The sequence below is a fragment of the Numenius arquata genome, chromosome 16, assembly GCF_964106895.1.
Source record: "Numenius arquata chromosome 16, bNumArq3.hap1.1, whole genome shotgun sequence".
NCBI lineage: Eukaryota > Metazoa > Chordata > Aves > Charadriiformes > Scolopacidae > Numenius > Numenius arquata.
The window spans coordinates 14,857,459-14,983,961 of NC_133591.1; the positions used below are offsets into that span (position 1 = coordinate 14,857,459).

Genomic DNA, 126,503 nt, shown 5'->3' on the forward strand with positions numbered 1-126,503 from the left:
TCCATATAATTTTTTTGACAAATGCATATTTGCGACACGATGCTTACAGTAATTTTTTAGGAAATAATTGTGCAACGCTTGGAAAGCCGGAAAGATGGTATTATGTGAGCATTGCTCTTCACCTTGGCTTTCTTGCAGCTTTGTCCAGAAGTACTTAGGCAAACCCCAGTATTTAGGGGTATTCATCTGCTTTCTTGGAGGATGAAAAAACTATTTTTAGCGTAAAATTAAGACACTTTAGAAGATCAGTACAAAAACAGTTGGATCTTCTATAGAAGAGCTTTCCTGTAGCTTGTAGCTACGTATTATGTTTTTCCCACTTCTGTGTGTCAAAGAAGTTTTAAAAAAAATGGGACTACTTTGTGGCCACAGTTTCTGAACTATTCCCTACCAGGAGACAGAGCTCAACCAGCACGTGTGTACCTGTCAGAACCCAGTCACTAAATTCCCTCTTTGACCATATTAAGATCTCAATAGTTAGGACTTGCATAGTGGTTAGTGCTTTTTCCTTTTCCTCTTTAATTAAGACAAAGTACCCTAAAGTTGAGTTTCTTCCATCAGTTGCTGGCTACATAATAAGTGTTTTTTTTTTTTTTTTTTCAATTGAAGGTTCATGTTTTAAAGTCCTGTCTTTTTTCTTTGCAGTTGCCGATGTGAAGTATCGGAAGAGTATCATCTGGAACTTTCTGGGACAAAGAGCACCGTTTTATTATCTCGTATTCTTTGGTAAGCGCATTATTTTGACAAGACGAGCTGCTTGGTGATGGTGGGTTCTACGGTTATCGTTGATTACTCTCTTAATTAAATAAAACATTTTCCAAGATGTTAGACAAAAATCTATATTCTACTTAATTGGAATTTGCAGCCTTTAGTTCTAAGAAAAAGATTACTTTCGACTCTTAGTTGTGCACAGAATCTTCAAAGTGATTCTTTGTCTGCCCTGTTCCGGAGTGATGTGTAAATGCCCGTTATTGTCAGCTGCTTCCCCCGTAAATCCTCAGCAAAGCTATCCGGTTACTTCCTCCTGTGGTGCCAGGAAGGAGGGGAAACCTGGCTGTCGGGGATCGAAAGGCGGGAAACTGAGTGTTTATCCTTATCTCAGAATGATTTCCTTCCACCTGTGAAAGGGGAAGAAGTGTTTTCACTTGTAACAGAAGCAGCTTTTGCTAAAGCCTGGTCGCATTCTTGAGTATTTCATGCTCAAACGTTCTAATGCTGCTTTGTCAGAACCTTCGCATTCCTATCTAAAACTTTTACAGGGCCACTGTAACACAGTATGTAAATTGCTATTTTTTGAGACTAAGGGTCAACACAATTTGATTTTGACACTAAAACAAAAGGAGTTCAGGATCCGGACAGGGGAGGCAGGGGAAGAAAGGGAAACACTGGGAAACTTCTTTTTTTACTCTCCAATTTTTCTTTTTCCTTACTATAAATCCAACTACATTTAGATATATGTGAATTTAAACGATCCTTTAGTTAGATAATCTTTTTTGTTTAGAATCACTGGCAAACAGATGGTTATTGCTAGTCTTAATTATGTACATAATTTAGACCAGAAGGCACATCTGAAACGAAAGGTAATTAAGATGTTCCCGTACTGGCTGAACAAGAGGCTGAGGTTACAACCTTTACTAATCATTGATCCTTTCAAGCGGAACATAAGATGGAGAATTAACAAGTCTAACCTCTTTTTTGGTGTAATTTAATATATGTGAAACTACAGTTGAAAGGGCAGCACAGTAAGTTGATAACGTAACCTTTTTTGGCCTCAGTCCTGAAAGAAATAACATTTATTTCGAACAATAAAACCAAGTTTCACTACACTATTTATAAGCCATCTCCTATTTTTACGGGATCCTATTTATAAGTGGGAGCCTGAATTTGAGGGTGCTTTCTTCTTGGGCATTTTTATCTGAGCTGCGTTTGAACATTTCCATTTCATTTCTGGGAAGGTGTTTTTGCTGTCATGGAAGATTTGATCGTTTTCCAGCTGTAGTTAAATAAAATGAGAATTCCCATTCCATTCTGCCACTAATCAGAAAAGCTGGAACGGGTGGCTTGAGAATGGATTTCTTCAGCCAGTTTGCGCTGAACCAGTCTCACTCACATCAAGCCGTGCTTTGAATTAGCATGGTGTGTTAATTAGCAGGTGAAATTAAACGGAGTGGCTCCTTGGGGTTCCCAGTATGAAGAATGTCCTCTTCCTCCTCACCGCTAAGTGATAACGCCATAAAGTGAGGGTCAGGAACCCCCTTCCGAGGGGTCACACAAGCCCGGGGTTCCTTTTGTCTCTTCACATGAGTACCCTTGGAGGAGTTTGCTAAATGTGTGGGTTGAAATGGATTAGAAAGTCTTGATATAGAAAGAAATTGAGGTTGTGAGTGTGGTTTGAGTTCATGCACACAACCTCAGTATGAGAAGAGTGTGCGGCCCCCTCCCTGCTCCCAGTACTCTGTTGCCTTCCCCTCGGGCTCAGTCCATGAAATCACGAAGGGAGCAGGATCAGCTTGTTGACGTGATGGGGAATTAATTCCTTCTTTCAATATATTCACTGTCCATCAGGTCAGTGAACTTCATTCGAACGATTCCATGTTTCTTGCTATTTTTGCCAGCAGTTTTTAAAAATACTTTGGTGTTGTGGCAGTTAAGTTGATGAAGCGTTTCACTGATACCTAAAAGCAGCGTGAGCGTGCAAACTATTTGCTTTAGAACCAGTCTTATAAGGACTTGTACCGTTTATCTTGGCAACATCACAGTTTCTATCTGATAATCCGGATTAAAACTGGATCCACCACACTTTTTTCATTCAGCTTTCCCAAAATTTACCTTAAAAAGAAAATTCTGACATCCGTGTAAAAAGCAGCAGTAGTGGGGTAGAAGCAGGTTTGCAGCTGAACTCGGCGATTAGGATAAGGAACTTGTTCTGCAGTAATTTGGAGAGTCTGCACTGATGGTTCCTGCTGGGTTTTAGGAGCACAACTGTCAGAAATTTTTAAAAGAGCTAATTCTCCAAGCAAATACTGCTTTTATTATCATAGGATCATAGAATGGTCTTGGCTGGAAGGGACCTTGCAGATCATCGAGTCCAACCATCAACCCAACGCTGACAAACCCACCGCTAACCCGTGTCCCTCAGCACCACATCTGCCCGGCTTTTAAATCCCTCCAGGGATGGTGACTCCACCGCTGCCCTGGGTGTGCCATCGTGTAGCCTAACCATCACGTAGATGGTTGTGTAGTAAACTTTAAAAATAAATAGATGTAGTCAATCTGAAGTATAAAAGAACAATTTTGTTATAGCAGAGTGCCCGATGTATTAAACCTTCTCCTCAGCAATACTAGGCGTGCTTTAGATTTGTAATAAAGCTCATCTTTTTAATTAGGTCTGTGTTTCTTTTGGTAATTGTGCTTGAAGTTGAAGGAATTTTCTGAACTAGCAAAGTATTTTTTTATATTTAGAAGACTTTACTATTAATGTTTAAAGCTTTGTTCAAGCGGTACATACATTTCCACATCAATCTAGACAATTTTTGGTCTTAATGACTTTAACAGTGGCTGCTGCTCTGGAAAAGCAGAGATGGTGCTGCTGAGGAGGCTGCAGAAGGCGGTGGTGCCACCAGCCCACCTCCAGCAACCCGCGGAGACGGTACCCCAGGCCGCCTCCTCAAAAACGGTCACTTCTACGAGCATAAATATGCTGTAACTCGCCATCGCTCTTCTGGCCGGCTGTAGACCTGACAGCCGAACGTGTGAGCTTATCGTTATTTTACGGGTGGAGAAGGTGATTTGTGTAAACCTCACAGTTTTGAAACCCATCTTCTCTTGGGTCATTAGTCTTCATTAGATGAGAATATACCGCAAAGTGAATCCTGTCTGCGCCTTTCTTGACGGATGAGCTGTAAGACAGAGGTTGACTGGACAAATAAGCCCCTGGCTTAGCCAGCCATCGTTTGAAATTTAATTGAGCAGGAGGCTCATTTTTTAAATCTCGTAGAGTCAAGGAGAACGGTGCATCACGTACTCTGAGAACCAGCGAGACCCAAAGGGCAGAGGCTGAAACCAGACGTGTTTGCGAGAACTGCTGAGCTCCTCCTTTCTTGGTATCTTCGAGTCAGGACTAGCCGTGTGCTTGGAAGATAAGTGTTCCCAAACCCAACCTACGGAAAACACCAAGTCACGCTGGAAGCCAGCACCAGCTCTTGTTTTGAATGCAAGGGCTGGAATTTTATGGCTTCTGATCTCTAATATAGGATCAAACCTGACAAATTTATGGCCTTTTTAGCTTCAATCATTGTGATTCTTTGAATACTCTCATCGGTTACAGCATGGGTTACGTATGAACCATCTTTCTTCTCCTGCTGCTTTTGAAACAAAAATGTTAAATAATCCTGCCTTTTTTTAACCAAAATTATCAATAATACTATCCTCATCTCGCTGCCGGTAGATAGCTTTTCTAGATTCCCTTTGTTTCTGAGAACTTAAAAGAGTGTTCCTGCTCTCCATTGTTCCTGCAGGCATGGAAATTTCTGTGCTGGCTTTTTATTTTTCCTTATCGGTTTCCGTAGTTGATGGATTCAGACTTCTGTCAAGTCTTCTAGCTTTTGTTTTTCTTGTTTGCTTAAAATGGGGATTTTTATATCTACTTTTTTGCATTAATTTTTAGTGAATTAGTGGCAGTTCCGGCTCGATTCTGCTCATAATTTCCTCCATATATATATATATATATATGTATATATATATACACATGTCCTTCTGCAAGCTTTTATAGGCTGTTTCTCCCCTACTCTGGGGACATGAAGGCATTTTGTTTATTGTGACGTTCCTGTTTCACAGAGGTTTTGGGGACAACGCAATGCTTTCTTCTCATTGATCGTTTTTTAGATGTGGGATATTTAGTGAGATGCTTTAGTTCCAGAATATGCTCATCTGCTGCTGCTTTTCCCCCTGTAAATATTCCCTAGAATATACAGGCTGGAGTTGGCGCTTCCCGCACTGCTGGGTGTCTGTGAGCTGATGGAATCAAGGTGGTTTTCTCTGTCAACCACAACACTGATAATTGGAAATATATTGATAAGTAAGGTGACACATGAACTGGGAACTTGACCGATATATTTTCATTTGTATCTTTTCTGTGCTGCAGACTGCAAAAGCCGTAAAACACCTCAATGAATCCTTTTTTTAAAAAAGGGAAGAACCTACCTGAATTTTAAAAATTGAACATAAGTTAAATCTCAAAATCAGATTGTGACTCCTGTATTCACTTCCGTCATTGATATCCTCACAGGGTCAATTGAATAACTTCAAGACTTTATGCTCTTTAATATTTGCAGAAAATTTGCAGGTGCTTAAAGACCGGGGGGTTGTTGGATAGTGGAGAGAGCAGCTCACTAGCGAGTAGTGATCCGGAGTTCTTGAGAAGGTCAGTGCAAGAAAATGGAAATTTTGATACGTCCATGGATGTAGAAAATGAGTCATAACTATAAAATGAGGAATTTTATCTTAATTCCTATGCCATAGTTGAAACAAGATATCTTCAGGTGGATCCCTCAACATGTGTTACCGAGCAGATCAGACTAAATGATCTCTCCGATCCCCTTGGTTTTATAACCTCTGTATTTGTGAATCACCATCTGGAAATGACTTGGGAGAAAATTCAGGGTGAGCTAGAAAAGAAAGATGAGCACGTTTTAATTTAAATTATATAAACAGCGGTCTAATTGCTGCATTCAGAGAGGCATTCTCCCAGCAGTACATTCAAAGACGATTTTTCAGAATGAACAGAAGGAGCCAGACACATTTTGAAACAATTTTGTCTCTCAGGAGAGTTAATTTAGATGGATTTCGTCTTTTCATAATTACTCTTTGCTTGCTGTTTTCTAACAGCTGAGTTCTCAGGCTTTAAAAGTTAGTTTGTATTTATTTGCCAAAAGAAAACAACTTTAACTTCGTTGCTATACCTTTCTGTTTTTTCTAGATTTTAATAGTAAGTGAAGCAGAGCCTCAAAGTGTTGTGAGGAAAGACGAGGAGTTCTCCTCCTATCCAGGGCCTGTCATGGTAAGCAAACGGGGGTTGTGGGGTCTGTTCCGGAGCAGAATAGGCTAAAAGCTGAAAAACATTATAGAATTCATGTTTACATGTGGGGTTGTTGAATTTTAAGCGTAGTGCTAGACTAGGCTAGGCTAATGCTTTTTTCCTAATACTGTCATAGAATCATAGAATTGCTGAGGTCAGAAGGGACCTTTCAGATCATCCAGTCCAACCATCAACTGAACTGATAAAGCCCATCACTAACCCACGTCTCTAAGCTCTATGTCAACCCGGCTTTTAAATCCCTCCAGGGATGGTGCCTCAACCCCTTCCCTGGGCAGCCCATTCCAAGGCTTAATAACACCTTCAGTGTAAAAATTGTTCCTAATCTCCAATCTGAACCTCCCCTGGCACAACTTGAGGCCGTTTCCTCTAGTCCTGTTGCCTGTTCCTTGGGAGAAGAGACCGACCCCCCTTGGCTACACCCTCCTTTCAGGGAGTTGGAGAGAGCAAGGTGGTCTCCCCTCAGCCTCCTTTTCTCCAGGCTGAACACCCCCAGCTCCCTCAGCCTCTCCTCACAAGACTTGTTCTCCAGACCCCTCACCAGCTCCGTTGCCCTTCTCTGGACCCGCTCCAGCACCTCAATGTCTTTTTTGTGGTGAGGGGTCCAAAACTGGACACAGCACTTGAGGTGGGGCCTCACCAGTGCCCAGTACAGGGGGACGATCACCTCCCGAGTCCTGCTGGCCACGCTGTTCCTGACACAGGCCAGGATGCCGTTGGCCTTCTTGGCCACCTGGGCACACTGCTGGCTCATGTTCAGCTGACAGTCGACCAACACCCCCAGATCCTTTTCTGCCAGGCAGCTCCAGCCACTCTGCCCCAAGCCTGGAGCGCTGCAGGGGGTTGGTGTGACCCAAGGGCAGGACCCGGCACTTGGCTTTGTTGAACCTCATCCCATTGACCCCATCCATCCAGCCTGTCCAGACCCCTCTGCAAAGCCTTTCTACCCTCAAGCAGGTCAACACTCCCACCTCACTTAGTGTTGTCTGCAATTATATGTCTTTTTTTTTCTTCTAATGACTATTAATCAGGCAGCAGGAAGGAAACCTGTTTCTAACATCATATTGAGTTGTTTGAGTGCTCGCCTTTGCACGTTTAGTAACTGGTAGGTTGCTGATGCTGAATTCTCTGAGCAGTCCCTCCTGTTGGAGGTTTTCATTGCTCACTTGCTGGGTGGTGAAGGTGACAGCAGCAACGGTGCCGAATTTAACTGTGCTGCTTTGTTTGATAGGATGAAGAGACTCAGCACAGCCTTGAATGCATCCAGGCTAATCAGATTTTTCCCAGGAAGCAGCTGATCCGGGAGGATGAGAACCTGCAGGTAATGACCACGCTGCCCCTTGCCAGTTAAATCACAATATCTCTGGGTGACCTTTGTATTCTCTGGCCTCTCCCGGAGAATTTTCATTCACAATTCAGCACAGTAATATGACAAACACATTTTCTGTTTAAATCCTCACGTACTGTTGACAGGACACAGAGCTTGTGCATTTTATTACGAGAGTTTCCGTAAAACGTCGGAAAAATACAGCCATTACTTGTGTAGTAACCTCAAGGGCTAGATTTTATTCCATAGTTTAGAACTCTTAGGGTTTTTTTAAAAAATAACACTAAGCTAATTAAATACTGTCATTACTTCTTGTTACTGAGAAGCCAAAAGTCTTATGTTGCACAAAACGGATATTGTTTGGTTTCTTAATTTTGAAATTAATTTAATTTAAATGATTTATCCATGTAGACACTCTTCTATCAACTGAAGAGGTAGTTTGTTTCACTTTCATAGAAAACGTTTTTAATTGATATAAGCTAAGATGGTATAAAACCAGATTATTTTCAAGTTGAGCCGTTACACTTTTCACCTCAGCTCACCAAAACTGGGCTTAAGTCACATTTTTAATTAAACAGTTTTAATTTATGTGCAATGTAAGATGAGTGCAGGTTTTCCAACTTCGTGAAGCAGCAGCATGTCGGGCATTTTCGCGTTTGCAGTCAGAAATGTGAAGCAAGAAGTATGATTTGTCCAACTGACTTTGGCTGTGTAGCATTTATCCAGCCTGAGCTGGTTGCCTGAGCCTGCTTAGTGAATATTGGGGACCAGGAGCATAAAAGGTTATTCATCTTAGATCTTTTGCCTACTTTAGGATGAATTTAATAACATTCTGGAAACGCCACTCCATTAAGTAAGGAGCGAGAGCACAAATCAAGGGGTTGGTCAGACCGCTTGCCAAAACGTGAGGATATTTTGCTCAGATTTTTCATAAAAATTCATCATTTTCCCTGACCAAGCACTTAGGGAAATTAAAAGAAAATGAGGAATCATTTTTAAAAAAGGCTACAATTAACCTCTGAACTAACCTTACCCAAGACTTTCCTTCTTAGCAGTAATAGCCAGGCTGAATCCTCAGCAATGTTTCACTGCGATTTTATGTGTTGTGTGCCTGAATGTGTGCTTACAGGAGGGACATAGTCTTGGTAAACGGTTTCTGAAGGATTTTTTTTTTTCCCTTTCTGAAGGTCCCGTTCATTGAACTTCACGGGGAGAGTACGGAGTATGTGGGACGAGCGGAGGATGCCATCATTGCACTTTCTAATTACAGGCTTCACATCAAATTCAAGGAGTCTGTTGTGAATGTAAGTGTTAGCGGTGCTGCGATGGTAATACAGGCGTTCTGAACTCAATCCACATGAGGGAATTTAGGATAAAAGTACGGTAATGCTGCCTTTTAAGGTTAGTGGTAATGAACAATCTCTTTATGGTGTTCAAATCACATTTTTCATGTTGTAATAGCATTTTAAAAAAATATTAATTATAACAATAGTTGTAATACCATTTGTGAACTATACAAAGAATTTGGTAGGATGTTATACGTGGCACAGGAGTATTTTTGTGGGTATTGTAATAAAACCAGTAAAATAAAATCCAAAGAATCAAAGCATTTTATTTTTTTTTCCTCCTGATGATAGGTTTTCTACCAACCAAAATCTTTTACCGATTTCCTTGTTTCAATTTTACCAATCTCCTTATTTCAACACAAGTCCTGACCCTGGCAAATTGTTCACAATTGCCACGTGTCGGTCACAAATCCTGAATTATGCAGTGGTGAATTGAGTGTAAAACACCAAAACTGCATGTTTTTCCAAAGCTGAGAAAGGCAAGGGAAACAAAATACAGGAATTGATGAGTGTCCAACAGGTAGATGACCGCGACGCACGTGAGTGGTCTGGGACGTCAGTGAGACGTCCTGTGCACTGAACAGATTGAATTTTTGATGCCGTTTTTGATGTCAGTTTTAAATTTGAATTGTTTTTTTAATTGTTTTGTGCCAGAACCGTATTGACAACTCTGTAAAAATGTTGTTCACTAACTGAAACTCAATCTTTACTGGTTTATGTTGTCTGTAGTCATCTAACTGTTATCTACAGCCTTGGAAATGTGCCTGTGTTCCAGTTATCATTAATCACTTAAAAGTGCTATTTCAGTTCATGACTTGTCAATGCAGCAGGCTGGGCTGGGGAACGTCCGTGTACAGCATTAGAGCGCTAAAATTCATGGCGATGTGGGGTTTTTCCAGCAAATAAAGGTATTATTTCTGAACGTGGCAATTACTCAAAATGCTGGCAAAAAAATGATGCTAAGAATTGAATTGGAAGTGTAAGGGCTGTTACCTGCCACTGCTGACCTCCCAAAGGGGATGGTACGAGTACGTGCGTATGCAGAGGTAGCGTAACTTCACTCTTTGATTCTGTAGTCAATCAGAAAATATAATTTGAGACTTAAAAATTTGAGACTTTAGGCACCAATACAGGTTAGGTGTGGACCTGCTGGAGTCAAGTTCTGAAGAGAAAGATCTGGGGGTCCTGGTAGACAGCAAAATGACAATGAGCAAGCAGTGTGCTCTTGTGGCCAGGAAGGCCAACGGAATCCTGGGCTGCATAGGGAAGAGTGTGGCCAGTAGGTCGAGGGAAGTCATTCTCCCCCTCTGCTCTGCACTGGTGAGGCCACAACTGGAATACTGCATCCAGTTCTGGGCTGCCCAATTCAAGAGGGATAGGGAACTACTGGAAAGAGTCCAGCGAAGGGCAAGGAGGATGATTCAAGGATTGGAGCATCTCCCTTATGAAGAAAGGCTGAGAGAGCTGGGACTCTTTAGCCTGGAGAAGAGAAGGCTGAGGGGAGACCTTATCAATGCTTATAAGTATCTAAAGGGTGGGCTGAAGGAGGAGGGAGCCAGACTCTTTTCAGTGGTTGCCAGTGAGAGGACGAGGGGCAACGGGCACAAGCTGGAACATGGGAGGTTCCACTCGAATATGAGGAGAAACTTCTTTCCGGTGAGGGTGCCAGAGCCCTGGAACAGGCTGCCCAGGGAGGGTGTGGAGTCCCCTTCTTTGGAGATTTTCAAGACCCGCCTGGATGCAGCCCTGAGTAACATGCTCTGACATGCTCTGGGCAATCCTGCTTCGGCAGGGGAGTGGGACTAGATGATCTTTATGGTCCCTTCCAACTCTAAAAATTCGGTGAAATTCAAAGGTGTAAATGCCCCCGTGCATGGGAATGGCAGCCCAGGGTCAGTAGGTGCTGGGATGCCCTGACTGCTGTCCCCAGCTACAGCTCCCCACACTGCTGGCAGTGAGGGAGTGAGTGGCCTTCCGAGGGGTGTATTTTATAGGGTTCCTTTGCTGCTTTGGAATAGGAACATGAATTCTAAGGCTGAATTCTGCCAAGGGGCCAGCTACAATAAATCTATATTGTATTACTTAACTGCTGGATTATGTTTTTTTGGGTTTTTTTTCAATTCAGAGTCTGGATGTTGTGTGAAATTGGCAGCTAGAAGTAACAGAGAAAGGACTGAATCTTTAAAAGCAAGGAGCTGAGATATGAGAAACAGGAGTAGCCCTAGAAATCAGGAGTTTGTGCTGAGGAATGCCAGGAACTGATTGAGTTACTTCATTAGAGAAGGCACTAATGCATGTGCTGCACTTAATGTCAGATCTGTCCTTAGGATAATTGAGAGTTTTCAAGAATTTTATATTTCATGGTTTTGAGCAATAACAAAAAAATATATTTTCTTAAATAATATCCTTTGTTTGTGTTCAGGAGAGAGTCCACAAAGGTTTGTCAATGTTACTGTAGTAATTTTGCTTCCCTGACTTTCCACTGTTCTGCCCTCTCACTCCATCTGATTTCTGCAGGGTCGTTACTCCTGCTTCGTGTGTCATCGTTAACCAGAAAGATTCTGTTAGTGTGTGAGGTAGAGCAGAATAGAGATAATGCTTCTGTAACCAGATATAATCATCACTAATAGCTTAGTATGAAATCGACTGGAATCCAAGGCAGACAGGATGTGGAATACCTGTAAGAGTAAAAGGTACTTGCAATAATTAGGAACCATATTTAAATTGTTAAATTTTGGAATAATACTCCCTTCGGTTATTGTTGATCAAAATTACTGATCAGATGGTCGTTTTCCGAGTTAAATCTTCACTGAGTACTTCTTGATCATGTTCATCTTGATTCTTTCCTACTGTTTTTATATTGCTGGAGCAGTTCAGAAAACACCTGTAAGAAGACTATTTAAAAGTGTGTAAATGGTTACTAATGTTAAGAGTTGGGGTTTTTTAATTTTTAGTCATTTTCCCAAGAATCACTATCCTGGTGAAGTCCAGCCACACTAATGACCTTGTCACCTCGGCGGGGAGAAGTACTTCTGTGTAAGAAAAAGGATTCTTAGCAAATATCTCTACGCTAGTACTTGTAAAACAAATTAATTGCCCGTGTCTGTGCAGCGTTCGATGCCGGCGTCTCCTCTTGGAGTAGGTGGGATATTCTCGTGGTAGAAATGCTCCTCTCGAGAAAGCACGTTCTGTTTTTATTTACAGCTCGATAGAGTGGCTGTCAAAGCGGTGCTTGTGAGACCTCAGTAAGTAGCAGAGTGCTGCTGGATCACTCGCTGCACCCCTGCTTGGAAATAAATACATTTAAAAATCGATAATGCTCCCACAGCCACGCTGCAGAAAACAGCTGTATGCAGAGAGCTTTTCCGTGGATAATTTCCTAGATCACAGTAGTAAAAGCAACGTGGTGTTTTAAATGCAAACCCAAAAGATCCAGTAGACCGTGTGTAAATTGGAGGGATTATGACATTGAAAAGTGTTGACTTACGTTTATCCATGGGATAAAAATGCAGACTCAACAGCCATCTCTCGGCACATGGGAAGTTTGGTTCCCAGGCTGAGCTCTATTGACTGCCTTTCCTTAAGAAAATTGTCAGCTTTGCAGCTGCTGAGTGTTTCTGTCTAACCATTTTTCTCCCTGTGAGCTGATTGCATTTAGGGGGGAATTAAAATTTTAGTGTAGCTTATGAAACCGTGGATTTGTATGTGGCCACTTTCAAACAGTAGATTTTGGACACAGATAAAAAAATAGAAGTCATACTGGCAAGATGAGGGAGATCATTACCCCCTGGACTGGGCACTGGGGAGGCCCCACCTCGAGTGCTGTGTCCAGTTTTGGGCCACTCATCACAAAAAAGACATTGAGGCGCTGGAGCGGGTCCAGAGAAGGGCAACAGAGCTGGTGAGGGGTCTGGAGCACAAGTCTTGTGAGGAGCGGCTGAGGGAGCTGGGGGTGTTCAGCCTGGAGAAAAGGAGGCTGAGGGGAGACCTTCTCGCTCTCTCCAACTCCCTGGAAGGAGGGTGCAGCCAGGGGGGGTCGGACTCTTCTCCCAAGGAACTGGGGATAGGACAAGAGGAAACGGCCTCAAGTTGTGCCAGGGGAGGTTCAGATTGGATATTAGGAACAATTTTCACACTGAAAGGGTTATTCAGCCTTGGAATGGGCTGCCCAGGGAAGTGGTTGAGGCACCATCCCTGGTGGTATTTAAAAAAGAAAGACAGGTTGACATAGTGCTTAGTGATGTGGGTTAGTGATGGGTTTTATCAGAGTTAGGTTGATGGTTGGACTGGATGATCTGAAGGGTCCTTTCCAACCCAGACAATTCTATGATTCAATTTTCAGTCTTGGTGAGTAAATGAGTTTTAGTATCAGCTTTTAATGGAGGAATGGTTGGGTTGGTATCTGCCTTATGTGTGCAGCGCAGTTGAGGTTCATCTGTGCTGAACAGTAGCTTAGTCCTTGTTTGTTTCTCGGGTGCTGGTGCTCAGATTGTTCCCATTGTGTGCAGGTTAATTGTGAAAGCAGAGGAGGGGATTAAATGATTGCCTTCAAGACAAAACCCAAGTGTACTTAGTTGTAATTAAAAGCAAAATTGGCTTCAGGTACTCCTGGTAGGTTATATGAACAAGATCACACCTGGAGATATTTGACTCACACCAGAAGGCTGTGCCTACCATACAGTGAGACCTGGACAGGCTGGAGAGTTGGGCAGAGAGGAACCTGATGAAATTCAACAAGGGCAAGTGTAGGGTGCTGCACCTGGGGAGGAATAACCCCCTGCACCAGTACAGGTTGGGGGTGACCTGCTGGAGAGCACTTCTGAGGAAAAAGACCTGGGAGTCCTGGTGGACACCAGGATGCCCATGAGCCAGCAACTGTGGCCAAGAAGGCCAATGGCATCCTGGGGTGCATCAAGAAGAGTGTGACCAGCAGGTGGAGGGAGGTCATCCTTCCCCTCTGCTCTGCCCTGGTGAGGCCCCATCTGGAGCACTGGGTCCAGTTCTGGCCTCCCCAGTTCAAGAAGGACAGGGAACTGCTGGAGAGGGTACAGCAGAGGGCTACAAAGATGATCAGGGCCTGGAGCATCTCTGATGAGGAAAGGCTGAGGGACTTGGGTCTTTTTAGTCTGGAGAAGAGAAGACTGAGGAAGGATCTGATCAACGCCTATAAATACTTAAAGGGTGGGTGTCAGGAGGATGGGTCCAGTCTTTTTTCAGTGGTGCCCAGGGACAGGACAAGAGGAAATGGGCACAAACTTAAGAAGTTCCATCTAAACATGAGGAGGAACTTCCTTACTGTGAGGGTGGTGGAGCCCTGGAAGAGGCTGCCCAGAGAGGTGGTGGAGTCTCCTTCTCTGGAGACCTTAAAACCCCACCTGGACATGTTCCTGTGCGAACTGCTCTGGCAGGGGGTTGGACTGGATGATCTCCAGAGGTCCCTTCCAGCCCCATATCATTCTGTGATTCTGTGACTCACTCCACCTTGGAGAGTCCTCGAAGACTTTCTGAGCTGACCTTGCGTCCCCAGTTCCTCCATATGTCATGTCCACGCTTCAGGACGTACAGGATGTAGCCGGGGCCTCGTGCTTTTTGAAGTAACCAGCCTGTAACGTAACCCCGACATTATTTCAGGCTCTGAGCTGGGGAAACAAGAAGAAAGTACTAATTACAGCTGGTGCCACACGGTGTCCTGCAGAGGCTGAGGCCAAGGGTAGAGTATACAGCAGAGTCGCTGGGGAAGGCGCTGGCTTATAGTAGCCTGGCCGTGACCACTGCGTGCCACTGGGCCTTGTGGTCAAGGACCCAGCCATGGGCCGGGTTGTTTCAGCGGGATAAACACAACTTGTGCTTTTTCTAACTACAGAGGTATTTTTCTTTAAATATATCTTGTCCTGCTGTAAGGTTCCAGTAATTAAAATTTTAAAAGTTTAAAAATTCTCAAAAAGAAAAAGTTTGAGTTGTGGAATGTTGCTATTATGTAAAATGAGATAATTTTAAAGCAGAGAACGAAGGGATGGACACTGCAAGAGCACCGTGCTCCAGTTCCCTCTGTAATGCCGTAGGGTTGGCCTCGGATGACAACGCGTGTTTATTCTGATGAAAGCAAAACTGATTGCTTCTCCCCTGCTTTATTCATAGCTGTTACTACACGGTGAAGTGCCTGCGAGTAGAATCGATGGCTCTTTCAGGAGCAAACGAACTGTCCTGGGAGTCCCATGTGCGGCACCCTGAACCACAGAATCACAGAATCTTCATGGTTGGAAAGGACCTCTGAGATCACAGAGTCCAACCACAGACACACAAAAGACCCCAACGATCTCGGGCACTAGAGCATGCCCTGAAGTGCCACGTCTACACGTTTCTTAAATACCTCCAGGGATGGTGACTCCACCACCTCCCTGGGCAGGCTGTTCCAGTGCCTGACCACTCTCTCAGTAAAGTCATTCTGCCTAATATCTAATCTAAACCTCCCCTGCCCCAACTTCAGACCATTTCCTCTGCTCCTGTCATTATTCCCTTGGGAGAAGAGGCCAACACCCACCTCTCTACACCCTCCTTTCAGGTAGTTGTAGAGGGCAATGAGGTCCTCCCTCAGCCTCCTCTTCTCCAAACTAAACATGCCCAGTTCCCTCAGCCTCTCCTCCTATGACTTGTTCTCCAGACCCCTCACCAGCTTGGTGGCTCTCCTCTGGACACGCTCCAGCAGCTCCATGTCCTTCCTGTAGTGAGGGGCCCAGAACTGAACACAGCACTTGAGGTGAGGCCTCACCAGTGCCCAGTACAGAGGCACCATCACTGCCCTGCTCCTGCTGGCCATGCTGTTCCTGATACAGGCCAGGATGCCGTTGGCCTTCTTGGCCACCTGGGCCCGCTGCTGGCTCATGTTCAGCCGGCTGGCCACCAACACCCCCAGGTCCTTTTCTGCTGGGCAGCTTTCCAGCCACTCTGCCCCAAGCCTGGAGCGTTGCCTGGGGTTGTTGTGACCGAAATGCAGGACCCGGCACTTGGCCTTATTGAACCTCATCCCATTGGCCTTGGCCCATCGATCCAACCTGTCCAGGTCCCTCTGTAGAGCCTTAACCACATAACCATGGAAAGGGAAGGGTGTCGGTGGGAAAGAATGGGGAGCGAAGGCAGGGAATTGTACCGAGAATTGTACCCAGTTTTACTGAGGGACGAATAATGGAGAGGAAGGAGATTGAAAAATGCAAGAGGATCAGAGGACAGATTTTTATGACCAGAAAAGAAAATGAAAAAAGATTGATATGAAGGTGGCCCCAGAGAAAAACCAGCAGATTCTAAGGAAATAGATGGTGAGCTGCGTGGAGACTGTCAAGAGGAAAATGAATGGCTGTTGAGCAGAGGGCGAATTGAAAGGGCATAGAACAAAGAGTGACTTTGAAAGAAGGAAATTAAAAATAATGCAGGAGTAGAAGAATACTTAGTATGTCATTAGGGTGCAGACAGGAGGGAGAGGAGCCAGAACAAGGCTGCTGGGAGGAGCAGGGGGAAGAACTGCTTAAATGAAGATGGGCACGGGAAGGAATGCCAGAAAAGAGGGCTGGGGAAAAAATATAAATATTAACAGACAAAGGGGAATTTGACTGAAAAAGCAAGCCTTCTAGAGTCTTAACTCGTTTCGCTGGGAAAAGGTATCTTACTTTCCATGTTGGTGCCATGGACATCAATGGTAGTTTTAAATAGTCAAGAAGAAAGGCTGGAAGGTTCTCCAGTCTGAGGTCAGTTCCAGTCCCTTCATGTATTAGACAAGACCATCAATAATTTCTCTACCTTGCAGACTAGAATCGAGTAGGAGAAAAGGCATGGAAGAAATTAGCGGTTAATCAGCAGTTAATGAAAAGATTAGCAACGGTACATCTGATCTTGTCTGTCGTGCGTTTAACTACTCACTTACATGGGAGTCCAAGTCTCGGCATCTTCTCTCTGCTCGTTCCCTGCAGTGACTGCGGATGGCAAGTAAAGAAGGGGCTCATCTCCCAGGACGGGACCCTCATTTCGTGTGCCCCTTCATGTTGCTAGCTGTACTAGACTATCACAGATCTTAAAACAGCAATATTGCTGAAAACATGGACCAAAATTCAAGTTCCAGCTTTATTTGAATACCCAAACTACTGGACTGTCAGGTCAGACACCGTCTTGTCCAGTCTCCTTGCACATGAGTTTTCTGCTCTTTACTGGTCCAGTTACACCAAGAGGAAGAGAAGAACTTACCTGTACCAGCTGTGCTGGGCGTGGGAGGTGGGGGTTAGTGCTTCTTCCAGCTGGGGATGGGTCCTTCTCGGTTCTAGTGTGACGAAAGGGCAAGGATAAAGGCTGAGCACTAAGACAATACCCGCCCGTTGGATTTGGGGATTGTGAGCTCTGGGGAATTATTTGGGTATTTGCATTGAGAAGAGGACTCTGGACTCTGCCTTTGAGTGGGCAGGGGAGCAGGAGATGCCGCTGTGAGCGTGTGCCTGCCTTCCTGGAGACTGGAGAGCGTTGGTCACTCCTGGGCACAGCATTTACTGTTACTTTTCTCTGGGCATCTTCATCTTCAGATTCAGTTTTCTCGTGGTTTTTATTTCTGAGACATCTCTCTTCCTTGCCTACTGTTTGCAATTCCGCTTCCTTTTTTCATTCCACTGAAATCAGGGACTTTTTAAGCTCTGTGGTGCCTGAATAGAAGCTGTTTTGATTCCTCACCCCAGATCCTTGACTGGAGGTGACCTTGGAGAACTTGCCCAGGGACGTATGGAAGGGCAGTGGCAGAGCAGGGTCTTATGGCCATGTCTTGTGAGCCCGGAGCCACAACTTAAGCTGCTGCGTCCTGCTGCTCTGATGGCCGAGAGGATAAAGAGTATTTGAATGGTTCTCTGATGGCCTTGTATTGAAGGATCTCAATGGCGGAGGTTTTGTTGCCTTGTGTGATGTTCAGTACAATCTAATAAACAGTTCAAACAGTTTCACACTTCATGTTTATTATTGGTATTAGTTAAATTCTCTGTGTTCGTAATTTAGACAGTTACATAGGAGATAGAATATTAACTTCTGTTCATTTGAGACAATAGCGTACATTTACGTGTCTCAGGTAAAGGTCCAAAAATATTAATGAAAACTTATATTTTTATCTTCTGGGCCACGGAGATGCTGGGAGGGCTGGAGCCCCTCTGCTGTGAGGACAGGCTGAGGGAGTTGGGGGGGTTCAGCCTGGAGAAGAGAAGGCTCTGGGGAGACCTTGGAGCCCCTTCCAGTCCCTAAAGGGGCTCCAGGAAAGCTGGGGAGGGACTCTGGATCAGGGAGGGGAGCCATAGGAGGAGGGGGAAGGGTTTGACACTGCAAGAGGGGAGATGGAGATGAGATGTGGGGAAGAACTTCTTTGGTGTGAGGGTGGTGAGAGCCTGGCCCAGGTTGCCCCGAGAAGCTGTGGCTGCCCCATCCCTGGAGGGGTTCAAGGGCAGGTTGGATGGGTCTTGGAGCAACCTGGTGTGGTGGGAGGTGTCCCTGCCCAGGGCAGGGGGTGGCACTGGATGGTCTTTAAGGTCCCTTCCAACCCAAACCGTTTTGTGATTCCATGATTCTTATCTTTAAAGGTACTTGCATGTTTTGCCTGATGGAGCTTCTGCTGGCTACATGTGCCGTAGAACGGAAGTGCATATAACTACACCTTTAAAAATGAATGATTCAGCTTTATTACTCGAAATATGGCTGCTTTGATCATGAGTGTGGATCTAAACATGTCAAATGGTTTTTCCCTGAAGAGGAAATACGGGATATTTCCATATAACCAGCATCTAGACTGCAGCAGGCTGTTAAGGGGGATCTTGCTTAGCAGTTCATTTTTGACACCAATAGCTAAAATTATATTCCTTAAATCCCTAAATTTGGACCTAGAAGAAGGAAAGATGCTTCCGGGAAAGAGAAGCTTCTGGGTTTCTGCTGCTTTTTGTACTTTCCCATATATCACCAGTGCTGCAGCTCTGCTCAGCTGTTCCATGCCGTCCTTAAGGGTTGTGGACTATACAGCAACGGAGCTGGAAACTTGTCTGATACACGATACAATACTTCAAAGCTGTTAAAGTAGTTATAATTTTATTTGGTTTTCTCTCTTTTCAGACTCCACGTAGTCCTACAATAAATCCTTGTGAGATATGCAAAGAAATTACCGCGTTAGTGCTGTTTGAAATGAAATTCTATCATCTTTTCAATTGCAGGTCCCGTTGCAGCTTATAGAAAGCGTTGAGTGCCGCGATATATTTCAGCTTCATTTGACTTGCAAAGACTGCAAGGTTATAAGGTACGAAAGGGCTGAGGGTTGAGTGGGGGGTAACTCTGCTTTCCTCATGCCGTGACATTCAAAGGAAATAGTTTTTTCTTACTTGGGGGTCTTGCTTTTCCCCAAAAGACGTTATTTTGTCTGATTTTGCATACGGTAGCTGGGGGTTTTTGTAAAGAGGATGGGAACAAAACGGTTTGCATTTCTGCTTGCTGTGATAGCAGCAAACTTTGGTCTGAGCCCAAGCGGCTAATCTGATTTTATTCTGAAATTAATTTTAATCTCACCGCGTTCCCCCTGCTTTACAATCAGTTATAATATATTGCTTCAGTTAGTCATGAGATATAAAACTAGATAAAACCACTGAAACACACGCTCCTGTGAAAGGTGGGTAACATCACGTAGAAGGGAGTATTAATTTATGTCTCTCTTCCCCCCAGTCCTCACTCTGCCCCAGGAGTCTCTGAGCTGCTGCTCTTTCCTACTTTTCTGCTGCAGAAATTAATTTCGATCTATAAACTTTAATTAACAAGAAAGGAACATTTCTTTTTGATTAAATGTTTGCTGGCAGTACCCTTGGTATAATGAAATGAGCCCCAGTCATAGCTGAGCACTCAGAATGTTTAACAGGCCAGCTGCTTCCTGAAACGCTGTATTTTGATGAGGACTGATTTTACTTTAGAAGTAATATTTAGTTTAATTTGAATTAAATATTTAACTTCCTCTTAACTTGTAGCTCTTGACATTTAAGAAAGTCAGCCTCCCTCTCTACATTAATTTGTTATTTCTCGTCAATTGTAGAATGAATACAAATTATTTGTATTTATGCCTTTCCTTATGAATTTCCCTTCAAACTCCGTCTCCGAGAATCGGTTTTTGATGGTACTGCCCGTTGGAAGATCGTGAAGTGTGGGGTGGAGGTACCAGGTTTAGAACATGTTCATGTTATTTTTCACGAACAAATCAGTTTGTGTTTTGAATAATAGGGCTCAAGTGAAGATGGTACTGGTAATTCGCAATATTAACTTTAAAAGAATTTAGAAGGGATATGGAATCTTTAGGATGAGATGTATCTTGTCTGACTGTAGACAGTTAATAGAGGATTATCCAGGCTCAGGTAGCAGTCTTGGCTTGCTTTATAGTCAGAGGTGGGAAATAAACTCCTCCCGGCCGCAGTTCCTCACAGCTCTCTAGGCACGTTTCACGAGCTGAACATGTCGTTTCACTTCCACTGACTGACTTCCAGATATTTGCAGGTAGGGGTAATAAATCCTGCCCTTAGAGAATACAGATGCTGTCATTAAGCGTGAATGCAGGAAAACGCAGACTGAGCCGAATGTAAATACTTGGTGAATATTTTATAACTATAAAATCTTGAAGAAATCTGTCACAGCGAAATAAATCACTGATCTTATTTCCACCCTTTTATTCTAAAGGGTCTGGGAATGTTCTTTGAAAAGACAAGCCCGTGTAATTTGAATATACTGCTTTGAAGAGCAGTTTCTCCTGTGCAGGGAACGCTCTCGCTGGTTGTTAGTCCGTAATGTTAGGCAAAGCTCAGGTTCAAAAGCATTGTTTGTGCTTCCCACCAGGGCCAGGAAAGAAAATCTTGGCATATGGGATAGGGGAATAATGGAAGATTTCAGATACCGGAGTTTGTCCTCATTAATTGCAAATTAAGCATATTAATCAAATGGATGTTTCTCCCATGTCTGATGAAAACACGTTCTTGTTTAGGGGAATACGATGCATAGATCATAATGTATGTGATGGTTTTGTGAGTCCCCCTCTGAGCCCGCCAGTCAGCACGGGGCTGTAACCGCTTCCCATCCTGGAGTGTGGGAAAGAGCCAGGCTGAACTGGGTGACGTTGTCCTTGGGTTTATAATAAACGTGCATAAATGTGCCTCATCCACGACCAGTGGAGCATTCTGCCGGTTTATTCACAACCACAGAACATTGCTTTCCTGCTTACACTTTATTTTGACTTCCTGAGCGTGTATTTCTTTACTGATCCCCAAAGGTTCCATTTTTACCATCCATTAGAAAGTACAGAGAGGCAGAACTCAGTTATCAATGTGGTGTTTGTTCTCACTTTTAGCTTTCACGGATGTTTTCATATCCAGTCTGTCAGATCTTACAGTCTGGCATCTTTTACTGAAAATTCCTCTTTGTTTCTGGGACAGGTGTCAGTTTTCTACTTTTGAGCAGTGTCAGGACTGGCTGAAGCGACTGAACAACGCCATCCGCCCTCCCTCCAAGATAGAGGACCTCTTCTCCTTTGCCTATCACGCTTGGTGTATGGAGGTGTACGCCAGCGAAAAGGAGCAGCACGGGGATTTGTGTCGGCCGGGTACGTGGAAACCCTCTGGGGACCGTCACAAATGCTTTGATTAAAAATCCAGAACTTTCAAAGACAGGTTTAAACACATTCAGCCTTTGCTGTTGTAAATTGAACCTGGAAAATTCCAGTATGGACTTCTTTCTGTACGTAAGTTCTTGTGCTGCATCACTGGCAGGTGGATATACTGTGTGTGGTGATTATACAGGTATAATACACTGTCACCTACGATCCTTTAATGTCTTGTGTGTCTGCCGCACCGTCTGAGTTTTGTTCTGCATGAAAAAAGGAGAGATTAACTCCCACCCAGGCTACTTGGGGACCAATATGCAAAGCAGTACCCAAATCACAGAATCTTCTAGGTTGGAAGGGACCTTCAAGATCATCTTGTCCAACCATCAACCTAACTGCCAAAAATAAACACCATCACTAAACCATGTCTCCCAGCACCACGTCAACCTGTCTTTTGAACACTTCCAGGGATGATGCCTCAACCACCTCCCTGGGCAGCCCATTCCAATGTCTGATAACCCTTTCAGTGAAAAAATTTTTCCTAATATCCAATCTGAACCTCCCCTGGCGCAACTTGAGGCCGTTTCCTCTAGTCCTGTCGCCCGTGACTTGGGAGAAGAGACCAACCCCAAGAGACCAACCCCCACCTCTCTCCACCCTCCTTTCAGGGAGTTGGAGAGAGCAATAAGGTCTCCCCTCAGCCTCCTTTTCTCCAGGCTGAACAACCCCAGCTCCCTCAGCCGCTCCTCATAAGACTTGTGCTCCAGACCCCTCACCAGCTCCGTTGCCCTTCTCTGGACCCGCTCCAGCCCCTCAGTGTCTTTTTTGTGGTGAGGGGCCCAAAACTGGACACAGCACTGGAGGTGGGGCCTCACCAGTGCCGAGGACAGGGGGACGATCACCTCCCGAGTCCTACTCGCCACCCTGTTCCTGATACAGGCCAGGATGCTGTTGGCCTTCTTGGCCACCTGGGCACACTGCTGGCTCATAGGGCAAATATCCTGGGGAAATGATTGTGGTGAATTTGATTTAGCCAGTCATGTATAATACTAACAACATTTTGTTCACCATGGCAGCAGCTTTCCATCTAAAATGCTTTATGCCCACGTTTTTTGTAATTGCCTACAACAGTGGTTTCAACATGGATGTTGAGGAGCGGGAGGTGAAGGAGAAGGAAGCCCCTGAGCTGCTCCTGAGGGTCATTCACAGCTGCAAGACAGCGACCTATTTTAGTGAAATACCGTTTTTGTGGGAAAGTTTTAGAAGCTAAAAATGGGGATAATGGTGGTTTATAGCACTTGTTTGACTGTAAGGAAGTCTGAGTTCCGGGCCCTCCTTGATCTGAGGTTCTCTTCTCTCACAATTCACGTATTTGAGAAAAGTGTCCCAACTATCAGGCTGGGGGACGTTGCTGGGATTCTGGCCTTATTTCTGAAGCAAAGGCGATAATCTCTCTGGTGCCCGAGGAAGAGCAGTCAACAGGTAGCACACACGTGGGAGGAGGTGCTCCTTGTCCTGCACTTCACACACTTTATGGTAGCAGTTGCTGAAAATAGGGGAAAAAATTCTGCAGATTAGGAGGTCTTTCCCCTCCTAATTAAATTCAGGAACTGGAGGACAGCAGACATGTAGATGCTTTGCCAAGTCTCCTCGGAGTCCTTTTCTCTTCCTCGCTGAAACAGATGGGCTTCAACTTAATAGTAGATTAGGATAAGAAGCAGCATTTACCGTTTTATTAACTTTTAGCAATCAATTTTTTTCCTTTTAAGTGTTTATCAAATAATTTTCTTTAACGCGGCAACTTTTCCTTCCCTGTAGCTTGCTTATTTCTGGTGGTAGATACTCTCCTTCTAAGAGCTGAATTATAGCTGAAATAAATTTATGGGGATGTAATTGAAGAAGTTAATCCCAAGACACTGTAATTTATTTTTGTACATCCGAAGAGCTCAATATTTGGTAGATATGGATAAAAATTCTGAATTGCTTTAAAATCGATCAAAATATCAACTTCTGGGGAAAAAATGTAAGTTTTTACCAATGTATGCAATGGGAGATTTGAACTGTGGCTGACAAGATCCGCTTTTATAGTCAGAAGGCACAAGTACACAAAAGGTATATTTTGCTTTTTCTCTGATTTTGAGTTGATTGAGATGCTTTGAAACTATTATCCATCTTGGCTCAAAAGGCCTCTTAAAATACCAGCATTTCAGGAGGAAGGGACAAAAGGTTAAGGCCGGGCTTTCACTTCTCAGAGGAAAATCCATAATTTCACAATGTGTGCAGTAGCTGAAAAATTAAGAGGGAGAAATCAAACAGAATATTTCATTTTCATATAGTTTTATGTGTTTCTCTTAAAACCCACGAGCAGTCTGCAGCCTCGAGGACCGAGACTATTTCCAGTATTCTATCCGGAAAAATCCTGAAGGATGTGTCTCGAGTTTTCCTGACCATTCCTCAAAGCAGCCGATAATGAAGCCCATCCTCAGTGCTGCAAGACCATGCTGCTGTTCCAATTAAAAGGGTTTTTTTTTCTTAAAAATACAAAGACCCTGCTAATGAGGAAGATGGCAGAGGTTGGGTCTGGCTGGAATGGATTGTCCCAGTTTCACCTCTGCACTTGACAGAGGGAGACGCGGGAGGCAGAACGTTTCTTTCTTCTGGTGCCGTTGTCCCAGTGCTGCGATGTAAAGGCAGTAGGTGCTGGAGGGCAGTCCGGTCCCTGGGTTTCACCCCCGCGGGTCTCAAAGAGTGAATATTCCCCATTTCCACGCGGTGACGTTCTCATATTTTACCTCGCAAAAAAGCATAAGAAAAATAATCTCATTGGACTTCCCTTGTGCAGATCTTTCATACGTCGTCCACGCTGTAAAGCACGTCTAGATTTGCAAAGTGCCATTTTCAGTGTGTGGTCTGACCTTCTCGTGGTTTCGGCCGAATTTACCAAAACCAGACCAACAGATGGCCCTTCCCCTGCCTTCTCCCCCCTCCCCAAAAGAGGAGAGAGGAGGAGAAAGAGATAAGGAGATTCAGAAGTTTAGAATGAACTAAACTACTTTAATGAAGAATTAATCTTAAAATAAAAATAAAGAAGAAAATAATGAAATAGATACAATATATACAAAATCGTATGGAGCTCCCAGGATGACAGTCACGTCACCGGCAGGCACTGGGGAAGTCCCAGACTGGAGTCAGTGACGAATGGGAACTGGGTTCCAGCTCTGGAGTCAGGAACACACGGATCGGGATCAAAGGCAGATGAACAGACAGAGTCCTCTCTGGACGTCGGCCATCGCAGGAAGGGGCTGACCCTTTGATCCCTCAGCTTTTACACTGAGCGTGGGGCAGATGGGATGGAATACCCCAGTTGGTCAGGTTTGGGTCACCTCTCCTGTCCCCTCCTCCCCACCGATGTGACCCCTCTACGTTTTTTTCCGTTTCCGACCCTCTAAGGGGGCAAATAACGAAATGGGCTGCCCTTGGTTGTTACAGCAATAAGGATAAGCAAGGGCCTCCCTGCACACCGTTCCTTGGCACGGGGCACAGACATTGGGCTGATCATTCTGAGAACCAGCAGTTTTCTCCACAATCTGCCGTTCATTTCAGAGAGTCAGAGGAGGCCTGGCCGGGATGTAAAGTTACAGAACAGAAAATTGGTTCGGTTTTACTTCAAACCGGGACAGACCTGTAGGGATGAATAACAGCTTTTCTTCCACACGGCATTAAATCCCATACTTAGGCTGCTACCTCCAGACTTAGTTTACCTATTTCTCTATATTTATCTCTAATTGTTCTGTAACATCACATAAAAACATTCCTTCAGACATGTACATCTTTGAGATGAATCTGTATCTCCGTATATCTCAGCTATTTAAAGACTAAGGATTTTCTGAAATATATGATGGAAACGTTTAATAGTTAAAGCATTACTTTTTTCAGTGGATTTTTCCCTGTTGGGTGATGATCCGCCTCATGATTTAATGATGCAGTAATTTAAAGAGACAAGCAGTGGACAGACTTTCGGAATCGCTTTAGCTGGTATTTCTCACACGTTCATCCAGTTTATCACATTTCTTAGCTCTGTGAGCCTGGAAATTTTGTACGTTACTCTCTTCTACGTGTTGGTTGAGAACCTTCTAGTTCTCTAGACTTTCTGTCTATCGGAATAATTACTCTTATATCCATTGTCAATTTTCCAATTGTATTTTGATACTTTTTAAAAAAGTATCTAGGAAATAAATGGAGCTCGTTCCAGTTCCTTTAGTATATTAATCCAGGAATTTGTGAGGATCTTGTGACTGATATTTGTGTCAAACAATCATTTATGCGTTTTATCTTCGTCAAACAATCATTTATGGATTTTATCTTCCTACCTCCGCGTGGCTCACGGAGGAGTAGTGTCCGATGTAGAGATGGAAAGCTGAGATGCAGGTTAAATGACAGGCCTTGCCTGCAGTCGCATAGGAAACTGCGGCTGGAATTGCCTACGCGATGGAGGTTGCCCGAATTCCTACCACATTCCGTGCGTTACCCCCTCACCTATTGGTCACCTTCATTGATACCAAATTCTTCTGAACTTCAGAAGAGAAAACCTACTAATATTTTCCCACTAAGGCTGATGGATCTAAATTGCTTTTGCCGATGTGCTTGGTTCCGGTCTGCAGCGTTATTGTTTCTTATACAAATTTATTTCTTATATGAATTTATATAATTTTAGAAACAATGTCCTTCATGGACTTCGGCATTTCCAGACAGTTGACTGGGGAGAGCCACCAGTACAAGCTGTGGTTCTCCTGATAAGGATTTTCAAAATAGGGTTGTGAAATGCAGCTGGTATTTTTGGACTGGACACGTTCCTGTGGGACCTGCTCTGGGTGGACCTGCTTTGGCAGGGGGTTGGACTGGATGATCTCCAGAGGTCCCTTCCAACCCCATAGCATTCTGTGATTCTGTGACTGTTTCCCTCTCTTTTCAATTTTTAATGAGAGCAGCGGTATTTTTCTCAGCTATTTTGAAAGGTAGGAATCTTCCTTCTTATTTCTGATTTATTTTCTCTCCCTGCTTTTGATACCCAGGAGAACACGTAACTTCAAGGTTTAAAAATGAAGTGGAGCGGATGGGGTTTGATATGAACAATGCCTGGAGGATTTCCAACATCAATGAGAAGTACAAGTAAGTTCTGGGGGCTGCAGATTCACAGCCAAATGGCATCTGGAAACACCAGTTTTGTTATAACACATTATGGAAACTTTTTCCAGGTTCTGCAGTTCCTAATAAGCAACAATTAGAATGATGATTTTTCAGTCATTTTTTAGAAAATTGTGCTTTTGAAGTATTATTTAATATTTTATTAGCTGTTACAATCTTTGTAGGCTTAGAAATACCAGATTTTGATGCGCTTGCTGGAGGATTTAGAGAATAAATGTTCTAATGGAAGGAAGGGGGAAGCCTTAAGGGGGCAAAGAGCAGAGTTTGAACTTTTGAAAAAGATTTTATTGTGTCTTATTCTCTGATTTACAACAACGACTTGTATTAAATTAAAAAAAAAATTCAAAAAGTTGGTTTGAAAGGTTCTGTAAATAAGAGAAAACACTTTCTCTGGTCCTGAAAGCACAGATAAATGTCTTCTTCTCTGGCTGTTGGAGCAGAGGAAGGTGTTCCTCCGTTGGCGGCTGGGAGGACAGAGCGTACTGCCTGGTCCCTAAACCAATTCAGAGCAAACCCAGCAGAAATGCTTTGTAATAAAACCTATCTCATTGCTCTGTCTGGAGGATAATGACTTGCAGGTGGTAGTTGGTGTCACTGCAAGAAGAGCATCTGTCTTGGTCCCTAAAAATCTAGGGAAGAAAAAATAGCTGTCCTCTACGTATTTAATAGTAAAAAAAAAAAGAAAAAACTTTATGTCATATGGCAGCAGAATGACACAAACTACTCCTTTCCTTCCTGTGGCCAGCACTTGAGAAAAGAGCATTTTTTCAGGATGATTGTTATATTTTTCTGAATAGAACGGTCTTAGACACGTGCTCAGATCTGTCCTCGTGCAGTAAATGCATCTCTTCAAGGGGACGGGCTGGGGATGAACTAGGTCACGATTCAGCGATATATCGCAGTCACTACTGGCTGCTGGCGCTCTTCTCGTTGGCAGTCGGGATGTTACCAGCTAAAGTGTGGAGTAGGAGGTGCATCTCATAGAAGAAGGTCCCAGTTGACCAGTCAGACAGGAGCCAGTGCACTCAGATTCCTGCCTTCAGCCAGGGTCGATCAGCCGAGATTCTTTTTCAGACTTACACGAGTTTCCTGTTTGAATCCGGCAGCCCGCAGTGGCTCTGCTGCTGTGTTTTGTGACCCACAACTCCAGTGGTTAATTCTTTAGCATGGAGAGCCGGGGGGGTTGCTTTTTTGTGGTCCCATTTATTTCAGCAGCTGGAGTTAAAAATTGCCTACGTGTGAATTTCCCGAGAAATTTCCCGATGTAGATGCGAAGGAGGAGTTAACATACCGATGAAAGAAGAATTCACAAAATAGCAGTTTGGGAGATGAACGTCTCTCGGGTTGCTCGTACTGCTTGTTTGTGTGTGTGACCTGGGAAGTGTGTGACCGGGCTGTACTGCTTACGCTCAACCCCCTGCGCCGCTTCTCTCCCAGGCTCTGTGGCAGTTACCCCCAGGAGATCATCGTTCCCGCCTGGATCACGGACAAAGAGCTGGAGAGCGTGGCAAGCTTTCGGTCCTGGAAGCGTATCCCTGCTGTTGTGTACAGGTGAGGCTCTCGCAGGTGGAAGAGCTTTCTCCAAGCTGTAAATGGGGTGTTCTGGCAAATAAAAGCTGAAAAAAGTTGTAAATGGGAATCTTGGGTTGTAATAAAAGGTGGTCAGGCTCTTCTGGGCCCCTGATGTCCCCTCACTGCACCTGACAGACTTGAACAAAAGTGTCAAAGGTATTTTAAAATAATATTTTTAATAATTTATTCAAAGTAAAGGAAGTCTGGCTTGCATCTTGCCGTATTTTTGCACGTGTATGATGGGAAGGATGCTGCGTGAAGGCCCAGGACCTGCCAGGGACCTGGGAAGGAGCAGCACAGCCTGGCAGAGTGCCCTGGGTACTGCCCGGAGGAGTGGTACCCAGGCTGATCCGCTGGCACCCTCCTGGGCTGAGGTCCTGCTCTCCCACTCCAGAAGGATCCCAGAACTGGTTTAGGGAATAGGACTCCAGACAAAACACAGACAACCTGAGGGTTTAGGTATCAAATGAGGGTGACAGGGGAGAAAACATTCAGACCTGTATTTAGCTGACAACAAATTGTGACCCATTAAGCCCGATAGCTTGGCGTCTTTGTCTCTACATTTGCTTCTTTTATATATATTGGTTTATACCTATTCAAAACTTCAAGAGCGTGGGTGACAGCAGCACGTATTGGCCCTTCTCACGCCGAAAATGAGGTAAGGCAGACGTACTGCACATGCTCTGAGTGGGAATAATGGTTTATAGCTTTTAATTCCAAACACATGCTATGGGAGCACTCAGAATTTGCATCTCCTGCAAGCTGTTCCTAGGGCAGTCGCCTCAGTTAAGATTGATTTTATATTCATTTTTTAATATGAAAATGAAAAAGTGTAAGATGAAGACATCAACACAGTGGAGGAAATGAGAAATGGCATCTCTGGCCAACTACCCCTTAGGTGTTTCTCTAATTCACATCTGGCTCGTACTCGGACTGCAGCACAAATCCCAAAATTATTTAAGGAAGACTCAAATCACAAAAGAATGTCCATGTTAGCCCTATCTTCATATTTTAGATAGTTTTAATCAGACAGTCTCTTCCTTAGAATTCTGTCCAGCAATTCTTCAGAACAATGTCGCTTTTCTGAGATACTGGTTTTTGGCAGCTTCTTTAGTAAGCAATATATCATAGACTCATAGAACGCTTTGGGTTGGAAGGGACTGTAAAGATCATAGAGTTCCAACCCCCCTGCCCTGGGCAGGGACACCTCCCACCACACCAGGTTGCTCCAAGCCCCCTCCAACCTGCCCTTGAACCCCTCCAGGGATGGGGCAGCCACAGCTTCTCTGGGCAACCTGGGCCAGGCTCTCACCACCCTCACAGCAAAGAAGTTCTTCCCCAGGTCTCATCTCCATCTCCCCTCTTCCAGTGTCAAACCCTTCCCTCTCCTTCTATCGCTACATTCCCTGATAGAGAATTTCAGCATCTGTGTTTTTTCCAAGTATTCTGGAACCTGTCATTTAATACCTTGGCCTCTTTCCTGCTGTAGTTATCCTCCCATAAATGTTTAAAATCTCTTTAAAAAAAAATCAGATGACAAAGGGATTAAAAAGATAATGAATGTTGATAATTCCATTAAGTCTGCCCAGGAAAAGCTGTTCTCTGAGTGCTGATTTCAGAGCCCAGGAGAGGTGACAAATTCACACGGCCAGGGTCGGAGGAGCGGGCGTACAGGAGTTAAGAGTGGGCCATAAAACATTATTTACCCTGCTTAAGAGTTCCCGTTCTCTGAAAGGAGAACAAATTAGCTCGTGGCAGCAGACCATCATCTGTAAATCCTCCTGTCTTTTCTCCTTTTTCTTCCAAATAATAAAGGGGTCAACGTAGTCTCTTTCTGAATATTAAGGATTTTCTCTGTCCTCTTTTCAGCTTTGGAGGGGGCAAAATACTTTCCAGCATATGCTGATTTTTTAAGGTATTTTATTACTATGGTAGTACATATAAATATGTATATTATATATATGTATAAAAGAGAATAGTGTATTTTATATATACAGCCACTTTGTGCCTTTTGTGCAGTTGTCACATAGTTGGGGACGCCTCACCCACGAGCCCCCTTAGCGCAGGGAAGCGTCGCTCCCCCTTCCATCGCTGTCCAGGGGAAGGAATTCACTTTTCTCTGCATTTGGATTTATGGAAGAGCGATTTCAATGTTCCAAAAACCTCATAGACTGAAATTGTTTAATCCCTGGCATTCAGGTTTCTGCAGTTCTGATGAGCCTATGTATGGTAAATTACCATGGAGTTTTTCATTTGTAATCTTCAAATCGGGGGGGAAAAAAAGTTTTTCTTCGGTTTTGATTTCTTTTTTTCCTTATCTTGACGTTTAGTAATAGATTTTTCAAGACGTGCAGTTCATCATTCTGGGCTCTAATAGAACTCACATCAGCTGGGGGTTGATGATCCGTGTGATTGGAAATCCATGTAGAGTTTTCTCTCTCTATATGTTACCCTAAAATTAGCTTTCTTCTTCCGTTCGGAGGAGTAGGGGACAAAAGCTCATTCAGCCCGTTTTATCTGTTGAGAATGATTTGGGGACTATTGATTTCATTATTGAGCACGTTTTTACAAATCTGCTCTTTTTGCTTTACCTCAGGGGGGGGAAAAAAAACCCAATAATGATTTTTTTTTTTTTTTTTTTTTTAAAATTCATCCAATAACTTCTCTCAGATACTTTTGCGAACGCTGGGACTGAGAGAGAGCAGAGACACAGACACTTGGCAACACAAAAAGCTCATTTTCTGTTCTTGTAGAGCGCGGAAGAGCTGTGACAGTTTGCGCGGGCTGAATTCAGAGGCGAGCTTCGAAACCGCTCAGCTGAGAGAGGACCTGCCGGCAGCGTCGTCTCGATTTTAGGAGCAGATTTCTAGAGAAATCTCATCCCTTCTGCAGTTTTTCTCTCTCTTTACAATTTCTGAAAATCTAGGCACGTATTTATGTGGATAAATCTGGCTTGCGGCGTGGGGTTTTTGTGGCTTATCTGTTTTGATCCCAGAAAAATCAATGTTAGGGAGAAGAATTTGGGGATTTTTGTGGAAAGATGGTAGAGACGACTTGACACACGATGGAAACAGTGTCCTAAACTCCGGAGGACCCGCTTGGGAAGGGGCTGTGTCGAAGGTGTCTCTGGGCGGCCGCGGGAGGTGTCACCCACAGGGAGCCAAGGCAAACGGAAAACTGCCCTGTGAATTGCAGCAGTGATTTTTTTTCACTTGCAGGTACTAACGGTGAAGTAAAGGTGTGGTGGGCTCCGTTCAAACCTTCATTAGTTCTCCCTGTCTCTGGTGGCCCCATCTGGAATACTGTGTTCTGGGCTCCCCAGTTCAAGAAGGTCAGGGAACTGCTGGAGAGGGTACAGCAGAGGGCTACAAAGACGATGAGGGGACTAGAACATCTCTGATGAGGAAAGGCTGAGGGAATTGGGGCTTTTTAGTCTGGAGAAGAGAAGGCTGAGGGGGGATCTGATCAACACCTATAAATACTTAAAGGGTGGGTGTCAGGAGGACGGGGCCAGTCTTTTCTCAGTGGTGCCCAGTGACAGGACAAGAGGGAACGGGCACAAACTGGAACATAAGAAGTTCCACCTAAACATGAGGAGGAACTTCTTTCCTGTGAGGGTGGCAGAGCCCTGGAACAGGCTGCCCAGGGAGGTGGTGGAGTCTCCTTCTCTGGAGACCTTAAAACCCCTCCTGGACACGTTCCTGTGCAACCTGCTCTGGGTGACCCTGCTCTGGCAGGGGGTTGGACTGGCTGATCTCCAGAGGTCCCTTCCAACCCCGTATCGTTCTGTGACCTGGGGGATTTATAGTCGTACTCAAAAGGCCGCGTGAATTAAGCCTGTGCAGAGGCGTACCATACATCACTCAGTTATACAGCACTTTAGAAAGGGCTTTTTAGCCTTTTTTTTTTTTTTTAATTTTTTACCCCTTTATAAGAAAAATGGTGATTTACTGTTTAGTTTCTGTAGGGAGGGTGTGTGTTGCTTTGTCTCTGGAGGGTTAGGAAATGTGCTGTGAAGGGTTTGCTTTAATTTTTTAAATCTCTCTTTAGTTGCTGAGATCTGAGTGACACCATCTCATCCCACTCTATCCCTGGGCACCTCGGAATCACACTAAAACTATCTGCTATTTTATATTCCCGTGGCCAGCTCAGTTGGAATGAGTGAGTCCTCAGATCTCCAACGTTACCCTAAATAAAATAAAAAATAAATAAAACGGTTTGCTGGTTTCTGCTGGTACAGCTGAACGTTGCATATTTGTGCAGATATAGGAGTGTTAGGGCTTCACAGCTATTAATGAACTTAGGTTTTGGCCTAATGATGCTTTATTATTTGTGGTATAAATGGGAGGCAAGAACCTGGAGATGAAAATATAACTGTTTATGAACCTATGAAAATGATTCCGCAGGCGAGCAGTAATGAAATCTGGGAGAACATATGGAAAAATAAATGAGTTCATCCGAGTGTTCAGAATAGATTTCTTACATGTTTAATGATGCTTTATTTTCCTTTGTTATTTGTGCAGGCGTACCGGGGAACTCGGTGCCCTTTCGGTGACTGACGTGTATTTTTTGCTGAACTAATTTGGTGTCGATGGAGCAGTTTCTGGAAGGGTGTTCGTTTCAGCAGAAATACATTTTCCTTTGCACGCCGTGGGCTGGCACCCGGTGTAAATGCCGTGGCGCTCAGATTGCTGTTCTTTGCTTCGGGTAATGCAGCCTGTCAGCTCTTTCCTCTCCGCGAAGGAATCTTATATGAAACAATTACAAAAGAGCTATGAAAAATACTTAAAATACTGTATCACGGCCTGGTTTATAATTTCAAGGTTTTGCAACACCGTGCCCGGCGGTGGCTGCAGAGCTGGTGCTGCTCCGCACCCGACGGGCCCTGCACAGCTCTGACAAGTTATAAACCAGCTTAAAACCTCCAGAAACGTTTATCAGAGTCATGAGAGAGGGGGGAAAAAAAGTTGATTTATAGTTTTTGGTGGGCTCTCTTGCTGTTCAGGGCTGTCCAAGTCGCAGCCCTCACCACTGTGTGCCTCATTAGAGGGAATTAAACACCTCTTGGTTGACGTGAAGCTGAGATGTTCAGTTTGTTTGCAGGGAGACTCTAAAATCCTTTGCTGCATCGTAACGTAGAGGAACTGTGGTCGGGGTGTGCGTGGTATATAGCTGTGGGCTTCTGGTGGGGTCCTGAGCAAGAGCCTTGCTCTGGAGGCACCTTTTGTAAAGGGATGTGCATCTGCCGGCCGTTTAAATGGAGCAGCCCCGTGGGGGGGGGGATCAGCGGTGGGGTATTTCAGAGGGGCCATGAGACAGGGAGTAAACATCTCTAGGTGTCCCATTCCTTGGCATCATTGACCTGCTGCGTGGCCTGGGAGAAGCTGGGTCTTCTCTGCTTTGGCCGCTCCTCCTGCAGCTCTCCGTAGGGACCGCGGGGCTTCTTTTCCTGCCGGGACAGAGGTCCCCAGAATCCAGGGCAGTGCTGCTGAAGGTCAAGGAGAACCTCTTTAATGCCACATGTAAAGCCTTCAGGGAATGGGAGTCACATTTCTGCTGGCAGCACTGGGAGGTGCCAGCCCAGAGGCAGTAAGTGCAATGACAGCGACAATATGTTTCAGTGCTCTTTTTTATACTAGATTATAGCGGGGAGTTTTTAAATCTTTTTCGGAGCATGTTTGCAATGGTTGGATAACTTTTAATTATTTCAAATCTGTTCTTTAGGTGTAGTACAAGAAGCTGGGTCAAATGTAAGAAAAGAACTACAAACTCTTCAGGTGTTTTAAAAAAAATACTCTCTTGTGGGTTTTTTTTTATAATGCACTCCCCAGGAGAGGGATGGCTGCGTTCAAGTCCGGTCGTGCCTCAGTTATCTCTCCGACACAGTTTTTTATTGATAGCCTCATCTCTGTACGCCGTTTGCCAGCCCTCTGAACTTTTATGAGTATATCCAGTGCTTGCAATTTATATCACCTTTTAGAAGAGAAATATTCTGTTAATAAACAATATTTCCTTTCTCAGTGTTACTTAGGTGTCTGTGGCAAAATTTACTTGCTTGTGGAGTTTGTTATTTACCGGCCCGGCACCACGTTGGTGCTCACACGTAAGAGCTGCTCTTCAGCAGCCCCTTGGTGCTCTTCTGCTACACGTGATGGGTGTTTGAGAGGTGAGACACGACCCACAGAGGGATGGAGAAGACCCACACATAGAGGAGGAGCAGCTGAGAAGGGTTTGGCAGAGTCGCTCCTTTCCAACAGACCCTAGTACCAAACTTCAGAATGAGTAAAACTGCAGTTATTTACCATCCTGAGATGCAAAAGGCTCTTTTCCATTTAGCCGGTGAAACGATACCTAAAATGCAGGGGCCACCTCCTGTAACTCGTGGGTGATGCCGAGAAATGTATCCCAGCGGTGTCCGAGAGTAAGGTGCTGGGTTACCGTTAGACATCATCACACAGAAGACGTGCCAAATTTCCTCCCGAATTTTTAACATTCTTCAGAATTAATTAGTGCTATGTTTTGATTTTAAAAATCTCAGCAAAAAGCAAATCTGTGGCTTTACACCTCTCTCCTAGCTTTAAAACCAGCATGAGTTATGAACTTTCCTGTTTACTCGGGCGTTACAGCAGTAGCCCTGACTATCCAGCAGGTCTTGAGTGCCTCTTTAATGCCTCATCTGCTGGTCCAGAATGTTCCCCGGCTTTCACTGGCCAACAGGCAACCGTATTGAGCAAGAAAACACTTTGTTTTCTCTTACTGACCTCGGCTTTGACTTTTACCTCTCAGTGGGTGTGTGGTCACAGTCAGCGTTTTGAAGGGAAGCCCGTGGAATACGTCGCTGCTGAATCACAGGGTGAGGAGAACTGCTGAACGATAGACAGGTCCCCGACAGGAGTTAAACTACTAGACTAAACCATTTAATTTTGCATGGTTTTCACTCTCGTTCTTCAAGTTATGCACCCCTGTTGTTTTTATTCTTTCCTTTCTCAGGCACCAGAGCAATGGAGCAGTTATTTCCCGCTGTGGGCAGCCCGAGGTCAGTTGGTGGGGCTGGAGGAATGCAGATGACGAACACCTTGTCCAGTCTGTAGCCAAAGCCTGTGCCTCAGATTCAAGGTCCAACAGTAACAAATTAATGAATGGCAATTGTTCCAGAGACTTCTCCAATGGAGGGGATCTCTCTGATGTGGAATTTGGTAAGTTTGTCCTTGTTCGTTTTGTGTAAAGGAAGAGCTTTATATAAAAGCTTAATCTCTTATATGTGCTGTAACAGATTCAATCCTCTGTATTTAATGGGGCATTCTCCAGTTTCTCTATGTGCATTGTGGGGCTCGGGTGATTCATTGCTGTAACCAATGTTGGCAGCATCCCTTCGGTTACTCATCCCTGCACGTCCTCTTCCCCAGATTCCTCAATCTCCAACGCGTCAGGAGCAGAGAGCTTGGCCATCCAGCCTCAGAAGCTTTTGATCTTGGACGCCCGATCGTACGCAGCGGCGGTGGCCAACAGAGCCAAAGGCGGAGGCTGTGAGTGCCCAGGTAACCACTGGGGCTTTCTGTTGAGTTCATCAAAAGGATTTTCTCAGATATAATTACCCTGATACGCTTCAGTCCTGCATATTTAACAGGCTGCGTGGCTGCGAGTGCTATTCATCTATAGGAAAGCTCTGGATTGTTGCAGTTAGCACACAACCCTTCAAAAGGACAGGGTTAGCTGTTAATTAAGTCTGTCCCTTAGAGCATAAAACCAGCTGGGAACAGTGTTCCGTAAACGCTGGACCAGCTGGAATGTGCTGCTGAGTCACACACATAAACCAGGGCGAGACAAAGGTGTCCAGTCTGCTACGGTCTCATAAAAACCTGAGCAAACTTGTAAAAATCCCCGAACTGCAGAGGATAATAATGTTCCGGAATGGTTGTGCAGAACACAACTTTTCAGCAGCTTTTCTAAAAGCTGAAACGTTTTTCAGCATTTATACCATAACCCAAAGCAACTCAAATCCTCATTCATCTGGCACTTGTCATTCATTTGCAATTATCCCTTTCTGTGCTCTTTGGCACTTGTGAATTGTTGATATTACAAACAAGATACTGGGTTATGGTCGCTATTGGATATGGATGCAGCCTGTTAAAATTCCATGGGTGGAGAGGCTAGAAACAAATACCGGACAGAAGAACTATAGATAAGATAACAAAAGCTATTCTGATCATATATTCTTGTTTTGGGCTCTACTGCAGTAGCTGCCCTTCGGTATGGAGTCACCAGTAAGAAAAGATGAATTTTCCATTTGACACCTCAAACCCACTAAAAACTCATCACCAGAGAGCACAAATTAAAAACAGAAAAGCAGAGTATACAAGAAGTTGAATTTTTTTCCTATATATTGCTTCTTCAGTTTTTCGTAAAAAATTTCCAAACGATTTGTCACCTTCAATAAATGTGACCTGCGTTAAGTGCTTCCTTTTTTGCTGATCAGTTTTCTCCAGGCGTTGCCGAGTTGGCTGCGCTCTCTGTGTATAAAAATTGCAGTGATGTTATGCTTTATTTATAACATAATTCAGTAAAAGGACAGAAAAAAAAAAAAACCAATAACCCCTTCAATTGTCTGTTACTGTCAGTGGCTACTGGCTGGAGTTTCACAGTCCCTCGCTAACAGGATGTTCTGGTTTGGGCCAGAATTTGTTGGGCTGTTAATGGTTAAGAAATCAAATGATATCAAACATACTCTTGGAAGAAACTACTGCATTTTCGATGTCCCTGTCGTGGTTTCGACCGAATTTACCAAAACCAGACCGACAGATGGCCCTTCCTCCCGCTTCTCCCCCCCCAAAAAGAGGAGAGAGGAGGAGAAAGAGATAAGGAGATTCAGAAGTTTAGAATGAACTAAACTACTTTAATGAAGAATTAATCTTAAAATAAAAATAAAGAAGAAAATAATGAAATAGATACGATATATACAAAACCGCATCGAGCTCCCAGGATGACAGTCACGTCACCGGCAGGCACTGGGGAAGTCCCAGACTGGAGTCAGCGACGAATGGGAACTGGATTCCAGCTCTGGAGTCAGGAACACACGGATCGGGATCAAAGGCAGACGAACAGACAGAGTCCTCTCTGGACGTCGGCCATCGCAGGAAGGGGCTGACCCTTTGATCCCTCAGCTTTTACACTGAGCGTGGGGCAGATGGGATGGAATACCCCAGTTGGTCAGGTTTGGGTCACCTCTCCTGTCCCCTCCTCCCCACCGATGTGACCCCTCTACGTTTTTTCCGTTTCTGACCCTCTAAGGGGGCAAATAACGAAATGGGCTGCCCTTGGTTGTTACAGCAATAAGGATAAGCAAGGGCCTCCCTGCTCACCGTTCCTTGGCACGGGGCACAGACATTGGGCTGATCATTCTGAGAACGAGCAGTTTTCTCCACAATCTGCCGTTCATTTCAGAGAGTCAGAGGAGGCCTGGCCGGGATGTAAAGTTACAGAACAGAAAATTGGTTCGGTTTTACTTCAAACCGGGACACTCCCTTATTCTCAATCCTGAGTAATTCTTTTTCTCTCATAGAAAAGGTCATTTAGCTCTAATGTCGTCGTTTTTGTGCAGACAGCACAAAGGACGTTTTGGCGTCAGGGCAGAGGAAAGCTAAATCCGGGGAGAAACGATGGAATTCATATTTTTCTGCATCGTCTTGGGTGCTCCCCGTGACCGGGGGGCCCTGTCTCTGCTGCCTCCCCAGGGGAGCAGAGCTGAGTGTATCCTCAGCTTGGGGTGTGATGCTTCTTCCTCGTAATAGAAAAACTCAGACTAAAGCAGGGAATGAAGTCACCTCGCAGCCTTGTTGAGTGCTCAGGAAAAGGAATATATAACGTATATAAAAAATATACATTAGTTTACCAAATGTAGGAACATCCATAAATTATCCATTAAATATTTGTAATGCTTCGCAGTCTCTTAGGAAGTTTCTCGGTCTTTTAAAAACTGTTCTGTAACCCCAAGCACAGCAGTATCACCGTTCCCCTAGGTTTGTGCTCTGCTCTTTGTAACACGAAGTGAAACGTTGAAAATTCACGCAGAAACACTTTGCTAACTCTTTCCTGTTTTGCTGTGTTGTAACGTCTGGAACATCTACCCAGCTCCAAGTGCTGGTTTCTCCTCACGGAATGTTCATAAACAGATTATTTCATCTCCCCCCGGCAGCAGTGGTTTGTTTTTATGAAAAAGCTGCTTTTAGAAATTAAAACTTGGTGTAGTTTTTAAGTTTCTTCCCTCTTTCTTCCTGTTTCCCCCACAGAGTATTACCCAAACTGTGAAGTGGTGTTCATGGGGATGGCCAACATTCACTCCATCCGGAAGAGCTTTCAGTCGCTGCGTTTGCTTTGCACACAAATGCCAGATCCAGGAAAGTAAGTGGATGTTTGTTGCTTTTTGCCTTTGTTTACACGTTTGTACGACTGCATTCTGCTGCTGCTGCTCAGTAAAGTGACAGTCAGTGGGTTTTCCCTTGGTGGCTTTCCCGTAGAATAACACTAAGCTGTTTTTCATTTACATGGAATTTGAGCTAAAGGGAGTCATTGGTTTATTATCATCGAAGGGAAGCTTGAAAATAAGATCTGGGATTATATTGTAGCCTTGAGTAGTGGTACTAGAATGTTACTGCTTTCAGGTGGGCTCCCGAGCGCTAGCACTTAGTCTCACCTGCTCTTCCTGGATTTTTAAATCTACAGCGTGGCTCTTTTCCGACAATTCTATTGGTATTCCATGTACTTCAGGCATTTATTGTGCCATTTCAGGAGACGTATTTTGTAGCCCTCTGATGCTGTGGGGTTACCAGCCTCTATTGGCCCATCATCTCAGAAGCTTCTGATGTTGAGTCTTCACTGGGTCACTGCAGTTGCTTCAGTCCTGTGTCCCCTACCCTGTTCCTGCTTTGCGTTTTGCCGCTAAGGGTCTTCCATGGCTTCAAAGTGGATCCAGATTGACCATCATTACTAAACTGGAGATGTACAGGAAGAAGTCTCCTGTACAGCATAGGATGGACATGGACCTGTTGGAGTGGGGCCAGAGGAGGCCACGGAGATGCTGGGAGGGCTGGAGCCCCTCTGCTGTGAGGACAGGCTGAGAGAGTTGGGGGGGTTCAGCCTAGAGAAGAGAAGGCTCCGGGGAGACCTTGGAGCCCCTTCCAGTCTCTCAAGGGGCTCCAGGAAAGCTGGGGAGGGACTCTGGATCAGGGAGGGGAGCCCTAGGAGGAGGGGGAAGGGTTTGACACTGCAAGAGGGGAGATGGAGATGAGATGTGGGGAAGAACTTCTTTGCTGTGAGGGTGGTGAGAGCCTGGCCCAGGTTGCCCCAAGAAGCTGTGGCTGCCCCATCCCTGGAGGGGTTCAAGGCCAGGTTGGAGGGGGCTTGGAGCAACCTGGTGTGGTGGGAGGTGTCCCTGCCCAGGGCAGGGGGTGGCACTGGGTGGTCTTTAAGGTCCCTTCCAACCCAAACCATTCTGTGATTCTCTGATTCTATGATCTTCATAGAGTAGGGAGGGTTAAATTACCTACTGCCCACCTCGTAAAGCCTGGGAATAGTTGAGATACGGGAGATTTCAAAGGTACCTCCTCAGGTCCTACCCTTCCATGGAAACACAGAGTTGTCAGGAGCGAGTCCCAAGATATTCCAGGGGCACTGGGACTGAATCCTCAGCTGGAGGCAGGGACACAGCAGAGGCTGATGAAAGTCACGATTACCCGGTAGCGCTTCCATGCTTGCTGGTGACATGTTACGCTCTTGTCTGAGGAAATGTTACTTAAGCTTCTTGCAAGTCTTACGCAGCAAAGGGCTGGCTGTCCCTCAGGTGTCCTGCGGGGCTTTGTTTCTTACAAACCCGGGAAAGTGGAAATGAAACGTAAATAAAAAATATTCAGGAATTACGTTCGCAGCTTTGATTTGAGAAATTCAAAGATCCAAACCTGAAAGCGTGTTAAAAGAGCAAAAACTGTTTTCCCTTGTTTTCCTCTAGTTGGCTGTCGGCTCTGGAGAGCACCAAGTGGCTGCAGCACTTGTCTGTGCTCCTGAAATCCGCTCTGCTGGTGGTTCACGCCGTGGACCGAGACCAGCGGCCGGTCCTGGTGCACTGCTCGGACGGCTGGGACCGTACCCCCCAGATCGTGGCGCTGGCCAAGCTGCTGCTCGATCCCTATTACAGGACCACGGAGGTTTGTAAACCCTCTGCTACACTGAGTTTGGGTCCTTTTTTGAGGAAATCTGTGTAGTTCAGTTTTTTCCACTAGAAAAAGCAGGAGTTTACCGACTCTAGTCTGCAGATACAGTTACTTATAGGTGTAAATATAGTCTGTAATTCAAGAGCCGGTTGTATTCCCCCCCTTTGCTGTAAGTGCACAGTCATGGTCTGTGCTTCCCGTATTTAGTTTAGGAATAAACTAAATTCCTAAATACGCAGCTCCGTACTGCGCTTCCCGTTACACCGTTGCGGTTCTTCAGGCAGCTAGTGATACAAAAGTTTCTCTTTTCTAGATTTCCCAACCGCTTGTTTTTCCAGTTTCATGTTTTCGCTGTCCTCTGGCAGTTACATTTTTGGGGGGGGTTTCAGCCTGAACTTATTTCTTCCTCCCCCCCCATCACTTTTCAGCGCTGGCTGGATCCCATCTGCCAGCCCACGCGCAAGATGCCTTTGTTGCCTCGAACAGGAGCGTGTGTCTGAACGCTCTGCTCTGAACTGCTGCTCGGACGCGGGAGGAGCAGGAGTTTAAACTGTAGCGATGTCTTTTGGATAAAATTGTGGAAACTTCCTCAGATCCTTTTTCCCGTGGGTTCTAGAAGTCGCCATCCATCAGGTCAAAGCATCCTTGGCACAGAACCTCCCCCTCGTCCCTCCTAAGAGCGCCGGTGTTTCCCTTCAGAGTTCTCTGCACACCCTTTGCCTTTCTTGTCACCACCGCATCGGAGGAACCCGGGAACTGTCCTGTCTATGCGGGGAGCAGAAATGGTTAGGAAAATGAGTCTTCAGCACTGTCACATTTCAAGCTTTTCAGCTGTTATTTTGGCTCTCATTACACCCGTTGACTTACAGCACGCTCTACAATTTTTCTTTCCGCTAAGATTCAAACCCTTCCTGACCTGCGGTGGGTTTCAGGCCCTGTAAGGTGAGGTGTCACCTTCAGGTGCTCAGCCAAGCGCTGTTTGAAATGCTCTTTGCCCTTGTTCTTTGCGTGAGAAATCCTGCAAATCAGCCTTTAACCGGCCTCGGGCCCGTGCTGGGTTTGGTACACGCACGGGCCAGCGCTCTCTGAGCGCGGATGGCCCGTCGGGGGCGGATTTTTGTATTTTATGACAAACAGCTCTGCCTGTCATCGTCAAGGGAGAGCTTTAAAACTTCCTCTCCTGTCCAAATGTTGGAGGATTTTGATCGAGATGAAGTTCCTGCTCGCTCCTGCCTGGCCAAGACAGGTCTCGTATCCCCATCTTCCCTGCCGGTCCCCGAGGACCCTATTCCCTTTCCTGTAGGGGATGCATTCACGCGTTCGTGTAGGTTTGGGCATTGATATCTGGGCTAATTTCCCGGTGCAGCATTTCCCAACACAGGCATTAGGTAAAGCTGTAGGAATACGTAATGAGGGCAGTGCTGACGGGAAGCGGGAGGGAGTGAGGACACGGTAATAAGGTGATTCCCGGGAGTCTCACGCCTTTTTAGAAAACCGAACCGAAGGAAAATAGGAATTTTTCATCTGTGCTTTCATTTCTGCAGGGTTTCCAGGTGCTAGTGGAGACGGAGTGGCTGGATTTTGGCCACAAGTTTGCCGATCGCTGTGGCCATGGTGAGAATTCGGATGACCTAAATGAGCGCTGCCCAGTGTTTTTACAGTGGCTGGACTGCGTCCATCAGCTCCAGAGGCAGTTCCCTTGCTCTTTCGAGTTTAACGAAGCATTCCTTGTGAGTTGTGGCTTGAGAGATTGCTGTTTTATAGACTGCTGCTAAACCGGTGCCCGGTACTAACATACTAGAGTGTCCCCAGGGGGTTCTGATTTTCCATTGACCTGGGATACGCTGCCACCTGATAAAGGAAACGGGAAAACTGCCCAGATGCAGTAGACAAAAGTACTTGTATAATTCGTGTTTGTTCTTAAAACAGAAGCAAGACCCTTGAGGTCTTCTTTTAGATTTTTAAAGAAAGGAATAAATGATACTAATTTAATAGTCTCACCACAGAGGTGCTGAAATAACTCCTGTATAATACACGGCATGAAAAAAATCAGTTATTGGCTATACAAACTCCCCCTTATTTTGATATTGTCTTGACTTAAAGGCTCCTCCTCTGAAACCAACCTCCCCCTTACCTTTCCATTCATTTTTTAATCTTTCTTTGCTGAAAATTTGCAGGATATACGAGCTGTGTTTCTTTCCTTTTGACGTAGAGAGCTATCCTATCAGAAATCTGGTCCAAATCAGTTCTGGAGGCCGGAATGCTGGTCTCTGGGAAGGAGACAGTCCCTGACTGCAGGACTGATAATCTGAAGAATAAAAGTTTTTATGAATTGTCTGATCCACGGAGAAATTTAAAGCACATTCCTGTGATTGTGGCTGACTTGAGTTACCCCTGGCCAGCTCAGCTACCCAGCCCAGTGTCTGTCCAGTTCTCGGGCGGGTCGGGTGGGAAATGAGATACAGGAGGGTATAACTGGCGTCACTGCTGATCTACAGGAGCCGGGTGGCAGCGTGCCCTTAGATTCTGGCCTTTTTAGATTAAACCCCTTAATTTATTAGATTATTGAAATACTTGTCTTCATTTAACGTCTGAATAATCCTGTAGAAGTCATTTATATGCTTAAAGTAAAGTTTGTATTAAGCTGATCTGTCAGATGGGGCCCACAGCGTGGAGTGAACAGCGATGAGGGTGCGTGTGCTGTGTGCGTTTACACCGACCTACGCAAATTAACGCTTTTCCCCACCGTTCTTTGCCTTTCTGTGCTGCCTTAACGTTTTGTAACAGGTACCACGATTGTCTCCTTTGCCTGTCCTGCAGTGCTGTGAGTTTGAATCGGCAAGACTTTTATACTTGATTATGAACAAATATTTTGTCTTTATATTTTATATGTTTTTCCCTTAATTTTTTTCGCTATGGCTTTAAAAGATTCCCCCGCGCTTGGGTTCTTTTGCAATGAGTTTATAAGGAGGTAGGCAAAAAATGCACGTCGGTCTTTAGGAAGGGGGTGTAACGCCCTGTGAAGGGAAAGATTTGCTGCATAAACTTGAATGTTGATTCTGACGCTAAGCTGATCTCTTCTGCCATGTGACGGTGTGTTACTGGTCTGTGCAGGTGAAACTGGTGCAGCACACCTACTCCTGCCTCTTTGGTACATTCCTGTGCAACAACGCGAAAGAGAGAGGAGAAAAACACACTCAGGAACGGACCTGTTCTGTCTGGTCTTTGCTGCGGGCAGCAAACAAAGCCTTCAAAAACCTGCTCTACTCCTCCCAGTCTGAATCCGTACGTATCCCCCTTCCCCGCCTCCCGGCTATAATGTTCCCCAAAGAGCGGACGTGAAGAAAACAGCCAGGCTTGTAGCAGTGGGACGTGGTGATGGCTTCACCCTCACCACGAATACGGCGTAGAGAGGCACTTCCAGCACGCTGTGCTCAGCTCTCCCCATCGGTGTTCGTCCTCGAACGCTCGGTCCAGTCTGACGTTTCAAGCCTTGTGTGAAGTTTGCTGATATTTGAGGAACATCAAATGCAACCTCAGAAATTTCTCTCTGCTGGAAACGCGTTTTCTGTAACTAAATATTTTGTTTTATCTTCTGTAACAGAAAACATTTCGGTGTGTGACAAATAGACCTTGCTAGAGAACGGAGCTGTGTCAGAGGAGTGTCATAGAACCACACACAAACCGAGACACTGTGGCTATACTAATCTTAAATCTGAGCAGGGAAAGGAACTCACCATTTAGTATATCTTTGTTTCTCGTAATATTTTCACGTTTTCAGTTTGGCTCTTCCAATGTAATAGGTCACTGCAGCTTCTGGGAAGGGACTTAGCTGCCTTTTGCGTATCTGATAAGTGGGAACACGAGGCATTTAGGGATGCAGCGTGGTGGGCATGTGAGCAGTCAGTCATCAAATGGCATCCTGATTAGGACAGCCAAGACTTTCATAAATATTTAAACCCTTTTTGTTTATAAAAGTATCAGACTCCATAAACCTAACTGTAAGGACGATGCAATGGTTTTGCACGTGATAGATGTGGCTTTTAATTGTTCCTTAGAGTAAAATGAAAAGCTGGCTTAGTAGGAAAGAGTTGATGCCTACATTTATTAGAAAAAGATGAATTTTATATTCCCGTCAGCCCTCTGGGGCTGTCTGTGTCCCCTGGCCGCGCAGCCTGGGCCCGTTTGTCATTGTCATTGTCACTGGCGACCTCCACCACAGCCCTTCAAGGCTTCCCAGCCTGACGTTGTCATCGTAGGAGTGGATGTGATAGCTGAAAGCGTGAGGCATTGCAGATAAATACGGCTGGTGTGGAGTTTAAAGGATCTAAGTTTTCCCTGAAAAACACCAGCAGGTTGCCTGCTCCTCGGAGCGCTCCTGACGTGGGCGGTGTGGGCAGGGAGCCCTTGTGTCCTTGGGCTGCCCTCACCTGCCGGGTCCTGCGGTGGAGATGCAGTCGGTGACCTGGCCTCCGCTCTCTCTAAACACTGCGCTGTAGCGTATGGAGCTAATTAGGATAATTTGACTGTATGTGGGAGTTTTCATAATTTCCTATCTTCTATTTGTGCTTTTACTTCAGTGTTTAAAGGGTGCTTCTGGGATGCAGCTACGTGTTATAAAACCCGAGTCGCTTTAAGAGCAGCACCCCCCAAACCGAGCCACCCCCCAGCCCTCCCTCTGCTCGGTGCCAGCGCAGCCTGACTGTATCTCCACCGTTGCCAGTTTATCCGCCAAAAAATTGCCTGGGAAAGCAGTGGAATTGATAGAGTGACCCAAGGTGGTGTTAAGCTGAAGCCGAAAGCGTATTCCACAGCCAAGGAATCCCTTCCCTTTTAAGAGCAAGCTGCCTCTTCAGCAAAGTATTTCTGCATGTACTTAATTTTTAACATCTGAGTGCTTCCGTGAAAGACGGGGTTGGCTGTGATGAATCGGAGCCTGCGGAAGGAGGTTATTAGTTCAGCTCTCGTATGGCGCGGTGTGATACAGAGGACAAGGAAATCTCGGCGCTGACAATGGGCCTCTGAATTCCTCAGCAGTCTGAATGGCTGGGAAGCCTTATGGAAGTGCGGATTCGCAGAGAGCACATTGCAGTGATTCATTGAGGGGAAGCTGAAAGCCAGCATTGTTATGCCTCAGCCTCTGTCTCTGAAAGCAGAGATAATTATATATCCCAGTGTAGCTGATTAAAAACGCCGGAGCCGCTCTCTAGCCTTCGGAGATCTAGCAAAGCCTCCCAGCTGCAGCCCTGAATAATAAACTACCAGGATTGCGGATTTGAACAGCTTTTTGCATTCTGTTTCTGACCCCAGCTTGTTCTCCCCGTCCCAGGTGCTGTACCCCGTGTGCCACGTGCGGAATTTAATGCTGTGGAGCGCCGTGTACCTGCCCTGCTCTTCCCCCTCCACCCCCGCAGACGACACCTGCGCCCCGTACCCCGTGCCAGGCTCCAGCCCTGAAGACCAGCCTCTGGGCAGGTGAGCCTCCAGCCCAGAAATCCCGTCCTGTAAAGTAAGATCAACAGGGAATATTGTGGGATATAACGAGGAGAATACTTGCGGTGGGGAGGGAGGGGTTTTGCACCGGGTTATTTGTGGGACTGTTTGACCTGCCCAAAAGCAGCCTGTTGTTCTTTCCCTTTTGGAAGCCATTTAGTTTCAGAGGTGACAGCGTAACAGAGACGAGATTAGCCAATAGAATGAAGCTGCGGGTATTACATGGCCGTGTAGGATTCCTTATATCCTTGTGGGATATAAGCTTTCATTTGCTTATCTTGAATTTGAGTTCCTTTTCTGTGTTGCGTAAGTGTTTCTTCGCTTTTTCGTACGAGGATTCTGAGCACGTGTCGGTGAGGAGGCGTGAGCAGACCGTAAGCGCTTGTGCTTGTGGTGAAGGGGTTATTCTGGGAGCGTTTGAAGTCTGATTGAATGTATTTTCCTGATGGCCAACAAGGAGAGCAGAGAAGCAGCTCTGCGCTACAGATGGGCCAAATGTGCTCCTAGATAATACTTCACACGAGTCCATTAGTGAGCAGATTGTTTCTGTCCTAATTGCCGGGGGGGGATGTTTTTAAACCATCGTAGCTAAGCACTTAGGAAAAAGAATACTCCCCTGACTGTGGATTCTGCTTATTTCTAGGTTACCAAAGACAAGATCGTTTGACAATCTGACGACAGCCTGCGATAGCAGCGTGCCTACCGCCAATCGCCGCAGCAGCGACCCCAGCCTCAACGAGAAGTGGCAGGAGCACCGGCGGTCGCTGGAGCTGAGCAGCCTGGGCAACCCCGGGGAGGAGCCCTTCGACGGGGACGGCCTGGGCAAACCGGGCAGGGCGCCGCTGGGGGCAGAGCTCTCCGTGGCCGCCGGTGTGGCGGAGGGACAGATGGAGAACATTCTGCAAGAGGCCACTAAGGATGACGTTGGTTTGGAGGAGCACCTGAGGGGTAACCTGGAGACAGCAGGTAAAGGGGAAGAGGTTGCCCTGGACAAGGAGAAGAGAACTGAAAATCTGCATCTCTGTGAGAAGGCTGAGGCGGATGAAGGTATCGCAACGAACAATCCAGCGTCCAACCCACATCCAGTTTCACAAGGTGCTTCTGAGCTTAAAGGCCAGCAGGACGAGCACGCTGATCTCAGCAACGCTCTCCAGAAGCTACCTCAGGGGAAAGGACTGCAGGCGGCTCCTTTGGAGGGCTGTGTGACCAGAGACGCTCAGAAGCAGACGGAGGAGGAAGGTGTTGGCAAACCCGAAGGCGAAGCAGAGAGCCCATCCCACGCAGTGCCGGCCGGCCTTCCCTTCCCTCTTACGGCCCCCTACGAGGCAAGAACATCCAACATTGAAAGTTCTACCGAAACCTTAACAGAGAACGAAGCGAAGCAAGAGCTCCTTCCTAAGAGTCCTTGCCACAGACCTCACCCGATGGACAACAGCGCTGACGGGCTTTCTCGAACTGTTGACAATAGGCCGGAGGGGGAGAGCGTGCTAGAACTTCAAAAACTGGGAACAAAAGTACATAGGACTTCTGGTAGCAGCAACACACACATCCCGATGCCTTCCCCTTGTGCCTTGCCTTTAGCTGAATGTAAGGATGAGATTGTGTGTAACGGGGAGCTGGAGCCCGAGAACAAGCTGACGGAGAAGCCTGTGGGGTTTAGCATCCCCCAGAAATACCACGCGACGAACGGACACTGTGTGAATGGAGAGGACGGCCGGGTCAAAGCCTCTCTGAGCCGGCAGGTCTCCACCGCCAGCTGTAGTTCTGCGCAGTTTCACTTGAGGAACTTGCACCAGAAATGGATGTTCAGTCACCTTGGTAAGCAGCAGGCAGCCGGTAGCCCAGACCAACCCACCAGAAGCCACCTGGACGACGACGGGATGCCCGTCTACACCGACGTTATCCAGCAGCGCCTGCGCCAGATAGAAACCGGCCACCAGCAAGAAGTGGAGACCTTGAAGAAGCAAGTGCAGGAGCTGAAGAGCCGGTTGGAGAGCCAGTTCCTCAACAGCTCCCTACGGCTCAACGGCGACTACGGAGACGAAGTGGTAAGTGACACGGTAACCGGGCCACTGCTGGAGACAGTGGGCTAGTGATCACCTGCTGGATCTCACCGTGCTCCCAGCTCAGGTCGTGATTGTTTTGGCCGTGCAGGCTCTTACACAACTCTCCAGGTCGTTCTGAAAAGGGCAAATGACCGAGCGTACGGCAAACGGCAATTAATGGTGACTCACATTTTCGCTGTATTTCACTTTGAGCATAAACGTAGCAAAGGTTTACTTCAAGGTGGGCGTTTCAGAGCGTTACTCACACATACCTGGACAGACTTCAACCCCTTCATTGGCCTTATTAAAAAAAATAAATTCGTTTTACTCTTGTTTTCATATACGGTTAAAGATAATTAGTTTCTAAGGACGTGGTTGTGCCGTTTATTGGGACGGGAGCACGGGACCGATCTCTCGGTGCTTTGCACACTTGGGGTAAGAGCGATGCATCGATCCAGCCCCTTTCCCGATGGCCAGGCTGCTCCCGGCTCGTTAGCGGGAATAAATTAAGAGCTTTTGTGACAGCCTTATGTCAATGAGGCTTTTTCTCAACAAATGAAAAATTTTAAGGCAGCTTTGAAACTGACTGCGCTTTTACCGGGAAGTGTTTAAAGTCGTCCAAGTAGAGACTTCAGTTTGGGGCGTGATTCGGATGCGGTGTGGGAATTGCGCAGCAATGAAACCATCCACGTAGCTGTGGGTGCAAAAGACATTTTAAAATCAAATATGAAATAAGTATAATCCCAAATTCGAGATCTCAGTATCTAGCAAGTTTGCTGGTGTGTCTCAGGTGGTTTTTTAAGTTGCTTCTCCCCTGCCTGTTTTTTACTGAATTTCTCCTCCTCTTTTGACAAAGAAATAATAATAAAAAGTCAAAAAAAATAGAGTCACTGGCTTTACGTTGCTTGAATTCCAGCTGGTTCAGAAAACAAGCAGGATTCCTGTTCTGCAGAGCCCTTCGTGCACGGAGCAGCTCTGCGGGTGGCTGCAAAACTGGGGTTTTCAAAGGCCCAGGATTAGTAATTAAATAAACTAAAGGAAGAGGGGAGAGGTTCCCCGGGGAACAGGCAGGGGAGGGGAGAGAGGGCGTGAAGGGGAAGGCGAGGAGACGTAAGATCCCTGAGACAGAGCTTGTATCTGAAAAAATAAATAAATTCTAAGAGGTTTCCAACTTTGGTTTATGTAACGTGCTGGTGTTCGGAAGTGGCAGAGGTGCTGGATAGTCCCAGGTACGTTTGTTGGGAGAAATTCTCGGAGCCTTCTTGGCTGTTCGCATCGGAGAGAACGGCACTGGGTGCTGCTTCGGGCATCCCTTTCCAATCGGTGGGGCTCCTGTCACTGACAAAAGCTCGGATTCCTTGGACGAAGTTGGTGATTTGGCTTAATTTTATTATCCTCCCACTTTTTTTAAGGACCTTCACAAACCGCAGCGCGGGGCCGGGTGTCAGAGCCCTCGAGAAAATTCATCATTTTTAAGGGGCTGATCTCTGCCCTCTGGGTGTGCCCCAGCCTGGGAGGGAGAGGTTTTCTTCTGGAGCTCCAGGGGCGCCCGTTCCTCAGGCACAGAAAGGCATTAACTCAAGATTTCTTGCTATTTTTAATGTATTTTAAGGGCTGGCTGAGTTTTAAGTCAGTTAAAATACAACTTTACCTGGCTAGACTACGTTAAGGGAGCATTATTCCCCCCCAAAAAAGATTTATATGGAATATATACGGCGCAAATTCTGAGTTTCCCAGGTGTGATTTGGCTTGTGTTTTCCAGAGCTTTTGCAGACTAGTATTAATTTTGAAAGTGAAACAGCCTCGGAAAGGAAACGCCACCACGAAATCGGAGCTTTTTTGGTTAATGACCCGCAGCGTCGCTGGAACTCTGTGCTTAACGCACGAGAGAACACATTTAAAATCCATTTTACAAATCCATTTTAAAATCCATCGTCTGGAGGGTCAAAATCTGACCCCTTGGGGTTTTGTTTTCCGTGGTTTGGAAACCACGGTGGTATTTTTTTCCCGCAGTTCTCCGCTGTGCAGCCCCTTTCAGCGCGTGGCGTTTCGCTGCGCCTGTGCCCTGTCGGGAGGGGACGTTCGTAGGCTGTGACGTTCGCCCTTAGTGGGAGATGCCCCCGGAGCGTCTGGGTTTTGATTTGTACGGAAGTAGGGATGCGGGAGGGTTCTGTTCAGCTGTGTTTGTTTGCCAACAGACTTCTATCCCCGACTCGGAAAGCAATCTGGATCAGAACTGCTTGTCTCGCTGCAGCACAGAGATTTTCTCTGAAGCCAGCTGGGAGCAGGTGGATAAACAGGACACAGAGGTACAGACTAACGCCCCGTAAATCGCTCATTCTTTGCCGGTAGGATGGGATATTCCTAATTCAAATTATCCTACGGCCTTTGGTCACCTGCCACTTCTTGGGGAACTCTCTTCCTTGCGTTTCGCTCGTCTCTCGTACTTTAAATCTCAGTACCTGTGCCTATGAGCCCTCTGCTGTCTTTGAGAAGCTGGGGAAGGGATGGTAGCTAAAGCAGCCCTAGGTGCATATGTGCTCGGTGAATATTCTTGGCCTGGATACTTCTAAAGCACAGGAAAAAAAACAAGGAATTGGTCTTTTTGACTTAATTTCTGTCCGAGGGGAATTCAGCGTATCTGTTCTCAAAGGGAAGGTTTCTGCTGGCTGTCTTAGATGCAAACGCTGAGTTCGTGCTTTTAAAACAGAACAAACGCTGAATTTGTGAGCTCAAACGAGATGGGTTTGTTTCTGATGAATTGTCCTCTCCTTGATACATGTCTTTTCTGTCCCCCAGGTGACGCGGTGGCTCCCGGACCACCTCGCGGCGCACTGCTACGGCTGTGACAGTACGTTCTGGCTGGCCAGTCGGAAGCACCACTGCAGGTGAGCGGGGCTTCGGCAGAGGGCAGCAGGGAGGGGGACACAGAGTTGTCCCTTCTCCCGTTCCACCAGGAAAGGGCTTTCTTTGACACGTAGTTCCTCGCCGAGGGACGGGTGGCAGAGTTTTAGGGCAGGACCGTGCACACTCCCGAAGGAGCCCAGCGCTTTGGCAGGACGGAGCCGTTTCTCCCGTTGGGTTCCGGTTCCTGCAGAGTCTATATTTAAAAAGCCCAATTTGGTCTCTGCTCCACCCCAGCCTAAACACATCCCGCCTTCTTTTTTCCTCAAGCTGGATTTGGAGGCAGCTGTTCAGCTTTTTAAGAGGGTGTAAATAATAAAAAATACTGGTTTGTCATCTCTGCATTCAATAATTCGATCCTGCAACTCTACGAATACCGTCTCCTACCCGTTACTGGTTGTAAAGCCGCTCCTTCCCTTCTCTAACCGCTCTCCCCTTTTCCACTGCTGGTGTAAGAGAACCTGCAGAGGACACCTATGTCAGATAGAAGTTTTCTGGATTATTCTTTGCCAAACGTGTTGCCAGCAGAGGCTGCAACAGCTAATGCAGGCAGCGGGGGCTTAATGAGGAGCAGGTGGCGGAGGCCTTTTGATGAGCTCGTACTCTGAGTAGAAGTCAGAGAAGCTCAGATTTCCGAGTTCCATTTCCAATAAATCCCCGTTCCTCATTTCTGGACGTGAGAAAGCCATTACAAGAACCGTCATTTCACCAAATGGCGGTTACCACATTGGGATGCTTCATCGCTTTTTGAAGTGGTAGAGAATTATAAACATCTTCCTTGGTTTGTGTCCCGTTTTGCGTTTTGCTCCCTTTAGTCGTCCTGTAAAGATAAAACAGACCCAGGGCAGAAGGAACAGGACTTGAAAGGCTTTGATTTATTTTTTTTTTTCCCCGTGTCCAGTGTTTTTGTGCAAATTTGTCCTAAGGCTTCAGAGGAAGAGTGTAATTACTAAGCACACGCCTGTGCGCATCGGAAGGGGTTGATAAGAGTTAAAACGGGGTTTCCCTTCTCCCTGTGGTACCTGCTGTGGAGGGCACCCATACGGCATTCGGCACCTCCGTTTCCCAGTCCCCGGGCTGGGCTCTGGGGATCCCCTGGCACATGGATGCCCCCAGGACACCCCAACACCAAAATTGACTCAGGGTTTCCTGTTCGGTTGCAAATTTCCCTGTAGTGTCTTTATTCCTTCAGCTTTCACCTGCCTGGCCTGGGCTGCCCAGGCTGCCCACCACCTACGCTCTGCTGGTTTGTGGTAGAGACCAGTAAGGAAATGGCGACCAGCAAGAAAACCACGTATTCCCGTTTCCAAACCCCAGCGGTCAGTGGCGGTCCGCTCCGCAGCCCGCCCGACGGGGAAAATGAGTTCAAATCCATGCGCTGTGAGGCCTTGAGGGGGATAAAACCAGGCAGTTCCTTCATTGCCACCATCTGGCTCTTTTCCCCGTCCCCTCTGAGCTCTCTCTCCCCTCCTTGCAGGGACGTTGAACGCGTTGGTCAGATCTGGTGAGCATCTACAGCAGCCGCTCTCTGTTGTCCGTCTGTCTTTTCTGACTAACCTGGGCTCTGCCCTCCCCCCCCCTTTCCCCGTTCCTCACTTGCCTGGAAGTCACCACGACACGGTGTTGGGGGGGCAACGCCAGCTCCTGGGGGTTTCATCCCCACAAACCGGCCTCTCTCCGCAGAAAGGCCTTTAGGATTGGCTTTTGGTAGCTTCAACTGGGGCGTGGGTGACACTAACGCTCACCGCAGTGACGTCGTGTGTGTGGGTAACAGAGAATGCTCCACTTCTAACCGAGAAAAGCCCGTCCTTCGAGTGTAGCCGTATGTGGTTTATTTTTTATTTTCCCTTTTTGCTTTGTTTTTGGGGAGAGATCCGCACGGTATCAAACGGTTCTCGTATCGCTCTGCAGCCTGGTCGCCGAAACTGCCACCGGTTTCCCAGGGGCTGAAAATCCTGTGGCAGCGAGAGGTGACGCCGAGCTGGGGGAGGGTTAGTGTCACCCAGAAATGGAGAAATATCCACGATTTGAGGTACCAGCGGCGTGACTTTAACAGTCGCCCTTCCTCAAAGGAGGGAGGTGGCTTTTCCAGCACGTTTTTTAACGTCTCTCTCCGATCTCCCAAGCGAAGCAGAGGGACCACCAGGATAGAAAGTTGTTGGGGGTTTTTCCAAACACAGTTATCTATCGCAGAAGGATAAAACAACCACGACCCCCAGCGTATGTCAGGAAGCTGATGAGCTACAACAAACAGATACTTGTTTTAATCCCTCGGCTGCTTTTCTGTCCTCGCCCGTCGGCAGCGAGATCCCGCTGGGTGAGGGCTCTTGGAGCAGCGGAGATGTGGGCTCTCAGAGCCGCTTTTCTGCCGGGTGTTTCTGCAGAAACACTCCTGTGGCTTTTCCTGACGGGAATTTCTAACAGAGCCCTTAAGCAGACTCGAGAAGCCGCCGGAGGAAGGCGAGCGGTTGTCGGGCTCCTGGTGCCAGGGTTACCCCTTTGAGAGCCGGAGCTGCCGTGCGGAGCTGGGAAAATGAGCCCGTTGAAGCAAGAAATGGGATTTCTCCGCTGACTCTTTCCCCGTCAGTGCCTGGCATCTGGAAATCTTGTCCCCTGGCGAGGAGGGATGAATCGAAGCTGCTGAGCGGAGGCAGGATCCTCTGTCGGCCCATGGCAGCGGCGAATCTTTTCTAGCAGAGAGCAATAATGGCACAGGATCCCGATGCCAGGGAGTTAAGGAGGAGGGAGCGCTGCAGATGCAGGTCCCCGGGTGCTGTTCTGAGCTCCTTAAGGAACGGGGGCGGTTCGGAGGCCGGGACCACGCGGTGCTCACCGGGCTTGAGCAGCAGCAGGTTTTTTGGGGGGAGGGAGGGGCTGCGAGAGGAGAAGGGAATTATTTTGCAAGGTTTAAATTTTAAATTTTATCCCCGCTCCCTGTGAGGTGCATGCGCCAGCGTGTCCTCCGCCAGCTGCCGTCTGACCGGAATGCGTGTGAGACGCTCACCCCGCCGCAGCCTCACTGCGTTCCTCAGCATGAATTTACCCGGCTCTCCCTCTCCTGGCTTTGCATGATCCCTGGGGACTCCCTGATTTTACGCAGAAGCCTGGGATTGCCGGGAATGCTGCGGAAGGGCCCGCGGTGCTGGGGCAGCGGGAGGATTGCATCGGCAGAAACCGGGTTGAATATTTTTTTCCCCATCTGTCCCGCGCTCACCCTTCCCAGCAGCGCACTTGGGAGGAAGAGGAGGAAATGTCTCTGTGCATCACTGCGGAGCAGGGCCCCTCGTCTGCTCTCCCTCGGCCCCTCCTGTGTCCTGGGGGTGGCGGTGACAGCGAGGAGCCCGAGCTCCTCGGCCGGAGATGGAGAGAGCCCTGTGTGAGGGCGGGGGAAGTCCTCTCCCGTGTGAGATGAGAGCGTTGTGCCGCAGGGAGGTGTGAGGAGCCGTAACTGTGTGCCGCGGTTCGCTCTGTGCTCCTCCCTGCTGTCCCTCACCCAGAGCTCCGCTCCGGCCGCCGCAGCCAGAGACACGGGGCGCGGGCGTCGGGGTCTGTGCCCCCGTCCTGGTGCTCGGGGAGCGACGACTGCATTCCCCGGGGCTCACCCCATCACCACGCACCGAATAATGTTAGAACTCGGGCGGCTTTGTCCAACCGCTTCTAATTTCTTTCTTTTCCATTTCTCCTCTCTTCCCGACGCAAGGAATTGTGGAAACGTGTTCTGCTCCAGTTGCTGTAACCAGAAGGTGCCCGTTCCCAGTCAGCAGCTCTTCGAACCCAGCAGAGTCTGCAAATCCTGCTACCGCAGCTTGCACCCCAGCGGCTCCAGCCTTGATCTCGAACTGGACAAACCCATCACTGCCACGTCGAATTGAAGTCCCAGCCTGCGAGCGGCCGGGGAGCAGCCGGTGCCGACTCTTCCCCATCAGAGAAGGCGGATTCTGGGTGGGCCGAGGCCGGGAGGACGCGGGAGCCCTGCACTTTGGAGGTTGGGGCCTGGAACGCTGCTCGGCGGGACAGAGCTCCGGGACGTACCGCTGGATTGTGGGATCCTCCTTTTCCAGCTCTTCCCCCTTCCCTTCCGGTCCTATCTGTGTGTATGTGTCTACGCGCGTGCGTGTGTGTGTATATATATAATAATATATATATATGTTCGTTTGTTTGCTGGAAGATTGTGGAAGCGGGAAGGGAGCTGGCGCCAGAACCAGGTTTCCCTCCGTGTTTCACTCTCCCGCTGCTGAGCTGTGTCAGACGGACGATTCTGGGGAGGAAAGGAGACGAGGGGCGTCAGCCCAGCCGGGGTGCGGAGCGGGAACGCCTGTAGCGTCAGTGCTAATGCTTTCAATCACTCCTCTCACTTCCCAACGAGAAACTGCTGTTTGGGAACCTGTTGCTGCTATAGAAGAAACGGGAATCTCTTTCCCAGGAGAGCACTCTCCCTCTCTGTTCTTAGAGTGGGCTTTAGTTGTCCTCGCTGCGGGAAGGGGGATCGGGCAGGGATTTCCGCGCTGGGGGGCTCTGTCCTTGCACACACAATCCAGGTGTCCTTCCTGTCACCGTCGGCCCCGCCGCGGTGGCTCCCGGTGGACGAGGCTGGGAACGGGAAGCGGGCGCTTGTTTGCGAGAAGGGGATTGAAGGGTCTGCCCGGGCAGGGGGGGTGTGACCCGGGCGCCTCTCTCTGGAGTCCTGTAAACACAATTCGTTATTTAAATCCCAGTGGGAAAGCAGACGACCTTCCACTCGTGTCCTCGCCCCGGCTGTGGGAGGGTTTGCTGGATGCGGAGCCGCGTTTGGAGCAGGGTCAGGGCTGGCACACGCAGCCCGTCCTCCTGCTGCCGAGACTCGCACTTTAATGAGAATGTCCCAACCAGCGGCTCTGATCCCCCGGGGGTTTCCCCGGGCTCGGCCCCTCTGCAGGGCACCGGCGCTGGGATCTCCCCTCCTCCTCCAGTCTGTGCCCAGTATACTCCAGAGGGGAACAACCTGCCTGAGGATTTTAGAAAGCCCTACAATACATCATGGATTCCCCTTCTCCCTCCTGTCCCGATCTGAGTCGCTTTTAAGGTCACCTCATTAAAGTGTGAATCTCTTGAATATCTGTTTTTTAACGAGTGGTGGGTTCCCGTTCCCTTTCCCTTTCCCTGGAGCCCGCTCAGCGCGGCTGGGCCAGGAGGAGACGCGGATCCTGCTTCCCAGGGTATCGCCCCGACAAAGTTCCCGCTTCTCTGGTGATACTCTCAAGAACAAACCAATCCTGCTGGAGTATCTGAGAGTTTTAAATACAGAAGCTCAACAATCTAAGAAACCTTGGGAAGGGAGGCCTTCCCTTCCCTGGAACGTCACAATGGTGTGATCCAACGCGAGTATCGCACAGAGAAACCCATCTTGGAACGTCTGGGAGGTCTGATGGGGGAAGGAAGCAGCAGGGTGTTTTATTTTTGGCTTTGAACTTCCCACGCCCTTTGCAAAAGGAGCGTTGAGGCTGCGGCGGCGCAAGCTGAAGATTCCCAAGATGAAACGGAATGTGCAGGGGGGGGGGTTTGGCGGAGCGGCCGGTGTGTCCTTACGGGACGGGCTCCGGTAACGGGGTTTCTCGGCACCTCCCCGGGTACGGGCTTGGAAAGGCTTTTCGGACCATCAGGAGGGAGGAGCAAAGCGACCGATGGGTTCTGCGGTGGAGTCGGATGTAGAATGTTTGTTCCTAAAGCAGCGCGGCCGATGTCCGGGGCAGCCGTGGGCATCGCCGTTCCCCGTGGGGCTGGGGCAGGCGCTGGCTGTCCCGCGGGGGGCCGGGCCAGCTTGGGGGGGGGGAGCTGTGGCCACTAACACTGTGTGAAGGGCTTGTGGTGCAGCCAGAGAGTCAAAAAGGAGTCTGAGATTCTGCAGTTCCTGGTGACAGGTGCCAAGAGGTTCTGATACGGGTTTTCGGGGTCTGTGATGTACAGTGTGAATAAACGCTTGCAGCTCTTAGTCTTTTTTTGATCGATGAAGCACTTTTTTTATTAATATTATTTTTCTTTGTATGTAAAGGAGGAAGCAGTATCTCTCCGTAGCTGTACATATAACCCTCCTCTCCTAAAGAGAGTAAAGTGCTCCTATATTTTTCATTTTTTGTCAAAGCGAGAAGTAAATACTTTAGAATTGTTAAATATATAAATAAAAGTGAATAAAGTTTAGACTTTCGCATGGGAGCATTTGCTAACACACTTTCTAATTTTTTTTATTTTTCTTCCCTGTCCTTCCTAGGGGATGGATTTGAGGTTCGGCAGAAACACCAGGGCCCCTGGAGAGGGAGGCCGCAGCGGGGCCTCCTCTTGCTTTGCTTTGCTTTGCTTTGCTTTGCTTTTCCACCGCGTGTCTTTGCGAGGAACAACAAACCGTTGCTCCTAAACTTAGAATTAAAATTAGGAAGCTTGGTTTTCCTGGCAGGAGAGTCCCTGGGAGGGGAAAAAGACACCACCCACGTGTGACACCGTGTCCTGGGGCTGGGGAGCTCTGCCAGAGCCTCGCCCTCCCCGCAACCCCCTTGTTCTTTTTCCCTTTGGCCGACGGTGGCACCTCAGAGCCTTGATCCCACGACGTTGGCCCAAGCGTAGGAGCGGCCCAGGGAGCTCTCCCGGCTTTTGGTGACATTTGGTGAAGGGACCTCGACGTCCCCCGTCCCTGCAGCCGGCGGCGGGAGGCGAGAGCCCGGTTCCCACCCGCGCACCTTCTGCCTCCCCTCCGAGCCGGTGGTGGAGCCGGGGCTCTTCGGGGACAAACCCAACTCCCGCAGGTTTTAATCTCTTTTCATCTCGCCCCCAGAAGGTGGAAAACCCAACTGCTGTGTGTCCGGCCAAAGTCTCCTCCTGCACCAGGGGCCGATTGTTCTCATTTCCTCGGGCCACTTGCTGGTTTCAGCCGCTCCCCTCGCACCCGCTCCCGCTCCCGCCGCTACTTCTTTTCTTACATATTTGAAGTTGAGAGAGAGGATTTGCCCTGAATTCGGGGGGGGACGGACCGAAGAGCTCCTTGAGCAACTGGGAGTTACTTTGGGAGAGGCCAGTTCTGCTCACAAGGCGTTGTGCACAATCACTTTATGATCTCGTGGTATTTATTGAATCAAATGAAACTGCAGACTCTGGGCAGAGCCGTGATGGCAGCTGCGGGGGGGGGCGGGGAGGGGGGCGGTATTTACAGCTTCAAGAGTAAAAAAGAAAAGCGTCTCTAATGGTTTGCACTATTAAGAAGGTGCAAAGGAACAGCAGGTTTTCCGTGATGCACCAGGATTGGGTTTTGTGGAGCTCCTTTCATCCCTGAGTTACTCCAAAGAGCTTTCTCACCGACCCATCGCCCTGCGGGCGGGACGTGCTCCCGGCCCTGCGGGCTTTGGGTGTTCTCCATCGAGTGGAACCCACCGGGCTCCTCTCTGTCCTCGGGGGGAGAAGTTTTTTAACTCCCACAAAGCATGAAACCGTTGTTTTGCAGAAGGGCTTCGCGTCAGGGGCGGCTCTGCTGGGGAGCACACAGCCGGCCGCGGGCAGCAGCTCATTTCCCGCTGATGAGTTCTTCCTAACGAGCCTCCTGTCCTCTTCTCCTCTGTTAGGGCTCTCGCGCGGGGAGGGCAGCGCTGCTCTCGTCTGTGAAACCATCTCCTGACGCACAGGCGGTTGGTGCGGCTTCTCGGGAGCCTCGCAAATAGTGGCTGAGGGCCGGGACAACCTGAGAACAGGAGGTCCCTCGGGCGGGACAGGGGCCAGCCCGGCCTCTCCTGGCCGGGGGAGGTGGCACAGGAGCCGTTCCGTGGCAGGTAGTTGGTCACAGCTTAATTAATTGTGCGGGTGAGGTGTGGTGGTGGGGAGCCAAAGGCTTTGTGGTGGTGAAGGGTGAGGAGGTGTCGAGAACCGCTCCACGGCCCAGGAAGGGCTGTCGGTGTGGAACGGAGCCCGTGCCAGCAGAGGTTTGGAGCTGTTGTGAAGCCACAAAGGGCAAGGAGAGCCCCGCGCAGGAAAGTCGAGCAGCTTCAGAGCTCGTTGAGCAGGCGGCGTGTGCAGGGATTCTATGGCCGTTCTACGATTGTCCCTCTGATGGAGCCCGGGGTGCTCGGCGCCGAGAACGCCCTGCCCGGAGTCAGTCAGAAGAACGTGCTGTGGTGGGAGAAGCTCAGGCGGTGCTGAGTGAGGGCAGCGTCCGGCCTTTCCTCGGGCGCGGGATGGGGATCCGGTGTTACCCAGAGCTGGATGCCATCGTGGGCGTCACTCGGAGCCAGCTCCTGGGCTCCATGGAGTTACCATTCTTGATTAAGAAGCGAAAGCAGCGATTTCGGGTGTTTTGGGAGGAACGAGGAGGGTGAGGGCACAGACGGCGCTGCCGGAGCTGCCGCTGCTCCGGGGGGTGGTTTCCTCCGAGGGACGGCAGCGGTTTCCAGGGGGCTCGGTGCCATCACGGGCAGGGCAGGGCTGGGGACGTTGCCCAGACCCAGCCCCCACAGCAGGAAGCTGCTTTTTTCCCAATTCAGCCCGGTTTTTGGTTAAAGGAGGAGTCCACCAGCATTAGAGCGAGGAGGCAGGAGGAGAAAGCGCCGCATCCATCTGTCCTGTCCCACGCCGTACCCACGGGCCGGTTCTGGGCAGGGGAATAACCAATTCCCTCCCCGTTTTCCCCGCATCGGAGCTCGGATCGTTGCATTTCAGGATTTGAGGTTACCATATTCTTCGGACTTTCAAATTTTTTTAAAATGCTGCTAAAGTTTTATCTTACTATTTAACAACTCTGTTTTTTAAACCGATTTCCCGTCGTCACGTTATGAAATGATTTTTACCTTGCAGTGGCAACAGGTGATGCAGTTGATTGTACATTTATTTTATTTTATTTTATTTTGGTGGAATTTGTATTAAAATGGCACCTGATTCTTGACTGATGACTTCAAAGACCGTTTAAATGTTTTAAAACAGGCGAACCTTTGAGAGCAGAGAGCTGTTTGCAGCAGCGCAAAGTGTTAGACCCTCGTGCTTATTTGTTTGTAACAGCATTTATTCTGCTGTAGCCTCAGAGTGAATATTTAGATCTTAATAAATTTGTCATTTTCCTACACGGTGACACTTTTACAGTCCCTTGTGTTTTCTGTATCGGTGCCTTTCGCAGGGCAGTTCACGGGGCTTATTTTCAGGCAAATTGTAGCTCGTATATAAGGAAAAAGTAATTTTGAGTGTTGAAAAGCGTGTAAAATTCCTCGGGAGAGGCGCTGGGAGAGCCCGGACCCCGCCGCTGGCCAGAGCCCGGGGCTTCGGGGCCGAGCGCTCGGTGGGCAGGGAGGCTCCCGGTGGTTTATCAGCAGCTCCGCAAACAATTCCAGCGGCGGGGAAATGTGGTGATTTCCGTTCCGTGCTGTGTTCATCGCCTTCCGCCCTCCCCAGGCGCAGAGCTGGCGACGGGCTCCGCTGCCGGCACCGTTTCGGTCAGAGCCGCCTGTTTTTCTCTCATTTTCCCATTCTCCTCATTTCTACACACCACCTTTCTGTGTTTGACCCCCGCGAGGCCTTTGACACCAAAGGACTGCAGCGACGGCGGAGATTTTTCTAACCCAAATATTATTTATTCACCGATAAAGCAGGTATGAGAAATGCTGCCGTGGAGGGCCCTTGGATGCTGGCTCCGTGTTCCAGCTCTCTTTGTTCTATTACTGGTTTTCTTCTCTTATTAGCAACTTCTTAATTAAAAACTTCTAGTCACGGGGGTAATACCCCGCGGGCAGATTGAGGGGCTGAGCGTGAAGAGGAGGACGCGATCAGTGTTGAGGTGTTTGCTTTGGTGGAGGATTACGGGATTTCAGTCTCAAGCTGAGTGATGTCAGTGTGAATTGCGGAACCATCGGGGCACGTGCCCCGGGAACGAACCAGCTGTCGGGAGGTCACAGAGAATAAGAAAACCCTTCTTTTCTTAAGAAAAATTAAGAAAATTAATTTTTTTCTTTGATTTTGGTACCAGCTTGTAGAGTTTTCATGTGATTTGAGTGATGTTGAGTTCACTCTCTCCAACTCCCTGAAAGGAGGGTGTAGCTGGGGGGGTCGGTCTCTTCTCCCAAGGAACAGGCGATGGGACAAGAGGAAACGGCCTCACGTTGCACCAGGGGAGGTTCAGATTGGATATTAGGAAAAATTTTTACACTGAAAGGGTTATTGGGCTGCCCAGGGAAGGGGTTGAGGCACCATCCCTGGAAAGATTTAAAAGATGGGTTGACATAGTGCTCAGTGACATGGGTTAGTGATGGTTGTTATCAGAGTTAGGTTGATGGTTGGACTCCAGATGACCTTAAAGGTCCCTTCCAACCCAGATAATTCTATGGTTCCATGATTCTATGTAACTGCAATTACCTCCTCCCCACGGCTGTTAGGGAACAGCTTTGCGGTGTTGATGTTGACGCCGCCTGTTTACGGAGCTGCAAGTACCAGATTTCCACAGCCTGTGGCTGAAGCGCAGCGGGGTGAGAGCCTGTTTCGCGCCCGTCTCGGCTGACGGGGGAGCCGAGCTGGCAGCGTCAGCGGGGACCAGGCACCCAACAGCACACGTCGGGGGAAAGCCTCTACTCCGGGTTAATATAAAATAAAAACAAAGCTTGTTTGAGACAAGGCAGAACGTAGAAGGAGCCAGACTAAGTTGGCTTCAAACTGAAAGAGGGGAGATGGAGATGAGACCTGGGGAAGAACTTCTTTGCTGTGAGGGTGGTGAGAGCCTGGCCCAGGTTGCCCGGAGAAGCTGTGGCTGCCCCATCCCTGGAGGGGTTCAAGGCCAGGTTGGATGGGTCTTGGAGCAACCTGGTGTGGTGGGAGGTGTCCCTGCCCAGGGCAGGGGGTGGCACTGGGGGGGCTTTAATGTCCTTTCCAACCCAAACCATTCTTTCTGTGATTCTATGACGACAGTAGCCTTGGCTGGGTAAGACTAAGAAAGCTGAAAATTTGGTTTCCAAAGCCGTTGTTTTGGCCAACGAGGTGCCGAGATGAGCCGCTGAGCTGGGGGGGCCCTGAGCCCAGCCCAGCACTGCCCCTTGTCTGTACAAAGGGACGTAGCCTCGCAGCCACGGGGGCGTTAGAGGCTGCCCTGGAAGACAAGCCCAGCCCCGGCCAGAGCTAGGATGGAAGAGCGTGTGTAGCACTGGAAAGCAAGAAGGTGAACAGGGAAAAAAAGGTAGTTTTTCTGTATTTAATCAGCTTCAGATCATTCTCAGTTCGGTTTTGGTTGCTTTCCTTTAAGAAGAAAACCCGTTGGCACTCAAAGAGCTGCTGCTTCAAGTCATTCTCTGCATATGATCCTTCACTCTTTGCTAAAGCACAGTAAGAACGTTTCAGCATCTCGGACCGATTCTCGGTGGCTGCGGCTGCGCAAAGCAGTGGATGTTGGGCAGGAGCAGCTGGGGGCGACTCCAGAAGGATGTGGCCAGGCCCCTGGTGGAATGTCACCACCACACCTGGAATTCGCCGTGCTCTGAGGATGTGGGGATTTTTGTGGATCGCACCCCACTTTCTGTTTCTCCGGGGGGGCTGGACTTCCCAGTTACCTCTGGTGGGTCAGAGCCTGCTGTCCTGGGCAGGGCTGCCCTCGTAGACCAGCGCGCTGTCCAGGAGGGCCTCCTCCTCCTCGTAGCTGCTGTTCTCCAGCTCCGTGGCCACAGGGCACAGCTCCTGGTTGCACCACCTGAGCAGAGATCGCAGCCAGTTCGTCCCAGCACATTACACAGACACTGGGGGTCGGCCCGCTTCCGATCCCCCTCAGCACTGGGAGAACGGAGGTTCCCCATCGCAGGGAAAAGCCGTGATGCTGAGAGCAACCAACCCCAAATGCTGTTTGTCTCCAAAAAGTTTGGGTCTCACGGTTGCAGGGGGTCAGATCGCCCGCAGAGCAAAGCCTGCCGCATTCCACAAGAAATCATCTAAAACACTTAGGGCCGGAGGAGGTTGTCACTTACCTTCGAGCAGCGGAGATGTCTGTGGGGGAAGCATCGGGCCGAGCTGCATGTTCGATTAAAAGAGCTCCTGTGAAAGAGCAAGAGATGTCAGTGTTCTGGACTCCAGCTTTTAGGGAGCAAGGGCTTGTGGAAAGTGGTTGGTGGCCACTTGTCAACAGCGCTTGCCAGGCTGAGCTGCCTCAGTTTGAAAGAAGCTCCACACGCCCCGGCAACGTGCGCTGGAGCCCAGAAACCCCCCGCACCCCGGGCTGCATCCCCAGCAGCGTGGCCAGCAGGGCGAGGGGGGGGATTCTGCCCCTCTGCTCCGCTCTGGGGAGACCCCCCCCAGTGCTGCCTCCAGCTCTGGGGCCACCAACAGCAGGAGTGGGGCCAGAGGAGGCCATGGAGATGCTGGGAGGGCTGGAGCCCCTCTGCTGTGAGGACAGGCTGAGAGAGTTGGAGGGGTTCAGCCTGGAGAAGAGAAGGCTCCGGGGAGACCTTGGAGCCCCTTCCAGTCCCTCAAGGGGCTCCAGGAAAGCTGGGGAGGGACTCTGGATCAGGGAGGAGACAAGGGGGAAGGGTTTGACGCTGAAAGAGGGGAGATGGAGATGAGATGTGGGGAAGAACTTTGCTGTGAGGGTGGTGAGAGCCTGGCCCAGGTTGCCCGGAGAAGCTGTGGCTGCCCCATCCCTGGAGGGGTTCAAGGCCAGGTTGGAGGGGGCTTGGAGCAACCTGGTGTGGTGGGAGGTGTCCCTGCCCAGGGCAGGGGGTGGCACTGGGTGGTCTTTAAGGTCCCTTCCAACCCAAACCATTCTATTAGTCTATAAAGGTGGTGACTGAGCTTTCTTTAAAACTCCACCCTTTACCCTGAAGGTGTGAAACTGTTCTAGGACTGATTCCCAGCCCTTTCTTGGTCGGAAATCCATCATTTCTGTCTTTCCCTCTACCTGTGTAGACCCTTGCCAGGCTGTAGGAGAAGTCTCTTGCTGCCAGCTCCATGGTCAGTGCCCCCTTTGCACCAGCTGCTCGCGTGAACCGAGCGAGGCTGCTGACGGCATCCTGCATTTGCTTCACGGCGGGTTCCAGTTTCGCAGAGCTCGAAGCCAGCTCCAGCTTTTTCTGCAAAGAAAACAATCACAGGAAAAATTACAGCGTTATTTACCTTCTGTGAGGAAACGGGGCTGGTGAAATCCTGAGCGCACCCAGCAACAACTAACGAACGCTGAAATCAAGGTGGCTGTAACTCCGCTGCCGTCGGGAGAGTGACCAGAGCGTGGCAGCAGGAAAGGAGACGTGGCCAAAAGGAAACTCCAGCCTTGCCTTTGGGACAGAGAATTCCTGGCAGCCCGACACAGCACCGGCTGTTTCCCTGCTGTTTCCAGCTGATCACATCCCCACTTCTCTCTAATTCCACACCTTTATCAGGTTCTACCTATAGGTGACCTCCCCAGCTTTTTATATCTTCACTTCCATTCAGATGGACAGCCAGAGCTTTGTCCGGGCAGGAAAATTCACATTTAAAGGAGTTTTTCTCTGGAAGTGGTGTCGGTGGGAAAGGCCCCGGGACCGGAATGGCTCTCTTTTGATGGACATCTGGCATTTAACGGTGCCTAAAAGCTCCCCCTGGTTGAGCTAAGCTGCTGTTTCTCCAGACACCTCGTGAAAACACAAGCGATGCTCTGCCCAGGGTCTAAAATAGTTGCTCTTTTGATGCGACGTGCCCACGGCTGCCCGGGTGCAACCGGCAGAGCCTGGCCTTTCATCTGTGCTTCCCGTGTTATTCCCTCTTACGAGGGACCCAGCGAGGAGAGCCTGCCTTCTGCACAGAGCTGCCAGGCTGGGGTGACAGCCCTGAAGTCCCCCCAGGCGGAGGAGCAGCCGGCTGTCACCCACGTGGCCGTCACCTACCCCCAGACCCCGTGTCCCCTCCGCCAGCACTGCCCTGCCCTTGTCAGTGCCCTGTGTGCTGCCGCGACATCTTTACACTACTCAAACCCACTTCTGCGTGACATCTTTACACTACTCAAACCCATCTCCCCGTGACATCTTTACACTACTCAAGCCCGTCTCCCCGCAGCAGAACGAAAGGATTGCCTTGGGTGGAATGGCAAAAAGGACCCGTTACATATTTAAGTAGCGTGGCAGGTGGTAGGAGGTGCTTTCCATTAATTAGTCTCATTTGCAGCTTATTTATGAAGCTAAAGCCTGTAAGTATCTTCTGCGCAGAACTAATTTTTTTATGGTTTTTGAGGCTTTCAGTGCTTAAGCGATCAGGCAGCTCCTCGTGCTAGCAGGTGAAAACACAGCTTATCGGCACAGCAGGACCCCGACTGCCCAAGCGGAGCCCGGTGTTGTTTCCTGCAGCAGGTCTGCGCCTGACACCTCCTGCCTCACCACCGCCCTGGGATTTCTGCCTGGGAATGCAAGAAAAACACACTCCTCAATGGACCCTATTCTGTGCTCCGGGCGAAGCGGTGCATAAATACTCACAGCATATGCTCTACAAATACGAAAACATCATCGTTAAAGCGGTTAGGTCCGGTGCCAAGATAAAGTCCAAAGAAACACACACCCCCTCAGCCCACAGAATGCTAATAAGATGTTTTACAAGTAGCTCGGAGCTTGTTGCTAACGAGGATCAAAGACCCCCAAAGGCATAAATGTGTTCCCAGCAGCTTGGGTGGAAGCCAGCATCGCCCAGGCCAAGCACAGCTCTGCGCTAAGAGCTGGGGCACCAACGTCCTGCCCTGCCTTGCTTTTTAAGGGTTAAAGACCTGGGAATATAAAATATAAAAGCATCATTTTAACCTTAGGGGAAAAAAGGACATTATATTCTCTTTGCTCCCCAATAAATTACACTCTTTTTTACACTCATTCCTTTCCTAACCAAAAGCACTGAATCTTCTGAAAGATCAAGCCGGGTTTTTCCACCTCCTGCCCTGTGTTTGGAAGGGAGCAGAGGCAGAAGCGGCTCCTGTTTTCTCTCCCCTGTGTGTTGATCCGCTCCAGTTCCCGTAGGGTGTAACTGAGCACCAACCCCCCCCTCAGTTATTGGCATGGCTCTGCCCCTTGCACCCTTCTTGTCTGGCTGAAACCATCAGAGCAAAAGAGATTTAGAGCTCCAATATTTCTGATTCCTTCTTTATTTACCGGGGAATTTTAAGATGCCGCTCATTTGTTTGCTCTCACGAGCTACCCAGCAAGATTGTCAGAATGGTTTTCACTTTAAAGATTAATCGTGAGCATTTGAAAATACAGCACCAGGGAGAACATCCAAAAGAGGGCGAGAAGCACAAGTCTCATATTAATGCTTCATGCAAACACGTAGTCTCACTTTATTAACCTAGATTTATTTCCTGCTGTGTTAAAATTGTGGTTGTGGTCTGAAAAGGACCTGAAAACACCATCACGTGCCTTAGATTGTAGGGCTGATTTACAGCTAGAGTTTGAGCCCTCCGCAGTCACTCCTGCTGCCTGAGAGCTGATGCTGAGCTCTGCCAGAGGCTGGCAGGACTGGGGTTCAGAAACCCCACCGCACCGCCATGTGGCCAGATTTCATCTAAAGTGGCTGAAATGCAATAATCAAGTAATTCCCCGGCACCATTTCAGAGTCACTTCTCAGCTTGTAATTGAATTCTAAAGTGCACCCGATGCTCTGGCTCAAAATTCCAGCTAATAAAGTTTTAGTGTAACATGAAATGACTGCCCGGGTGCAGCATCCACCTGAGCTGGAATCCAGGGCTCCCTCTCACTCTTCTCCCCCGTGTTCTCCTGAGATTTTGCACACTAATTACCTCTGGACAGGCTGGTTTGGAACAAACTTGCCCCGTGTAAATTCCGCTTCTCATAATCACACGGTGCAAGGCTGAGGAAGTTCTCCCTATTTCCCTTTTCCTGAGTATAATGACCACATTGGGTTCCTGCTCCTAGATGACAGCACCACGTAAGGTGTCCCACCGTCAGCGCAGGCATCCCACGCAGGATAAAAGGCAAAACAGGTGGCAGTGGAGTCGGGGGGGAAGTTACCCTGAGATATGACCTTCAGAGAACAAAGTGCTTTGCTGCGCTCACAAAGCACCAGTGCTGCTTTCTCCAAAGCAGTCTGTCACTGGGCACAAATCCTGCAAACCAAGAACCTTGATGGACAAACATAAAATCAATTGTAGGAGTTTTGTGTGCATCAATAAAAAGGAAATGGATTGGAGCAGTAATAATCCCTTTATGAAAGGCTAAATTATTTCTTCACTAGAGCGGAATGGGAAGGATGTTTCAAAATGAGACCAAAAGAATTTGGACATTTGGAGGTCAAAAAAAGAGGTTGTTTATCACCTGTGAGCGAAACCCTGATTCTGGTGCAGAAACTAAGCATGGTCCTGCCCGATGCCGCAGAGGCCCTCTGCAGAAATACCTCCCAGTCTGCTTTCCCAGTGCCTGGGGGGGCCAAAGGCACAAGGGAAAAGCTTTTGGATGTGTCCAGGAGAAATTTGCCAGCTCTGATCTATCACATCCAGGGTCGGTGCATCAACACTGCTCTCCCAGCTCAGCCCTCACTGCGAGGACACAGGGGCAGCCCCACTGTGACAGGAATGGCAAATGCAATGGCACTTACTGGAATTTGGAGACCTTTAAAGCCAGTGTTGGCTTGTTCACCCTCCTGTCTCATATCCAGCGTGATTTGTGGGAGTGCAAGAACAACGATGAGCTTGTTAATTAATAAATCTCGATAGCTAGTGTTACTGCTGTGCAGGTACCTGCTCTGAATCACATCGCTGTGTTCTTTAATGCTTCTCTGATGATGCAGTTATTAAGGAGCTGGAGGGGCCCTCTCGGCTCCACCGGTGAGGAGCTCCGAGGACTGCAGCGTGGCACCTTTGTGGGGTGATCGGTTAAATTACATATTAAGTGTAAGACTGTGGAAGCTGGCTTCTTTCCAGGTTATTTTTAGAGCCTGTCACCCGCTCCTTTCCCTCTCTGTTACCTCCAGTGTCAGACAGCGCTGCCGCTTACCAACAGCCGGACCAACTGGCTAATTAGCAGGTGTGCTCAGTCCTGCTTCTGAGAAGATCTGGGGTTCTCATCTGGCAGTCTAATTGCTTGAGGTATTTTTCCTTTATCAAAAGCTGTCTGAGAGGACGGTAAGAAGACGCTGATCTCTGGAGGTGAGAGGTGCTCTGTACAGAACACAGCAGAGGTGGGGGGGGGAAATGTAGAAGTTGCCAACTGCAGCCACTGCTAAGGAGGAGCCAGGCTCTTGCTCATGTGTTTTTAAAGACCTCTCCAGTGGTCAATGCTGCAGGGAGCGCAGGTCCCAGACCTTTAGTGGGAGGTGTCCCTGCCCAAGGCAGGGGGGTTGGAACTCCATGATTTTTAAGGTCCCTTCCAACCCAAACCATTCTATGATTCCATGATTCTTTCCTTTCTCAGGGGTCTGGATGAGAAAGCAAAGGCCTCGCATAGTCACCTCCATCCCTCCAGATGCCCAGGATTCCCTCACTCTACCTGGGCTAACGTCATCTGGATTAACAATCTAATCTCTGAGAGAATACCCTCTCTTATGCTGGTCATGCCCTTGAGGCTGGTTCCTGTCTCCCTTTACAGGACATATCGAGCCAGTTGATGCTCATTTACCTTCATGAAATTCTGAGCTGTTTTGAGCTTTCCGTGACTGTCTGTCATCTGAGCACCTTTAACAGAGCAGCCTGCAGGTAAAGCCAGGGAACGGCAAACCTAAAGAGGCAGCGATGGAATTCCTTTGGCTCTTTCCATCTTCTCAGTGGGAGTAAAAATAGAAAGTCATAATGCAGTAGGCAGCCCTAGTGAAGGTTTAATATTCAGCAGCCTTGTGGTGTTTTTCCAGTTAAGAAACAAACCCACAAAATTATTTTGGATTCAGGAAGGTGACTCTCTCACATTAAAAATATACTTATATTGGGACCTGTCATGAGGAGCTCTGACAATGCAAAACTCTTCACTGCTGAGATGAAAGAAGCTGCATTTTTTGCAGCACACGAGGATCCCAAAAGGAGCACTGCCTGCGCTCTGCTTTTGTGAGTGCTATTTAAAGCGCAGAATTGTGAGACACCTTCTGAATGCTTGTCTAAAGCTTTCAACTTGGTAGCATTCCCTACCAGTCTCAGCTGGGAGCACAAACACCAAGTAAGACTCTACCAAGGTGGGCAGATCAGGCTGCCCGGTGCTTTCGATGTGGGCTCACCTGCACTGTGCAGAAGAACACAGCCATCGCCTGTCCTTGACTCTTGGTGAGGGACCGCAGGACATCCAGTGACAGGATATTTGTTGTTCCCTCCCATATGGACAGCACCTGGGGGGTAGAAGAGACCATGGAAGAGCATGAAGGAGCCTTTTGGAGCGACTGCAATGAAGGGGAAAGTGAGGATACAAAGACATGGGGCAGAGCTAAGGGATATCAAGGATATCTCCAGCGATGTATTGCCTCACCATGGGTGGAAAGGAGTGGTGGTGATGAGAGGAGCCCAGCTCCGTTACTGGGACAGGAGACAACCCCAGCACCAGGAACAAACCCCCTCCCCTCTCTGGTGATGACTGGGCTCAGCAGGAACGAGTCTGGGAAGGGTTGTGTTTTTCTTTGTCTCTAGTAGGCAATCACGGAGTACTGTGGAGGGGATGAGGTGACACACGGGAGTTTCTCCTGCTTCTCCTGCTGTTTTCTTACCAGTGTATCGCGGAGTATGACTGGCAAGCCTGTGTCCTCCATGTAACCTTGTCCTCCAAAACTCTCCATTGCTTCAACAGCAACAGCAGAAGCCTGCAAAATGCAGAGAGCTGACGATCCACGCTGCACAAGGGGAAAGAGCAGCCAGAAACCTCTAACATCACCCAGCAGTTCCTGCTGCAATGGGACTGACTGGATCCCACTGATTTGCTCTGGCAGGTTGCTCATCATGTGCAGGAGGAGCAGCTCAGGGAATGAAGACTGAGTAACACTGAGAGAGGACCTGCAGGAGCAGCCAGGCCTTGGGAGGAAGATCCAGGGAGAGTCTGTCTCAATACAGCCCTCTCCAGGTAAAGATAAACCCAAGGTTTGCTCGGTACATGGCAGGACGAGTCTCTGGTCCAGGAAAATCTTTACCTTCTACTACTCTGTGGCGTGTAAGCTTCTGTGTGTTTCAGCTCAGGACAATCAGAGGGGGGACAGACCCCTGAAGCTAAGGCTATTAACATCTTCTCTTTTATTTATTCCTAAGTAGGAGAAAGAGATTCCCTGTGGCTCAGTGCCCCACCTTGGTCTTAGAGCTGCCTCACTGCTGGTATCCCCTGCCATCGCTGCCCTTGACGCTGGCCGTGTTAATCACTCCTCTTTCCAGTTAATGTTGCTAATGTGCCACGCAGCCCCACTAATCAAACTGGTCGATCCATACCTGCTTCCCAGTGTACAGTTTGGCGACTGGTACCAGTAGCCTCAAGAGAAGCTGGTCTTGCTCGCTCGCCTTGTTGGTTTCTGCAAGTCCAAGCAGCCGAACGGTCTCCATGAGCAGAAGAAACGCCCCTCGTGCCTGCACCTGCAAGCAGAGAAGTGGGAGCTTCACTGGCAAGAGATCTTTGACTTGGGCTGATTCCAGCCTGGTCTGCTGAGGTGCCATGAGGCTGTCTCGAAGGGATGCACGATACTGGGACCTGGACAAAATGCCACCCCTGCCTGTACAGCCCCACAGCTTCAGAGACAAAGACCCCAACCAGCCAAGGCACACAGCATGAAATATTAAAATCTGGAGCTGCCTCTCTGGGACACTGCAACCTGGTATGAGGAAAGGGGTGATGGCATTCCATCAGACCTACTCGGAACCTTATCAAAGCTCTTCTCAGGCATCCCAGTCACAAGTCCACATCCTTTCCATGGATAAGGCACATGAGACCATACATCTGATGGTCAACCTCTGAGCACCACAGCCTGCAAGGTCTTTGACAGATTTCTTGCTGAGCAACTTACTTCCCTGGCAATGTGCAATTCAGGAAGCACCAGGATATGGAGCCTACATAGGATCTGGCCTTTCAGAGGTGGAGTTCTGGCCAGAGGCTGAGAGATGCTGGAGCTCTGAGTTACATTTGACAGATATTGACCACTTTCCCTCTCCCCCACCTTGCAAGAAGATTTTTAAATACCGATTTTAAAATGTGCATGAAGCTGTTGCAGCCCAAGGGCAAGCGTTGGTGCTACACAGCTTAAGAAAAGAAGTAGTGCCTGGCTGGGTGAGAGGAGAACTGTGTGTTGCCTTTTTGAAGTTTTAGAAGGGGTGGGAAGCCATCTGTGGATTTAGCAAGCTTCTACAGCTCAGCGTTGTGGCAGAGGTGTGAGACATTCTGCAATGAGTGAAGGCCCACATGTGAAATTCCTCCCAAAGGAGCCCAGAGCTGGAGTGGCAATTCCTGCTGCTCTTTCTTCCACTGTCTGTTACTGCATTAGATGACATTCGCATCTAGAAGCTGTTCTCGAGCTCGGGGTCTTGTGGTGACAGTACTGTGTACTAAGTGAGGACACATTGTCTCAGAAGCTAAAGTGCATGGTTCCTCCTCAGGAATTCTTCAAGCCTGCTGGGAACAGTGGGAACAACCCACCTCCTGGTGCTCGAGCTGCCAGGGAAGTTGGACGAGTCTGTATCAGTGTCGGACAAGAGTCTGACAACTGCAGTTGAGGAGAGTGTGGTGTCATGCTTGGACTCTGACGCTAATGACCCATTTCAGAGGTCATGGCATACAGTAGATGCGGGCATGAACTTTGGCACTCCTCTCAGAATAGCTCCCAGGTAAGCGTTTAGGGTAACCTGAAGTCCAGCAGAGAAGCTGGGTCTATCACCAGCTCAAGTCCCACTAGAACATGGCAGTCCCCCTGCTGCATACATCTCACTGTAGCAGGGACGGCCTTCTACCTCTGCCTGTTGCCCACAGAGGCAGGCTGGCTGTGCTTGCTACCAGCTGAGGATCCCTGCCCTCTTTCCTCGCCAACAGACTCACTTGGCTCCCAAAAGCCTTACCTCCATCCGGGCTATCGTCTGCATGTGTAGGGGATGGTCCTTGAGAAGCTTCCCAAAGGCAACCCGCTTACGGGCATACTCCCTGCTCAGACTGATCATCCTAGAGAGCATACAGCCAGGGAAAGCAGTTAGACCAGGAACCTTCCACCTCTGAGCCTTCCCTTCCAGCCACCCCCACTGGAAGAACCCTGCTTAGCTGTAGCACACCAGCCTAGGACGCCCACCCACAGGCCAACCTTCTCCAGCACTGCTGGCTTCCAGACCTGTGCCTGCAAAGGCATTAGATGTCAATCAGCTGCAATGCTGAGCATTGCAACGTCCCCTTGTCCTGCTAAGCTGCTCCGTCAGCTCTGGGGGGGGGGTGTCCGCGCTGCCTTCACCTTCTCATGGAAGCCACTGCACCAATGACATTGTGGATCCGAGTTATGTTCAGCATGTTGGAGATGGAGGCCACTCCACGACCCTCTGCAGAGATCTGAAAGCATCAAGGAACCAATGTGAGTCTCTCGCACAGCCTTGGAAGCTGATGTACAGCTAAGGAAAGTTGTGTCAACAGACAGACATAGGCTGTCACTCCATCGGTCTGTCCTCAGGCACCACACAGATCTGCTTGCTTCAAAATACAGCTGTCTCATTTCAGCCAAGCCTGTGGCATGACCAGAGAGGTGGTTTTGGAGACCATGTCAGCAGGATCAGTTCTGGTCCCTACCGCTTGTTCCTATCTGCATGCTGCACAGAACTGTCCCTCAGCTGGGCCAGTGCAACTGGACTAGGGAAATAACCAGCCTAAAATGACTTTTTTTTCTTTCCTCCCATCTTTTCCTGAGCTCTTCTCAGCTCTGTCACACACACAGCCCCATTGGTGAAGAACTTCTTCAGTTGGTACCACTGCCAAAATCCTTGTGAGCGCTCTGCTGTGCCAAGCCAGCCCAGTCCCGAAAGGAAGGTGAATCCCTACCTACCAGCTCTGCTTTAGCTCCATCCAGCCACAGCTCTGCTGTCGCCATCTGCCGTGTGCCCAACTTGTCTTTCAGCCTTTGCACTTGGATGCTGTTCAGCTTCCCCTCCTCATCTCGAACCTTCAGGAAGAACAGGGACAGGCCGCTGGAACCCTGGGGCGATTAAAAAGGCATGCAAAGAGGATTTGATTACAATGAAATGAGGAAGTAAAAGAATGGCCCTGCTCCTTCCCCAGGTTCCACCATCAAACAGACCTGTTTCACATGTCCTTCAGCATCCACTATTCTGGCCAGGGTTAATGTCACATCAGAATCAGCAGCTGATGTAAACCATTTAAAACCATAGAGGCGATATGTACCATCTGGCTGCTTTCTGGCCACTGTCTCAGTGCCGTTAGCTGCAGGAAAGGAGAAGATCGTCTTAGCTTTATAGGAACTTCTGTATCAATCAATGCTGATTTTCAGTTTAAGCAGCAGCTTTTTAAGTCACCTCTTGCTATCAAGAGGGAGTATGGATTAGCTGCTAATCTCTTCCATTGACCCTGGATAAGAAATGCAGCCAGAGTTAAGTACTGGAAAGGAAATATGCTCCATTTAACTGCGAGTCTTTCCAGCGATTGCTGCAGACTGCCAGCTGGTAATGGCAGTGCTTTGTAAGCAGAAAGCACCACGGTGTATAATCCACAGCCTCCATTTCTTTAGAAGCTACCACAGCTAAGAACAACAAAGGGCGCTATGGAATCAGGAGTCCTGCAGTGACACACAACCCTGGAGTTCCCACTCCACAGCTGACCCTTTCACTTCTTCCACCAGGAAACCAACTGCAGCTTCATCAGATGGAGGCGACTGTCTCTGTAGCGGAGTCCTGAGGTTTCCAAGCCCATCACGCTATTAACTAATGTTAGCCAAGGAATAAAAGTTGAAGGTAAGAATGCTTCCTCAGTCCCAGCTGGGATGGGTCTGACTGTCCTGCTTAAGGTTTAGGTTATAGAGCTAGATATCTGTGTTTCCTGTGCGAGGAACACAGCTCTGTGCCTGCCTGTGTGTGCTGCATGCGTCAGTGCACAGAAGTTGGGCCTTTTGGTGGTTAAAAAGCAGAGCTATGCAGAGGATTTAGATGACTTCTGCTGAAGTTTCCTAAACCAGCTACCTGGCTTTATAAGTTCCACACACACTTCATTTTCTCAGTTCTCACTAACATGTCTGGCTGCTGCTGCAGCTGCTTCCCACCTCAGAACACGTACCGACATCAGAGCCGCCCCTGCGCTCAGTCATCCACTGGCCAGAGGTCCAGAACTTCTTGGGGTCACGGGATGTCAGATGGTCAAAAGGGTTTTTCAGAGATCCAGGAATACCTAGTGACTGTTTTGGGGGAGGGAAAAGAAACTAAGGTGATCGTAACACAGTAGATTAAATTAGTCAGCTGCCTCAATTAACACTGGTGTGTCCTAGGCTCAGGACGGAGGGGCTGCAAGCAGGCGAGTGGGGCTCCGAGTGTCCTGCACTGCTGTGAAACTGCCCAGCTCTACACGGCTGCTGGAGCGCTGTGCAGACAGACAGATGGACAGACTTGTGCTGCAAAGGAGAGCGCTGAGCATCCCTCCCTTGGATTTCTGCACCACTAGACATCTGGACAGAGAGCTTCCAAAACAGCTCATGTGCCAGGGTATCAGCGTATGTTCATATATGCTGGATGCCACCAGCACCCAAAGAGCTGCAGGAAAGAGGTACCTGCCTTAAGCTTTTTCTCTTTTTATTGAATTTAAATGCCCAGGGCTAGCTACTTAAGGGCTAGCTCTTCTCTACATCCTACATAGCCACTAACATAGTGCAAAGGGTGTCAGTAAGATGCAGCATCAAAACTTCAGATTGGGAAATTCTTGCTAACTTGCTTAATTTACATCGGGTGTGGATCTGGCCCCATATATTTATCTGCCACTCCACGCAGGGAATGGAAAAACAAACTATCTGTAGTAAAAACACAGGGGACACCTTTCCAACAACCTGCAGTGCCACAGGTTTCATGTATAGCAAAGGCCTTACTGTACACAGTGCTGTAAATAAACAGAAAAGCCTGGGCACAGAGACTTTGTAGCTAAAGGAGAAAAGCAATGGGAGACAGAGCTGAGTCACAGGGCAAAGAAGGGCCATGCCCGGAGCCAGATGGCAGATCAGCTCTCCTCCATCCTCAGCCAGTGCTCCAGTCCCTAACCAGCGCTGCCAGGACATGGGCTGGGCCCTCGGGGATCTGCTGAGCTCGTACCTCAATGACTTTGGCTGCCCCATCAGTCATGGCCAGTGGACAGTTGAAACCTCCAGAGGAGCTTGAAAATAAGTACAGTTTGACAGCCTGATGCAGACGGCTAGGAAAAAAGAGAGTGAAAACAGACAGATTACACAGCAGTTCAACAGCAGGAGGATAAAACATCTTGACTAGGAAGAGAGGAAGAAAATTACAGCCAAAACAGGTGAGAATCAGACCCCTCATTTCTGAGAGGGCAAAAACTGTTGCAGCCAGGAAAAGAGAAGAGGAGCAGCAGAGTTTCTCAGTCCCAGAGGGACTGCCAGTGCATGGCTGGATGGAAGGCACTGCTCGCCAGCTGGTGCACGTTAAGTGCAGTTTTTAAAAATAAGGAATGCGAGTCTATCTCCGGAGGCTGGAATACAATGAAACTGCAAGTAAAATCCCAGATCTTTAGCTGTGTTACAACCAATGCATGTAAAGCTGGAGCAGCGCAGGGAACTGCCAAGCCCCAGAATCAGGAAGGTGACATCAAAGAATATTATGATCAACTGCAGGCCATTAGTTACGGCTTATCATTGCCGATGTGGAACATTACAGCGGACAGACCCTGCTGTTCAGTACAGCAGTAGGTGTGCTTTTGTTCACACATCATCTGTTACCCATTATACAACAAGAAGTTCAGTCCTACAGGATGCTGGATATACCTTGCTAAGAATACCCAGGAAGGCACCGAGCCGTTCCCGTTCTCCCCCAGTTACCTCCAGTTGGAGTATCTCCTCTCATAGGCCTCGGCAATCAGGCCCTCTTCTGCCGCGATCTCTTTCATCCTCCTCCAGGCTGAGCAGGTGACAATCTGATCCACCCGCTGCCCCCAGGCATTGTACTGCCGAAACACAGGGGGGTTCAACTCGCATTCCCATCCTAGAGGTCCGATCTGGGTTAGCAGACGGTTTCCAAACCTCTCCAGGTCCCGATTCACCTCCTCCAGTACCTGGGAAGCAACAAGAAGAGCCCTTCAGCACACCCCTGGAAGGCAAGGAGCCTCGGTCCTAGCTGGAAAGGCAGAGGCCTGCCCATATTGTCCTGCAGTGCTGGTGGTCTCTTGCTACTTGGCCCTGCCATGCATTCTGTAATGCAGCAGGACAGCTTGGCTCCTGGCCTCTGCTGGCACAGCTGTTCTCAGCTCTCACTTTTCCTTTCCCCCCAAAATCATTTTTTCAAGCTACTCCTGGCAGCCTCTCTGGGTTTTACAGAAGACAGAAGAGTTTTTCTATCAGGGCTGAGAATGACACAGATGCACACGAGCAGGGCGGTTGGACGAGACGATCTCCAGAGGTTCTTCCAACCTCAGCCACTCTGTGATTTACTGCTGGTGAAGAATGCCAGGGGAAGAGCTGCCAAAACCAGAAAGCTTTCATCTGTATCGCAAAACTTCCACTGGGCTCAGTAGTTACCCACCTACCCGATTAGAAAAGGAGGGACGGAGCAATCATTTGAGCTTCAGCCTGGCAGCCGGGGTCTCTAGATTCAAATTTCCACCCTGCCTCCAGCCTCCTGAACGGCCCTGGAGAAGGACTCGTGCCACGTTTCTGCCAGGCTTGGCTGAGCAGGACGGAGCAGCCTGTCCACAGCTAACAGAGAGAAACTAGCACCACAGAGGAGCCATTCATTCCAGCCTCCTTAGATACCTATTTTAAGGTGACAGGAACTGTCTTCTGCAACTGCTCTTCACCGTCTGCGGCCAAAGCCGAGGGAACTTGCCTAGAATTAAATAACCCGACTTACAGATGATTAAAATAAAGCCAGGTGGAGCCAACCTCTAGCACTGTTGGACCCTCGTTAGCATGAACACATCCAGGACTGTAATGGAGGTCACAGAAGTACCTGATCTTTCATCAGAGGAATGTTTTTTGCTGTTCTCTGCCCCCTCCAGAGATGCTCACTTCCTCCTCAATATAACAATCATGGAGGGGAACGCTGTAGTTGCTGGACCCAAAATGGTGCAATTATAAACCACATTAATTTGCTGTAGATGAAATTCAAACACTGCTTCTTCCTTTCCCTGCTTCTCCCTGTATTGACTTTTCATTAACTGCATCCCATATGATTGATTCTCTCATCACTCCGCCGTTCAGCGAGTGTAACGAGGATCCAACACGCACTGTCCAGTTACTACCCTGGAAGTCTCCATCCTCAGACCAGGCAGGTTGCCTTCAGGTGAACAGTGAAACAGTGTTAGAAACCAGAAAACAAGCCAAAAACATGCTCGAGAGCCCTGTCGCTCACCCTGTGCTCCTGTTTGCTCTCGGTGGAGCTCAGCTGGGATGGGTGTATGCCTCCAGTGCTTATCGGATCTTGACAACAATTTGAAGGTTGTTTTCGAGGCATAACCTGAGAGTCCACAGTTTGTTAACTTTGCTGATCCCTGAAGCACAAGAACCTTTGAACTGTGTAGCTGGTAGGTTTTTGCAGGCAGAAGAATGTGAGTTTAGCAAATGGGTCTCTTGGTCAGCAGACTGCAGTGAACCCAAACAGTCCCTTCACCTCATCCACAATAAAAAAACCCAGCCCTGACTCCCTAGCTGTGAGCTCCTGCCCTGACCACACGCAGCCTGATAAACCACCGAGTTACCCAAGTGAACCTGTTTATTTCCAAGATAAAAGAACAAAATCAGAGCTCCTATGTTTGTGACTGCTGAATGTGACAGGAGCCTGGGCGCTCCAAAAAACCTACTACGGAGGGGGCATCTGTAAACCATCAAGGGCAGGGCGGAAGCCACAGCCCAGCAGTATGTGCACTATCTGCTGGGTGGTCTCATTCACCCTGATCAATCCTTTGATTTCCCAGGGATGAATATATTGGAAATGTGCAAATTATTGCACATTAAGAGTGCAAACAGATGGTCCTATATATTAAAGGACATATTTTCCAGGGGATCAAAGACCAGCAGATACCTTGGTGCCCAGAAAAAGCAGGTGCTTTCTTCTCTGTTCTCCACAAATCTCCTTCAAACAAAGAAATCTTTTGCCCCATTCCAGGGAAATATTTGTGTTCACCACTGGGCACAGGTGAATTTTACAACAGGAATCAACCTCCAGTGCAGTGTCTGCCGCAGCAGGACGGGCAAAGCTCCATCTGTTGCTCTTTTCCTGAAGAGGAAGGTGTTGGTACAAAGAGCTGGCTCTCCGGCTGCAGACAGGCAGAGAGCAGCCTGGCTCTCCCCTTCAGCCGTGAGGCAACACTGCCCCACCGGGACCGAGCACAGAAACGTAAGGGAAACACTGCTGATTCCCTGCTAGATTTTGCAGCCGCTTTGTCTCTTTGGGAAAGGAGTGGGGAGCAGCTCTCTGCCTTGGTGAAAGACAACACCGATCCTTTTATTCTTCTGGAGATCTGAATCGTGCTTCTTCCAAAGGTGCAGATTCAGAGCAAGATCTTCGTGGCTGCCCAAAGGCATCCTCCTTTTCCCTCATCTTCTCTTCTGGCAAGAAGTCCACAGTGGTGCTTAGGAAGGCCTCATTCCCGTCTTTTGGGATGGCAGTGACAAAAGCAAGCTCCCAATGTTGCCACCATGCTTACTACCCCATGTCCGCAAGGCCTCACAGGCCTGGAGAGCAGGCAGTGGCAGAAAAAGCGTCACCCAAAGCCAGGTTCTGCCCTTCTACTCACCCAGTGACTTCACAGGTCATTGCTTCTGCTGGAATAACTCATGGAGAGGTCACACTCTGCTCCACGAGACCTGGTCCTTGAAAAGTGGGAAACAGTTGTGGTCCTTGGGGTGACAGCAGAGGACAGACAGCGAGATGAGCCGCCTCCTCCCAGGTGTTCCCGTAGGACTGGACCTCACAGAACAGACACCCGCAACTCAGGGCCTTCCCCCTCCTCTCTGCACCCCTGCATCCGTACGGAGCCTTCCCCATCTGAAAATCCACCCAGAAAAGCCAACGACCTGTGCTGAGAACAAGCAAACCCCAAAGGGCCTTCCCATCCTCTTGAGTGCTCAGCTGAGAGCAGCCCCACTGCTTCAGAAAGGAATGTCCTTAAAAGCCCCTCTTTCCTCGGGGGAGAGAAGTGGAAGAACACAGCACAGTTTGCAAGCACCTTAGTTTTTTCCCTTTCTCTGAAACTTCTTACCCTGGATGACCAGGCAACCAACGCCAGCACTCACAATCCCAAAACAACACTCGTGTTGCAACACCCAGCCCAGCCCCAGGAGTCTACCAAGCCCTTTCTATTTCTGTTTATGTCCTGCCTGTATTTTCCACCCCTGCACTGATGCAAAGAAAGTAAGTTTTAAACAATGCTGATAAATTCCCCCCCCCAGTTAAATGCCTGAAGGCACAAAAGGGCTCGAAGAAATGTTCAAATCACAGTCTTAAACAGTGACCTAGCCAGAACTGTAGTGTGTACACACAGAAACACAAAGTCACACGCCAGACCTTGGGAGGAAGGTGCGTTTTCAAGTAACTCCGAAGCAAAGCATCCTCCAGATACTGGTTCCCAGTCTCGGGCTGCTCTTGGAAGAGGCTCTCGGTTTCTCTCCTTGCGAGGGGCATTTCCAGATCTTCTAACACTTGTTTCTCCTGCGTGCCGACCTGTTGCCCCTGCCCCGTGGCGGTGTTGATTCCTTTGCCACTCGGGGGTTGGCACCTCTCCCAAAGGCGAGGCAGAAAGCCACCCGACTGCCAGGGCTTGCAGGTAGCACTGGATCTCCACCAAGGCAGGCGGCAGGTAAACATGATCCTGCAAAGCCCTTTCCTGTTTCACGCCGACGGCGCTCACCTCCAGACCCTTCCTCGGTTGACAGCAGCACCAATCCTGTTTGGTTTTAATGTTGTGAAATTATTGTTTTAAAAAAAATTTAAAAAAAAAAAAAAAATCAATGTCTTCTCTCCTCCCCCAGGGAGGAGTCTCCAGCAGCTGTTGTCAACTGAACTAGGGAAAAGGTCTTTGGAGAGAGACCAGAAAACGGCCTGGAAAAACAGGAGTGCTCAGAAAACAGTGTGTCCCTCCCAGAGAAACCGTCGCAACCGGCCGGACCGACATTCCCAGAGCTGGAGGAACTGGGGGGGATGTTCCCACCGGCATCCCCCTGAATTGCCTGGGATGATAACAGGGTAGAGTGAGAAGGGAAAAATACATTTCCTCATCTGAAGAATGACACAATGCCTGGAAATGGGAAGAAATAGTTACGGCGGGTTATTCTCTAAATAAAGTACCAGTGAAATAGGGTAATTTTTTGTATTTTTTACAAAAAAAATCCTTCTTGCCTGGGTTGTGACGTTAGCTGCAAAATAACCTGCCACTTATGAAGACCCTCATGCCTTTGAGTCGGGATGATATTATAACTCTCCCTTTCCCTAGGGAAGCACCACAATATTCTAAGAACGTGTCTTCCCGCTCGGAGTAACTTAAAACCTGCAGCTAATTTGGGGTGACGTGCTGCTAATAAAAGCAGTGTTTTACCTCGCAGCGATTTTAAACAGGTATGATACCACACCGCCGGTTCCTCCCCTGGGGTCACCCACGTTGGGCCTAAAACCGCTGAGGTGTGACCCCATTAAAACTCTTGGCAGGGCCTAAGGAAAGACACCGACACCTCCCCGCCGGGGATGGGCAGGGCTGCCCTGTCAAATACCCGCCTCCCGCTTCCCCTCAGCCGCGGCCGCCATGACGGACGCCTGGGCGGAGGCGTGGGCGGGAGGGAGCGGGGGGCCTGGCCAGGCCCCCCGCTCCCTCCCGCCCACGCCTCCGCCTCACGGCGTCGCCACCGGGCCGGGCCGCCCCCAGCACCGAGCCAGGCCCAGCCCAGGAGGCGGGGGGAGCCCGCGGGGACGGGGCTGGCGGCTCAGGTACGCGGAGACCCCGGCCCGAGGGGACGGAGGCCGCGCCTCGGGGGACCTCCCTCTCCCAGCGCCTAAGAGACCCCTGGCCCCCACATCGGGGACCCGCTCCCGCCTCAGGGACCCGCCATGTCAGGGACCTGACCCCCCACCCCCCCGCCTCAGGGACCCCCCTGAAACTCAGGGACCCCTGGCCTCAGGGGGACCTTCCACCTCAGGGACCCCTCACCTCAGGGGATGCCCCGTGCCACAGAAACGACCTTCACGCCTCAGGGGGACCCTCCCCCCATGTCGGGGACACCCTGCCTCAGAGATCCCCTGCCTCCGGGACCTTCCCCATCAGGGACCCCCCCTACCTCAGAGACCCCTGCCTCAAGGACCCCCCCCCGCGTCAGGGAGCCCTCCCATACTTCAGGGGACCCTCCACCTCAGGAAGCCCCTGCTTCAGGGACCGCCAGCTTCAGAGGGACTCCCCCTCACCTCAGAGACCCCTGCCTCAAGGACCCCTCCCACGCTTCAGGGGACCCTCCACCTCAGGGACCCCCTGGGCCTCAGGGACCCCCAGCTTCAGAGGGACCCCCCCACCTCAGGTACCCCCACACCTCAGGTACCCCCACATCAGGGAGCCCTCCCACACTTCAGGGAACCCTTCACCTCAGGAAGCCACTGCTTCAGGGACCCCTTGGGCCTCAAGGACCCCCAGCTTCAGAGGGACCCCCCCACCTCAGAGACCCCTGCCTCAGGGACCTTCCCCATCAGGGAGCCCCAGCCTCAGGGAGCCCTCCCACACTTCAGGGGACCCTCCACCTCGGGGACCCCCAGCTTCAGAGGGACCTCCTCCCAACTTCAGGGACCTCCCAGCCTCAGGGAACCCCCTGCCTCCAGGACCTTCTGCACCTCAGGGACCTACCCGGCACCTCAGGGGACTCCCAGCCTCAGGGACCCCCTGAAACTCAGGGTGTGCGGCCAGGTGAGGAGCAGGACCTGGCCCCAGGTGGAGCCTGGCTCGTCCTGACCTTCAACTCAAAAGAAAAAGACTTTTAAACTGACATGTGGCTGCTCTTTCAGGGCCCACTGCAGCCTCCCATGGCCCACATCAGGCACAAGGGGCCACGGGGCTGGGGGGTGAAATCCCTGGTGATGGAGGTTGGTGGGCCTGCAGGAAGTGTGGTTTCTCCTGATGCCTGCTAATTTCCTGATCCTGGGTAATTAATTAATTGGCTTCAGATGGTGTGGGTGGCGGGGCTGGGGAGAGCCAGGGCACCTTCCTGCAGGTGTGGGTTTGGCCCAGGTGATGCCGGAGCCATGGAGGATACCCTGTACCGGGGTGGAGGAGATAAGCTCCGTCTAACTGATGGAATTTCCTTTGCACAATAAATCAATTATAGATGTAGCATGTTACAGAAAACATGTTTTCTTATCTCTCTGGCTCGCTTAAAGCAGCTTTATTTAGCTAATAACCTCACGTTGGAATAATGCCTTTGTCTGCTCTAATTGCATTCCAGTCCTGTTCACAGCCAATCATGAGTGAAAAAAAAAAACCTTTCCTAAAATATTTAACATATTAAAAATTTTGCAGGTGTATATTTGTTTAAATATGCTTTTATAGCTGTAATCTGGCCTCATTACTAAATGAAGTGCTAAATTTAGCATAAAAGCTGTCAACATGTTCCAATCAACATGTCTTAACGACTGCCAACAAATGGAAATGAGCCTTTCATGGAAAAAAGCTGAAAAGGTACAAATGCAGAACAAGATTAGATCAACTGTTTTGATAAACGTCCTCCTCTCCCTGCATCGGGTCGCGACTTAAATCAACCCGCCGTGTTTGTGCTTATTATTTTAATTGTTAATAGAAATATTGATGAGCTGCGGACAAGGCAGCGCTGCTCCAGGGACCTGTTTGTGGCGTTTCCCTTCATTAGCGTCTCCCCGTTAGCAGCTACACGCGGAGATCTCCCAGCGAGCCATTTCTCAAACCAGTTAACGCGTGCCTCGTTAATTCCATCTAATGGGAGTTTTTAATCAAGATGTCAGACGGTGCTACATCAAGCACCTCACCAAAGTGTGATACATCTAACGTCCGCATTATTTTTTTTATCAATCAGCTTTCCATTCTTGTAAAAAGATTTTCCTCTTTAATCCAGGTCTGTCTAACAAGGCTTGCTTTCATTGAAACAATGCAGACTTCTCTCTTTTGGTTTTTTTTTTCCCCTTTTTATTTTTTTTTAAATTTCAAGGTGTCCCAGAAGAATCATTCCTTTTTTTCCAGCCAAGATTGATGCTGGTGCGTTTGCTGCTTACCCTTGCTAAAATATTGGCTGCTATTGGCAGACTTCCAGTTCTTTCACATTCCCCCTTCACACTTTTAAATGGTTGTAGGAATTTACATTTGTGGTTTGGAATATGAGAAATGTGTTTTGAAATGACCAGCTGACACCAGGTACAGTTGTGGCCCTGAATTTCAAATACTATTGATCATTTACCAGTGAATAAGGAGTTTTCTCACTCTGCAGCCTTTCAGGCAGTGCCACAGACTGTCCTTGGATTGCTTTGCTTTCACTGGCCAGATTGGCAATTGGCTTTTAGACCTGAATAAGGCTGAAGAATCTCATTCTTAGCTTAAGGAAGATGAGGAATAGCAATGACTGTGTATTTTCCAGGTGTCTCATGGCTTTTCTTTTTTTTCCCCAGGTTTTAATTGCAAGTGGAAGGCAGGTCTTTGAAATACAGGATGGCAACTCAACAGCTTTTACAAACCAGGCAAAAGAATAAGTCCTCTATGGTAAAATCCTTGAAATGTGATGGTACTGACAATCTTAGTGCTCAGTTTTGGACCTGGCACGTCTGTGGCTGGGGAGGTGGGAGTGCTTTCTGTTGTCTGCACTGTTCTTGGTTGGATTATTTTCAATTTAGTGAGTCCAGGAAGGTACAGCATGGGGCTTTGACACATGACTAAATAAATGTAGGCTCATTAGGTGTGCACAGAGCTTTATTGCCAGGAAGAAAAACAACGACCTGATAGAGGAACTATATTTAGTATACTTTCCACTGAGATTGGTCATGTTAAAATCACACAGTGTTTAGTATTTACATTAGCTCCAGTGGTAGATATCTGCTGTTTACAACTCTGCGTTAAATTCGCTCTGAAAACTGGGTCTGCGTCCAGCGACGGCAGGTTCAGCCTGCTGTAAGATCTCAAAAAAGCTGTGGCAGGCAGTGAACTTTGGTACAACCGCAAACGCCACGCCAGCCCTGGCGCTTGTTTGACTCCACAATTCACTCTGTAGAGTTAAGTTGGCAGAAAACTATCCACTTCTTTTTTTTTTTTTTTTTAAGGGGTGGTTGTCTGTTAAGTGCCAGCATTGGTGCAGTGGAGGGGGTGGGAACGTTCCACTGCGATAAAAGGGAAGGGAATAACCAGTGCATTCTGCTGCTGAGTAAATCGTGCCAGATCTAATGATAACTGTCCTTAAAACATTTAATCCCACCCAGGTTAGACATTAGACTTCCCTGTCTAGTATGACCAGAGAAATGTTACAATTCCATTTCTAAGTTACCTTCTTTTTCCACCTGCTGAGAGTTGTTTCTAAATATAATCCCTGTGTTACTATTTTTGGCTTTGCCCTTCTTTTTCAGGAGTCAGTGTTGTTCCCCAACAGAATCGCTACTGAGCAGCAGTCTGTGGTGCTGGTGAAAAGACTTCTGGCCATCTCTGTGTCCTGTATCACATACGTGAGAGGGCTCTTCCCAGAGAGCTCATATGGAACCCGCTATTTAGATGGTAACACATCCAAATTGTGCTGAACTCTTATTTCTGCTAGCTCTATTTTATCTATAATCGGCTTTACGTGTTAGCTTCCAGCTGCTTGTATATGTATGAGCTCAGTTTATTAGGAATTTTCCTTACAGACCTTCTCAAGTCTGGATGCAGACTGTGCTTCTGCATCAGACAGAGAGCGAGCACAGGAGACAACCTGTTGGCAATTGATGGCTTTTCTCTTAGTGTTTCTTCTGGTTTATAAACATTCCTTGCTGGTGCCAGCCCTGTGAACCAGAAATCAGAACAGCTTAATAGAAATAGTTTATTCTGAGCACAGCTGTTTACCTCAGAGTCTGGAGACAGACATAAAAATCAGTACGTTTTAAAAAATTAACTCTGATTGGTGTGTTTCATTTTCCTTTGTATTTTTGAGCCCTTGACTTCATAATTGCAAGTTTCCTTGCAAGACTGAAAGTAGATTTGTTTGTTTTACTGTTTTCTTTTTCTGTGAAAGCTATCTCACATAACCACATGCGCTTGGGAATCAGAACTTTAGGAAAAAGAAGAACTTTAAGAACCGAAGTCTTGTCATAGAGTCACAAGAATTAGTGATGCTTTGAATCATCAACATCTTCATGTTCATTCAAGATGTATTAGTAGGGTGTGAAATGTCTCCATGCATTCCAGTCTGTTCCCATGTTTTCAATTAGGCAGTTAGTTGTCCTGAAACACAGAATGACAGAACCCTTTGGGTTGGAAGGGACCTTAAAGACCATCCAGTGCCACCCCCTGCCCTGGGCAGGGACACCTCCCACCACACCAGGTTGCTCCAAGCCCCCTCCAACCTGGCCTTGAACCCCTCCAGGGATGGGGCAGCCACAGCTTCTCTGGGCAACCTGGGCCAGGCTCTCACCACCCTCACAGCAAAGAAGTTCTTCCCCAGGTCTCATCTCCATCTCCCCTCTTTAAGGTTAAAACCGTTTCCCCTCATTCTATGGCTCCCCTCCCTGATCCAGAGTCCCTCCCCAGCTTTCCTGGAGCCCCTTGAGGGACTGGAAGGGGCTCCAAGGTCTCCCCGGAGCCTTCTCTTCTCCAGGCTGAACCCTCCCAACCCTCTCAGCCTGTCCTCACAGCAGAGGGGCTCCAGCCCTCCCAGCATCTCTGTGGCCTCCTCTGGCCCCTCTCCAACAGCTCCATGTCCTTCTGCTTTTGGTGGCCCCAGAGCTGGAGGCAGCACTGGGGGGGGGTGTCTCCCCAGAGCAGAGCAGAGGGGCAGAATCCCCCCCTCTCCCTGCTGGCCACGCTGCTGGGGATGCAGCCCGGGGTGCGGGGGGTTTCTGGGCTCCAGCGCACGTTTCCGGGGCATGTTGAGCTTCTCATCCAAAGTGCACTTTGTAGACTTGGTTGAGGGCACAGGAAATCCTAAATTTGGTCTTGATCACCTAACCCTGAAAAGCCACTAGTCTTTTTAAGCAAACATCAGATCTTTCATGTGCGTTTTTGATTAAGAATGTTAACATGTGGCCTACTGATGCCTTTGAGGGCTCCTTGCTTGAATCCTAGGTGTTACTAATTCACCTCTTCGTTTGCAGGATGGGTTTCCTCTTACCATTCTGAATGCCTGAAAACAGAGGTAGAAGGAACCACGTAGAAAAGCTTAACAGAAATAGTTTATTCTGAGCACAGGTGTTCACCTCTTATGGATGCTGGTGAAGCCTGAATGCAGAAGTGAAGGTGTTGTTAGGGAATGGCAGGATAGATGAGAGGGAAGAAGAGGAGGGAGGAGAGGACAGGGGCTGCTGGTCTTTCAAAATTAAGCCCTAACTCTAGTACTTTTTCTGGGACAGCCCGGAACATCTGAGAAAAGCCTTGACATTTGAAAATGCAGCAATAAGCTTTTGTCAGCCCACCTGAGACTCAGTGGAAACCCAACATTTCCGCTCAGGAAGGACCTCCAGATAACGCATTTTATCCAAAAAAAGGGAGGGTGACCGGCTTAGTTTCAGTGTTTGCCCAACAGCTGTGATAAGGATGGTAACTGTGTGCTAAATCTGGTTTTGCAGACCTCTGTCTAAAAATGCTCCGAGAAGATAAAAGCTGTCTGGGATCATTGCAGATAGTCAAGTGGTAAGTGAGTAACAGCGAAACTAAGACAAGATTGTGCTGAATAGCAAGACATCTACCCCTCGCATTCTTCTTCTTCCTGAATTTGAAAATACCGTGCCCAGCAGTGGCATCGACCCTGCCAGTGCGACTCCCAGTGCTGCAGCGGGTACGCTTGGCCCTCTGCGTAAGCGAGACAGAATTAGCTGCCCAGAATCATGTGAGTTCAAGGTCTGTTGAAGTGTTGGCTGCAGTGAGGTCATGGTCAGGCCCCTGAGCGTACACAGGCAGTGTAAGGGCGGAGAGAGGGCAAAGAAAATCATGGGATTGATTCTGTTGTTGAGTCTTTTCTAGTTTCACTTTTATAGGGATTCCTGTGGCTTGCTTTTTAGTATGTACAATATTTTATCTCCTTGGATATTGTGTGCCTCAGTACCCTACAGCTTTAAGATGTGTTTCAGAGTTGGCATGTTCCCAACAAGCAGAGAGCTTGACTTTGATGTGCTGAGGAGATACCTAAGCTGCACATCCTTTGACTCAAAGAATAAATATCTGACCATTGCTGCCTCAAATAATATTTACTACTTTGAGAAAGTCCATAGCTGTAAACTGTGCATCAGATAACAAAAAATTTACAAGACTAGACATGTCAGGCCGCCTTCGCACTGCGGTTCCAGCCAAGCTCTGTACACTGCCAGTGGGAAAAGAGCCACTGGAGAGCAAGCTGGGGAGCCAAAATAGAGCGCTGAGCTGAGAACCACGCAGAGCCAGCCTTCGGCCTCGCATCCTTGTCTTTGTCAGGATTTGAGTGGGCTCCAGGCTGACAGGATATGGCCTAGAATTATAAACAATGCACAAATGCAGAAGGGAGGACAGCGCCTTTATGATAGTTGACCTGAAAAGGACTTTCCAAGCCCAAAATGTTGCTAGCTCTCTTGTTTTAATTCCAGAAAAAAAGTGCACTTTAAACTGTGTGTGATGAGTATGTGTTTACAGATCGGGAGATAAATATTGCTGGTTAGTGTTAACGTGCCTTTCCCTGGCAGGATTCAAGGTTGTTTTGATGCTTTGGAGAGGCAGTATGTAAGTTTTTTTCATGTTTTTTAACCAAGTTTCCTATTCCTATTCCTTCATAGACAAAACTATCTATCCCTTCCTGCTTTATAGTTTTGTAGTGATCTTGAATGCCCACAACACACATTCCCAGCTGTGGGGTAGGGGGAGGACCCTGCCCTGAGTATATAGATAGGAGTCTTGGGATTTTATTCCTTGAGCCTGTCTATTGACCACTGTTGTTCTCCAGACTCACCTGTGCATGGTGTGTGAACTAATTTGCAGTCTGGAAGGGCTTTCCCTTAGTTCTGTGTTCTACGTTTGCGTTCTCTTAATGTCTGGATAGAGACACTGCCAGTCAGAACTCAGCTCTTGATCTCCATGCCTGTTTTCCTGACACAGGTTTCCTTCATCCCCTTTCCCCTAGTCTTTTCCCTTCTCCTCCTCTTCTCTAAGCCTCCTAACTTTTCTCTTGGGTTCAGAATTTATTACCTTTTTTTGGAAAGTAATTCGTCAAGTAAGGTATATAACTGGTTCCAGGGCAAAATTAGCTAGTAAGTAATCATATTCCTTGCTGATTCTCACACAAAAACTGCTCAGCACAGGAAAAAGCACCAACTGTTGTCATCTCTGTCAGTGCTGTTCATCAAACCAGCTCTCATCTAGATCAGATGAAGTGGTGGTGTTTTGGCACTGATGATCAGATGGGCTCTTATACATCAGTACAACTGTCAGCGTGCTTAAGATAATTCAAAATGCTGTGAACTCAAGTTTATTGCTTGCTGACAGTTCTAGGAGGTGTTTAGTCCTCTGCTGTTTATGACAGATATAAATTAATTGCTATTTGACAAGGGTTAAGGAAAAAACAGAGACATTTAATGCATGTTCTAGGATTGTTTTCAAGAGTAGTCCCATGTATGTTTTCTCTCTGCGGCATAAATTAAATACCTTTGGGGAGTTTCGCAGCACAGAGCAAATATTAGTCTTCAGTAGCTATGAGCGCTCTTGTAAAAGAGTTTTAAGTCGGCATAGCCTTTGGGAACTTGTTTAGGGAGAGTCTCAGGAGAGAAGCCTGAGCATGCAGTTGTTTTCTTGGGAAACTGCAAGTAAAGCCAAGCAAACTGGCCACTAGGTGTTGCTGATGCTGTGCTATGGAGAATCTGCATGGAGGGTTTTAACTCCCCGTTTGGTGAGCGTATCTGTTCCTTCAGTGTATGTGGGCAGTTACAGTTTGATGAGGCTTTCTTTTCCTTGCCCATCAAGGTTAGATTCTGATTTTGTGTTTTGTTTTTGCCTCCTTAGTTACACATCGCTGTCCTCGCAGTAAGTAAATGAATATAAGGTCGTCTTCTTCCCTCACCCTGCTTGAAAAAGATACAGAGTCCAGGTTGTGTCAACCTTCTTGTGCGCTTTTTAAGGGGAAGTCAAAATGTGTGTGGTTTTTAATACAGAGGTGACCTTTCTTAAATATGGTAACGATGAACTTCCCAGGCTGTGTGGGAATATTTTGCTCATATGTGAGACTTCTGCCTCTGAGGCCTTCCATAGGTCCTTAAACTCCTGGAAGCACTTTCATGTGCTTCATGTCGTCGCTTCCTTTAAATTCTTTCTTCCACCCTTGGAAGCTGCTGTGTCTTCTCCATTTCCCTCTGCAGAAGAGCCTTCCCTATTAATCTGATACGGGAGAAACCGCACGCTAGCGGTTACATGGCAAGTCTTTTGCCCTGGTCCTTTGTGAAGCCCCAAGAGCTATGCTACGCATCTCTTCTGTGCATCATCTAAGTCGTTAAATCTCAGGCATCAACAGTTGCCTGTGAGGGCTGGAATGGGAATTAACCTCATTCCTCCACAATTACACAGCTGAGTGTCTTCTACCTGTCTTTGAAGTGGTAAGTATTGACTGCTGATAGAGGAAGGCTGTTTCTCAGCCATTCCTTTCTCTGATCCCACGCTAAAGATAGTACAATCTCTGCTGTAAAATGAAAATATCATTGTTTAGTCACTTTTCACTGGTTCAAGTTATCCAAGAGGAGAATGCCCTCACTGTGCTTTCTTCTAACAGATTTACACCAATCCCAAGGAACCGGAGGTAAGAAAGAGTCTTAATTAATCTTTGAGGCAAACTGAAGGCATGGGTGAGTAGATTTGTATTCAGAGTGGACTTGTAGGCTTAAATTCTACCCTGACATAACTGCTTGGTGACCCTGTTTCTCTTCTTCTGCTTTCACTCAAGAATGACAGCTCAGTGAGCTGGATTGTGATCAAACGCTCCCACCAGGCACCAGGCTGTGGGCCCATCTTTGGCCTCAGGCAGGGGCGTTAACAGGCAACTAATGGGCACGTTGGGGGTTTTGTTTGTCTTTCCTGAAGAGAAGAAATGGGAAATTAAAAATAATTGTTTTCCAAACCGTCTTTTTAACAGCAGTGTTGAGAAGAGAGCTGTTTTTTCACCGGGAGAGGTTTAGGACAGGAGTTGTGAATCCCTTCAGACCTGGGATGTGTGTGTGGCCTAGTGCCTGCACTTATCCTTTCAGCGTTCTCGGTTGTGTTTCTATTTTGTCTGCATTTAGCTGGTGGAGGCAGACTGGGCAGTGTGATGTACGGGTGAGGTGCTGCATCCACACTGTCTCCGCGGGGCGGATGCAGAATCTGTGCTCACCTGATTACAGTTCTGCTGCATCACTGGGGAGAGAGCGAGAGTTTAGTCCCTATCGAGGCTGGGATTTGTAAGGAAGGCTCAGAGTTAAGGGCTCGGCTCAGCTCCTACTAAACGACCTCAATGCCTCCAGAAAAAGTGAATTATAGGCATGGAATTGGACTACAATAGATCCTTTCTCTTGTGGTGAAGTAGTGTGTTCTTCCCAATTATTTTATTCTCTAAAATCATAGCAAATCCTTTCCTTTTAAATGGAAAATCATGTAGGTTTTTTTTGTCTCCCTCAGAAAACTCTGAGACTGGTAAAATGCAGAAACTTTTCCCATGCAGCATTGTTTGCATTTCCCAGTAGGAAGAGTCCTTCAGGCGCTTGTCTCCAGGCAGAACTCTGGGCCAGGGTTCCTTGTGACACTGCGTCACCTGGGAAGCCTCACATTTTTCCATTTAGTAAGGGAGGAGGTAGGTTGGGATGGTGGGCTGGCCCCACGCCTCCTTAGAGATTTAGGCTGGGGTGTCAGGCCCGCAGAGGAAGTGGAAGGAGGAAGCAGGAAGTTTGTCATTTTTTGGTGATTCTTTCAGCGCTAGGTAAGCTGGCATTGTTAAGAACGTTTGCCAAACCTGTGCAAGAAGTAATAGAGTTAAATCTGTCATCGTGTCATTGAATTAATGCTGTGCTCTGGCATAAAGTTGCGAAAGGGCACTGCTAAGTTGAGCACACATCTTTACACTTGTTACTGAGAGAGACCCATTTCTTCTTTTCCCCTCTCTTGTTAAATCTCTAGACGGTGACTGAACTGTATCAATTCAAATTCAAGTACAAAAAGGAGGTGCCCCAGATGGACATCATCAGGTAATGGTTTGGTTTGATTCCTCAGAACTGCACTGTGAAAACTGTGTTCTCGAGGCATTAAGAAGAAACTGCGCTTTATGATTAGAGCACGTCTGAGTCGCTAAGCAGCTGTAAATATCATCAGAGAGGAGGATATTCACCCTACAGGATATGAACTGCCGAGCTGATGAGTAGAAATGCTGTTACATAGCACAGCGAGGTGCTTAAAGTGCAGCAGAACTGAATTAAGGACCATTTATAGAAATGGTACCTAATCAGGGCAGCGATGCAGAAACCGGCACCGCTGTTGCGCTTGCTGCTGTTTCAACTAATAACGAGTGTCCTTCCATTTCCACAAGACAGCCTGGTGCTTTCAAATGCAGCTTTTTTGGGTCTGATCCCTTTCACCATGATTCTGCACCCAGGACTTTTTTTTCCCTTGGGCATTTGCATACATGTTTTCTGCTTGAGCAGTCGTGCGTGGGTGACCGGAGAGAACTTTCGCTTATGATGCCTGGGTTGATGCTGCAAAATGTGTGGCAGGAAGCAGCAGTTTTTTGCATCTTTTGGGCTATCTCTCTGTTAGGTATTTTAGAGTTGTGTTTAGTAGGCCATAATCCTGTGTAGTTTAAAATAAATACTATCAAAGGCCGTTGGCTATAACCAAAGCAAAGAAAAATAGTTAACCTGGTTTTAGTTTGCTTCTGCAGTTGCCATTGATGGATCTTTGGGCCTCGGAACCTGCCTGTACAGGAAGAGAGCTCTGCTGTTTCATCTGCTCCTCAGGAAACCCCTCTGCAGCGCTCCTGTAGTGTGGCATTAGCTGCTCTTTCTCTAAACACACTCAAATAATTTGTAGTACGTGGCAAAATGATTTTCTATTGGGAAAATCTGAACTATGTTTGAGCCTGGAGTGTCCTGTTGACTGTACCCTCTGTTTCTGCTTTGAAGCTGATGTCAGTTGTCCTCATTACACTGAGGATAAGAGGAGACCCTTGGGATCTGAAAGATAATAGATGGCTCTTGAGTACTTTGATTTTTTAATCAGCCTTCCTCAGATCAGTCATTAGTTCCTAGAAATAACAGTAGTCCCCAAATGGAGGTCAGCATCCCTTGGTGTCCGTCACGCTGGCCAAGAAGAGACTATGTAATCTTCCTGTTGTGTTTATACCTGCTCAATTGAAATCTCATTACTGCTCTGATCATTATTTCTCTGAGGCTTCAGGGCCCATGGCATGGGATTCCTAGGCTCTCTTGTCTCTCCTCAGAGCCTGACACTGCTATCGCAGGATCCTGTGTGTACCTGCAGTCGCTTGTAAACTGACTGTTCTGGCATCGATCAGAGCATTGTGTCATCTTTGCTATCGGCTCCTTCAGCTGATAAAACTGCTTTTCTACACCTGCAAGGTTTATTGTCCTGTGCAAACTCTGAGCTAATCCTTCCGTGAGAGATGTTTTGTGGGTCTGTGTCATCGTGTCTGAGTGGTAAAGGGAAACTTTCACCTAAATGGTCTCTGCCTTATTCTAGATGAATTTTGGAGAAATTCTTTGCTATGGACCCTTCAGAGAGGTTCAGTTCCTCAGCTTCTGCCTTTTGACACATTCCTGCTTTACATTCACAATGTTATTCCCATATTGAACCAGTGCTTGACCTGTTAATTCCTATGGAAGTCTCACCTCTTTTTTTGCTTATACTCTTCCCTTTACCGTTTCTACCCCACTAATCCCAAGCCTTTTAAAGGAGATGTGTAAGAGAAGGCCTGCCTTCTCTTTACTCCACCTTAGGCATTGCCAGCACTTGTCCTTTTGCTTGATGGACATTTCTAAACATGCAGGATTTAACCTAATCGCACTGTTGGCAGCTTGGAACCTACCAAACCATACCCTGGGAATTCAAGCTTTTCAACAGCCACTCGGTTTTCCTGACGAGCCGAGAAGCTTCAACTGGAAGGGGAAATCACTCTTAATGAAGCTGTTCCTTCCAGTAGTTTAGTCAGTCAAATTCATCCCTGAGATTCTCTCCGCTCCCTTAGGTCACTTTCTGCTTTGGAAGCAACTTGGGATGATGGTGTTAGATGATCCAGCCTGTATCTAGTGTCATCCACCTGCCAGTGGGCTTCCAGAGACATCACTTTGTACTGGAGGAGCTACTTTTTTTTTTTTAAGGCCCCTTCTCATTGAAAGCTAGGGAAGTTTGGGTCCCTTAGTCACATAGTGATTCATCTGGTCCGTCTTTCAACTGCCTAAAGTTAGCTGGCTGATCTCAGCTGCTCATCTCATCTACCTCTGTAGTCAAGAGAAACAAACTCCTCCAGAGGGCGATTCATCCCACCTCTGTGAGACGTTTCTCTCGGTCTAGACTGCTTGCTTAGCTGGCTGGCTGGCATTCGGGTGGGTGAAGGAGGTGAGAGGAATGCCCCTTAGTCACTCCTGAAAAATGTGCTTCTGAGCTGGTTTTTCTTACATGGAATTGCAGTGAGGACATGCAATTCACTTCTCTTCAAACTGCAAAATGGACTTGAAAACAGCCCCTGTGATGAATCGGCTTTATATGGGATTCTCACCTCATTCCTCTCATTCCTGAAATTGCTTAGGTGAAAGGCACTTGTTTTATGGTCCTTTGATCCAACTTAATCATGTTCAAACAAGTGAGTCATGACATTTGTATAATGGGGTCCATTGCCCCAGCTACAAAGTCTGTTCAAATGTAAATGTCAGGCCTCTTAGTTTAGAGCTGTTGTTTTGCTGATGCCACCCCATCCCTGGAGTCTGTTTCACTTCCCTGTTTATCTGGAAATTACATAAAGGCATTGAAGCTTTGTTGCTGGTGGTTTCAGACAAGTCAGTGGGTGCCCTGTATTTGTAATTACATCGTGAATATTCATGACTGAGGAAAACAAATCTGTTATTCTTCTTCTGATTGGATTGTAGCAACCAGATGAACTTTGTGAATGGGGTGTGCAGCAAGGAGGACATCAAAGAGGCCAGCAGGCTCCTGATCCGTAAACTCTACCTGCTAATGCAAAACCTGGGCCCGCTTCCCAACGACATTACCCTGACCATGAAACTCCTCTACTACAACGATGGTAGGTGGAGGACGGTGTGTGCTGGGGGGAAGAATTCCCTTCCCTTCAGTTTCTGTGCTAATTATGAGCCCCTGTAAAGTAAGTAAAGCATAGAAAGGTGAAATGGTGTAAGCTGTTAACTGAGAACAGTGAGAAATGGTGTAAAGCATAGTAAAGCCTTCTGACACACAGGGATGGCAGAAGCTTTTTTAGAAGGGGTTGAACACCTGTGTAAGAAGCACAGCCATGCCGTGTGAAAGGAGATGTCCTCCTTCACAGGTTTTGTGTTTGGTTTTTTAAGGAACAGGCATCCTGCGTTTGTCAGGTTCTGCTCCAGAAAGTTGAGCACATTAATGGTTATCTCAGCATCCTAAAGTTGTTATTTCTTTGAGCTCCCTGATAACATTTGCTCAGCTTATTTTTATCTTTGCATTCTCTCCCTTCTTCCTGAAAAAAAAACAACCCCAGAATATTTTTAGTAGTTGATGTTGTTACTTGGGGCTGGTATACACTTGTTCTTTACAAATCAGATTAAGGAGGGATGGAACTTGATTTCTCTGACATCAGCGGGTTCTTTCTCCCTGTGCAGTAACTCCCAAAGATTACCAGCCCCCAGGCTTTAAGGAGGATGGCAGCCACGGTGACCTCTTTTTTGATGGCGAACCTGTCAACCTGAGAGTAGGGTCAGTCTCCACTGGGTTCCACGTCATGAAAGTGAGAGTGACAACTGAAAAGAAAAGAATGGGGACAGTTGAAAGCAACCTGATCCAGAAGAATGGACCTACTGAGATCTCCCATCAAGGGTTAGACTGTGATGAAGAGGAAGAGGAGGGGGGCACAAAGGTATAGAAACAGCTCTGTTCTGTTCTTGCTGGAGGAATGGAGTTTATCCGGCAAAACTCTGCTAAAAACCATTTTCTCAGAATCCTAGTTTAGTAAGGGTTTCAGCTTGTGTAGGGCAGCAGCGCTGCAGCAAATTGGACACTGAGCCTGGAATTCCGTAGACATAAAGGGAATTTCCATCCATACCCACTGACATACTGATGCTAGTATGTTCACCCAGAAGGCGGCAGTGATTCTACAGAGAGACACAGCACATACGTGTGCACACAGACAACACATGTGTGTGCACACACACATGCACTTATACACAGACATGCACAAAATGGAGAAAATTACAGAGTTTTGCATTTCCACTTGGTGTTTCTCAGGACTAAGCCATGTTCCACTGTGTAGTTAGGTGGGATTCTTTCCACTTACCTCTAGCCATCTGAAATTATACTCTGTGTCTAATGTCTCTAGGGCCCCCTCTGCGCTTAGTGGAGGAGGAGGCATCTTTAGCAGGAAATTCAGATAATTCAGGGTTGTTCAGCCTGGAGAAGAAAAGGCTGCGGGGAGACGTTATGGCAGCTTTGCAGTATTTGAAGAGGGGCCCAGGAAAGCTGGGGAGGGACTTTTTACAAGGGCATGGAGCGACAGGACGAGGGAGAAGGGTTTGACACTGGAAGAGGGGAGATGGAGATGAGATGTGGGGAAGAACTTCTTTGCTGTGAGGGTGGTGAGAGCCTGGCCCAGCTTGCCCCGAGAAGCTGTGGCTGCCCCATCCCTGGAGGGGTTCAAGGGCAGGTTGGAGGGGACTTGGAGCAACCTGGTGTGGTGGGAGGTGTCCCTGCCCAGGGCAGGGGGTGGCACTGGGTGGTCTTTAAGGTCCCTTCCCACCCAAACTGTTCTATGATCCTATGATAATTTCCTTAGACACCAAGGTAGGCTGGAATGAACGGTCCTCTGGTGGTGCCTCTCCAAAATGACAGAAGGGGCAGCCTGGACTGGTAGCTCAGACTTGACAATTTCATTTTAGGTGGTCAGCGCCAGGGAATAAACTCCAACAGAACTAACTCCTGAAGACAGAAAGCTATTTAGGTTGGAATTCCATCTTTTCTTAGAAAATTTTCCTCTTGAAGGACCTGTAGGCTCGGGAGAAGGAAGACCTGGACACTGAGGAGCTGTGAAAATATCATCACTATTAGAGCTGGGTTTATGGATTTACCATTTGGGCATGTTTTTAGGTTATGCTATTAAGACAAAGCATCGTTTGCTTTACAGAATCACCCTCTCCCTGTCAGAGCAGATTCAAGTGAGCGTGGAGAGGGCAAAAGTGACACCCATCCAGGCTGGAAAACAGAAGCATCTTCTTTTTACCTTCAAGATACAGGTAAATGCCCAGTTTCAAAACTGAAGGAGCTTGTGTTTGTGATTATACCCTAGCATAATATTTAGATTTTCTTACTTGCTGTGAAATGGATGAGAAGAGTTTGTCAGGCTGTTTGAATTTTCTGTCAGATCAGATCGAACTATAATGAAAGGCTTGTTGTATATGCTTGGTTTGCTAACAGAAACATTCAATTTTTTTATCTATTTCTTTCCACCTCTTTATCTCAGCAGTTTCTTTTCAGATATGGAGGAAACGCACAGTTCATCAATACTGAGTTACTTTATCTACATTTTCACCAAAGCCCTTTTCCTTTAGCTGTTACAGTTTGATTTTGCTAATGACTTCCATATGTGAAAACATACGTGAAAATACATGACAAACAGCCTTTTCTCGCATTTCAATCTGCCTGGCTTCTGCTATACCATGCTGTATTTGACCTTTGAGGCTCTCAGATATAGCCTGTGGAACAATACCATCTAGTGACAAAATGGTAAATAGCATTCCTGAGATCCCCAGGCAGTGGAATAAAGAGGCTTGTCTGCCTGGGAAGTCACCTTTTCAGGTCTTTCTCCTACAGATTCTCTGATGACTAATAAGAGGTGAGCTCATACTGCCACCTTTTCCACTCTGGGGATATTAACAGGCTCTTCCTCCTCAAACCAGTTGCCTGGTTTCATGAAACTGAGGTGCTTTGGGACACCCCCCCATAAAATTTTATTGAAACTGTCTAATAAGGTCAATAGTTATTAGCCAAGGGACAGCCCCTCCTTCCCCATACACACCTGAATAGAGCATATGCAGCTAAAAGCTTTGTTTTCTTAGGAAACCAAGTTAAAACAGAATTTAAGTATTGATAGTAGATGTGTTGCATGTTCAGGTGACACTTTATTCTGAAATCCCTGTTTCCAGGAATAAACTGCCAGAGTTGGCACTGCCAAAGTTTACACAATTTCAGATCAGGCATGGGATTTTTCTACAGTGTCTCAGTCAGGCTTCTGAATATTTTTTTTTTCTATTAAATTCAGGGTTTTAACTTCAGAGCTAGTTTTGATATGATGTTTGGATTGTAGGTGGAGAGAAGATGACAGGGATAAAGGAGACGGGCAGGATGCCTTGCTCAAGGACATCTCAGAAGGTGAGGAAATTTCAGTGGCTCTAAGATACGCCAGGGAAGGTGGAAATCATTGCCACGGAACATTATCTCATCCAGGATGGCACAAGATTTAACCAACATTAGTGGATTTATCGTGAGGTATCAAAATACATAGAGGCTACAAGGTCTTAGGGCATAGGGATGTAAGCGTGAAGGAAGAAACTTTCCATGGTCAGCTTATTTCATATGTGAGTTTTGTACTGTTCTCTGGATTTGGCACTAGTGAATTACACGTGCGGACTAAACCTATCAGTGCCCCAACCAGGCTGCTTTGCCTGCGTGTGTTTTTGAATTAAGGTTCTGAAATCACCGCCCTGTGTTAGTTTGAAGGATGTGTTTGTCTGTTGCCTGACATGGTCTTCCCCTCTCCTTTCTTCCTTCCAGACTATCCTTACATGTGAGTCACAGGTACTTACTGAATCCTCTCCCTTTTTGGCCACCTCTCTAGGATGGGAAGAATCATCCCCTGGAGGTGCTGATCTCTTTTGCAGTGGTTGTTGGGGCAACCTAAAGAACTAGGGTAGACCAGACATGTAATTTTAGATAAGTAAAGTTATGTGAAATTAATTCCATCCTGAAGGCTGCCCAGGCCAAACCCTGAGTCAGAATCAGAACTCGAGTTCATGGGCTTGTGCAGAGGTTTTGTCAGTGACAGGGCAAATCTCTGAACACCACCAGAGTCGCTGCTTGATCCTCCTCCCATTCAAATTAGTTGAAAATCGTGTGAGCTCGAGTGTTCACAAATTGAATCGTTACAGGGTAAGTTAATGAGAGTAGGAAATTGCTACTAAAATTTTCCCCGCCTCTGTTGAAAAGAATCCCGGGGTGTCTAACCCAGACAGCAACTGGAGACTACAACTTAACGTGTCATTCAAAAGGCATCTGTGAAGTATTTGCCTTGACTCTGGATCTCAGAAATGAACTTCTGTGCATAGGCTGGTATTTTTCAAACTTTAACCGCATTTTTTTTTGGTGTCACATCCTCCAGTTTCCTTCTGATCATTGTTTATTCTGTCGTCTGTGTGAAAACAGGAGCCTTTTTTGTTTGTAACTCTTGGTTGTCCTACTGATTCATGCTCTAACATTCTTTAGGGTCTGTCACGATTGTAAGCAGAGCACCAGACTCCTCTCTCTGCAGCATGTGAATGTCATTAGAACACGGTAGCAATAGTGAGAGTGTCTGAAGGTGGTGGAAACAGCATTAGTTGCTGAAAAATGGAAGAGTCACTTTATCCATTGAATGCTTCCAAAGACTTAAAAAAACCCCATCATCCCTGCCTGGTGGATTCTGCATGGCAGAGGGGGTTTTTTCATGTCTTCTTTGATACTGTTTTTTAAACCACCATAGCTTAGAAGCTGACTAATATTTCAGTCAGTTTAGGGAAAAACAAAGTCAAGTCACTAGTTAAAAAGTGCAGATCATCGTTGTAAAGCCAGGGCTAATAAAAATCTGACACTATTTTCCATATGAGAGGGACTTTCCCTTCTTTTCTGAGGGAAGTGGTTAAGACAAGTGACCATTGTGTATTCCACTTGAATCAGGAAGCCGAGCTGGGGAGTGAAGTTCGTCTCAAAAAATGAGGACAAGCTTGGGTGGCTGGGAATTCTGAGTTAGGTATTATCTAACAGGGGTCAAGTACAGGTAAGATGAGTAGGAGTAGTCCTGTTGGGGTGTGAGTGCAAACACCTTGTTGCTATCCGCATACAGTACAGTTCAGCAGTAGCATTTTCCAACTGTCAGGGGTGTTTGGAGAAGCTCTCTGCTTTAAGGAGCTGTAAGAGTCCCCAGAGTTAATTACTTTTTCCTGGATTTTGAATTTTAATCAGCTTGGTGTGTGAGGGGCCTTGGGGAACAACCCAGCCTGGGCCATAGAGGTGTGATTTTTTGGGGGCCTTTAGACTTGCAGTGCTAGTGCGTGACTTTGAGTGTTAGATTTCCACCAGAAGAAGATCCCCTTGAACGAGCTGACAGAGTGATCGCTCACCAGCACTGCTGTAAGGGAGCAGGGTGGGAAAGACTGGGCAGCGAAGAACGGGCAAAGAGGGTCCTGAAGGGAGACCTGCCCTTCTGTTCAGCTCTTTGTGGAGCAGCACCTCAGGGACTTGCGCTTAAAGGTGCTCTCTGTCCAGTTAAACATTCAGGCCAACATTTTCAGAACTAACTAAAATGATTTGGAGTGTCCCAGAATTTGAAGTCTGTACAAGGACTTGATATTCAAGAAGTGCTGAGTTCAAAAATGCGGTACCCGCAGTCACAAGTTGCTTTTGGAAATGTGGATGAGCCCATTCCTGTTCCTCCTCTGAAGTGAACTGCTTTATTCTTTCTGGTTCCTTAGTTATCAAAAATAAAAACTGGTCTGTTGGAACTGAATTTATTGGTCGTTATCTTCCTGACCTATAGCTCTTCAGGAAAACCAGGAATGAAAGTATTAAAGGCTTATTTTTATCTACTTGACATGGGAGAGGCAAAGGATGCCGATCTGCCAGAAGAGGAGCAGCTATTCCTGCCCAGTTAGAGCTGTAACTGGCCTTTGGTGATGGCCACGGAGAGTCTCTGACAGAGGCCTTTTCAGATTGGAGAAAAATTTACATGTACTCAACCGGCTCGTTATCTGCAATCTCATGATTGATGATACTTAGGATCAAATGAGAGATTGCCCTTTCCCAGCAAAGCATCTCTGTACTTAATCATCCGGAGTTAGACACCAGCATGTAAATGAGCCTACCTCTGCTGACTTTGGGAGAATTCTTCTGATTGCATCAGCCACAGATTTGGCCCACTGTGCTGTCTTTATGCATCTTCCTACTTTCCACTGGCTCTCTAGGAGCTGGGAAGAGTTGGGTAAAATGGGGTATTGCTGCCCATTGGTTTAGCTTATAGGAAACTGCTGATGAGAATGGGGTCCTGCACTGAAGATAACTTCATGAATTCTTCGACATACTCCTTTCTCCTTCTGTGAGTCCTTTAATATCCCTGTCCTGCAAACTCAGTTTGCTAAGCTTTGTCCTCATGCAAGCAAAAATGTTGCAGTGGAATGAGTTTGGAATGAACAGAACTAGAAGATGAGTAAAATCTGACCATGTGGACGCCTCTGCAGGCTTTTATCTCCCATCAGGAAGCTGTGGGCTGCAGTTCTGGGGTGGTCCTTAGAGCACAGGCTCAGTGCACGGTGAAGCAGCCGTGCAGAGAGCCCTGGATCGCCCCCGACCCAGCCTGCCCCAGAGCTGGGAATGGTGTGGCCGTATCAGCACAGCACAAGTCAGTTCTGCCTCCCAAGCGTCTGGCTTCGTTAGCAAGCGCCAGACGCTGCTGATGCTGCTGGACTGGCCATGCTTGTGCTACAGGAGCGCTGTGGGACATGAGGAAGCGTGTTGACGCTTGGCCTTGTGTGGACAGAATCAGTTTGGATCAGTGGTAGCTCAGGGGTCCCTGCGCTGGGATTCACTGCCTGCTGTAGGCATGTTCCTGCCATGCAGATTAGCTCTCTCAACTGGAGCTGTCTGGAAATTAGATGTCTAGGGAGAGCTTCATACCTAAATCAGTGCTGGTTTGGACCTCAGAGGACAGCCTGTCTAGCCTCCAGCTGCTGCTCCCATGCAGAAGACTTGGCTACTTGGCCCTGTCCTTCTTCTCCAAGGGACTGTGTCAGCGATGGAGGCTGGTGTGAACAGTCTTTCAGTGATGACACACTGTAGGTAATATCTGCTGCGTTTGCCAGCAGTTGGTGTCCTGCAGGTGCCCAGGGCCGTGGTCATCCTGATTCATGTGCCTTTGCTGAGCTTCTGTGTGGTAGGCAGCTCCTGCCTGAAAGTGAAGGTCAGCGCAAGTGGATCCAATTGCAGAACAACAGCTTGGAGATCAAGACCTTTGTTGTCTGATTTTTCCCAGGCAAACCACTTTTAAAATTGCCATGACAGAAAGCAGTTGAAGGGTGAAGCCTGCCATTTGCAGAGCTATAGGATAGCATTTTTCTGTGGCAATGTCATTATCTTGAACTTTTGCAGAAAACAGAAAAAAAAACAAAAAAAAAAACAAAAGAAAAGAAAGGTTTATCTCTAACTGTCTATCAAGAGAGCTGTATCTGATGAGAAGTTCCCAGAACATTTTCTCCTCCAAACCAGCTGAGGCTACACAGACCCAAACAATGAAGAGAGAAAGATTCAGAGATGAGGTTGCCTCTCTCCTTCCTGTGAGCTCAGGCCATTCTGGGAGGAGTGATACAGGGAGGTCAGGAAATTCCTGGCTTCTCTCAATTCACGTCAGATCCTTAGCTGTATCTTGGGGCCATTCATCCCTTGCATGAGTTATCCCTCTCTAGTGCGCAGGAAACAGTTTCCGAGTGATCTCTTCATTCAGAGGTGAGGCACATCACCCCACAGATCCGGGGAGATTTAACCCTTGTGCCCTCAGATTCCCTGACAGCCACCCCAGGGACACATGCGGGAAGCGGTGGAGCTTCTGCGCTGGCTGCCTTTACATATGGCCATACCGTCCATGCTAGGAACCAGACCCTCTAGAGAAATCTGCATAAATTAAGGTTGGACAGCTCTAATGTCCCACGAGGGACTAAGCTGGGTAGCAGCCGAGTAGGCAGAAGGAGTGTCCATTGCTTCTCGCCTCCTCCGTGACAGCGCTGTGATTTTACAGGAGGAAGGCTTCCAGTTTCGGGAGGCGTAATTGTGATCCTGCAGTTGAAATGGCCAGCACAGCAGCACCACAGTGTGACTGAGGGCCCTGGAAGAGGTTATAAGGAGAGGGACTAATAAATTCTTTTTGGTGGGGTATTTCTGATGAATTTTTTTTTTTTTTTACACTCTGGAAAAATCTGTTCGTTAGTCCTTTAAACGCTACAAGAGATGTGAGGTACAGAGTAGGCCTGTGAGACTTCCAGTTTGCGAAAAAGAAATTGTGTTGAATGTCAGAGACTTTCACAGTGAGCTATGGAAAAGGAAGAGGGCTAGTGGTAGTCAGTGATGTGTTGGCATGGCTTCCTGGGGAGAAAAATGTGGCAAGTTTCCACAGAAGCACCACAGTGAGTGTCTTTCATTCTTCCACCTGCGTAAATTGGCTTTCATGCTAACCAGCGTGATTCTCCTCCACATGTACAGATGAAAATCAGGATTAATTCCACTGATGTCAGTGCAATTGCTTTACTGGAAACTGATAGGAGACCAGTGCTGAGCCCTACGTTGAGCGTTTAACCACTGCGCTGCCTTCACAGAGTCACTGAGGTCAGAGGGACAGTTGGAGATCATCATGTCCAACCTACCCGCTCAAAGCAGGGTGAAGCTGAGCAGGTTTCTCAGGAGCTTGTCCAGTCAGGTGTTGACTGTCTCCAAGGATGGAGACTCCACAACCTCTCTGGACAACTTGTGCCAGTATTTGATGGCCCTCACAGTAAAAAAAAAAAAAGTTTGTCCTTATGTTTAAATGGAATTTGCTGTATTTAGGTTTGTGTCTGTGTCCTCTTGTCCTTTCACTGGACACCACAACATACCTTGTGAATCTTGGTTTTTGCTGTGCCGGGAGAGCATGGAGCAGCCAAGTGTCAGGGAATAGATGGGAATTATTGCCTTCAAGCTGAGGGTTGAATCTCTGGTCACCAGGGATGCCTCAGGTCTTAGGAGATCAATTTAAAGAGTCACTGGCTTGATTTTTGGAAGTGGCAAGTGTTTGCTGTGCTTTTGAGTCCATGGTAGATGCAACTGAAATCACAGGATACATCAGGCACTGGCTCGCTCTGATTAAAGTTTCCTGAGGATGACATATGTCTCCAGACACCTGAGGATCATTGTGCCTTATCTCAGCGGTTGAGTCTTGTATCTCAGTCCTTATTCTTCTGGCTCACTTGATGGAACTGGACTTCTTTTGACATTAATGCGCTTCTGAATTTGTCAGGATAGTTACAAGGTACCAAACTGAACATTCTGTGTCCCTGACAAAGAGAACTCTTCTGAGGGCATAAAATTTGCCAAGTGCCAAACCTCAGCATGAGGCAGGCCAGGGACAAAGAGGGACACAGCCGAATGCTCTTGTGCAATTTTAGCTTTTCTACATAGGATGCCTTGGGAAGCAAAACACATGTCAGGAGAGCTGTAAATTTGCTTCAATTTATGCTGGGAATTTTTGGCCGGAATACGTGGGGACACTGGGGATTGAAAACTGCAGAGCACAAAACTAGGTCCTGATTTTGTCTATCTAAGAATAGCAGTGTGGCTGTGGTCTGCTCTTTCTGCTTCATCCACCAGTCTGCCTTGGGAAGGCTTTAATCTGAGTCTAATCTATTTTTAGCCTGATATCTTCTCCAGACAATGTGCAGCTGTCCTGTTAGTTTTATGCCAGAAATTAGTAACACTTGTATGATTCACAAGTTAGCTGTATTTTTACAGAAAAATTCTACCGCAAGACATTACTTTTTTACACGTAGTGCAGTATTGTAAAACAGGAGATTCAGACTCACTGTGTGCTCACAGTATGACCTACATCCAGACCTACACCTTGGATGTCAGGAGGTCACGGGTCTGTTCCTGTCTTTGCTGCTTCATCTGGACTTGTCCCACTGTCCTGGTGTCACCGTGGTCCCTTTGCAGGACAAGCGCACGAAGGTCCGGGCCTTGTACTGCATGCTTTTACAGCACCTGGCTCATCAGTGAGCCGAGGGCCTGGAGTGGTTGTGTAAGACAAAAACCCAACATTCCTATGGCACAAGCTCTCCCATCAGTTATTCTCAGTCAGGCATCCCAGTACATGGGAAAAATTAGAATTAATCAACTTCTGTAGGCTTTGATTGTATGTTTAGTTAATGGGAGGGATTTCCTGCTTTTCACCACACCGTTTAAGAGGTTTACTTTCTGGTTACAGTCAAATAAACATACGTAGGATCCGACATAATCCCATTTAGAGCAACGTTTCTGGGGAAGAAGGTTGAGTGTTTGGTTAAGGATGGGACATGGAAGTTGGACTTCGGGTCTGTTCCTGGCTTTGAGCTCCTACGTGAACTTGTAGCTGGGCAGGGGCAGGATGGGGCACGTTGGCTTCGGCAAAATACCTCACGCAGTTGACATCTTATTCCTTCAATAGATGAATAGTGCTTGTCTAGAGCTCTTGATGGCTTGCATAGATGTTTTTATCCTTCTCATCTCAGGTTCCTGTTAGGTGGTCACGCTGCCTGGGGTCAAAGGGAGGAAAACTGTCGGAGAGTTGCAGTGGACTCTGCGTGAGCTCATTGTGGCTATTTCTCCTGCCTCAAAAGTATCCCATCTGTGCTGAACATTTAGGAGGGAATAGCAAAGGGGGAGGAAACTTTACTGAGTAGTTGCCTGTGCTGCAGAGGATCCATTCCTCAACAGAGGAAATCAAAGCACCAGCTCTAGCTGATGCTCTCGTTACGCGGTTTAGGCTAAAACAGAAGTCGAGCTGCCTTATTCAGGTGACCGGGGGCGGGAGACTGGGGGGTGGTGGCTTTGCTTTACTGCGTGGCCAGCGGGACAGGGTACAAACCCTGCAGCTGTGTCAGCACTGCAGAGATTTTGGATGGAGTGTTTTCCCCCTCTGGGCCTTTTACTTCAAAAAAGGAAGCAGACAGGTTAAAACGATGCCAGGGAGAGGAAAGTAAATAACTGCCTAAAATGCCAGTTTGAGCAGCTGGATATCAGGTCAGGAGCTGTAACACAGAGATCCACTCATCGCTCTTTCCTCAAGCAAATACGCCTTGGGCAGTGTTGGGAGTTTTGTCAGCCTGAGCGTGCAGGATGAAGGAGAACCTGCCCATCCCACTTTGGCAGATTCTTGTTTTCTCTGTTTTTATGGAGAGGAAATTGTACTTTCTGCATTAAGCAATATTGTGTTGCTCATAATGAAGAGGAGGGGAGAGGGGAGGAAAAACAATTTGAAACATGATAGAGAGGCAAAGTGTGGTTGTTTCAAATTATTTTACTGTTAATCCATAATCAGAGTTATTTCACACATTAGAAAGACCATTGCTATGTGGAGATTACCAAAGCCTCATACCAAGGTCAGACAGAAAGAAAGCCTTGATGACGTGAGTGGGGAATTCTATAATGACCACATTTTGTAATCTGGAGACCTTGTGCTTGTCTCCAGGATGCATTCTGGAATAGCTCTTTATTAACTCCTTATGTTTATCCTGCTTCAATTACAGGATTCATCATGTTTTACGGTGAGACTGGAGTAAAGTACTCCTGTTTTGGAGCAGGAACTCGGTTAGCCCTATTTTCCATCTTCATTCACCTTATTTTCATCCAAATGAAATTTCTTTTGGAGACCAAGTTGAAGCAGTGTGCTGTTGTGGTGTGTCCCTTCAGCGGAGTTCCAGTGAGAGCAGGAGAGGTTACATTGCCAGACTGTGTGCTTTGTCCCTTCTGGGTGGCCGACAACACACGTTACTCTTCGCAGCTCCAGATTATTATTGTGAAAATGCAAATATGTTACGTGATAACAAGAAGAAGTGAAATTTGTCACTTGGCACAGCCAAGACTTCAACTGTTGTTCTGGCTGTCCCTCTCTGTGGTCTGTCTGAATTGCCTGTACCATTGACCCACTTCTATTCTAACATACGTTTATCCGTGGTTTTTAACCTTTTGGTTTATAGGCCCCTGAGTATTTTTGAGGGAGGTTTGTGTCTTTCTAGAGGGAAGTTAAGCCCCCTTGGAAAAAAAAGCTGGCTTTGCTGTGTTATTTTTTGCAGACTCACAGATAGTCTTCAAAGTCTGAGAATGACCAACTTGTGTTGAATTTCCCTGATGTCCAAATAGAGGTCCTGGATGTCTCCTTCTGAAAGGCCATTTCCAGTCACCACAAATTTGAAATGTGCCCCCCTTCTTTTGCATACTTTTATGATTATCTGAGCTTGATGAAAAAGGCTATGCCCTATAAGCTATTATATTTCTCAAAGGTCTCCTTGCTGTTGGTATTTTCTGTCAGCGATGGGGAGATGGGTGCTGTTCCTCGTGCCACCAATTCCATTCTCTATCCCTGAAGCTGAACCTGTTGCTTTCACAAATCCTACAGTCCCAATTCCACCCAGTATTCCAATTTTGATTCCATGCCTAATTACTTTTCTGGAGAACAGGATCACGCTGAACAAACCCAGGAGGATCCAAGCAAACACATTGTAGTTTTGGAAGCTGTGTTTCTTGACTCTTCTAGCAGGACCCTGCACCGTGAGAATGATCACTGTTTCTGATGGTTCTTACAGATAAGCTGCCTGAACCTTGCGTTTAGCCAGGAAGAGGTAATAGGACCCAAGAAGAAAAGGAAGGTCAGTGAACCAGAGAAGCTGCTTCTGGAAGGCAGGAAATGATGTTCATTCTGACACACAATACATTTTGGAAGGTGTGAGTTTGCATTGTCATCTGACTAGTAAAGACCTTTTACTGTCTTCCAATATTTAACTCTTCCCCGTACCGCCTGTATTTCTGCATGTTTATTTGTCTAGCGCAAACTTTGGATTGCGAAGAGACAGCAAGCGCCATAATTGTCATGACAATGTCGACCAACAGCACTTGTTTGATGTTCTAAAGTTGAGGATTTGTGATTCCACGTGTATGGTGTCCGTGTGCTTCTTTCGATCCGTCTCTCTCACCCCCGTCCACCCCCACTCCCCGGCTAAAGTTTCTCCTCTGTGGCTGGACTGTCCTGTGCCAATATGTCATCAATGTTTAATGGCACTGTTTCAAGAGGAGCTCTCTGAGGTACCAACGCCAGCAAGCAACAAGTCTCATGATTCGCTAGATTGTGCTTAACTTCATCCTATCTACTGTTTCCGGAGCATAGATTTTTTTTTTGAGAAGGGTTTTTATCTATATTGAATACAGAGATAAAGTAATCTGTACACATTTTCTGCTGGTGCTGAATGTTTTTTTTCTGACTCTGCAAGTAGTGTTGCTATGACTATATTATCAGCTTATTTCTAAAATAGCAACCCACCACGTGCCAAGTGGCTTAGGCAGTTGTTCGATATAAATTGTGTTGAAATACACCGCATTTAAAGCCTAACTTTAATACAGGTACCTTGTGGTTGCAGGTAGAGGTAAGGAGAACAACAGCAACAGTCAGTGTCCCTTGGAGCAAAGGTGCCGTGCTTTGTGTCATGTGGGTTGCCTGGCAAGCTCTCTGTCGAGACCTGATGGCTGTTACTGGAGTAGGAGGAGAAAAATGGTCTTAACTGGTCATAGACATTTAAAAAAAGGTGTTCAGGGAACAGCCTTTGCATTTCTTTATGCACATCGCAAAAGAGATGCTGAAGTATTGGTTCAACAAGGGCAAATGTAGGGTCCTGCACCTGGGGAGGAAGAACCCCAGGCACCAGTATAGCTTAGGGATGGATCTTCTGGAAAGCAGTACTGAGGAGAAGGATCTGGGAGTCCTGGTGGATAGCAAACTTTCCATGAGCCAGCAATGTGCCCTTGTTGCCAAGAGGGCCAATGGGATCCTGGGCTGCGTAGGGAAGAGTGTGGCCAGTAGGTGGAGGGAGGTCATTCTCCCCCTCTACTCTGCACTGGTGAGGCCACAACTGGAATACTGCGTCCAGTTCTGGGCTCCCCAGTTCAAGAGAGACAGGGAACTACTGGAGAGAGTCCAACGTAGGGCAACCAAGTTGATTAAGGGATTGGAGCACCTCCCTTAAGAGGAAAGGCTCAAAGAGCTGGGGCTCCTTAGCCTGGAGAAGAGAAGGCTGAGGGGAGACCTTATCTATGTTTACAAGTACCTAAAGGATGGGTTGAAGGAGGATGGAGCTGGACTCTTTTCAGCGGTTTCCTGTGATAGGACGAGGGGCAACGGGCACAAGCTGGAACATAGGAAGTTCCATTTAAATATGAGGAAAAACTTCTTTCCGGTGAGTGTGCCAGAGCCCTGGAACAGGCTGCCCAGGGAGGGTGTGGAGTCCCCTTCTCTGGAGATCTTCAAGACCCTCCTGGATGCAGCCCTGAGTGATGTGCTCTGGGCAATCCTGCTTCAGCAGGGGAGTTGGACTAGATGATCTCTAGAGGTCCCTTCCAACTCTGAGAATTCCATGATTCCATGGTTCCGTATGAAACAGTGAAGAAGGGAATGTGGTGCACTCACTTCCCGACATAATGCTGATTGACTGAAGCGTTGGGATCTTACGACGGTGGGGAAATAAAAGCACTGGAGCACAACAGAGTAATGCATCCAGTGGTGTAGCAGCACCCCTGATGTTTCAGCTACGTAGCAAAGGTATTCCAGGACAGGACTTGCAGAGCAGCAGTGGGTTTGGATGTAAGGTGTTTCTTCATGGTGCACGTCAGACAGCTCTGTAGAAAGCAGTGAGGATCACTTGACAAGTGTCTGACCCTTAGCGTTGAGGGCATCTGATTGAAGGCCCTCGGCCACCAGTGCCATCACTTGACACTCCAAGTTCCCTATCACCGTGAATGTGGTGATGTCTTCTGCTGTGGCAGTGCCTGAGGCTGGCTCCAGTCATCAGGGATCTTCCTCACTGCTGCAACAGTGACTGGATGAAAGGTGGGGGATTCAAGCACCTCTCTTGTGCTCTTACTCCAGTTGGCCATCTGAAAGAGCTGGAAGCCAGCCTAGAACTGGCTGAGCGGGCAGAGATAATGCTGCAGCGGAACAGCCCTGGGTGTTCAGTCAACCTCCTTCTCCAGGTCGCTGAGAAATGCACTGTAGTCCTAGCGCTAATACCCCAGCTTGTCCTTTCTCAGCCCAAGGCAGACAGAGCACTGCCTGTCCCTGAGCCTGCAGCAGTGTCTGGCAGCTTTCGTGGCTTGGTGCCTATTTCACAAAACTTGTAGAACATGAGAGTTCTCCATTTTATCCTCACTTTTAGTCCTGTGTTCTCATTTTTGCACCTGTGGCCTAATAAGCCAGTTTGTTCACATGCCAGAGCAAACCAGAAATCTTTCTTCTGCCCAGATTTTGTAACGATATTTGCTCTCACGCCTGCACATCCACGGGAGGCCGGTGTTCTTCACGGGACAGCTACAGTTCAGGACCTGCCTTGACCTGAAAGCTCTGCCCTGGCACTGCTAGACCGCCTGGCTTTCGTATTCCTTCAGCCCACTGGCTCCTGCCTGCGCCCAGAACCTTGTGTGTTGTGCATATAGGAGAAAGGCAACCGTGTCTGTGATTGTGGCTACTCAAATAAGTTCATCTTTCTCCTATACACATGATACCAGGAGGTCTGGGGACGCGTCAGCTCACTTGATGCACGCTGTCCCATTTGTCCCATGATGAAAGTGAAGTAGGGGATCTTGTCTTACCCCTAAGAGTGTGCACACAGACACCACCAAGTAAACCCACGGCTTAGTTGGCCGCACAATGTCTTGGTCCATCGTGCCAAGGCCAAAGACTCACTGTCTCAGTTCACGTTGGCTTCTAATCAGCTATTTTACGGTAATGACTTTTAGTCATTTTCATTTCAGGCTTGGTTAGAAATAAAGTACCTTGTGATGAACTGCCACAGTAAGCGTCTGATTTTTCTTTCCCACAAACTTGTGGTTACCATCAGATTCTAAGAAAAGTCTTTCCACTGCAGATTGGAATCATATAAGCCACTTACACATATCCTTTTATTTATTAGCAATTCTGCTTGGCTGGCTAAAGGTAAAAAACCCTATTTCTTGTGTTTCAGTCACATTTCTAGTTAATACTCATTAACTGACTTAATGTATGTTACACATCATCAACCTGATTCACTCCTGACATAAAACAGAAGCAATTCGTTAGTAACGGTCCCTTGCCAATTAGTGAACTAAATTACGTTTGAACAATTTTCTTCAAAGATTCTCCTCCTCCTCCTCCCCCCCCCCCCATGCATCATTTGGCAAGTCCCCCAAATGCTTACAGTAATTATGTGCGTGCAGTGAAAGGAGACTGTTACCTCTTAAACCAAAATAAATGAATATGTGATCTTTGTGCTAGTGTAACAGTGAGTAATACAAAGAATCACAGACATCCTCCCTTTGATCTCCCAAAGATACAAACAGCAATTAAGATTACAAGCCGCTCTAAAAAACCAGAATATTGGGAACATTCTGTAAGGGGAAAGTGAACGCTTCACAGGGTTTTTCAGAAAATCAGTCAAGGAAGGGGAACCCTTTCTCGTTTATCTTGACCACAGGCTTTTTAATCACTGTAATGTGGATATCCTTAACCTGCCTGGCCACAAGCAGGTTGGCGGGGCTTCTAAAAATCGTTCCCTCTTTCTGGGATAGCGTTTAACAAGAAGAGGAGTAGCTCTGTTTCAAACTGAAAGTCAAACTGAAGTCAAACGGAAAACGCATTGTCTCAACCACATCCTTAAATACACTGGCCTCAACAAGAAAATAACCCCGGCGCTGGCCCTGCATGGTGATCTTAGGGACAGGTGTCAACATTCGTTTTTCACCTGAAAACTGAGGATTCTTGCGGGATTTCCACCGCCCGCGTGCGATCTAGGAAATCATCTGATCTGGTGGCTGCTGCTGCTTTCGGTTTTGGGAGGAGGGCAGAGAGGAGAAATGAAACACGGCGCAGGAGTGGGAGAAATGAAGAGTCTTTCACGCTTCGAACGGGAGAGTTAAGAGTTTTGCCGTTGATTCCAATGGAGTGCGGAGGGACCTGTATCCCTGGTGGTAATACAAAAGTCATATTGTAACACTGTCCAAATGAGCCAAACCATCATTTTTTAACTCCAGTGGATTTCTGAAGTGATACCAGTGAAATACCTTGGACGTACCTCGCTGTAAATGTGATTAGCAATCAGCTGGTATTTTCACAAGTATAACTCTAATCATAAATCTTTCCCTGCAGAGCTGTTCCATGAGATTACCATCTCGGGATTTTGGCCGGGACATTAATTTTTGGTAGGTTCTGCATTCTTCCTCTTGAGTCAGCAGGTAAAGTATGTGGTTGTGGCCTGCTGCAGTGGAGTTGCCCGCGTTTGTCATGCCACAGGGTTGCCATTCCTGGGGGCCGAGGTCCTCGTGCCAAAAGCATAATGTCACCCTGCTGGAATCCCACCCACGTGTGGCGCTGGGCAAAGTCTTTTTTGTTAATGGATGAGTAAAATTTCAGCAGGCTTTTGTTGTCATCACGAGGTAAGTAAGAGGGATTTGCATCTGAGCTGGCACATTTTCCATAAGCAGTTTCCAGGGCTAATTTAAGTCAGGTTGGCACGCAGATCTTTCCTTGAAGCCAAGCCCGAGATTCCGAAGCCTCACAAGAGTTTTCCATAGGAAAACTCCTGGTATCTCTGTGCCAGACGTGCCCGTATGGCATTTCCCGGAGCATCAATGACCCACTGTTCTAACGCAGAATCCACTGGCTGTCCTGTGACGTCTCCCAAACACCTTGCTGTGGAGTTGGTCGTTTATATGCTAGAAAAATAGGAATGAAGATCCCCTCGCTGGAAAACACCTGTGGGTTCGACACAGCGATGGCACGGGCCGGTTGTAACAGAAACAACGCAACCGTCCCCATGTTACTTTGCTGCTTTGTTTTGGAAGGACTGGCGTCTTGGTGTTCCCTTGTCTCATGAGTGATGGTTTATCCCTGTGTTTAGCACCTTTTTAAGGGAAGATCTTTGTTGTGAAGACAAACCTTTAAGCCTGGTTGGGGAAGGTTCAAGGCCCATTTACAAGAAAGCACCCAAGTCCTACCCCGGAGAACTTTCTGGTGGGAGAAGGGGGTTGTGGTAGGCAAATACACGGTATCGTTTCTTTCACAAGCATGTCATGATATATTCTGTTCATATATTACTTGTATTTCTTTACAGGACGTGCAGCGAGGGGATGTTTATTCTGATGAGAGTCTAGGCTTGATAACAGGAAACCAAGTCCTTTGTGCAGTAAATTGACCTTGAATCACACACAGACCTTTTTTTTTTTTCAGTAACAGAGGGTAAGACTGTCTAAAAGACAGGAAAATGGTGTCTCTAGAAAACAAAGTGGCATTTTGAGTTGGCTGGAGTCTACCCTGGCCTTTGCCAGCCTCGGAGCCGTGAATGTCAGCCCGAGCAGGTGGTGGAGATGCCGCCGCGGGGCAGGCACTTGTCAGGAGAGCCAGAGGGACAGTTGCTTTTTGTCCCTCAACCTTTTCTTAAAAGTTCGGTCCAACCAGCAAATGGAAACTGGGTGTCCCTGTTGGGTGAGGATCAACACTGGGACGCAGAGACCTCTCTGCCCTGGTGGGGGGGTTGTCGAATGGCTTCCTCCCTTCCACTCTTCCACCCCATAGAGAGCTATGGCCTTTGGGGGCAGGAACCACCTCTCATGAGCCTCTGCAGGAGATGCCATTACGGGGCTTTGATCTTGTCAGATGTTTCTGGATCCTCCCACAGCATTAATAAAACAGCGTAATGGGATGGAGTGTTATAAATGACCAGTATTTCCAGAGCGAAGGAGCTTGGCTTACACACTAAAAAAGGTTATTTTTTTTTGTCTCTACTGTTCCACCCTGATGTCTGAGACACATCCCACATCGCCAGCTGCCCTCTGCTACTGCTCTTCAATCCCGCCATCTTTCCCATCATTTATTGACAACTGGATCTTGTTCATTGGAGGCAATTACTTGCCGTTGATCATTCCTACCGGGCCATAAGGTCAGGCACCAGCAGGGCTTTGGTGGTTCCTAGCCATGTCCCCCAAGCAGAGAGCTGGGAAGGGACAGCACAGGTACCTTATGACTGCTGCATCCCCCCTGTCTGTTCTCCTAAAAGCTCAGGTCATCTACCTTGAAGAGGAGCTAGTCTAGGAGTAGAGGAACCACTACTTGAAGAGGAGCAGGGAGTGTGGCACAGCACAAGGCAAAACTCCCCCGAAACAGTTTTGGTGTCACTCCATGGCCAACAGGTTCTGAATCAGTGCAGACTTCAGACGCCTGGAAGATACCAGTAAGCATGACATCTAGACAAAGCGAGGTTGCCTGTGCACAGCCAGATATTTCCTTTGGCTTGTGGTCGGTTGGCTTTTACCTGGTTTCCCTGCTGATGCGGTGGAATTACACTGAAGTAAAAAAAGAATCGGGCCAGTCGCGACAGCATTTGTTTCTATTTTCCAAGCACTGCAAAGAGAGCTCAATCTGAGGCTTTGGGGCAAGAATATCCAAAAAAAACCCCACTCAAGCACTCTCAGGGTCTCTGTATGTTTTGGAAAAGGCCAGATGGGCTCAGCCAAAGATTCTTGCTGCTTGCCTAAAGTTTGGGGAAGCTTTTGTGTGCTTAAAATCTCCGGGTGAGTTGGAAATGGGAGCCGCAGTCAACCCCGCAACGTTTCTGCGAAGGAGGTTGGGTGCGAGCAAGGATTTGACACGGATGTGTCAATTTTCTGCTTTAAAAGAGACGTCAGTTTGCAAGTAAATTTGCCATGTCGGTGGTGTTTCTGAGGGCCATTACCTACTTATTTTCAGAAATTATTTTAGCCGATTGGCTGGCCGGCGTTCCTTTTCCCAGGCTGCTTGAGAGCATGTAAGAGCTGAGCTACTTGGCTACAAGAGATTTTCTTCTCTGAAATTGGCAGCTGCTCATTCCGGAAGAGAATCAACATATTTGGCCACTGATTGCAAAGGAAAAGGGAAAACCATTATTTTTCCATTTCACTTATTTAACTATCCAGTGGGAGACATTGACTGTATTTGGGTGACCCTCATTACTAAGGCATTGCGAAGGCTTCCCTCCTCTCTCTTTCACTTAAAAGTAGAAAATAAAAATATTCAGTTCTCAAAAATGCATATATTCTCCTTGGCTGGCTCAGGAGTCAGCCGGTGCCAAGTGTCTAATTGTATCAGGCCTTACACAGCAGTATATTCAACGTCACGGCTTCATGAGTCAGGATTTTCTGTCTGAAAAGGATCACGTCAAGAAGCCCAGGACAAAAATTCCCTATAGCCCGGCAACAGAGCTGGCTGTGTCAGGAGCTCAGTGAGGAAAGAGAGCGAGATGTGAAAGTCAGATATTTCTGCCTGGGCATCCTTCCACGTTGGACAAAGGAAGTACTCAGTAACGGTCAATGAGGCTTCTCATGACTCAAGTGCTTTGATAATTGCTCCTGGAGCACAGTGTGTGAAACTCCCCGAACCTGCGCGGGCCCGTGGAGACGCCAGGGGTGGCTTTTGCTGATGTCAGGAGGCCTTTGAAGTCACTCCACCAGCGCCTGGACGCTTGGCTTTCTCCAGCCCAGGAAACCGGTGTTGGACCGGGACCTCGTGGCCGTTGTTGGGGCTTGCCGTGATCTCACCCCAACGTGCCGAGGGCTCCGTGTCGTTACGTCACGAGGGCTTTGCTTGTGTCACAGTCAGCCCCGCGCGCATCACCCCGGCAGGAAGTGCTGCTGGGGGGCAGGCTTGGGTTTTTCTCTCTCTTGCAACTGGTATTTCCTCCGCTCTCTGACAGTAATTCCATTAATCCGTCAGTACTTGCTTCACCCGCAGATCACACGGTTCCTTGCAAAGGAGGCTCAACATCTTTATTCCCGCTACAAAGAGGGAGAAGCTTAAATTCAAACTGGATGTGACTCTTGTGAGGTCACACGACTCCGCCAGCAGTGATGTGGCAGAGATCTCGCTTCTTCAAGGTGCTGTGTCCAGATGCTTATCTGGAGTTTCTGATACCACATACACTCCTGTTAGGAATTTTCTTTGTTAATCTGGGATATTCCAAGAGAGCCTTGTGAAGCAAGGCTTTGGGAAACGAACATTTTGCTAAACGCAGCTCTTTGCTGGACGCCATCTCGTCTGTACCTTAGTTGTGTGTTCTGGTTACATTTTATACATCAGGGAGGCATCTAGGAGAAGTCCCTATAAAGGGATGTTTTGCAGAAGCTGAAACCCTTTCAGGTGATGTGTTCACCCGAATTTGGGCTGTTTGAGGGATCAGGCTGAAGGCCAACGGCCCTAAACTCCGTATTTGGTCAATGAAGAGAGATCAGCTCTTTCCCAGGATGATTCAGAGCGGAGATGGACTCTTCTTCTGAATCACTCCAAAGGAAGTCTTTCATCTTTCTTTCTCTGTTACCTGCAGAGGGACCTTTCCCCACTAACGTCGGTCTTTGAATGAGCTGGTGTGAATCCCCATCTGCATCTCGCTGGCCTTTACTAGCGAAGCCAGAGGACCTGCTCCCATGCCCTTCTATGGGGTGGTGAGAAGTCAGCGGGGGCAGATGATCTTGAGTCTGTGCACCGAGGAGGCTTTCGCACCTTCCTCTGGAACATCTGGCGTGAGTTCCTGCCGGAGGCAGAGACTGGCTGGATGGGCTTTAGGTCTGATCCTGCCATCCCTCTCTTCCTTTGATCTAAAATAAGGTTTAGCCACCACTTACTGGTGCAGCAAGGACGAGAGTTTTGCTGTATTTCTGCAGCCTTTTGAGAAACAAAGAGTCACTTTCTTTGGGTTTGGTGATCCCTGGAGATTAGAGTTGATCCCCGTAAATCCCGCAGCCTATACAGCATTCCCGGGAGGTGTGCATGGAGGACCCCGCATGAGCCTGGTCTGCCTTGGGCAGCTCATCGGGGGGGGATGTGGGGTTGGAGAGAGGTGGGCATGAAGGGGGTTTGGCATATGACAGCAGAGCAAAGGTGGAGTGAAAACATATGGGAATTGTTTAGCTTTGGGTCATCTTCAGGTGTTTTCGGTGACAATTTTCTGCTGAAAGACCTGGCTCATGGAGAATTTGTGGGAGGACAGTCCCATGAGGCACACTGGGAGCCGCGCTGCTCTTTGGGGACTGATTTTTGAGCCTTCTCTACCGGCGGTTTCTGAAGAAGGAAGGTGATAACCTTCCCCCGGGTCCAGCTTTCTGCTTCCAGGAGGTGGCCAGGGCTGCGCTGACCTACTTAAACCGAGGGAAAAAGTTCTTCATTCTTGGGGGCCCACCTGCTCCTTCACTGCTGTTCCCGTGGCCAAGGAACACACCTTTGCTAAGGAAACGCATGAACAGGCAGCTCTTTGCAAGGAACTAAACCCATCTGCGTGGGCCGGGAGGAAGAGGGGGGCCAGCCACAACAGCCCCCCTCTGGGAGGCAGGAGGTTACAAAGGAGCCTTGATGCCTTCTGAGTAAGAGCGAATTCTTGAGCAAAGCGAGGGTGCAGATTCCCCTTCGCTGGGAGCAAGGCAAGTCTGTTCTTGGTGGGAAGTTCCTTCTGGGAGACTCACCTGGGGAAGGAGAAGAAGGGGAATATGGAAATCGCCAGGCTGGGTGGGACTGGGGGGGCTGCAGCCTGCTCCACTGGTGGGGCAGAGCCGGTCCAGCCCTGCCGCAGGCAGCGGTGGAGCGGCCTCCCTGGTATGTCGGGAGCGAGGTGGCTCTGTGCCCTTGGGCTTTTAGGCCAAACGTTTTACCCAGGGACATAAATGCACAAATAGCTTCGGAAAGTGGGAGGAGGACCTTGGATTTCCCCTTGCCCGGATGCCCAAGCTACTCTGCTTCCCCATGCTCTCCCATCTAAAATCAGACAGAAGCTGCCTTGCTCTTCCCATCCTCCTCCTGGAGCCATCCTTATGGAGCTGGGCACTTATGGAGCTGTATCCTGTCTTGAGGGTGGGCAGCACCAAACAACCTCTTCTGCTCTTTTCATACAATCATAGAATGGTTTGGGTTGGAAGGGACCTTAAAGACCATCCAGTGCCACCCCCTGCCCTGGGCAGGGACACCTCCCACCACACCAGGATGCTCCAAGACCCCTCCAACCTGGCCGTGAAGCCCTCCAGGGATGGGGCAGCCACAGCTTCTCTGGGCAACCTGGGCCAGGCTCTCACCACCCTCACAGCAAAGAAGTTCTTCCCCAGATCTCATCTCCATCTCCCCTCTTCCAGTTTAAAACCATTCCCCCTCATCCTATGGCTCCCCTCCCTGATCACAAGTCCCTCCCCAGCTTTCCTGGAGCCTCTTTAGGGACTGGAAGGGGCTCCAAGGTCTCCCTGGAGCCTTCTCTTCCCCAGGCTGAACCCCCCCAACTCTCTCAGCCTGTCCTCACAGCAGAGGGGCTCCAGCCCAAAAGCAATCACAGTTCATGGCCGAGAGAAGCCCGAGCTCCAGGGTTTCACAGGATGCCTCCCTCCTGCCCTGCTCTCCAGGGTTGCTGCTTGCTTGATGTTGATGTTCTTCATGCTTAGACCAAAATCATGGGCTGTTGGCCAGGCTCAGGGCCTGAAAGCCAACTGTGCCAGCACCAGCTTGTGAGCAGGTCTGGATGTCTCCCAGCACATGGCACCGAGGGCTGCAGGCTGACCCCACGGGACTGGAGAAGAGAAGGCTCCAGGGCGACCTTAGAGCCCCTTCCAGTCCCTCAAGGGGCTCCAGGAAAGCTGGGGAGGGACTCGTGATCAGGGAGGGGAGCCCTAGGAGGAGGGGGAACGGTATTAAACTGGAAGAGGGGAGATGGAGATGAGATGTGGGGAAGAACTTCTTTGCTGTGAGGGTGGTGAGAGCCTGGCCCAGGTTGCCCAGAGAAGCTGTGGCTGCCACATCCCTGGAGGGGTTCAAGGGCAGGTTGGAGGGGTCTTGGAGCAACCTGGTGTGGTGGGAGGTGTCCCTGCCCAGGACAGGGGGTGACACTGGGTGGGCTTCAAGATTCCTTCCAACCCAAACCATTTTGTGATTCTATGACTGCACTTGCATCTGGCCTCCACACGTCCTGGCCTGGGTGGTAGGTGGCCACTGGCCAGCGTTTTGGCCTGGGATGGAGCACCCGCCACACGCCCGCACGTGGTGGCCTGTCCCTCCCTGCCAGCTGCCCGTGGTGCCCCGAGGAAGTGGCTTCGCAATTCGCAGCAGAGGAAGTGGCTGCCGCCACGTCGAACCGCTCCTGGCAGCATCGTGGGCCACCACCAGCCTGGGGCGGCCACATTTCCTTCCCCTCCGGCTCCCGGGAAGGGAAGCTGCAGCGCCTTTGACCTCCGATGCTGCCCCAGCAACGGACCCATCAGCAAAAAGGCTTTAGGGTGCTGCGGGGACACCCCGGCTGCCTTTTAGACCGGCCCCAAACCGGCCCAAACTTTGCAGAAATTGCCCCAAAAGGGGTGGAAGAGCAGGGTCAAGGATTTTGGAGAGAAAAGTGGGGTGAATCTGGCGAGCTGGCCAGGCGCGCACGGGTCCGGGGAGGGCTGGGTGGGGAGAGTGATTACTTCAGGTTATTTTTTTGGAGGGGTTTGGATATTTCTAGGGAACTGCCCTGCCTGTGTTTTCTGCCCAGCTGGCTCCCTCTTCCCCTGTGGTTATGAAAAGATGTTTTTCAGCCGAAAAAATGACTTGGTTCCCCAGCCCGGCTCTGCGAGCCTTGTGACACTGCCGTTAGCGGAGGCAGAGCGGTGCTCGGTGCTCAGTGCTTTCCCACAGTAGCCTGGCCACCGCTGTAAGGGAGCCAAAAAAACCTTCCGGCTCCAGAAGGGATTTAGAGCAGCAAACCCATTCTGCTGCCTGAATCCAACCCCTCGCCATGGACATCTCCGTCCCTGCTCGACCAAACCTGTTGCACGTTCCCGGCTGGGAGGTCGAGGTTGGGAGAAAGGCCGTGGAATCGGGGAACGATGGTTGGAGATGCTGCGGGGAGCGAGCTGCCTGCTCTGCATCCCCATCCTGCCTCTTCCCGAGCTTCAACATGCAGCAATCCCAGCACATCCCCAACACGGACACCGGAAAAACTCCCCTAAATGTCTCTCGCTGTGGTCGAAGCCCAGAGTTTCTTTTCCCACCCTCCACTGACGGGTAACATCCCTCTGCCTTGCTCCACTGCAGCCCGTGCGACTCCCACCCCACCTTTTCCAGGCTTTTCCATCCTTCCTGGCAGGCTCTTTCCCAGTCAGGGCTTTCCTGAAGTCTTCAAATCATCCCACGAGCTGGCAGCTGGGGGAAGAGGGGTTCCTATGCCCCACCGGCTGCTGCTGCTGCCAGATCACTCTCATCCCTGCCCTGAAACCTGCCCTGCTTCCCACCGCTCTCCCATGCTCCGGCACCATGGTCCCTGTCCAGCTGAGCCCCTAAACCTGCGCCAACACCCCCAGTTCCGCCAGTAACGGAACCGGTGCCCAGTGGTTACCTACAGCTGGATGCCACCGGCCACGTGCCCACGGGGACGAGGGCGGCAGCTCTCCTCCCGGCTGGCTCCGCAGCGCTCGCGTGCAGGCAGCTGGAGGAAATCAGAGGAGCTGGTTAGAGAAAATCTGGGCAAAGGCAAGGGAAAAAAAAAAAAAACAACAAAAAAACAACAAACCAAAAAACAACAAGAAACCAAAACCAAAAACAGAACCAAAAAAAAAAAAAAAAAAAATATCCTGGGACCTGGCAAGTTCCTACGCAAGTTTCCATGAGAAATCCAGCGTGGCCATCGCCGGCCCGCGTCGGCGCTGGAGCCCTCCCAGGCCTCTCCCGGGGTCAGCGGCGCTGCCAATGCCCACCCAACGCTCGGCCGACTCCCGGCCAAGCCTGCTCCCGTGCCCGCGGCGCCGGCGGCTCCACCAGCCCCTTCTCCCACCGCCCCCCGGGAAGGGGACGGTTCCCAGACGCCTGGGGAGCCGACAACCTCTTCTTCCTCCCGTGACATATTTATTGCTATCAGTATAGTCTTTAATTTCCTTTGTTTCAGAATATCTGACGGCGCAATTAAGAAAGCCTGAAGGGAAACGTGTGTGCTCGGTCATCAGCCTTGCGGTTACCGTCTGTCTGGAAGCGGCGCTGGAGCCGGGCTGGGGGAGCAGCTGCCGGGCTCCCAGCCTTGTTTTCATTTGCGAAGAGGTTCGCTGAGAGCCCGACGCGAAGAGACACCCATCCACGCCCAGAAACCCCGCCACACACACGGAGCCACACGCACACACGCGGAAACACACACGTAAACACAGATGCGGGCCGACACGCAGAGACATAAACACAGCCCTGCGCGACACCGGCCCCGGGGGACGCGGGAGGGGACCCGCGCTGCCTATTTTCAGGGGTGGCGGGACGGCGACGGCGGGGTGTGGAGCGAGGAGCCTGTTGCTGCACTTTGCACCTCCGAGCCGTGAAGGGCAGCTTGTTCTGCCCCGGGCTCTGGGGCGGTGGGGCAGGTCCCTCCCGCTGCTCGTCCCGAGACCTTTTTGGGGGAAGATGCCGGTCACGGTAGCTGCGAAGAGGCACAGCTGGGGCTTGTTTCCTCCTGGGCTTGGCCGCAAGGCGAGCATGCGAGGATGCGCCCGGGGTCGGGGCTGTGCAGCTCTCCCCACCGGCACCAGGAGCCAGACCGGTCCCCTCTGCCCAGGCACACTGGAACGCATGAGGAAAGCTTAAATTAATTTCATTTAATTGCAGCAGGGTTAGAAAAAGAGAGGGACTTTCCCTTTGTCCCCAGGGGATGGAAAATCTGGTCCTCGAGGAGCTGCGGCTCCTGGTGCCCTGGGGACTGCTGGTGCTGCGGTGATGGGGACCAGTGGTGCTGGGATAATGGGGACCAGTGATGACTGGGTGATGGGGACCAGTGATGCTGCAGTAATGAGGACCACTGGTGCTGGAGTGATGGGGACCAGTGGCATCTTGGTGAGGGGGAACCGTGGTGCCGGGCTGATGGGGACCACTGGTGCCCAGGTCATGGAGACCAGTGATGCTGCAGAGATTGGGACTGCTGGTGCAGGGTCATGGGAATTAGTGGTACCAGGGTGATGGGGACCCGTGGTGCTGGGGTGATGGGGACTAGTGTTGCTGGGGTGATGGAAATCAGTGGTACCAGGGTGATGGGGACCTGTGGTGCTGCGGTGATGGAGACTAGAGGTGCCCAGGTGATGGGGACCAGTGGTGCCAGGGTGATGGGGACTGAGGGTGATGGGGACTGGTGGTGCTGCGGTGATGGGGATCAATGATGCTGGGATGATGGGGACCAGTGGTGCCTGGGTGGTAGGAACCAGTGATGCTGCAGAGGTGGGGACTGCTGGTGCTGGGGTGATGGGGACCTGTGGTGGCCAGGTGATGGGGACCAGTGATGCTGGGGTGTTGAGCACTGGGGAGAGCTACTGCTGCCCCACACAAGGCTGATGAACAGCCGCACCAAGGCGGGGTATTTGGCAGCTGAGTTTGGCAGCCCCAAGGTGGCGTGACCACAGCTTCCGCATGGAAAGCCCCATCCCGGAGTCTGACGGGCGTCTCACCACAGATGCCAGGAGGAGACAGGCTTCGCCCACCCAGCACTGCCCTCCCTGCCCCACAGCCATGCGCAGAGCCCACGTGGGAAATGCCAGGCTGGGGCAAAAAGCAAGCAGAAATCTTTCTAGGAGCAGACAAATGAGTCAAGCCCCTCGTTCCCGGCAGGTTTGTGCCTCGCGGCACCTCGGCTGCGGAGGAGGAGAATCTCCGGTGGCTGGAAAAGGCTGGGTTCACGCTGCAGCTTCCGTGCTGCCGTGGGGGCTCATTTGGGGCTTGCCCCTCTCTGGCTCCTGTCTTCACAAGACGTGTAGGAACCTCCTATCTCTGGAGCCTCAGGCCCTTAGTCAAATGTGGTTGGCAGCCGCCGGTGCGCACACGCTCGCCCGGCGGGATTGCACGCACACCTTGTTTTCTTAGGAGACAAGACTCAAAGAACCAGCCGCTGGGGAGAGGAGAGCGTGACCTGCGCCGGGTAGTGCTGTCAATGCGCTTCATTTTTTTGCAATAAATAAACATGTCAACTGTTCTGGCCCTAAGAAGTATCCCAGATGCAGCCAAAGCCAGGGGACATGCTTGGCATCCTTGCGATGAGCTCAGTGCCCAGGTGAGGGAGGTGCAGCTGAGGCTGGGGGGGACAGCAGGGCAGCCGTCGGGGTTCAGTCGCTGCCCTGCTGCTCCTGCGGGCTGGGGGTCCCCAGCAGTGGGGTCCTGCTGGAGTTGGGTATGCCATGGTGGAGGTGGTCAGCAGGGTGCTATAGAGGGTGAGGAGGGTGCTATAAGTGCTATAGGGTCAGGCATCCCCCAGTTGTAGCTGGGAGCATCTCCCTCTCTCCCTGCAGTGTCCTTGGGCTGGAGGGGCTGCCGCTCCCCGGGGTTAGAGACTTGTGGAGAGCAAGGAGCAGGTGGACACTTTGGATACGTGCAGATTTGGTCTCAGACATGGCAATTCTCTTCTGCCATCTCCCTTTAGCATTGAAAGAAATCTCTGCTTTCTGTTTTCTCTATTTCTCTGGGAATCTCCACTACTTTTGCTAATTTTCTGAGTTTTTCTCCATCTCAGTGGGAAAAATGATGGCAGGGGCTCATTTTCTGTCTCCTGTGGGGACAGGCTAAGAGAGTTGGGGGTTCAGCCTGGAGAAGGGAAGGCTCCAGGGAGACCTTCGAGCCCCTTCCAGTCCCTCAAGGGGCTCCAGGAAAGCTGGGGAGGGACTCTGGATCAGGGAGGGGAGCCATAGGATGAGGGGGAAGGGTTTGACACTAAAAGAGGGGAGATGGAGATGAGATCTGGGGAAGAACTTCTTTGCTGTGAGGGTGGTGAGACCCTGGCCCAGGTTGCCCAGAGAAGCTGTGGCTGCCCCATCCCTGGAGGGGTTCAAGGCCAGGTTGGATGGGTCTTGGAGCAACCTGGTGTGGTGGGAGGTGTCCCTGCCCAGGGCAGGGGGTGACACTGGGTGGGCACTGGGTCCCCTCCAACTCTAACCATTCTATGACTCCCACAGGGCCACACTGATGTGCAGCCAAAGGTGTCACGACCCCCTTTGCATTCTGGGCCTGGGGACCAAGAGCTCTGGCAGCAGGAGGGGCATGGGGGGGGATTCAGCAGCGTGTGCCTGGTTGGCCGTGTCACACCGCCCTGGAACCCCGGGGAGCTGCGATTGCTCGTGCTCAGTCCCGGGGCTGGTCCTTCCCCACCATCCTGATGGGTGTCTCCCAGTGATGCCCGCTCCTCTGGGAGCCTATTCAGGACTTGGTTCCCAACTCTTCACCCTTGCCAACCCTCTGCCTCTTCCCCAGTGTCCTCTCTTTCCTTGGGTGAGATCGTCCCCCTGGGACCTGTTTTTTCCCCTCCCTGGCCAGGGGCTATGTAGGTTCAGGCCATTTGAGATACCTTTGTTAAGCAGCTGCACCTCAAATAGCTTCAGCCTCCCAGGTCCTGCCACATTTTGGGCTCACAAGGGAGACTCAACATCACATGAGACCCAGAGCAGAGTGGGGATGCAAGACCCGGGGCATTCGCATCCTTTCCGACCCCGCTGGCTGGGAGCTCTGCGTGCTACACCCTCTTATCAGACGGTCAGGGTCGGGGTGCTGAGCACTTTATCGAGGCTCCTCCATCAGTGCCGAGAGCCCCCGGGGCTGAGGAAGTTCCCCCATCTTCTGTTTGAGGGCGATAGCTGTGCTGAGATAACCCTCACGATCAGATACCTGGGTCCAGCCCCTCTGCATCACTCCTGGCAAAAGACAAGGCAGCACGTCCCGTCCTCGACGGAGGGTGATGGAGAAGGGTCCCCTCAGCCCTGGGCAAGGCATAGGGGGGTCCCCAGACAGCCCCAAATTGAGGTGCAGCAAGGGGACCCCCCTCCGGCAGCTCTGCTGGGGCTGGATTCGACCAAGCTCCCTCACCGTGAGACTAAACACTTGCTGAGCAAAGCTGCCGACAAGGGTCTCGGGGGACTGCTGGGCATGTGTCATCCAGCTCCAGAGCCAGCCCTCAGCTCCAGCGGTGTCACACAGTGAGTGCCTCCGCCGGGGGGGTCCGGATCCAGCCCCCACCCTCCCCCTGGCTCTTGCCGGCCCGTGCCAAGTCCCCCGCCAGGCATGGAGACGACTCTCGGAGCCGGGTCCTGCGACAGAGGTTGCGTTCGTCTCGCCTCCAGCCCATTGTCTTGTTTATTTGTTACGGTTGGTCTCCAATTAAGAGTTTGAGCCGTTCAGGGCAAGGGCTGTTTCTTCCCATGCGACCGTGCGGTTCCCGCGCCGCCGGGCTGTGATGTGGTCCAGGACCCACGGGAGCATCTGCTATTGCAGCAACAGTGCCCGGGGACCAATGCGTTTCAGATGGGCTCGGCTCTTCTTTCCATGCTCGGGCTGGTGGCCAGCCCGAGACGGCGAGGAAGAGCCACCGGCCGGCCCTTTGGACACGACGTTCCCCTCCTCGGGGACCCGCTGGGACCCGGCTTGGGGCCGGTGGCCTGCTGGGGAGATCATTGCTGGCCAAACGTGCCTCCTGAATATCGAGCCTTGGGGGCACCTCCTAGATGGGGATGGGACTGACCTCAGCCGGGGCGGACGCGGGGGCAGGTGGGATGCTCCAACTGGGATCCTTCAGGGAATGGCCCCATTGCTGTCCCTGACTTTCCCAGGGGTCAGCCCCGGTTGGGATGTTCATGGCGGCTCGTGCCCCAGGGATTCAGCACAGGATACCCACCGCCTTCCCTGCGGGGGGATGCGGAGCTGACGGTGCCCCATCACCGCACCTGCAGCCCACGGACGGCAAGTCCGGTCTGGCCGGTGGCCCCGGGGCAGCGGCAGGGACCCGTCCGGCCGGGTTGCGCGGCGGCGTCAGTCAGCACATGATCCCCGCCGCGGGGCCAAGGTCTGAGGTCAGTTAGTCACACCCAGGCAGCGGCACTGACTTCACCGCGGGCAGGAGCAGCTCCTCACGTACCGCGCTCCCCGAAGGCAGCACTGACTGACCCGCCGCTCGGGGCCGCCCCGATGGTCAGACCGCTCCGTTATCGGGGCGCAGGCATCGCTCCCATCACCACAGACCTCTCCCCGGAGGCCCCCTCTGGCTCTCACCCTGGCCAAAATACTTTCTCTGGTCCTGAGGCTGGAGGGGAACCTCCAATGGGGTCCTGCTGATCCCGCCGGGGAAGCCGCAGTGCCGGTTCCCCCCCAGTGCTCGCGGTCCAGCTTGCGGGGCTGGCCCGCTGCCCCCGAGCGCCGGCTGGGTGGGATCGACTGCTGGCTGAGGTCATTGGAAGCCCTTTCCATCTCCCCCGAGTTTGGGACGTCCGCGGAGCGTGGGGCGACATGTCCTGGCTCGCAGGAGCCAGGGTGATGGCACCATCCATGACCGCCTCCAGCCCCAACCCTGGAGCCCCAGGGGAAGGCAAGGGATGGGGGATTTTGGAATTTTAGGGTCTTGTCCACGCTTTGGCTGGAGCCACGTTTCCAGGGAAGGAAGAGTTAATCCCCCGCCCGCCACTAATGAGCCTTAACTGGGAATGACCCGACACCGGGGAGAAGTGAACCCATTGTCCTCGCCTTCGTTTGACTGTCTTCCAGGGAGACTCATGAAACGCAGAGCCCGGGCGTGAGTTCCCAATTTATGTCAGGAGGCTCTGATTTATTCTATTTATTTATTTTTGCCATCTGGTTGAGGAGGGACGTTGAACGCAAGCGTGAGAAATCCAGATGTGCACAGCTCCTCGCTGCTGCGCTCCCTGCGCAGGACCTCGTCCCAGCCCCCAGCCCCGCTGAGCTCCACCCGACCCCCCCCCCCCCACCCCGCTGCCACCCCTCCAGACCCCGGGGACGGGTCGGTGGCACCCCTGGGCACCTGCCACGTCCCCGGCGGGGGTGAGATGTGGATATTTACATGCAGACGGGCTCAGTCCTGGAGTTCCAACATGCGAGATGTTGGCCATATGCTGAGCTGGTAGTGATAGCCATGGGGACATCTGGGTGTCCCCAGCTGTGGGGACGCGGTGACCCTGGCAGCCACCATGGCGCTGGCATGCGCTGCGGGACCTGGCCCCGTTGCATGGTGCCCATCCCAAATGGATGATCCCTCCGAGGCTGTCTCTTCCCTGCATTTTTTTTTGGGGGGGGTTGTATTGGTTTGAGGACATCTTATCTCATGGTGCAGGCTGGAAATGGGCTGCGATCCCAGGTGCCCTTCAGGGCGGTGGCACCCGGGGACATCCCTGGATGCCGCAGCTGATCCCCTGGGTGCGGTGTGGCTTTCTTCCATCATGCCATCATCCCACCCTGCCACCAGGGAA

General features: G+C 48.8%; 3 protein-coding genes across 3 annotated transcripts; 2 read left to right on the forward strand and 1 right to left on the reverse strand.

The window, feature by feature from the left end:
* The first annotated feature begins 645 nt into the window (after nucleotides 1-645).
* On the forward strand, nucleotides 646-51,152 carry MTMR3 (myotubularin related protein 3). Its single transcript, XM_074159366.1, has 18 exons — nucleotides 646-726; nucleotides 5,978-6,058; nucleotides 7,326-7,415; nucleotides 8,609-8,725; nucleotides 18,982-19,064; nucleotides 21,229-21,395; nucleotides 26,468-26,564; nucleotides 28,038-28,151; nucleotides 35,163-35,368; nucleotides 35,579-35,710; nucleotides 38,459-38,570; nucleotides 40,174-40,369; nucleotides 41,920-42,105; nucleotides 43,490-43,660; nucleotides 45,705-45,850; nucleotides 46,512-47,916; nucleotides 50,112-50,222; nucleotides 50,713-51,152. Exons 2-18 carry the CDS (start codon nucleotides 6,056-6,058, stop codon nucleotides 50,803-50,805), a joined length of 3,429 nt encoding a protein of 1,142 aa, XP_074015467.1. The 5' UTR covers nucleotides 646-726; nucleotides 5,978-6,055; the 3' UTR covers nucleotides 50,806-51,152.
* Nucleotides 51,153-61,987: 10,835 nt separating this feature from the next.
* Nucleotides 61,988-79,690, reverse strand: LOC141472355 (acyl-CoA dehydrogenase family member 11-like). The gene is made up of 15 exons (XM_074159350.1): nucleotides 79,391-79,690; nucleotides 75,709-75,941; nucleotides 74,969-75,068; nucleotides 73,950-74,067; nucleotides 72,961-73,103; nucleotides 72,709-72,858; nucleotides 72,127-72,221; nucleotides 71,747-71,846; nucleotides 70,136-70,276; nucleotides 69,430-69,522; nucleotides 68,950-69,057; nucleotides 63,683-63,854; nucleotides 62,757-62,823; nucleotides 62,349-62,485; nucleotides 61,988-62,275 (listed from the first exon to the last, which is right to left on the reverse strand). The coding sequence occupies exons 1-14, from the start codon at nucleotides 79,688-79,690 to the stop codon at nucleotides 62,359-62,361; spliced, it is 1,947 nt and encodes a 648-aa protein (XP_074015451.1). The 3' UTR covers nucleotides 61,988-62,275; nucleotides 62,349-62,358.
* A 3,838-nt stretch (nucleotides 79,691-83,528) lies between these two features.
* Nucleotides 83,529-106,951, forward strand: HORMAD2 (HORMA domain containing 2). Its single transcript, XM_074159685.1, has 12 exons — nucleotides 83,529-83,579; nucleotides 84,434-84,578; nucleotides 86,621-86,684; nucleotides 87,707-87,743; nucleotides 89,016-89,036; nucleotides 89,776-89,802; nucleotides 91,152-91,219; nucleotides 94,130-94,284; nucleotides 94,853-95,106; nucleotides 96,367-96,475; nucleotides 97,546-97,610; nucleotides 106,847-106,951. The coding sequence occupies exons 1-12, from the start codon at nucleotides 83,529-83,531 to the stop codon at nucleotides 106,949-106,951; spliced, it is 1,101 nt and encodes a 366-aa protein (XP_074015786.1).
* The last annotated feature ends 19,552 nt before the right edge of the window (nucleotides 106,952-126,503 follow it).

What these genes read in the sequence shown, in the direction of transcription:
- MTMR3 (XM_074159366.1), top strand. An exon ending in ATCCCTGCTGTTGTGTACAG is followed by an intron (nt 28,152 to 35,162) that starts GTGAGGCTCTCG and finishes TTCCTTTCTCAG; the next exon opens with GCACCAGAGCAATGGAGCAG. An exon ending in CGGAGGCTGTGAGTGCCCAG is followed by an intron (nt 35,711 to 38,458) that starts GTAACCACTGGG and finishes TTTCCCCCACAG; the next exon opens with AGTATTACCCAAACTGTGAA.
- LOC141472355 (XM_074159350.1), bottom strand. Translation starts at nt 79,690, where the DNA reads ATGTTTACCTGCCGCCTGCCTTGGTGGAGATCCAGTGCTACCTGCAAG. An exon ending in GGGCAGCCAAAGTCATTGAG is followed by an intron (nt 74,068 to 74,968) that starts GTACGAGCTCAG and finishes CCCCCAAAACAG; the next exon opens with TCACTAGGTATTCCTGGATC. An exon ending in CAGGGGCGGCTCTGATGTCG is followed by an intron (nt 73,104 to 73,949) that starts GTACGTGTTCTG and finishes CCTTTCCTGCAG; the next exon opens with CTAACGGCACTGAGACAGTG.
- HORMAD2 (XM_074159685.1), top strand. Translation starts at nt 83,529, where the DNA reads ATGGCAACTCAACAGCTTTTACAAACCAGGCAAAAGAATAAGTCCTCT. An exon ending in ATGCTTTGGAGAGGCAGTAT is followed by an intron (nt 87,744 to 89,015) that starts GTAAGTTTTTTT and finishes TTGCCTCCTTAG; the next exon opens with TTACACATCGCTGTCCTCGC. An exon ending in ACTCCTCTACTACAACGATG is followed by an intron (nt 94,285 to 94,852) that starts GTAGGTGGAGGA and finishes CTCCCTGTGCAG; the next exon opens with TAACTCCCAAAGATTACCAG.